General features: G+C 38.9%; 3 protein-coding genes and 1 long non-coding RNA gene across 4 annotated transcripts; 3 read left to right on the top strand and 1 right to left on the bottom strand.

Annotated features, from left to right (window-relative positions):
* The first annotated feature begins 3,350 nt into the window (after positions 1 to 3,350).
* LOC114352838 (CLIP-associating protein-like) lies at positions 3,351 to 44,813 on the top strand. The gene is made up of 9 exons (XM_028304579.1): positions 3,351 to 3,474; positions 28,219 to 28,319; positions 30,469 to 30,645; positions 34,606 to 34,730; positions 36,365 to 36,478; positions 38,690 to 38,803; positions 40,419 to 40,517; positions 40,991 to 41,195; positions 44,708 to 44,813. The coding sequence occupies exons 2-9, from the start codon at positions 28,264 to 28,266 to the stop codon at positions 44,811 to 44,813; spliced, it is 996 nt and encodes a 331-aa protein (XP_028160380.1). The 5' UTR covers positions 3,351 to 3,474; positions 28,219 to 28,263.
* Positions 26,523 to 26,969, top strand: LOC114352830 (uncharacterized). Its single transcript, XR_003655890.1, has 2 exons — positions 26,523 to 26,712; positions 26,836 to 26,969. It is a non-coding gene; the product is annotated as an uncharacterized LOC114352830 (long non-coding RNA).
* A 1,550-nt stretch (positions 44,814 to 46,363) lies between the features above and the next one.
* Positions 46,364 to 70,436, bottom strand: LOC114352837 (uncharacterized). Its single transcript, XM_028304578.1, has 4 exons — positions 70,121 to 70,436; positions 64,371 to 64,807; positions 47,834 to 47,962; positions 46,364 to 46,468 (listed from the first exon to the last, which is right to left on the bottom strand). Exons 1-4 carry the CDS (start codon positions 70,176 to 70,178, stop codon positions 46,364 to 46,366), a joined length of 729 nt encoding a protein of 242 aa, XP_028160379.1. The 5' UTR covers positions 70,179 to 70,436.
* Positions 70,437 to 106,919: 36,483 nt separating this feature from the next.
* On the top strand, positions 106,920 to 107,405 carry LOC114352824 (uncharacterized). The gene has a single exon (XM_028304568.1). It carries the CDS (start codon positions 106,920 to 106,922, stop codon positions 107,403 to 107,405), a length of 486 nt encoding a protein of 161 aa, XP_028160369.1.
* Positions 107,406 to 121,896: the final 14,491 nt, after the last annotated feature.

Genomic DNA, 121,896 nt, shown 5'->3' with positions numbered 1-121,896 from the left:
ATAAATTTTATAAAATCCGACTTGTATGAAAATTAAAATTAAAATGAAGATATCCATTTTCTGACTTCACCATACCATTTATATGACCATGTTAACATGGGCTAGTGTCGGCTCATATACCCATTTACCTAACACCCTGTATTTATACTTGGCGCTTTTAACGAAATTTTGTCTCTCGCTTGTCTAATAAAACGATTGTATTTGCACTTGTAATTGACGAGACTTACCAACGGCGTCAACTGTCTATCGTACTTGCGCTCGCCAGTTGGCGCCAAAGTGCTTAAGTGAGAGTTAAATGTAGGCACACAGTATGCGCTTATGTGTAACTAACGAGACTTGCCAACAGCGCCAACTAGATAGTCATCATATCGTACTTGCGCTCGCCAATTGGCGCCACAGAGAGCTTAAGTGTAGGCGCACACTGGGCGACAGTAGCGGAAACTACGACGCCTATTCTTGTCAATTTCATATGATTAGCTTGTCGTCGCGACTCCGTGACTCTGAGCGCTCCTGCACACGACGCCGCCACTGCGCCGCCGCCGCGCCCCTACACTGTTCATACGCGCGCCACCGCGCCGTCAAAGCATAATTTCCCCGCGGCGCGGCGGCGGCGCGGCAGCGGGCTTCACGCGGCGCGTATAAACAGTGCAAAGGCGCGGGGGCGGCGCGGCGGCGGTGCGGCGGCGGCGTCGTGTGCAAGTATGCCTGGCTTTAACAAAATATATGAAATTGTCGGCCGCAGCCTGTCGTCGCTTCTAATCGCCGCGTCTTTCGCCTAGTGTGCGCTCAGGCTGATTTACAGTTTACACTGTTCTTACTCAGATGGCGTACTTACAACCGGCGTCGCTGGAAGCGGCGCTGCCGCTGCTGGTGCGTCCGGACTTGCGCCTCCGGCAGCAGCTGGGCGAGCAGCTGGCCGCGCTCGTGCGCCGCGAGCCCGACATCTCGCACGACGCGGCGGCGCAGCTGCTCGACGCGCTCGTGGCCTGGCTCAACGGCGGGAACTTCAAGGTGAGATACTGACATTACTGACTGGCGCTGTAGCACTTTACAGTGTGGCGATAGTGTCTATTTTGCAGCAATTTGGTCGGCTATAGGGCAATCCTTTAGGGTAACTTCTAGGTGAGACGCAACCGAATTGGCGCCACCATCTAAGTACTGTAACAATTCTGTCGCTTCATTCTGACGTCACGCACGACGCGGCGGCGCAGCTGCTCGACGCGCTAGTGGCCTGGCTCAACGGCGGGAACTTCAAGGTGAGGGCAGAGTGCCGCTGTAGCACTTAACAGTGTGACAATAGTGTCTATTTTGCAGCAATTTTGTCGGATATAGGGCAGTCCTTTAGGGTAACTTTAAGGCGAGAGCATCAGACATGGCCGAATTGGCGCTGCGAGTCAAGGTTAGAGCGCGGACTGGCGCCAAGAATCAAGGATAGAGCGCGGACTGGCGCCAATGTGACTCAACGATTGTAATTCATGAGTGAGACCTCGTAGCGTAGCTACGTCAAAGTAAGACACTATCGGATTGGCGCCGTGCTAGTGGCAAGGTAACGCGGACTGGCGCTGGCTAGCGTCGCAAACAGCTAGTCGCGCCTTAAGGGAGCCTCTTCTTAGATATAGTTACGTAGTTACTATCGCTAGTCGACCTCGACCAGCTAAGTCTAGCTCTATGCCTTGCCGCCGCTGCTATAAGACGCGGACTAGCGCTGGCTTAACACTGCAGATAGCTAGTCGCGCCTTAAGAGTGCTTCTTAGTTACTATCGCTAGTAGCCTCGACCAGCTAAGCCTAGCTCTATGCGTCGCCGCCGCCGCTGTGCGTCCGGCCTCGCGCCTCCGGCAGCAGCTGGGCGAGCAGCTGGCCGCGCTCGTGCGCCGCGAGCCCGACATCTCGCACGACGCGGCGGCGCAGCTGCTCGACGCGCTCGTGGCCTGGCTCAACGGCGGGAACTTCAAGGTGAGGGCAGAGTACCGCTGTGACACTTAACTGTGTGGCAATAGTGTCTATTTTGCAGCAATTTTGTCGGCTATAGGGCAGTCTTTTAGGGCTAGTGCACATGCTAAGCCTAAAGATACTAGCAACGATGGAGCACGGCAACTGCTGGGCATCTTCTAGGTGAGACCTCGTGGCCTGGCTCAACGGCGGGAACTTCAAGGTGAGGGCAAAGTGCAATGTGATGTCTCTTACAGGGCTAGGATGCGCCGCGATTTTTCGTGCAGTTACTAGAAGCGGGGCGTAGCTCAATGAAAGCAACTTGGTGAGAGCATCAGATACGGCCGCGAGTCAAGGTTAGAGCGCATACAGGCGCCGCGAGTCATGGTTAGAACGCGGAGTGGCGCCATTGTAACTCAGAGTGAGACCTCGTAGCGTAGTTACGTCAAAGTAAGACACTTACGGATTGGCGCCGTGCTCGTGGAAAGATAAGATGCGGACTGGCGCCACCCTAAAGCCGCGGACAGCTAGTCGCGCCTTAAGTGTGCCTCTTCTTAGTTGACATAGTTACATAGGAGCCTCGAACAGCTAAGGTATCTAGCTCTTTGCGATGCCGGCGCTGCTATAAGACGCGGACTAGCGCTGGCTTAACACTGCAGACAGCTAGTCGTGCTTTAAGAGTGCCTCTTCTTAGTTACTCTAACTATTTGACCTCGACCAGCTAAGTCCAGCTCTATGCGTCGCCGCCGCCGCTGTGCGTCCGGCCTCGCGCCTCCGGCAGCAGCTGGGCGAGCAGCTGGCCGCGCTCGTGCGCCGCGAGCCCGACATCTCGCACGACGCGGCGGCGCAGCTGCTCGACGCGCTCGTGGCCTGGCTCAACGGCGGGAACTTCAAGGTGAGATACTGACATTACTCTCTGGCGCTGTAGCACTTTACAGTGTGGCGATAGTGTCTATTTTGCAGCAATTTTGTCGGCTATAGGGCAGTCCTTTAGGGTAACTTTAAGGCGAGAGCATCAGACATGGCCTAATTGGCGCCGCGAGTCAAGGTTGGGGCGCGGACTGGCGCCAAGAATCAAGGATAGAGCGCGGACTGGTGCCAGTGTGACTCAAAGACATAGCGTGGACGTAACGTCGAAGTAAGACACTTTAGGATTAGCGGCGTGTTCCTGGCAAGATAAGACGCGGACTGACGCCAGCTAGCGTCACAGACAGCTAGTCGCGCCTTAACAGTGCTTCTTATTAGACATAGTTACGTAGTTACTCTAGCTAGTCGACCTCGACTAGCGCCATGGTCATGGTAAGGTGAGACACTTGGACTGGCGTATTGTGTCATCTTACTTAGTCACTGTTAGTTGACTTCGGAAACTAGCTAAGGTATCTCTATGCGTCGCCGCCGCCGCTGTGCGTCCGGCCTCGCGCCTCCGGCAGCAGCTGGGCGAGCAGCTGGCCGCGCTCGTGCGCCGCGAGCCCGACATCTCGCACGACGCGGCGGCGCAGCTGCTCGACGCGCTCGTGGCCTGGCTCAACGGAGGGAACTTCAAGGTGAGGGCAGAGTCCACTCTGATGTCTCTTACAGGACTGTGTACCCGTGTAGGGCTAGGATGCGACGCGATTAGTCGCGAAGTTACCAAAAGCGTGGCGTAGCTCAATGGAAGCAACTTCGAGGTATTATATCAGATACGGTTGAATTGGCGCCGCGAGTCATACCAAGGTAAGGCGCGGACTGGCGCCAAGAATCAAGGTTAGAGCGTTGACAGCATTGTCTTTGCGAGACACGAGAGATGCGTCCGAAATAACGCGTGCTCGTAGCCAGGTTAGAGCGCAATTTGACACCCTTAAGAGTGAGAGCAGACTTAATTATGACGTCTCGTTACGCCTGTAGGGCTAGCAGTCTCTTTCTAGACACACAAAGTGTGTCTCAAGGTGAGAACGCCATCTGGCGCCACCCTAGAGCCACATCTAGTCGCGCCTTAGGGGTGCCTCTTCTTAGAAATAGTTACGTAGTTACTCCAGCTAGTCGTCCTCGACCAGCTAAGCCTAGCTCTATGCGTCGCCGCCGCCGCTGTGCGTCCGGCCTCGCGCCTCCGGCAGCAGCTGGGCGAGCAGCTGGCCGCGCTCGTGCGCCGCGAGCCCGACATCTCGCACGACGCGGCGGCGCAGCTGCTCGACGCGCTCGTGGCCTGGCTCAACGGCGGGAACTTCAAGGTAGGGCAGAGTGCAATGTGATGTCTCTTATAGGTCTAGGATGCGTCACGATTAGTCGCGCAGTCACTAGAAGCACTCGTGGCGTAGCTCAATGGAAGCAACTTCAAGATGAGAGCACTGAGATCATCAGACACGGCCGAGTTGGCGCCACGAGTCATACCAAGGTACGACGCGAGCTGGCGCCAATCAAGGTTAGAGCATTGACAGTCATTGTCTTTGCGAGACACAAGAGATACGCCCGAATTCGCGCTGTGCTCGTAGCCAGGTTAGAGCGCAATTTGACACCCTTAAGAGTGAGAGCAGACTTAATTATGACGTCTCGTTACGCCTGTAGGGCTAGCAGTCTCTTTCTAGACACACAAAGTGTGTCTCAAGGTGAGAACGCCATCTGGCGCCACCCTAGAGCCACATCTAGTCGCGCCTTAGGGGTGCCTCTTCTTAGAAATAGTTACGTAGTTACTCCAGCTAGTCGTCCTCGACCAGCTAAGCCTATCTCTATGCGTCGCCGCCGCCGCTGTGCGTCCGGCCTCGCGCCTCCGGCAGCAGCTGGGCGAGCAGCTGGCCGCGCTCGTGCGCCGCGAGCCCGACATCTCGCACGACGCGGCGGCGCAGCTGCTCGACGCGCTCGTGGCCTGGCTCAACGGCGGGAACTTCAAGGTGAGATACTGACATTACTGACTGCCGCTGTAGCACTTTACAGTGTGGCGATAGTGTCTATTTTGCAGCAATTTTGTCGGCTATAGGGCAGTCCTTTAGGGTAACTTTAAGGCGAGAGCATCAGACATGGCCTAATTGGCGCCGCGAGTCAAGGTTAGGGCGCGGACTGGCGCCAAAAATCAAGGATAGAGCGCGGACTGGTGCCAGTGTGACTCAAAGACATAGCGTGGACGTAACGTCGAAGTAAGACACTTTAGGATTAGCGGCGTGTTCCTGGCAAGATAAGACGCGGACTGACGCCAGCTAGCGTCACAGACAGCTAGTCGCGCCTTAACAGTGCTTCTTATTAGACATAGTTACGTAGTTACTCTAGCTAGTCGACCTCGACTAGCGCCATGGTCATGGTAAGGTGATACACTTGGACTGGCGTATTGTGTCATCTTACTTAGTCACTGTTAGTTGACTTCGGAAACTAGCTAAGCCTAGCTCTATGCGTCGCCGCCGCCGCTGTGCGTCCGGCCTCGCGCCTCCGGCAGCAGCTGGGCGAGCAGCTGGCCGCGCTCGTGCGCCGCGAGCCCGACATCTCGCACGACGCGGCGGCGCAGCTGCTCGACGCGCTCGTGGCCTGGCTCAACGGCGGGAACTTCAAGGTGAGGGCAGAGTGCACTCTGATGTCTCTTACAGGACTGTGTAGGACTACTTGGGTAATTTCTAGGTGAGAGTGACAGACACAGTTGAATTGACGCCGCGAGTCAAGGTTAGAGCGCGGACTGGCGCCAAGAATCAAGGTGAGACACTCCTGAATTAGCGCTGTGCTCGTAGCTAGGTTAGAGCCCGATCTGGCGCTATTCAAGGTGATAGCAGACTTTATTATGACGTCTCGTTACGCCTGTAGGGCTAGTAGTCTCTTTCTAGACACACGAAGCGTGTCTCAAGTCAACGTGAGAGCGCCAGACTGGCGCCACCCTAGAGCCGCGGACAGCTAGTCGCGCCTTAAGTGTGCCTCTTCTTACTAGACGTAGTTACTATCGCTAGTCATCCTCGACCAGCTAAGTCTAGCTCTATGCCTTGTCGCCGCTGCTATAAGACGCGGACTAGCGCTTTCTTAACACTGCAGACAGCTAGTCGCGCCTTAAGAGTGCCTCTTCTTAGTTACTATCGCTAGTAGCCTCGACCAGCTAAGCCTAGCTCTATGCGTCGCCGCCGCCGCTGTGCGTCCGGCCTGGACGCACAGCGGCGTGGCCTGGCTCAACGGCGGGAACTTCAAGGTGAGGGCAGAGTACAGCTGTGGCACTTAACACTGTGACAATAGAGTCTATTTTTCAGCAATTTTGTCGGCTATAGGGCAGTCGTTTAGCGTAACTTCTAGGTGAGACGCGTGGGGTGAGGGCAGAATACACTCTGATGTCTCTTACAGGACTGTGTAGGACTACTTGGGTAATTTCTAGGTGAGAGCGACAGACACAGTTGAATTGACGCCGCGAGTCAAGGTTAGGGCGCGGACTGGCGCCAAAAATCAAGGATAGAGCGCGGACTGGCGCCAGTGTGACTCAAAGATATAGCGTGGACGTAACGTCATAGTAAGACACTTAAGGATTAGCGGCGTGTTCCTGGCAAGATAAGACGCGGACTAGCGTCGCAGACAGCTAGTCGCGCCTTAAGGGTGTCTCTTCTTAGTAAACATGCCGAACTATAGTTACTATCGCTCGCGCCTTAATAGTGCCTCTTCTTAGTTACTATCGCTAGTCGTTCTCAACCAGCTAAGTCCAGCTCTATGCGTCGCCGCCGCTGCTGGTGCGTCCGGACTTGCGCCTCCGGCAGCAGCTGGGCGAGCAGCTGGCCGCGCTCGTGCGCCGCGAGCCCGACATCTCGCGCGACGCGGCGGCGCAGCTGCTCGACGCGCTCGTGGCCTGGCTCAACGGCGGGAACTTCAAGGTGAGGGCAGAGTGCGATGTGATGTCTCTTACAGGACTGTGTAGGGCTAGGATGCGTCATGCGACGCGATTAGTCGCGAAGTTACTAGAAGCACTCGTGGCTCTGGTGTCTCTTATAGGGTTAGGATGCGCCGCGATTTTTCGTGTAGTTACTAGAAGCGTTTCGTAGCTCAATGGAAGCAACTTCAAAGTGAGTCAAGATTAGAGCGCGGACTGGCGCCGAGTATCAAGGTTGGAGCGCGGACTGGCGCCAATGTGACTCAACGCCTGCAATATCTAGGTGAGACCTCGTAGCGTGGCTACGTCAAAGTAAGACACTTTCGGATTGGCGTGGCAAGATAAAACGCGGACTGGCGCCGGCTAGCGATGCAGTCAACTAGTCGCGCCTTAAGAGTGCCTCTTCTTAGTTACTATCGCTAGTCGTCTCGACCAGCTAAGTCCAGCTCTATGCGTCGCCGCCGCCGCTGTGCGTCCGGCCTCGCGCCTCCGGCAGCAGCTGGGCGAGCAGCTGGCCGCGCTCGTGCGCCGCGAGCCCGACATCTCGCACGACGCGGCGGCGCAGCTGCTCGACGCGCTCGTGGCCTGGCTCAACGGCGGGAACTTCAAGGTGAGGGCAGAGTGCCGCTGTGGTACTTTACAGTGTGACAATAGTGTCTATTTTGCAGCAATTTTGTCGGCTATAGGGCAGTCCTTTAGTGCTAGTATGTGCGTAATGATTAGGCATCTTTTAGGACTCTAGGTGAAACGTATCCAAATTGGCGCCACGAGCTAAATACTGTAGTAACAGTGACTGTTTTCACAACAATTATGTCGCTTCATTCTGACTTAACATTGACGCGGCGGCGCAGCTCAACGGCGGGAACTTCAAGGTGAGACGGATTGGCGCCAACTTCAAAGTGTGCGCGGACTGGCGCCATTTTGGCGCCGCTGGCAGCTGTTCGCACTCCTGCGCCCTGAGTATTGTGGCATCTCCATTATCATCAGGCTATTTACTACAGGACAGAAAGGCTTTGGCCTAAACTCTCCACACTGGCCAAACGGGTTGTTAAGGCTTATGCTCGTTTTACTTTTCACCATCAATCCCTATTTTTAAGGGGTCACTTTGAAAACAAATTCCTGTTGTGTCACCATAGGGGTCACTTAAAAATTAAGGATTGATGGTGAAAACGGGCATTAAGCTCGCATATTTGCCCCTTAGTGGCTTTACACGAAAAGATTGGGAATTAATGTTCCTATACACGTCTAAATGCATCTTACGTATCTACTAGTGGATCCCAATACGATGGTAGTAGCTACAGTATTTTACATTCCCACTACAAATACAAAACACTAAAGAATATTTTTACACAAACTCATTAGCATTAATGTTAAATCTAACCACGCGATCTAATGATTTCGGTAGTTAATTCTTCGAACTTTACACTAAGTTTTAGGCGGGATATCTACCTAAGCACTAGTACCTTATGTACTTGACATAGATACGATTTTTCAATAACTATTTGTAGTTTTATGTGCGCTATGGGTTTCTGGGTTACACTATCAGCACCTTTGACCTTGTAACCGTTAGTTTTGTTAATTAATAGCTAATTAAATTGATATTGAATAATGTTGCGATATGTTACACAATATTTAATTTTTGACGACAAAAGACCATTAGAATTTGACGTGAAAATAGGAAAGTTTTTATTTTGTACTAGCTTTCCGCCCGCGGCTTCGCCCGCGTGGAATTTTGTCTGTCACAGAAAAACATTATCGCGCGCGTCCCTGTTTCAAAAACCGGGATAAAAACTATCCTATGTCCTTTCCCGGGACTCAAACTATCTCTATGCCAAATTTCATCAAAATCGGTTCAGTGGTAAAACCGGATCCACGCGTACGAAGTCGCGGGCGGCCGCTAGTAAATTTTAACGTTCTTTGGCAAACTGAATCATGGCTTATTTGAAGTTCACAGCAGTTTAAGATCAATGTTCGGGAAAGACATCAGCAACCCATTCTACAGGGTGGAAACGTTAAGTGATCTCACTCGATTATTTCTAAACTATACGAGATATCGAAAAACTGATTACTGATTCTGAAAGTGCTTCACAAGCTCTTTCAAATGGTACCAATAATAGGTTACATAATAAACTGGATCTATCCGAAAATTCAATGTTTCCAGCTTCCATACATTTAGTACAGCCACAGTCATGGCACTCATTTCTTGATAAAATTATAGCAAGTAAAGCCTAAAACCAATGTTTTCTATGAATAATTTTAAATAAGAATGCAATTTACGAGTTCATTTTAAGTGTTTTTTATTTAATAAAAATAAAAAATACTTCTAATATTGTTTGGCTGGCATACATTTAGTATGGAGGCTGAAAACATTTAATTTTCGGTTAGATCCAGTTAATTCTGTAACCTATTATTGGTACCGTTGGATAGAGCTCGTGAAGCACTTTCAGGATCAGTAACCAGTTTTTCGATATCTTGTATAGTTTAGAAATAATCGAATGAGATCACTTATCGTTTCCACCCTGTATAGTGTTTTAAGTAGGCCTACGCGACGTGGATCATACGCAGTCTGATTCCGCATCACGGCTGATTGCGCGCGCGCTTATTCTGTAACATGAACGATGCTGTTGTTCTGCGGCTACAGTTTATGATGTAGTTGTTACGTTTGATGTTAGTGTTTGACTGAGGTAAATAAGACATGATCATTTTTAAGCCAAATACATTATGCTTGTGGTACGAGCGGTGTAGAATTGTTTTTGTTACAAAATCCCATGACAGTGATAATACTGATAATTAATATGTTTTATGACTAACGGGAAAAGTCCGGGCACAACCGGCATTTTTTTTCGAAAACCAGAAATACAGTGTGAGTCACGTTAAAGTGTACATATGAAAATAGATGAAACTAGACCTATTTTTATCTACAAAAAAGAGGTCAAAATTTTTTTGAGATTTTTTTTTAATTTTTTATAGAATTTTTTTTCTTCCAATTACTTATTGTAAAGAAAACGTAATAACTTTTAAACTAAGCGGTATATCCTGATAAAATAAAAACAATAATAATGCTAAATAACAGGCAATACTAAAAAATACATAAAATACACAAAAAAGGCCAACAAATAATAAAAAATGCTAATTTTTGAAAAAAATCTGCTTAAAAATTCGTGTTTTTTTGGTTATTTGATAAATTTCTCCAAAAAATGCCCCTATAACTGGTGGTTTTTATTACTTTGTATTATTCTCTATCGTATTACCTTCGTAAAACCAAAAATCGCATGTCTCTATCCCTATCACAACGTTTTCAACAAGCCATAGAACAAGGCTCAAGTAGTTTTAAAGCAAAATCTGTCAAGGCTTAGTCGAAATCGACCACTTTATGTTTCATTCCATACAACGAAAATGGAAAATATTTTTTTCCAGCCAAACTATTGGTTTTAGAGAAAATTGTTCGTAATATTTATTCATCAGAATAACATACCCTATCGATAGGTATTTTTTAAACAGAAATTGTGAAAAAAAATCGCTGATTTAATTCCTTTTAAGTTTATTAAAATGTGTTTTTAGCAGTAATTTAAGGTTAATTTACATTATTAACGTATAAAATCTTTATATTTTTGTTAAATCTTTAAAGATATTCCAAAAAAAATGACACTTTTACTTACTTTTTTTTAATTTTTCAGAACCTCATAACTTGTGAACGGGCAACTTTGGATGCGCGCTGATAGCGTAGGATTACAGTCAACAAGCCATAGAACAAGGCTCAAGTAGTTTCAAAGCAAGATCTGTCAAGGCTTAGTCGAAATCGACCACTTTATGTTTCATTCCATACAACGAAAATGGAAAATATTTTTTTCCAGTCAAACTTTTGGTTTTAGAGAAAAACTTGTGCAGCATTTATTCATCAGAATAACGTAACCTATCGATAGGTATTTTTTTCAAATAGAAATTGTGAAAAAAATCGCTATGTCCATAAATCGCAATTTCGCTCCATAGTGTGACGTTCTCCTCGCACATTGACGAATGTCCACGTCAAGTGTAAACAACGATTAATCGAGTGTCGGAGCTTTGTTAAACCATTACTCAACCGCATATCGGGCACTGTTCGAATACGGGCCTGTTTACATGTCCATACGGGCTTAGCCTGCACTAAACCTCAATTAGCGGTTGATTGTTGCGGTTTTATACCTCATATTGTGGATAAGTATCAACTGTTTGAACACCATTTAGCTAGAGCTCACTAATTCATAATATCAATAAATTTAATTGTGTTTGTGTTCGTGGGAACTAACCAAATTGTGCAACATAAATTCAACGAGTTACAAGACTTAATTATTTACTTAAAAAAATTAAGCAAGCAATATCCACCAGCTTAAATTAAACTAGGTTATTTACGAGTTACGACTCGCTTATTCCCAACTTTGAACCTCAAATTACATTGAGAGTTTAGTATAGTTCCGCTATCCAACAGATAGTACGTGCAGCCGATAAGTGGGCCGCAGCGAACTAATTCATATTTCCGCTGCGCCCTTCTGTCGGAGTTTGATCTAATTTATCTCCTAAGCTCAATCCATTAGCGGTCCCTCCTGTGATAACGACGAGTTGACAGCGGCGGCCGGGGCGGACGCTCGTGCCCTACAACTACGCCTTCCGAACACTATTTATTTATTTACCAAAAATCCTGTCGGTCGCAGCTACGGTGTAATTAACGAAACTTGAACCATGTGTCGAATTCCCACAGATTCGTGTGTGCACGTTCGCACATAGTCGCGGGCGCGTCGTTATACGGAGCGATCGTTGCGGTAACGAGTTTTGGGTGTTGTGTTTTTCGAAAACCAGTTATCATTAATAACGCACCAGTGAATCATTGACTTAATTGGAGGATGTGCCGATAACGATTAAACGCAGTGCTTGTGCTACAATAGTTTTGTTTTGGTATTATTTGTGCGGTGTGCTGTCCCTTTAAAGTTTTGGCAGCGATGCGGGCACGTGTGCACTACGAATATCCACCGAATTAAAAATTAAGGCTCTGCGCCGCAGACGGAGGCACTTTTCGTGGCTAGTGCCGGGTAATAATTTCGTAAATTACTATTTTCGTGTGGTACTGTAATAAGTTCCTATAGGCAATTTAGCGTGTTTACTGACCTAATATGATTAACCATAGAAGCATGGAAAGCTGTTTAAATATCCAACATAAGAGGACAATAATACACACTTATGACTAAACTAATTTTAGGTTCATTGAATTGAAAAGCTTGTAAACAAATCAATTGTATTTTTACCAACCGCTCGTAGCATTCCAAAGTTTAAAATAATTTGATGATGAATCCAGCTAATATGTCAACATCCCAATTAATTAAAGCCCTTGCTTGTTTAACTAGTAAGTCACCTTCTTAATTGTCCCTTTAAATTATCAACTTGGTGTGTTCAATTGCAGGTCGAGGCGGGAGACGTATTGCTCAAGGTCAATGGGACTGATGTAAACCGGTTCACTACCCGTGAAGGTGAGGAATTCGCCATTTATCACTCACGTGTCACTTATCTACGATACACTTAGTCTGAAAATGTGGAGACTGCGACGATCACTCACAGCCGCAACCCTCGAGCTCTATCGAACAGCCACTGTGACTCGAAATCTATAATTCTCTAAGTGCTGTCGCGGCATCACCACTCGATCCCAATTTACAGACAACGAGCTGAAATAAACATTTCTATTGTACCACTTTCTGAGTAAGAAAGAGATGTTACCACGGAACGGAATGTTCCGCTTTCAATTTCTGACCAATTCAACGATTAATTAATTACTGCTACATGCTTTTCACATGTTAAAAGTATTGCTCGTTTTAATAATTTTGAAGAGTGCCAGCTATCTGTGACGTGTGGCGCTAATGCAATGATCGCGTTACGGCGGCCGGCCGGCGCGACGGCATGCTAGCACGCAATCCACATTTCACACGTACCCTGCGTCTGCTAATCTGGTTACAGCCTTACCATAAGAAAATGACCTCTTTACTTCGCCGGCGCCGAAATTGATTTCCTCCGACAACATGTAATCAAGATGTTATCGAAACAGAAATGTACAAATAATTCACTATTGTTCGACTTCGACATTGTTTGCTTTGTACCTTTGATTAAGTCCCTCGATAAGAAATGTGAAATAACTACATTGTCACAATAAACAGCTATAGCGTTTATATTGATTGTTGCAGTTTTAAAATGCTTACGACTCTCATCGGATCCCGTCACTCTAAGACTGAAAAAGGGTGAGTGTCCTATTTTAAACTAGATTTGTGGCACGCTGTTGTCAGTGTGGTTGAACTGTGACATTCGGGCGGAGCACCGCGGCGGCTGCAAGTAATAAAATTCGCTTATTCCCGAGTGGTTTGGTCAAATTCGCGAAGTAAGCCGCCACAAATAAGAGTTGCAATACGCGAAGTAATTTTATAGGTGGCTCCCGGGATCCGGGCCGGGATAACCCTCGCTCACAGTGGCTTTGTTCCCTTTAATAATCTAATCTCGCCGCAGGACCATGTGGAAATTGAGAGGCGTTGTTTCACGGAATGTTTCTTTGTTCGACGCGATGTAGATAGTCGATTGTTTACGCTGGCGATAAGGAGTGATAAGGGGCCAATGTTTCAGACCCTCAGATCAAGGCGAGCGTGCGCCGGTACCTGGCGGCGGCGACGGAGCGCCGCTCTAGCGGCCCTCGCACCAACCACGAGAAGTGAGTCCACTCCGAAACTTTTTTCAATGGGATAGACACATTCGAAAGTAGCGTGAAAGTACCAACATTCACTGTTACTAAATAAGACGCAGACATGAAGTTATCATTCTCAAACCCTGCAAACTTATTTGGATGTATAACATAAAAACGTGATAAGCCCAGTTTTTGTCTAAGTAGCTGTATTGCGATGACACATAATTACACACCCAGCCAGTCGTAATTCGTATTGTTAGTGTTTATTGCGAGCACGTCCGCAAGGTGTAGATGACGAATTTTAATGAAATAAAACAACAACTATCGGTTGTCATGTTCATCTATCTATACAATGAAACCCGTTTTCCGTTGTCACGACATAACATGAAAACGGCTTGACCGATTTGGCTGATTTTTTTTTTGTAGTTTTCTAATACTCTGCACAAGGTTTTTACGGAAAAAAATATAAAGAAAATCTCTACGCTAAGGCGGTACGAAGTTCGCCGGGTCAGCTAGTTAATTATACAATGTATCAGTTTAAAATACAGCGTTTTTCAATGCATAACTTTCTAGTGTATTGGTCAGCTATCTACTTTGTTTTTCCAATTACCGAATAAAATATGGGCACGCGTAGTTGAATGTTTGGTCTTGGTGCAATAATAATTTAATAATAGGAGGTAACCTGAGTAACACCCTTTGTATGGAATTTAATTTTAACTGTTGGTTCGGGTCGCGATCGGAAGGGGCGCTTTGACAGCTGATTTCCGACGGTGATAAGTGATTATGGGACCACATGTGCGGCACCCTTACTCGAGCAACGGGTATCGACCCTGCTGTATTGGTGCGCTTTCTTTACACCCTCTATGGTATCTTACCGTTAAGAAATTTCCATAGTATGATATTTTTACAATTCATATGTGATTCTTGTACAAAGAGAGATTCGAGATATATAAACTTCCTAGATAAAAATATATCGTAAATCAAGTTATAAGCAGTAAACATAATATTATTGTTTGTTTGCATGCTTCAAACAAATCAACCATACGTCATGCTTTAGTTTTTGTAAACCCTTTCTCTCGTCGAATACATTACAGTCAAAACAACATAATTGAAACATGACATCAGGTTGAAATTTTGTTAAAAGCAGTACCGTTTACCTTGTATATTGGGTAAGATAGAGGAAAATAACAATCCGGCTATAATTGTAAATAGGTATACGAGTTATCATAATGAGTTTATTTTTATTTTACTTAAAGACGGTTGTGCTAAAGTATAATTGCGCTACAGATAGCGCGGCGGGCGTGACGATCGACCCTACATAAGAACTATGATTAACTGCATAACAATCTCATTATTTATTCATCCACATTTAACTGTTTATTACATTCCGTAATGTCTGAATGGAGGACTACGACTTCATTATTGTTTAAGCAATATAATATGGTTATTGACTTGGATAAAAATAGTATCCGTATAAGATCTCACTTGAAGTTTTTAGGCAAATGAAGATCTCAGAATCTTAAATATTCCGATGCGTAAAAAAGGCAATCTGTCATGAATTAATTGTGATTTTTCGTTGTCTAAAATTATACAAAATCCCTGATTTTTTTGCTCATGTGCTGAGACACAAGTGTTAGGTTTCGTTTAGTATCTGAAATATTCAATCTCAGCTCGACTAGATAATAACCAACCAAAGCACATTTTGAGTCATACTCAATGTCAATACATAATTTTGTTGCATTCCATAGGATACAAAACTTACTTAGAACTTAGTTTTATAACCTTTATAACGTAGCTACTATTGTTGAACAGGCCCGACTCACCTCCTTCAAGCAATTCCAATAGTAACTCGTCCAGCCACTCGTCGAGCAACGGCTCGGGCCCGCAGTCGGGCGACAGCTGCGAGGCGCTGATCGCCGACGAGCGGCCGGGGCGGAGGCCCAGGGCTTCGCAGCCTAAGTTCGAGGCCTACATGATGACCGGCGATCTAATACTCAACCTGTCGCGGGTGGAGCACCCGCATCACAATCACCACGCGCCTACGCATCGCACACACTATCACAGGTACAACTTATTCAGAAAAATCTATCATTTTTATCAACCTCTCCTATGATGCTTTGTCTCATATCTGTGCAACCTCTGTCAACTGCTTTGTCTCAGATCTAAGACAAGACTACTTTGGTCATTTTAAAACATCATTTGAAAACCGTAGCTGTTGGGGGTGCAGTTTTGCGCGGCTCAATAGCACGCCAAAGGTTAACCAGGCTATTGATGTACAGTCGACACATTTACACATTTTTGATGGAAAATAGCACCCATTACACATGCAATTTAGATTTACCCTGATGTAACTAGTCGTACCCTGGTTCATCATAAAATAATAGTTACTTTTTAAAAGCTTATAATTTAAAAATTTTAATAACGGAGACGGAGAATACATAGGAGGAGTCATACAATGAATAGATGACACAAGTCAATGTCCAAACAAGATAGGTACATTGTCGACTTTATTAAACCTATTAACTGTCCACATTGCAGTAAAACAATAGGTTACATCACATTACATTTATAGAATATGAAACCAGTTACAATTTGTCTCAACGACCGTTTCATCGCTTTTCAATTTACATTTGACCAGCCACACCATACGTAACCGTGAGCTTGTATAATGTATACTTACGTGTGTGAAGCCATTAAATCCACCATAATTGATGCACGATGACTTGACTGTACCGATGCGATTACGTATCTATCATTTTTTCCGTTCTCTGATCTTACGCTGTTGCGCTGTCTTTTTTCCATGGCAATAAAATTATGGTTCTGCTATTAATCTTTAATCTATATATATAAAAGAAAGTCGTGTTAGTTACTCCACTTATAACTCAAGAACGGCTGAACCGATTTAGCTGAAAATTGTCAGGGAGGTAGTTTAGAGCCAGGAGAAGGACATAGGATACTTTTTATCCCGTTCGAAATTAAAAAAAAGTCTGCTTATTTATTGCCATTAAGGCGGAACAAAGTTCGCCGGGTCAGCTAGTGTACCGATAAAGTGTATGTCAATCTAGTGCATTGTCTATTATCCATACTGTGCTATTGTTTTGTTGTACGACTGACTCGTAAAAATAAAGCCTGACGTTTTGCGCCTAAGTTATTGTATTTTTTTTAAAATTATTGAATAAATATTTTTTAATACTTCTGTAACTTACATATTTCTCTATTATATTTAAGGCCGGGTCGCATGCAAGATATTCTTTTATTCTGTTTGGACCTTGGGGTGATGATGTATCGCATGCGGCGGCGATACAGCAATCGTCGTTGCATAGTAAATGACTCGCAGCTAATGTAGGCTGTAAAAACTTAGGCCATAGCCATATATCGTGATATCGAATTTGTGACAGTCGATTTGCTTGCCGAAATCATACAGGGTGAAAACGATAAGTGATCTCACTCGATTATTTCTAAACTATCCAAGATATCGAAGAACTGGAACTTTAGAAATAGTCGAGTGAGATCACTTGAAGTTTCCACCCTGTATAGTTCCAATTTTGCATCGTTGCAGATACAACTCGACGCCCGCGTCGCCTAGCGAGTCGCGGCTGTGCGGGCGCGCCGACCTCACGCAGCGACACAACTCCTCGCCCGACACGGGGCTCGTGGGCGACCATGCCACCAAAATGTGCGTACACTTAGTGTAGCAAGATAGTCATATCACACTGAGCCTCTTGAATGGGCAATTGCACGTGATTTGTGGTTTATCTTCCTACTCCAAACAAATCACGCCAAAAGCCTGTCCAGGCCGCTGCGAGTTTCCTGTAATGATGCTGGTTATCGGAAGAAAACCATTTGGGAATCTAACAATGACAGCTCAAGTTAATAGTAGAGCAATTCGTACCTACACAAAATCGTAACAATTTTTATGCAAATTGAAACGTAAGAGAAGATTTAATCCACGTTCAACAGTTTTAAACTCGAAATCGATTCACTTAGCGAAGTAACCACACAAAAATCGCTGAAGCTTAGCAATTTCGGAATTACAACTGTCACATTTTGGTTTGCAGGTTCATATCTCAACCGGCGTCGCCGGCGGGCGGCGGCGCGACCACCGCGGCGGGCGAGCTGTCGTCGCGGCCGCCGCACACGGTGCGGACCTCGAGGTCCGAGGACCATCTACAAGTATGTACAGATCACTGGCTATTTATTAGAGATGAGACGTATTTACTAGAGCAGATCCACACACTAGGTATTTTACAGTACTAAGCGGCACCTATTCCAATTTTTTAAATACTTGATCCACCTAGTATTTTATAAATTACACCTTACCAACAAAGTAATAGAGGTTATTATTGCGTAATCCATAGTCGTGTATTACGCGCACCGAGTATTTCTCGCTAAGCTTCTGCGAACGTAGAGATTCACTCCGTCTCTGTCTGACCAAACAAATTTGAGCGCGACGAAGTTAACGCACATAAACGTAGTCAAACCATATTCATGTAAATTCATGTAAAAAAGAAAAAAAATGAAAATATTTTTATGAAATTGATATCTTTTACATACGCCATACGAAGTATTAAGGGAGGATATCAATCAACAGCCAGCAAAAACATTATTATTCAATTTCAAATTGCATTATTCATACTACGGTTGTATCTTTTCAAAGAAAATTGTATTTTAAAGTCATACTATGTGGATTAGTCCGCACTAGTCGCGTCAAGTATGCTAAATTACTACGTACTAGGTGGAATAGGTATTTGGATCGAGTATTAATAAATACTAGGAATAAAATCAAATTTACCTAGTATAACCCATCTCTACTATTTATAGCCTTTCGAGTATATTAAGAGCCAAAGCACACGATGCGTTGCGGCGCCGGAGCGGTGTCGCTGCGTCGTCATATACAGGGTGTCCCAAAAGTAGTATGAAGCCGAAGCAGACAAGACAGGTAGAGCATCACTAGGGCTACCCGAATCACTGCGACTTTTGATAGTTTTCGAGTTATGATTTTTTTTACAACATACAGGATTTTGAATTTTTTTTAGTTTACATTCGTGTTATGGATGACGTAAAAACTTCTGAAGCAGCTAGGCCTAGTATTCATCTAATAATAATAAAAAAATCAAGCATGTACCTTACCTATTCGCACCACAGTGACCAAGAAAAAAGTGCCTAAGCACAGAAATTTAAAATCAATTTACAATCATAACTCGATAACTATCAAAAATCGCGGAACATACACGGGGGTGATTAATCCTAATCACCCCCATGTATGTTCCGCGAGCCTTAGTGATGCTGTACCTCTGGGCTTCAACTTGACACTATTTTTTGGGACATCCTGTATAGAAATATCTGGGGCGGTCACACGAGCGTGTGGCCCCGCAATGCAGAGTGCTTTGGCTCTCTGAATGTAGTGTGTAAACTCACTTTAGTGATACCTATTTATAGCATGGAGTGACATGATACAGTTCTATTTTGGTATTAAGACCCTCGTTACTCTGTGGATGCACAGTCAGTGTTCAGGAATGTTTGCACTTATTGTTAACAAAAGTTGAACTTTATTATACGAAGATAAGGTTCATCAACATTTACTCGTACCAGGAATGGTTACCTTCCTCTTAAAAGCACAGAAATGCATTTAAAGCCGAGGACTAACATAAGTCGTTTTTTTATCTTGTAACACTAATACATAAGTACTAAGTAGTTTTTAAACGCCATTCAACAAGTCTTAGCTAGCAGGTATTCATTGTCAAAGTCAAAGTCAAAATTTCTTTATTTGTTTAGACTAATAAATAGTTCTTACAAATCGTCATTTTGCTCTTAAGGAGCCTCTACATGTCTCATAATCTTTTTACCCTACCAGCGCTTCGAGACCAACATTTGGCAAGTGCTGATTGTGTTGTCATATTTTCCAATATCAAATATTTCCTCCTCTACATTATGTTACGAGTTTATTTACGCTTGAGTGCATAAAGCCATAACAGTACACAATTTACCCTGAACTTGAAGTGAATACTACAATAGACTATTGAAGTCAACTCCCGCGCATACAAATGATGCAAACCACTTGCGCAGTGTTTTTCTACCTTTTTCATGACACGACCCATTATGAGAAAATTTTTGGCGACCCCCCGACCGTTCGCTTTTTTTTTCATGCATTTTATAATGTTGCAAAGATGTTAGTAGGGACCGAATACTTCAATCCATACAAAATTTGTATATTAGATTTCAGATTTCAGATGTCTTTATAAGTTTTTTTTTATTGAAGTAGTTTTTACGCCCTCGCGACTCCCCTATAGAGGCTTTATGCGACCCCCCAGGGGGTCGCGACCCACAGGTTGAAAAACACTGCACTAGCGCATACAATACTTCGCGCATCGATCAGCCTACAGAACAGTTCGAAAGTTCCAGAAGGAGTCGTCTTTGAGCGCGGTGGGAGTGGAGTTAGAGGAGGACGTGACGTCATCGCTCAACACGCTCCTCGACGCGCGGCCAGACTCTGCCACTCCTGCGCCTCGGGCTGAGACCGATTCAGAGAGAGATAGGTGAGTTACGACCATAGACTAGAAGACCATAAACTAAGGATATTCTGGGCGATGTGTAACGCTGATGTTGGGACCGAAAAAGATGAGTGGCGTGATGTCATCGCTCGAACACGCTACTCGACGCGCGGCCTGACTCTGCTACGCCTGCGCCTCGGGCTGAGACCGATCCAGAACGGGATAGGTGAGTTAAACATCATCGATAGCATAGACTAGGAATCTTCTGGGCGATGTGAAACATTGTGGAGTGAAAGAGATGAATGGAGCTAGAGGAAGACGTGACGTCATCACTCAACACGCTCCTCGACGCGCGGCCAGACTCTGCCACCCCTGCGCCTCGGGCTGAGACCGATTCAGAGAGAGATAGGTTAGTTACGACCGTAGACCAGAACACTTTAAACTAAGGGCTGGACGATGTATAACGCTGACTTTGGGACCGAAAAAAGATTAGTGGAGTGACGTCATCGCTCGAACACGCGGCTCGACTCGGCTACCCTCGCGCCTCGGGCCGAGACCGATCCAGAGAGGGATAGGTGAGTTAAACATCATCGATAGCATAGAATAAGAATTTTTCTGGGCGATGTAAAACATTGTTGGAGTGAAAGAATCGAGTGGAGCTAGAGGAGGACGTGACGTCATTTATCAACACGTTGCTCGACGCGTGACCCAACTCTGCTACGTCTGCACCTAGGGCTGAGACCGATCCAGAACGGGATTGGTGAGTTACGACCATAGACCATAAACTAAGGACTCGCCTATATCGCTTTGGACCGGGTTCAGCCCGGTTTGGCGGAGTCAAATAGGAGAAGGAGACAAATGACGTCACTTTACTCAACTTTTTAACTCCAAACACATCATTCTGGAGTTATTATATTGAGAGTAAGTAGGGATCAGCTAGATATGATATTTAACATTTGACGTTTGGAAAATTCCTAAAATTCAAGAGCACAACCATGCTCAAGGACAGTCGCACTATCTTATCTACGCTATACGTGATTGACCGATAAGGAAGATCCGTAGATCGAAGGACGCGCTATGCCGCAGATCTGTTTTGTTGCTATTTAGTTCCGTAAATAACCTTTCGCTGAGCACTTATTTACTTTTATCTGAAGTGGACGATATTGGTATTTATCTCGTCATAATTTTTTTTTAATACTGTTTTATCATTGTTTATTTTTCACCAGCTTTCTCAACAAACATCAACAAAAACTTAATTCCAAGAAAAAAAAACGCTTGGCTATATCACTATTAATTTGTTTTTTTAAAATCGGATATTTCGTTGAATTTGAAACCGAGTTGGAGTATCACTAATTATAACAATACCACTACCAAAAAACAGCATTTATTTTTATTTATTTATTTATTCGACAGAATCGTATGGACGTACAACGCGCCCGTATCGTGTGCGTCCGAAAGAACGCACTGCAACGGTTCGGGGGCCACTTCCAACTCCACTTCTATATCTGACGGCATGTCACAGAGGTATGTTACTAAGAATCTTGCCTACAAAGTAATGAGAGGTTTATCCTCACACATCATTGAGATAAACTATAAAAAGATTACTGATCTCTGTTTTGGACGCAAGGTGACGCATGATTGATGAATTAATACATTGTTGTGATATCATATCTGATAACAACGATAGCTTGTACTTGTTGTCAGTTGTATTTGCACCATTTTTATAGCTCAGACGTGTATTCAGCGGTGTGTGTGACCTCAGCAGTGTGTTGTTGTAGTTTCGTGGAACGAAATTAAAATCTGAATGGATTTTTGTGCTATAAAGTTCGAGTTCGGTGATGCGATGCTTACTATGCCCTCTATTGTCAAAATGCAGGTAATTTGAGATATTGAATAAATGAACCTCAATTTTCTTGTTTATAAATTAATAAAATCTTTGTTTAGTTTCTTTATTCCTAAAAACAAACTAGTAATTACGTAACTGTGAAACAAAAAGTTGATAACTTGGAGACAATTTTTACAGTGAGTGGTAATCTAAAGTTATCAGATGAGATCAGAGCTAAATAATATTGCGGAAGTCCACTAACAATATCGGTAAAATCAGCAGTTATTTTTGTTTAAAGCTTAGAAACTATTTTTATGTTTCTGTAACTAAAAAACCGCTACATTAACTAGCTAGACGTTACTAACAAATCTCTAGACGATAAATCTACGCAGCATGATTTATGACTCCAGCCAAAAGGCTAAGAAATATTAATGTGAAGAAATATAACTTACGCTGACACATAGCTCGTAGAGCTGATGGCCGCTTGGGCAGAAAAGTTCTCGGATGGCTACCACGAGCCGGAAGACGTAGTGTGGGCAGGCCTCGCACTAGGTGGACGGACGATTTGGTGAAGGTCGCAGGAGGTGCCTGGATACGGGCGGCGCAGGACCGGTCTTTGTGAAAAACTTTGGGGAAGGTCTTTGTGCAGCAGTGGACGTCTTTCGGCTGAAACGAAATAACTTACGATGTCAAAAAATTAAGAGAGACTTCCTTACACCCGTATTCACAAACGATACTTGCTTAAGTGAAGCAGCAAATCGAACGCACAACGTTGAAAAGAGCTCTGTGATTGGTTTGTGTATGGCCCTGTGCGTCCGCGCACACTGTGAGACCTCATAGTAATGTTTGTGAATACGGGCGTTAGATTCATGGGCATATTTTTGACTCAACGTGTATACCTCTGTCTCGTGTCACGTGTAAACCTTTGTGCGTACCGGAAAACGCAGCGTGGGACGTCCACCCACAAGGTGGACCGACGACCTGATAAAGGTAGCAGGAAGGCGCTGGATGCAGGCCGCTACCAACCGTGCGATGTGGAAGTCATTGGAGGCCTATGTTCAGCAGTGGACGTCCTGTGGCTGAAATGATGATGATGATAAATATCCTTAAATAAATATCCTTAGACATTTTACACTGCGCTTCTAGTCCCAAACTAAGCAAAGCTTGTACTATGCGTACTAGACAACGGATATAAACATACTTAAATACTTTTTTTTTTGTAAATACATACTTATTATACATAGAAAACACCCAGTCCAATACAAACAAATATGTTCATATTATAAATATTCACACAAATGTTTGTACTGTGCGGGAATCGAACCCGCTACCTCCGGAATAGTAGTCCGTTTCGAACCACTACCAGGCCTGTTCATCTCCGCGAGTTTACATCTAAAACAAAACACGCACGATGGCCCACCTACAGGATACTATTCGACAAGGCCTCACATACGAGCGAACATTGACTCACGCACGCGTATTCTTGTGTATGATGGAAGGAAATAAAGAAAATGGTGTACTAAATACTGTGCAGTATTTAACTGCCTAACGGCCGAATACTGAAACGCCATTTAAATATTTGACGGCTTCTCAAATAGTTAAGCAGCTCCTAAACTTACATTTCGCATACTCAAAACAATATCTGAGCAGTTCTCAATTTTTAAGCACCTCTCAAATTAAGTTGCACTCAAACGCCACTTAAGGCGATTACATGGCCGAACGACCTTGAGCATTAGAGCGAGACAACGCGCCTCACGCCGCGCGCCCGCGCTTCTGCCCGATACCAAAGTGCGCTCAGAATACAGATGCGAAGCGCTGCCAATTCTAACATAACTGCCTACGGGAATGTTAACTCGATTTTAATTTACGCAGATCGAAAAAAATTGCGATGAATGATTATATTTCAATTAGACATCATTATACTTTAATTAGTACCATAACTATGAAAAATAAACAGTTATTTCCTACTGTAAAGTTTGCAAAAAGGGACATACCTAAGTAGTTTGAAAGTTAGGCTGACGATATTCGTGTGTCTAAGTGAGCTTCTAAACAGTTTTTAAGTGTGTGTACGAGTACCTACCTAAATGTAAATGTCTGTCTGTGCAGGTAGATAGGGATAGAGACATGCGATTTTTGGTTTTACAAAGATAATACGATAGAGAACAATACAAAGTAATAAAAACCACCGGTTATAGGGGCATTTTTTGGAGAAATTTATCAAATAACCAAAAAAACACGAATTTTTAAGCAGATTTTTTTCAAAAAGTATAATTTTTTATTATTTTTTGGCATTTTTTGTGTATTTTATGTATTTTTTTAGTATCGCCTGTTATTTAGCATTATTACTGTTTTTATTTTATTAGGATATACCGCTTAGTTTAAAAGTTATTACGTTTTCTTTACAATAAGTGATTGGAAGAAAAAAAATTCTATAAAAAATTAAAAAAAAATCTCAAAAATTTTTTGACCTCTTTTTTGTCGATAAAAACAGGTCTAGTTTTATCTATTTTCATATGTACACTTTAACGTGACTCACACTGTATAAACAAGTAGTAGGGTTTCAAGCTATTTTAATTTTTCATTTTTTTTGCCTGTTATGTCTTACCACTTCACTTAAAAATTAAGGATTGATGGTGAAAACTGACATAAAACAATTATTTTGCGTTTTTAAGCAGGGTGGAGAAAAACTTTTATCAATATTGTAGTGTAACCCTTGCCCTTGCTAAGATTGCTTAGGAACATGCTAAAGTGTGTTTAACACACGCCGCATGCGGTCGTCTGTCCATCGCCCCATTAACAATTCAAAGTGCGTACGCTTTGGCTTTGTAGCGGGTTCGGAGAAACGAAATTGGGTAAATCGCTTCACTCAACGGGACCTCTTGTTTGGAAGTCAGCTGGTGTTTTGAATATTAGTAGGTTTTTTCCCGTCACGTAGGTCACGTCTCTAGAAATGAGAACTCGATGGAGAGACTGGTAGTTCAGGGCCAGGTGGAAGGCAGGAGTGCTAGGAGTCTCAAATTTGGGGTTTCTTTTAGAATGGAGGTGCTCACTAAGAATGGATTTTACGAAACTCCACCCCTAAGAGGGTAAAACGGGATCCACAGGCAGAGTTACTTTAGCGTTTAATTCGGTACCCACAGCCTCAACAAAGTTAGTAATAATTCTTCCATGATTACAAGACTATCAGAATAAGCGTCCCATTACCATTTTATGATTACAATCAGTCGATTGCGATCGGCGCACGCGCCAGTATAGTTGTAGAGGATTTATGGATAGTGTTATAGGAAACTGCGGGAGATATGTGTGAGTTTTTTTAGTATATTGTTGTGATTGGTGTTTCGTTGTGTAAATAATTTGTTTGTGTAATAATATTGTGTAATAAAATAACATAACATAAGGCTGAGACCAAACGAGTGAAAATGTGACGTGTTGAATGTACGACACCTTAGAGCTTAGAAAAAGAAGAGTAAGCAGCACTAAGCCGATTTTGATGATTTTTTTATGGGGATAGTTTGAGTCTCAGGGCAAAGGAAAGAAAGGACATAGGATAGTTTTTATTCCGGTTGTTAAAATAGGGATGCGCGTGATAATTTTTTGTGAGAGACAAAATTTAACGCGGGCGAATCCGTGGGCAAAAGCTAGTAAAAAATAAATGGAAAGAAATATTGCTTTGTTAGTTCTGAGCATATTCTCCAAGCTCACTTTTATTTTTTGCCAACCTGTCCCTTTAATTAAAGGACATTGTCAGAAACCGCCTAAAAAACCGCCCAAAAACATTAACCCATCATAATTATTTTCTATTTTTTTAAATACATTAAGCACCCTTTCATTCTAATGGACACTTAAGCATTGAAAAATTAAATAAATAAGTCTTTTAACGTTTATTCTATAATACTATTACAACTTCCGGACGTTTTGGTGCGTGGCATGGTCTAAAACCTATCAAGTTCCATTATTTTTGCCGATAAAATCTGTACGAGACATTACCGTACTTTATTGCTGGGAGTCCATGTATAGTGATGTTCCTGCGGCCATCATAGACAATAAAATATCGATTTATACATTCACACAATACATTAGACGCCATGTTGTCATAAACGACATATTATAAAATCGCTGTGATTTAATATTCTTAATCATTAATTTTATGGCAAGTGTCCATCAGGAATCATTGTTCTTACACACAGAATCGTATTATTTCGCTTTCGGGTAGTAATATGTCAAAATTGTTGGTTCTTAGGCGAACAATGTATGGAGAACGAACATTGTCCTTTGCAACGCTACTCAGAAGTTAAGTATAATCAAGCAATTATAGAATTTTAGATCCGCTCCAATAGGTGTATTAATAACTTATTTACATACTAGCGGCCGTCCGCGTCTTCGTACGCGTGGATCCCGTTTTACCCCCTTAGGGGTGGAGTTTCGTATAATCCTTTCTTAGCGGATGCCTACGTCATAACATCTACCTCCATGCCAAATTTCAGCCCGATCCGTCCAGTGGTTTGGGCTGTGCGTTGATAGATCACTGTCAGTCAGTCAGTCAGTCACCTTTGAGTTTTGTATATTTAGATGCACATAGAGTGTACAGTTTTGTTGTAAAACCGCTTTTATTTCCAGTACATAAGGTACAACAGTGTGTAACTTGATCAGCCGTCTTTATTCTAACCAGCTTTGTTTGATTTATAACGTCCTTCTTAAACGGTTTATGGTGAAGAATGTGAATCAGTTTCTTCAATGCATTGTTAAATAGTAGCATACTCAAAATAAGATTAGCTTTTTGGTACCTTAACCCGGCGTCATTGAGGCAGGGTCAATATGACCCTGCAAGTTTTGCATACGAAAATTTGCTTAGAAGTAATTGCCGCACACAACCGTCTGTCTCAGTAGCTGCAGCAAAGGATCACCCCTCCCCTTCACGTACCTCACTTCAGTCGTCCGTCGCCCGCGCAAGGAGCAACACGTATGTAAACGTGCGACCGGGTAATTATGACCCAGCTCAACGGTGACGTTGCTGTTTTGTGCCATATTTTTTTTATGTTTTATTTAGTTTTACTTATTTACGATACTTTATTTTCCGATACTTGTCTAATATGGACCCGGAAGAACGTGAGCGTCGTCGAATCTTGGCGATACTGGAAGAATCCTCAGATAGTGATGAAAATGAACCTTATGCATCTGATTTGGAAAATGAAGATCATGTTAGTGTTCGTAGCCAGGAAAGTGATACCGACCAAGAAGTAAGTGCAACAATTACGTCAATCCAGTTTTTTGAATGTAATGGCTCCAAATGACGACAATTCCGAATCGTCAGACCTCGAGGTACGAGATCCCTTTTATAGCGGGAAAGATGGTACTAAATGGTATAAAATTCTAATGATAGAGAGCATAGGTAGTATAGATTTGATTTAAGTATTATTTTCGTTAGAAACGATATTGCTTTTTGTTGATTAAAAAAAAATAAGAAAAGAGTCACAGTTTTGTTGTATAATTAATAGTGTATAAGAAAAATGAAAAATAAAAATTATTGCATACATTACCAATGTTTTATTGCTGCTATTGATTATATTATACAGTATTTATAATAAATATTAAATTTTAAATATTAAAATTATTTTATACTAGGTGAAATTGTGACAAATATAACCAGGGTCATATTGACCCACCTCAACTTTAGTGTAACCTTTTTCCGCCACAATGACGCCGGGTTAATCCTAACGGAATAGGCCTTAAAATCAGTCTTATTGTCTGATATCTTGTACAAATATAGCTCAATTTGTTTTTAGTGCATCTTAGTGCAATTTTATTTATAAACTCAATCGCATGAGTCGATGTCGCCGCGCTTTGAAATGAATGATGCATAATATCCTGTATTCACGTACTCGCCCTAGCTAAGTCGAACTTTAATTTCGAACTCGTATGTTCTATTTTGTAAGAGACAATATTATATTTACAAATTCGTGTGTGTATTTATCCTAGTTGAGCCGTATTGAAAGAAAGAAAGAAAGAAAGAAACATTTATTGCCATGGACATCACAAAAGACAAAAGGGGTAAAATGAAAAAAAAAAGCAAATAAGACAGAGGTGACATAAAACATACAATGAATGCGCAAGTAAACTAAGCAGTGCCACCCTGTCGCACAGCGATGCCCATCACAATGGGACCCCACTCAGCATATGCCGTGGCCCCCGGTGAGGGAGGCCACGACGCTGGTTTTCAGTGTGCCCCATGCCGAGTGAGAGTCACGGACACTAACCTATACTGCATAAAATATACATACATAAATAATAATAATAGTGCGCGTATAAATTTTAAGTGTAAATACAGACGTAGTAGAAAATAATAATATACGATATAGACGAAGTAGAAAAGATGTGATAAGATATTTATAAATAAAAAGATAATATTTAAAAAACAAAACTGTGTGTGTCTATTGCTGTACTGTTTCTATAGTAATTTGTATTTATTGTGTTGTTTGTTTGTCCCAGGTGGCCCAAAATGGGTTGGAGGTGCTAGCAGCGCTTGCCGAGCGAATGGGCCCGGAGTTCTCGCACTATGTGCCCACTGTGCTGCCCCATATTATTGACAGGTATGTGTCATCATCATCATCATCATCAGGTCATTCAGTCTCTACTGCAGGAGCATGACCAATCTAATTTACCTGGTAAATGGAGGATTTGAACCAAATATGAGCACGACTTTCTAATTTACTGACCATATTGACCCATTTTCTGGTGCTGGTAAAATTTTGGCCGCCGTATTTTGGTTCTTAAATTATTTCTCTAATAGTCAAGAGAGACAAGCTAGAACAATTTAAGCCAAAAATATTTACACTTATTTTTTGCATAAGTAAAAATCGTTGATTGTGTAGTGAAGTAAATTAGTTTCACTTATTGAGTTAATTTTTCGCATGGAAGATGCATAAAGTTTAAGAGTTGACAGTTTCTATTGGCTGAATGTAGCCGTTAAAACATACTTTTAGAGTGCTTGCACATTCAGGGAACTTCAGCAAGCGACTAACGTGAAAGCCGTCTTATAACCCACACGGTATACAGGGTGTCCCGTAATGTAACGTCAAGCCGGAACTGGGTGTTGAGGCAAGTTATGCTGGTTATCAGAAAAATATAAAAAAAAATCTATGTGGCATTTTGTCAAAATAATAGGCATTTAAAAAAAAACAAAAAAAATCTACTCCCGGTGACGGTCTTTTTACTCGTGTTGCCACAAATCTTCACTTTTTCCAAGTTTTTTTTTTGTTATGTAACCCTGAATAATGCTTCTCTAAATTGTTATCAAAATTACAAAACCAGCCGCTCCAGCTTGGATGAAAAAAATACATTATTCCCAAAAAATTTTTCAAAATAAAAATTTTGCATCCAATGTATTTTTTTCATCCAAGCTGGAGCAGCTGGTTGATAACAATTTAGAGAAGCATTATTCAGGGTTAAATAACAAAAAAAAATTTGGAAAAAGTTAAGATTTGTGGCAACACGAGTAAAAAGACCGTCACCGGGAGTAGATATTTTTGTTTTTTTTAAATGCGTAATATTTTGACAAAATGCCACATAGATTTTTTTTTATATTTTTCTGATAACCAGCATAACTTGCCTCAACACCCAGTTCCGGCTTGACGTTACATTACGGGACACCCTGTATATTTTTTTTATGCAAGACAAGGCAGGTATTTGACCGCAATCGCACCTGATGTTAGGTGAGATGCGATCTAGGATGGTACATATCTGCCCTGTAAGTGCCTATTCACTCTCGCCTTGAAAAGGCCCGCGTTATAGTGTTCAGGAAAGAGCAGCAGGCAGTGCGTTAATCTCATTAAAAATCTAAAATCATGATTATGATGACCAAGCTGTCAATTTTATTATAATTAATTACCCAATGACTCCAGCTAATCATGCCAACTTAACCCATTGTTTATGCCCAAGGATGTGACGTCACACCCACCAGAGCGTCACAACCAATGGCTCGTGACAGCATGAATTATATTTATGCTAAGTTCTGTCACATTGTTTTCATAATGCTGAGATAATTTATGCCTTATTGTAAAGGAGGAAGATGCGATTGTCGATTGTGTGGTTTGGTTTGTTATAATGTTGGCTTAGTATGCCTTTATTGTAGAAAGATAAAGCATACTTAGCTTCCTTGAAACGTAATTTGTTCAGTTCAGTATCTCTTTCACTAATTAGTTAAAAGAAAGAGACAAACTGATCAAAACGATCATTATTCTCCCTTTATCTTGCAAATAAAAAGAAAGTCATTTAAGTTGGCGAGAAAGTGACGTCATAGTTTGTTATTGCCATAGAAAATCTTGTTTTGCCAGCTCATAAAAAAATCAATTGGCTAGTGTGTCAACTACATCATGTTTTGTTAACTTAATAAGGCAAACATACCCCAACGTCACTAAACTGGACTGCAAAGAAAAAAGGTCGGTCAGAAAATCTTCTTTATCTTCAAAAGTACCTGTCCTAGCTTTATGAAACAAAACATACTGGAAAAACTACTTAATTGAATTTACATTGTGTGTCTATCTTAATAAAATTGTTTTAAATCTTTTCGGTCATCATAGGGCTCCCCCAATGACTTCCATGTTGACCGGTTGGTAGCGGCCTGCGTCCAGCGCCTTCCTGCTACCTTTATGATGTCGTCGGTCCACTTTGTGGGTAGACATTCCAATCTTTTCGGTGTTTATCTGTTAATCGTTATAATATTTTGTATTTTCCTTCCAGACTAGCGGACACCAAAGAGTGCGTTCGTCACATGGCCCGCGTGTGCCTATCCGCGCTAGGAGAGAGCCGCGCGGCCCCCCCTCGGGCCCTTTTAGCCCGCCTGACCCCCGCGTTACAACACAAGGCCCCCCATACCAGGGAGGAGGCCGTGAGGTGTATACAGGCGCTGCTAGACACGTGAGTGACAGTCTACCTCCTTCCAGAAGCTAGTTTTGCCTCGCTCCCAATAGACAGTCACCCTATTATTCTGTAGTGCCCTGATAGTTTGCCTCTCTCCTGAGCTTTTGAATATAGCTCCAGAGAATTAGCTGAGAGGTTGAAAGGAGTATACAGGCGCTTCTAGACACGTGAGTGACCTTCTACCTCCTTCTAGAGAGTCTTTAGCTTCAGTTGGCTCTAGGAGAGAGCCGCGCGGCCTCCCCTCGGGCCTTACTGGCCCGCCTCACCCCCGCGCTACAACACAAGGCCCCCCATACTAGGGAGGAGGCCGTGAGGTGTATACAGGCGCTGCTGGACACGTGAGTGACAGTCTACCTCCATCTAGATTCTAGTTCTTCTTACTTGATTTGGTCCCAGGAGTGTCTCCAGCTGTCATTCATAAGCTTCCTGCTAGCTCGCCTTACCCCCGCTTTAAAGCATATGAAGTGACAAGAAGGAAGGTGCTATGAGGTGTATACAGGCGCTACTAGACACGTGAGTGACCTTCGTCTCTTTCTAGCTTGAGTTGTTCCTAAAAAAGTGTCTCCCTGTCATCCCCTCATGACAGGAAGGAGGCTGTAAAGCAGTCTTTCCCAAAGTGGGAGATAACGCCCCCTTGTGGGCGCTGCAGGCTTAAAGGGGGGCGGTAAGAGACCCAGATAAAAAATCGGGACGTTGTGTAGAGGCTTGGGAGGCGTCATCTACTAGGAGGACTCTTAGACATCGACTGAGCTCGACTCTTGACTACAAAAATGGGGGGCGCTAAAAAATAATGTATTCTCAAAGTGGGCAGTAGACCAAATAAGTTTGGGAACCACTGCTCTAGAGTGTCTCTAGCTTGAGTTGATCCTAGGAGAGAGCCGCGCGGCCCCCCCTCGGGCCTTACTGGCCCGCCTCACCCCCGCGCTACAACACAAGGCCCCCCATACTAGGGAAGAGGCCGTGAGGTGTATACAGGCGCTGCTAGACACGTGAGTGACTTTCTACCTCCTTCTAGAGAGTCTCTAGCTTGAATTGACCCTAGGAGAGTCTTCTTCTAGCTTCCAGTTAGCTGGTCTCACCTTCACGCTAAAGCATAAAGCACCTCATACTAGAGAAGAGGCTGTAAGGTGTATACAGGCGCTGCTAGACACGTTAGTGACCTTCTACCTCCTTCTAGAGAGTCCTTAGCTTCAGTTGGCCCTAGGAGAGAGCCGCGCGGCCCCCCCTCGGGCCCTACTGGCCCGCCTCACCCCCGCGCTACAACACAAGGCCCCCCATACCAGGGAGGAGGCCGTGAGGTGTATACAGGCGCTGCTAGACACGTGAGTGACAGTCTACCTCCATCTAGATTCTAGTTCTTCTTACTTGATTTGGTCCCAGGAGTGTCTCCAGCTGTCATTCATAAGCTTCCTGCTAGCTCGCCTTTCCCCCGCTCTAAAGCATAAGAAGTGACAAGAAGAAAGGTGCTGTGAGGTGTATACAGGCGCTGCTAGACACGTGAGTGACCTTCGTCTCTTTCTAGCTTGAGTTGTTCCTAAAAAAGTGTCTCCCTGTCATCCCCTCATGACAGGAAGGAGGCTGTAAAGCAGTCTTTCCCAAAGTGGGAGATAACGCCCCCTTGTGGGCGCTGCAGGCTTAAAGGGGGGCGGTAAGAGACCCAGATAAAAAATCGGGACGTTGTGTAGAGGCTTGGGAGGCGTCATCTACTAGGAGGACTCTTAGACATCGACTGAGCTCGACTCTTGACTACAAAAATGGGGGGCGCTAAAAAATAATTTATTCTCAAAGTGGGCCAGTAGACCAAATAAGTTTGGGAACCACTGCTCTAGAGTGTCTCTAGCTTGAGTTGATCCTAGGAGAGAGCCGCGCGGCCCCCCCTCGGGCCTTACTGGCCCGCCTCACCCCCGCGCTACAACACAAGGCCCCCCATACCAGGGAAGAGGCCGTGAGGTGTATACAGGCGCTGCTAGACACGTGAGCGACTTTCTACCTCCTTCTAGAGAGTCTCTAGCTTCAGTTGATCCTAGGAGAGAACCGCGTGAGGTGTATACAAGCGCTGTTTGGCCTGTGAGTGACCTGTCCCTTTTTTAGAGTGAGTTGACTCTAAGAGAGAGTCGCCCAGTAGTCTAACAGAAAGCTAAAGCCCGGTCTCCGAGCACGTAAAATTTTGTCCAATGACCCCAAGCTACCCATCCTTATTGCTCGCGCGTAATTATGTTGCTGTCGCGCTCGCACACTCAATGCGGGCGCCCGTCGCACAGTCGCGACAGCAATATAATTACGCGCGAGCGATAAGGATGGGTAGCTTGGGGTCATTGGAAAAAATTCTACGTGCTCACAGACCAGACTATAGCTGGACTCACTTTCACTCTAAAGTCTAAAGCATAAAACGCCCCATACCAGGGAAGAGACCATGAGGTGTATACAGGCTAGTAGACACGTGAGTGACCTTCTTTCTACCTTCTTCTAGTTAAGTTGATTCTAAGAGTCACCCTATTATTCTGTAGTGCACTGCTAGTTTGCCTCTCACCTAAGCTTCAGAATATAGCCACAGAAAAGTAGTTGAGAGGCTGTAAGGTGTATACAGGCGCTGCTAGACACGTGTGTGACCTTCTACCTCCCTCTAGAGAGTCTCTAGCTTGAGTTGACCCTAGGAGAGTCTCCCAGCCTTCTTCTAGCTTCCAGTTAGCTGGTCTCACCTTCACGCTAAAGCATAAAGCGCCTCATACCAGGGAGGAGGCCGTGAGGTGTATACAGGCGCTGCTAGACACGTGAGTGACCTTCTACCTCTTTCTAGAGAACTCCAGACACATCTGTCTGAAAGAATCTAGTTTCTAGCTCAAGTGGCTCCCATGAGAGAGTCTCCCAGCCTTCTTCTAGCTTGCAGTTAGCTCGTCTTACCCCCGCGTTTCAACACAAGGGAGGGAAGAGGCCGTGAGGTGTATACAGGCGCTGCTAGACACGTGAGTGACTTTCTACCTCCTTCTAGTTGAGTTGATTCTAAGAGAGAGTTCTGTAGTGTCCTGCTAGTTTGCCTCTCACCTAAGCTTCAGAATATAGGCACAGAAAAGTAGTAGAGAGGCTGTAATGTGTATACAGGCGCTGCTAGACACGTGAGTGACCTTCTACCTCCTTCTAGAGTCTCTAGCTTAAGTTGCTCCCTAAAGAGAGTCTCTCAGTATTATTCTGCAGTGCCCTGATAGTTTGCCTCTCTCCTGAGCTTCAGAATATAGCCACTGAAAAGTAGTTGAGAGACTGTAAGGTGTATACAGGCGCTGCTAGACACGTGAGTGACCTTCTACCTCCTTCTAGAGTCTCTAGCCTGAGTTGATCCTAGGAGAAAGTCACTCAGTAATTTTCTAGCTTCCTGTTAGCTGGTCTCATCTTCACGCTAAAGCATAAAGCGCCTCATGCCAGGGAGGTAGACGTAAGGTGTATACAGGCGCTGCTAGACACGTGAATGACCTATCACCTTCCGAGTCTCTAGTTTGAGTTGATTTTAGGAGAGAGCCGCGCGAGTCTCCAGCTGTCATTCTTAAGCTTCCTGCTAGCTCCCCAACGCAAGGCGTCTCAACGTTCGAATAATCTTTAGTACTACGCAAGCAATGTAAGCTGATTACATTATGACGTCGCTGCTGTCATCATTGCTTACACGAGAAATGTGTTCTGTGGGTTGAGTGTGAGTTTACATCTAACGCGCTAACTAGTGAGCGCGTTTAAAAAATGTATGAAAATTTTAGTTTTTGAACGTTTTCCGCTAGGGGCGCTGTACAATCCGTCATACATTAAATAACATTTTTTGACGCGCTCACTAGGATGAAAACTGACACTCAACCCTCTGTTTTTGGGCACATTGCTGCGACACCGGCCACGCCCCCTTGTTACATCTCCCTTTAGTTACTGTGATCTGTGATTATAACTCTTTGTCACTAACATCTATTTCTTCATTGTACACAGATACGGCGCTACGGAGCTACAGCTGCGAGCGGCGGTGCCTAACCTAGCTGCTTTAGTGGGCGACCCCAACAGCGCCGTGCGGGACGCCGCCATGCAGTTGCTGGTGGATGTTTATAGACATGTTGGTGAGTACCACGATACAAAGGGCGATGCTACGCTACAGGGTGATAGCATTAGTAGTTAGGTTAGGTTAGGTTAGGACGCCATGCTACAGACGGTGACACCACGCTACACAGCGCGATACCACGATACAGAGCGCGACGCTACGCTACAGAACGCAACGTTACGCTAAGGAGTGCAACACTGCGGAACAGGACGCCAGCTTTAGTAGCTATACGGCGTGACGCTAGGTTACAGAGCGCGACGCTAGGCTACAGAGCACGACGCTACGCTACAGAGGCGCGACCCCAACAGCGCCGTGCGGGACGCCGCCATGCAGCTGCTGGTTGATGTTTATAGACATGTCGGTGAGTACCACGATACAAAGGGCGAGGCTACGCTACAGGGTGCTAGCATTAGTAGTTAGGGCGCGACGCCTTGCTACAGAAGGCGACACCACGCTACACAGCGCGACGCCACGCTACACAGCGCGACGCCACGCTACACAGCGCGACGCTACGCTACAGAACGCAACGTTACGCTAAGGAGTGCAACACTGCGGAACAGGACGCCAGCTTTAGTAGCTATACGGCGCGACGCTAGGCTACAGAGCGCGACGCTAGGCTACAGAGCGCGACGCTACGCTACACAGCGCGACACCACGATACACAGCGCAATACGACGCGATCATAACAGCGCCGTGCGAGACGCCGCCATGCAGCTGCTGGTGGATGTGTATAGACATGTTGGTGAGTACCACGCGACACCACGATACACAGCGCGACCCAAGAGCGACGCCGCTATGCCATAGATGCCTATAGACACGTCGGTGAGTACCACGCGACACCACGATACACAGCGCGACACCACGATACAGAGCGTGACACTATGCTACACAGAGCGACGCCACGCTACACAGTGCGACGCTGCGCTACACAGCAGGACGCTACGCTACAGAGCTCGAACCAAAAGCGACTCCACTGTGCTGTTGTTGATAGATGTTTAAAGACACTTTGGTGAGTACAGCGCGACGCTACGATACAGGACGCCAGCATTCCGTTTCCGTTCAGCCAGTCGGCCGTTTGGTGTAGTGGTTCAGAACGGACTGCTATGCCGAGAGGTCCCGGGTTCGATTCCCGGCCGGGCAGAAATTGAAATGATGAATTTTAATTTCTGTGACGGGTCTGGGTGTTACTATGTATAATATGTATGTATTTTTAAAAAAAAGTATATAAGTAGTATATCCGTTAAGCTAGCACCCATAACACAAGCATATTAATTGCTTACTTTGGGGCTAGATGGCGCTGTGTGAGATTGTTCAAAGATATATTTATATTTATTAGTATCTATAGGGCGCGACGTTAAGCTACACAACGCGACTATACGTTACAATGCGCGATGCTACATTACATAATGCGATGCCACGTTACATTGCGCTACACAGCGCGACCCAACGCTACAGAAGGGACGCTACACAGCGCTACCTAACAGTGCCGCATAGCGCGACGCTACACACTTTGATTCTATGCTACAGAGCGCGACGTTACAGAAAGAGACGCTACAGAGCAATATGATATAGACCAATACAAATTGTCGTTGACGCTTTTTTATATTCCCTTTTAAACGTAAATTATAATTATGTATGTTTCTTTCTGTGCAGGTGAAAGACTGAGATCAGACTTGAAGAAGAAAGAATTGCTGCCGGCACAGAAGTTGATGCTGCTAGAACAGAAGTTCGACGAGGCGAGAGAGGCAGGCCTATTGTTACCTACAGGTAAGATAGATCAAAGTAATATATTCAAATCAAATCAAAAATATTTTATAAATTTTGACCAGTATTTTGGCACTTATGAACGTCAAAAATAAAAATGTTGTCATTTTTGGCCCTGTCAGCGTCTAAATAACGGGACTATTCCCACCTCTCTTACCCACCGCTGCAACTCCTGTGTAGCCAGGATCTACAGCTTGACCGCCAATAAAATCACAACCAGTGAAGTCAAGTTTGTCCCGGGGAAAATTAAACTCGTTGGATCCAGAACTAAATTAATCAGAAGAAAAAGAATTGAGTTCAAAGTTGAGGTGCTTGTTTTCACTGTAATCTTTGCGCTAGTAATCTTGTGTATGTTGCTACAACTGAGATACCACTCCTGAGATAATGTATTGAGTTTATTATTTAATTTTATGTAAATAGTCTCACAGGATTAGTTTCCAAATAGAAAATTACATGTTAAGCGGGCTCATCTATTCAAGGGTGATTTTAAAATGAAATATTTATAGGTAACTTGATTAGAAGATAAGCATGCTCAAGCCAATCTCAATTTAGAAACAGGGCCTAAGGTCTCCTTATAATTAGAGGCGCAGTTGCAGCGCGACGTGCATTACGATTTAAGTAACTGTATCAAAAGTAAACCTCCGCCTTCTCACTTTTCCAATTAGGGTTCGCGCGCACGAGTGACTTTTGTCCCCCTAACTGATTCGTCATACTAAATCCATGGAGATATATGGAATTGCACGCACGTAGTGACGTGACAGTGACAAAAACTTTTTGTCACCTCAAAAAGTCATGGTGACCAAAGTCGCCTGTGCGCGTAAGCCCTTAGAAGGTAATAAGAAAAATCCTCACTGGATGGATCTCCGATCTTCTAAGTGAAATAGTACTGTTTTTACTAGAGATGAAACGGATAGTTGTTTGGCCGGATACCGGATACCGGATATCCGGCCAGCTGCTAGGCCGGATAGCCGGATATCCGGCGGCCGGATAGTTGGCCCATTTTCTCGTTGCATGTCGTGACGAGTTTAGCGCCGCACAGGTGCTTCGAACGCGATCAGTGGGTCTACTATACTCTGATTTTTAATTCGACGGAATTTTGACATTTCGACTAAGAATGGAGAGCATTTTCACAAATTAAAAAATAATCCTTTCTTGAATTTAAGGTTTCACTTGAAAAACTAAGGCTAAATGTACTGATCATTTCAAAATGGTTATTTGAATTTTTATTATCATAAATTTAAAGTTACAAAAAAAATTGGGATTTTTTTTCTATTACTGGACTTCATGGACAATAATCCATGGGTAACAAACCTTTTTTATAAAATCCTTTTGAACAAGACAACAACAAGATGCCAATAATAATGATTGATAAATCAATACATATTTTCGTTTATGATAATAATTATTATTATGTTGTTTTACTGTGTTAAAAACACGTTTTTTTCTATCTAATCTCTAAGATGTACATAATAATTAGTGTACATTGAATTCACAAAACAAACAATAGTTCATTCTTGTAAGTTGTAGGTACTTGATGAAATTTCATTTCATATTATTTATTAATAATTCAAAGCAAAAAAGGCTTATTACATCTGAATTGTCAAAAAATTACAGCTGTCAGAATTCCGCCGAATTAAAAATCGGACTTTAGTACACTAGTCACACTTTTCGAAAATCGAATCCTTCCGAATAGAATGACAGATTTTGCCACTTGTCTAATTCGGGTGATTTCGGTTGCTTTAGTGAGCGTGTGATTGAATAGCGAAAATTAAATTAGTTTACTTGCTGCGTAATCTGACTGAACTGCATGCATCATGTCACCAGACCATCAGTGAAAAATAGATCCCCCTTTTGATTTGGAAATATTTCGACATTAGCAGATGTTTACTATTTATGTATTCGTCATTAGAGTGATTAGCCCAGAAAAATAAATTAGTTTTTTGAAAGGCCTTAATAGGTATGGCATTTTTGGACTTTAAATAAAAGCCGTCATTATTATAAGCGATTTTATTGATATTTACCTCAAAGATTAATGTATTTCATTTTATTAATAGGAAAATGTCGTAGATTTTTAATATCCGGTATCCGGCCGGATAGTGAGTTACTATCCGGTATCCGGCCGGATAGTAAATTTAGGCCGGATATCCGGCCTACCGGATAGTTACCGGATATCCGTTTCATCTCTAGTTTTTACACTAATTTTTCCATCCACAGCGACGTCAGGCGGCGACGAGCCGGACTTCATAGCGCGCAGCGCGAAACGCACCATGACCATACCCACCTCAGCTCGTTCCAGGGATGGAGACAGTTCTGGCGCTTCCACACCAGGTCAGTACATCATCATCGGCATTTCAGCATTATAGGAGTCCACAAGTAGATTTAGGGGGGCCAAGGATAATAAATAATGTAAAATACAGGGTGTTAGGTAAATGGGTATATGAGCCGACACTAGCCCATGTTAACATGGTCATATAAATGGTATGGTGAAGTCAGAAAATTGATATCTTCATTTAAACTATTTTAATTTTCATACAAATCGGATTTTGTAAAATTTATTTTGTATGAAAAGGACATTGGGAACTTTAATATGAGAAAATGCCCCACGGCGGACAAAAATGAAACGTATTTTATTTCAAAGCTTTATACTTGTAGGTATATTCACTTAAAGCGCTATGTTGTTTGTTTTTTCAAACAGGTTACTTTTTTATTATAGGTTACTAGCGCTTAATTGAGTCAGTGTATGAGGCATGGGAGCGGCCCGGGAGGGTATTGTTGTGACGTGCAACGTCAACGACAATTCAGATTATGATAAGCGCCTATAGTACCTTTAACAATCAAATTAGACTTCAAAATGTTACGCTCGTTGTGCTGTCGTCTGTTCATTACACAAGAAGTGATAATTACGAGAAACAAAAAAAAAACAACCATTTATTTTCTCTAACTTCATAACTAAACCTGAAAAATAAATAATTCAACCGTCTAAGTATTCTGAATCGAACTCTATTCAAATTCAGGATTTTGAATGTTTTAAATATTGAAGTTCAACTAATCACGGGCTCGATTGAGTCACAAGCTTGACTTCGAATGGAGATTTGAGTTTTGCATGACATTACTGTAGGTGTATGATGTCCAAATCTTCAAACATAATTTACATCTATCTATCAATAAAAACTAATATTTAATTCTCTTCTCTTCACCATGTCTTCACCGGCTCGCTGCTCATCACCTGGGACTGTCCATCACCACGTAACCTCATCACCGATCTAACTAATGACTTGACACACTAATACTGTCAACACATGTTGTGACAACTTCATAAAATCTACAAAAATGCCACGACTAAAAACTGCATGTGTCGTGACAAATTCAATCTTTAAAAATGTCATAACTGAAACTACATCTTTTAAAAAATGCAATGCGGTAATAAATGATCATTTTCAAAATGCATGTGCATTATTATTTTTTCTAATGAATTAATTTAATTTTGGATGTATTTTTCTCCGTTGCATATTTAAATTAATATATCTTACCCACATTTTTTGCTAAATTAAATCTAAATTATCACATTTTGCATCGTCAAACTTCTAAACGTCATTGCATATTTCAATTGACATTTCTTACTTTAATTTCTGACTAAATTAAACTTAATTTTCATTGATTACCACATACATTTGACCTTCTGTACCCTACATTTTCGGGATTGGTTCAATTACTTTATCTTGTGGCAATCTTCCACAACTTGTGCAATCCTCTACATTTTGTGACAAACGTCGCACTTCTCTCCAACCAAAAAAAAAATTCCTAATTGTGAATACAAATCTCGTGACAAAACTTGACACACGTCCCCAACTCTACACATCTCGTGACACGTCTCATGACAAAACTACAAATCTCGTGACATATTTGACACCCGTCCCCAACTCGTCACACGTTGTGACAACAGCGTGCGAGCCACCAAAGCGAACAGTTCCAGGATTGTACAGCCTACCATCAGCGAATAGGAAGCCCCCGCCGCCGGCTAAATTCACCTCTGGTGGGAGCGGTAAGTTATAAAACGACTGGGTTTTGGTAATACTTTATACTTTTGTTTTATTTTTCTTATGTTTATTCAAAGCGTTTAATTTGCGTTTTCTCCTTCGAAACTGTAGAAATAGCATCCCCAAAAGTGGGAGCTCTAATGTAATTTTACAGAGACAAATAAAAATCCTTATTTATGACCACAAAGGTTTTCGGAATTTCACTTTTTTTCTGGTAGTTTGTAATTTTTATTACCATAATACCATTGAATTAATCAATGCTTGTACGGGTGAGGTTTTATGGATAAAGTTTCTATAATTCCCACATCTTTTCCCTCCACAAGCAACTGTCGTTCCTCGAACGTGCTAGAACGTAGATTAATATTATTTGATATTAGCCACAAAATAATACAAAATAAGAAACGTAATGCAAGATCAACAACTGTTTGTGCTCTCTTGTCAGAGATTTTTGGCTCTTAACCTTCCCTTTCTCCTACAGTGTCGACAGCAATCGGCAGCGCCTCCACCGGTTCAGGCGAAGCCGGTGCGGTCTCCAGCGAAGCATTTGAGGCTGCTTTCGCGGCCGCCGCTCCTGCTGCCGTGTATGGAGCCAGAGGACTTGACGACTTGTGTCGACACGCCGCCGCCTTGCTGGGAGATAGGGGAGCGGACTGGGAGAAGAGAGTCGACGCGGTGAGTGAAAAGTCCGGTCGCCGAGCACGTAGAATTTCGTCCAATGACCCCAAGCTACCATCCTCATCGCGATTATGCGACAGGCGCCCGCAGTGAGTGTGCGAGTGCGACAGCAATATAATTACGCGCGAGCGATAAGGATGGGTAGCTTGGGGTCATTGGCCGAAATTCTACGTGCTCGGCGACCCGACTTTAGATATAATCTCCCTGTGGCGACATCTATCGACTGGCCATTACAGTCTTAACCAACAGATGGCGCTGACACATAAGTTACTATGTCACACACCACCGCGCCTGCATTCCTGAATCGCGGTGATGGAGTTTTTTACCCTGCTAAGTATACAGTGTGAGTCACGTTAAAGTGTACATATGAAAATAAATGAAACTAGACCTATTTTTATCGACAAAAAAGAGGTCAAAAAATTTTTGAGATTTTTTTTTTATTTTTTATAGAATTTTTTTTCTTCCAATTACTTATTGTAAAGAAAACGTAATAACTTTTAAACTAAGCGGTATATCTTGATAAAATAAAAACAGTAATAATGCTAAATAACAGGCGATACTAAAAAAATACATAAAATACACAAAAAAGGCCAACAAATAATAAAAAAATATACTTTTTGAAAAAAATCTGCTTAAAAATTCGTGTTTTTTTGGTTATTTGATAAATTTCTCCAAAAAATGCCCCTATAACCACTTCAACTGGCATTGGATTCAACATCGGATTCTGACACTTTTACAGTTATGATACCATGAATATCAGTTTATGGTCCTAATTATTTTTATTTTATTTACGACCTTCGACCAGTTGGACACTTTAGATATCTTCTTGTAATAGTGTCAAACTGTCAATATCTTTTTAGCTTTTAACGCAAATCTAGTCTTCAAAGCAGTTTAATCGATTTATTTTATTTTCAAAATCGATATTTTATTGTCTATGATGGCCGCAGGAACATCACTATACATGGACTCCCAGCAATAAAGTACGGTAATGCCTCGTACAGATTTTATCGGCAAAAATTATGGAACTTGATAGGTTTTAGACCATGCCACGCACCAAAACGTCCGGAAGTTGTAATAGTATTATAGAATAAACGTTAAAAGACTTATTTATTTAATTTTTCAATGCTTAAGTGTCCATTAGAATGAAAGGGTGCTTAATGTATTAAAAAAAATAGAAAATAATTATGATGGGTTAATGTTTTTGGGCGGTTTTTTAGGCGGTTTCTGACAATGTCCTTTCGCACGTGACATTAAAGCGAGGAATACACCGCGAGCTAGAATGCTCGGGTAAGCTAATATTGCATTAACACCTGCCGTATCTTCCGATTGTTCGGCAATATCTTATAGTCATTTAATACAAAGTCAAAACTATTAAATTATTTTTTTACAAAGTTTGCAGTCACTGCGTTGAATGAAGTTTGTAGATTAAACATTTTTAATTTTTCTTACTTAATTTGCCAGAATAAATTGAACAGATTAAAAAATAATCCCAAACGAAAAGTTCACTGCACGATATCCCACCTATTGTGGTCCAAAAATTATTCAATTTCGCGTAACATCTAGATACCTACGATCTGATCTGCGAACAAAAAATCGGACAAAGCCACGATTTAACCCTTCACTGGGGGCGGTGATATTAAATTGAAATATTTTCGTTTTATTGTCCGTAATATTTATTTGATTGTTAAATAAATACGGCGTGCGGGACGGCGATTGTACACGGTTTAATGGGGCCGCTCTATTGTTGACGGTTAATTTTTTGATTAATCATTCCTGTTTATGGGGATTCGTTGCGATTCGGTGACGATTCAATTTCTGTTGCTGCTGTGCAATAGCTCTTGTATGCTACAGTAATTAGGTGAATGTATTTATTAAAACCAATTATTTTATTTAGAAATGTTCCACATACAGGTAGATACTAAATGTAGGTAAAAATAATGGGAGGCATTTCCTCCAAGTGATCCTCGATTAGGATTTTAAGAATTTACAGCAACATAAAGATCAAGCGTCGTGAATTTTGCCGTTGCTGAAAGCCTAATTTAGGTATTATTGTAAATTTTTACGCAAATAATTAAGTATTATTTCAAGTCATTCTCAATCATATTTCAGTTTTTGGATTACCGACTGTCAAAAACATCCGCACGTCCAATGCTTGCATAACGCATGCCCTTATCACGTTCAAAAAAATTAATCGTACTTTGATAACTGGGCACAAAAGCGCGTGCGCGCGCGCCGGACAATGCAACGTCATCAATTTTAATCTGCGCGACAATTGCGCGGTGACAAATGTCAGCGCGAGTCATTTATTACGCGGCGCGCGGCGCAAACGGATCGGCTAATAAAGGGTTAACTATTGTTAGCGGAGGCAGATTATATTTGGGTATAATTTAATATTTTGTACGTATGATTAGTTCTTTATCTATGGGCGGTGAGGTGCTTTTATTATTCATGGTTGTTTGAACGGAGGGCATGTTAATCCGCGTTGGTCTGATCTTGCCATGTTTTCAAATTTAAAATCGCATACGACATCATACGGATAATAAAAGAGTCCCTAAACAATTAATAATATGTGAATCGGATCGGCTATATCTTTGAAATATCTACTCTCAACATCAACAACTGAAGAATTGTTGATTAATTTGAATATGATGTATTTGAGGAAATGAATGATTCAATGTTTAAAATTTCCCGTAACATAACGTCTTGAGCTGTTACGACGCATTTATTATGAAATCAAAAGTAAATCAGTTAATACAGAGACGAATAATACCAGCCGTCCCAACATCGATATCAAAACTCGATCAATCACGTCGAGCCCCGAATTTCATATGTCTCTTAATCCTTTCGCAAAAAAGGTCCTTATCGTAAATTATTCAATAGATGGCTCTCTCCCATCGATCATCTTGCGCAAGCGTTCTTGACAAATGCACAGTGGGACTGCAAATCGATTCTAATTAGGGATATTTAAGAGTCATTGTTGTATCGGCGTGTCATGCAGCTGATGTGGATATGTGGGTTTGGAATTTTGGCTAAAATTAGTGACCACACATTACACGATGACGTCATAGAAAATATTACAGATTATGTGGTTTGGCTGAAATCAACGCGTCATCGCGTCATGGCCAGTAAAGTTCAGTAGGAAAATGAGGCGTCAATAAATCAATATTAAACTAATGTTTTGGTTAAATGGCATCAATTTCAAAGCTAATTAATGAATTAACGTACCCGCACGCAACTATGTAGTACCTACCGCATATTCTTTTAATTCAGCAAAATTAAAAAATTGCTTTGCCATTCAAATACAAGCGTCAATTTTTTTCCACTGTAAAAATACTGCAAAACCGGGTACTATTAAACTTAATTAAAGTATAATATATTATCAACTCAATAGATTTTATTAAGCTATTTACCAGTTTAAATAAAACCCAAAATGTGGATCTAATGGGCAATTCACACGGCGCGCTAGATCCAAACGACGCTGTACAATAAAACGACACAATAATTACTGGTAATTGTAAAGGCATAAGTCACCGGTGGCCAGCTGCGGCGGCGACACGCCGGAAGCCGGCGCAGGAAGCACTGAAGACCCTAACAGCCTGACGTATGAGTGTCTAGATGTGACATAAACATTATGTACTTACATCCATGTAGGAAAATCATCATTTTATTGCATGTGCTAATAATGATTCTATCATAGGAAACGTATCTAATCCACTTGTACCTACTCTTTGACACATAATATACGGACCTATGAACTCGTATGTTATAAAAAATTGCAAAAACTAAATTCAAACTCTTGAATTTCATGCTTGTATACTTAGATCAGTGCTGTTTATTTTTGTTGATATATAAAAAAAGGCTGAATAGTATTTCGAAAGCATTTTCAGAATTTGATTTACACCACCTTGTCCACTTGCTCTTTAGAAGCTTCTACGTGTCTCTTTTTTTGCTATTTACACCTATTGAGCGTCACATCTAGCAGACCAAACATTAGACTACGACTACGACACGCCGCGACGCGTCCACCCTTATGATAATATAAGTATATGCGTGATTTTTCATCGGGCGACGCATACGTCGCGATTTATCTAAATTAAGCATCGCATGCGCGTGGCGCGCCGGCCCGCGCCCTGTGATTGCGCCCTTATGTACAGGGTGTTCTGTATTGCAATTATAGTTGTTGTAGGTGTAATTGTAGAGTTTTGAAGATATAAACTCTTATGTGAAACTTTGTTTGTTTTCCTAATAGTACCTACAACATGACCCTTAAAACATTCAGTAACTCACAAAATTAATAAGTTGTGGTTTTGCATAATTATCTTTATATTTAGCTGGACGAAAATATAATGAAATGTATTTTATGACGTAAAAGATATCACAATTTTTCCATGGTTTCGTTCTATTTGGAGATTAGTTTTGGTTAAAAGATTTATGAGAATTAGAAATAAAGGTTGTCAAAGCGCAAAAAATTAAAGAACAATCCACTAGCCGAAAGTGAGTGTTATTATGCTTAGAGCTCATGCTCTAGCTTGCCAAGCGACGCTGACCTACCTGTAGTTAAAGTATTACTCTGCGAAACTTTTCAATCATTTACCTTATACGCATTGTTTATTTAAATCAATGCTTGTCCAAGCTGCCTGTATAGTAACACCTAGTCCCACGAGGGCGGAGGGCAGGTGACTCCAATTAACTCCACCCCGTGTCAGCGGAGCGTGAACGGTTGTGATTCAGCTGATGTCAGACGACGCACTTCGGATCGGTTTTAGGGTTCCGTACAGGTTTGAATGTCTGACACAGACATTTCGCACAAAACACTTATTGGACAGATTGTCAAATAGGAATTGAAGGTCTATATAATAGACGCATAGGTCGGGAAAGTACATATTAATGCCAATTTGAAGTCTTATCATTGAGTATTTTCTGAAAAATACCAGTGACAGACGCACAGGAAATGTAAGTAATCTTTTGAATTCCGTAGTAATATACGTAACGCTAAACATAATATATACCTATTCATATTTATTTAGAATACAACTCAAACTACGAACATGGTAACGCAATCATTGTTTTAATTCAGTTGCGTTAAGGATAGGTACTCGCTAGCATCGTACGTTTCAATATTCGTTGACTTAGCAAGGTGGTTTTGTTAAACTATAATAACCATCCAAGAAAAAAACTAACCTGTTGCTGTAGGCAGGACATCTTGCAGCGGCAGTGGTGTCCTAGGACCCAGCAGGAGTTCTTGGCCCGACTGGACCTCGCGAACTACTTTGTACCACACCTAGAAATAACAATAATCCACAATAAATAACTGAGTTAATAAATAATCTTGTCAATCTATCACTACGTTATCTATTCTATTCCAATATTAGCAACATTAAGGCTGAGTTGCACCACCTAACTTTGACCGTAACTATGACGATAACTGGTGTTTTTTGTAAGGAGTTTGACAAATTTTTGACGTTTGTCAAAGTTATAGTAAGATGGTGCAACCCAGCCTAAATGTATAGAATGTTTGTTTATCTAACGACAGTTTCTATTTTGGGCACGCCTAGTAGTTTTAAAAACAGGTAGAGATAATTTTATGTATTTAATCTTTTCAAAACAATGCGTCATATAGACATAGATATCTAGTCACCGAATTAACAGCTTAAATATTTGAGGAAAAATATTACAAAAATACGTTATTAGAAACCACGTAAGAAAACAAGCATCTTATAAAAATATTTTTATCATTATTATTTCCGCTATTTAATTACGCGTTTTATTAAAAAGTTCAAAGTTGAAAGTCATAGATTTCAACCTCAACAAGGGCAGAGGTGAGTGAATCTAATCACTGCATCTGTTCTCCCCTCCTGACCGGAAGTGGGCCAGTTGTTCAACGGAGCACCGATTTTCTGCCACCGGAAGTACCAACGTTCCACATTCAAATTTTATTGGGGTACGTCATATGTAATGAGGGTTGCAACAATGACTTGAACGTTATTTGTGCATTTTGTGATGGGGAAACCAATTAAAAGTAAGTAGACAATGGTGTTTGGCCATTGTTGTTGATGTGAAGTTTGGAGAAAGAAGCTGAGAAAAGAAGCGGTTTTGATATTGGGTGGAATGTTATGCGCAAAACTTACAAAAAATGACCGTTATTGAATATTAATTTGTTGATACTAACGGCCCTATTGATTTTAGAGGAATAATCCGTAATGATTGCAATTTTTAAACAAAAATGTCTTACGTAGGTACTAGAGGTAGGTAATAGATGGCGATAGCCAACAGTGTTAACTGCCCATTGAAAGTCATGTCATCTCGTTCTATCGCAAAAAATCGCCATTTGATTAGAGCGAGAGCAAAAACGGAAATGGATAGTTAACAGTGTAGGCGTGTGTACTTTCGATTAAATTAATCCATGTTGGAAAAAATATAGTTATATGGAGTCATATTAAATGATATAGAACGTTTTCAGGTTCATTATTAAAAAAAAATACGTAAAGGATTTATTGTCTTTTGATATTTTTACAGATTTTTTGAGACCATTTAGGTAAGTACGTAATGTGTTTTCTGGACATTATTATTTAGCTTTTTAGAGTGTAATTATTATGTAGGTACGTGTCGTAAAGCTTTTAATTATCTATCTTAAAGTCGGCCATACTTGTCCAGCATGCAACTGGTGCTGCACGTTAACGTCATGAGGGTAGTTGGTGGAGCGGACCAGCTTCAGCCAGTTGGTCTTCTCGGCGGTGCCGTCCAGCCAGCCCCGGATCCCGTTCTTGCCGAGGACCTGGGAATTAGGAGCAGGTTAATAAGTAGGTACTTAACTTAACTTTTAAAACACATGCGATCTAATTGGAAACATCTTGTTATTTTTAAGTCGGATAAAAACATCCTCCTATTTTAAGTGTAATTTTAATGTCGAATAAATCTAGTTCAAAAAGAAGTTCTGTAGTAAAAGGTTTTAAGAAAGGTGAAAACGTGTCGAGGACAACAATGATATAATTTTTTGCTGTCCAGTTATGTGTTGTTACTGTAAAAAATACTTATAGTTTTGACTCCCCCTTATTAATTAATAAAAGCACTATATTATTGCAGTCTTTCTTTGACGAGTTAAAATGCTTTATTTTGTAGAAATCACAATACGCCTACTCTATAAAGTTGGTAGAGTCAGTTCTGTGACTAAGCGCCATCTAGCCTCTACACAATGAACTTACGCATAGAGCTTTAAAGCCTCCGCTGAAACCTCGACAGTAAACAAACTATGGAAATACTAAATTACCTAACATACTGAATATTAAAGATGTTTCAGAATTATTGATTAGCCTTGGCTTAACACTTGTGTAAAAAAGGGAAATAACATAAATCTACCGTAAAATAAATATGATAGTAAAACTTTTATAACATAAATAATTATACCTATTTAAACAACCTACATTTACTCTACAATTTCAAACTAATTAATAACCCCAGTCCAAAATGAAGCGTCCATTTGACTCAATCCATCAGTTTAACGATGTCCGCACACTGCCACCTAGCGGCAGATGTCGGCATCGCGCGTTACGGTGGACACCGCGAGTCGCGATAGATGGCGCTATTAGTCCTTGTCAAGATGCACCCGCACCCTTGTACAGTCAGAACCAAATATAATTGTAGCGTTTTATTAATTAATTGAATTTCGTATTTCATTCGATCGAGAGAAGTTTTTATAGATCTTTATTTTTTAAACAGTCATACGACACTATTTTTTTTAATCTTGTTCTGTAGATTTTGTACGCAGAACTGAATAAATATCGAACATGGCTATTTTTTAAGTTATGGAAACTTGGAAAGCAAACCAGTCATTGCATCGATAAAATAAAACCTGTGTATTAATTAACAAATAAGACACGGTAGCTTTACAGGTGGTTGACAAAGATAGATAATATTCAATATCCAAAATAGAGGTAACTCCTTCGACTTGTTTTTTTTAAATATTATTAAAACTTTCTAATACATTATTTTATTGTATTTCCTTAAATTCATCATGTCTTCGTTATGTTATGACTCTATGCGATGCTTTGCGCAACTTGCGTTAGTGAAATAAAGTTTTGTGTTATCTTTTTGTGACCGACTGTACCCATTCGTTATGAAACCCTCGTGATGATTTAATTTTCATTGCAGGCGTCCGAGTTATTCATCGCGTTTTTATCGTGGGGGGATTATTTATGTAACTTAATTTTAGTTTTACAACTTTTAGGGAACGAAAAGAAGTTTTGAAAAGTTAAGTATTATGGAAGTTAGCTTATGGACAAAATCTTAATGGCCACCAAAAAGCTGTTTCCAAGTTACCAAAAGAAAGCCATTTTTTAAATATTACTTGCCTCTACCTACAGGCTTCACATAGTTTTATTAGTGCTGCAGTGCATTGTGAGATTGTGACTCTATGCTTGCTATGTTACCTACTTAAAAAGCAACCACATTAAACTTCTGCGATTCACTAACACCTTCATCTTAATTCTTAACGATTTACTTTAAAATATAGCTAGACAGTTGAAACTTATCCACAAAGAATCGCTTTACCCTAAACAATTTAACCACTCTTCCACTCGTTCTAAACCACTCAAAAACTATAGAGCGCTTATTTTGATAGACACTCCACCTACCCTCGATTGAGCCATAACGCGCATAATGGCTTTTTCGTGAAGATGTGTGCCTTCCTGATGGAGGGGTTTGTGTTTGGTTAACGTTAAATTAGGGCCCTTTTACTTGATCTACTGCCTGGTAAATATAGGTAGGTGTGTCGTATCGATTGCCTATCATAACGATTTAAAAATACCGGTTGAGGAACGTGAATTAATGAGCATTGATGGTATGCTATTATACCGGAAAATAGGTATGTACCACCTATATTACGCTTCTGTTTATAAGTTACTAGCTTATGCCCGCGGCTTCACCCGCATAAATTTAGTTTGTCACAGATCGTCATAAATTATAGCCTATATGTTATTTTGAGTTATAAACAATAATACTGTAAAGTTTCATCAAAATTCGTTCAGTAGTTTTTGCGTGAAAGAGTAACAAACATCCAGACATACAAACTTTCGCATTTATAATTTAGTACGATTACAGTCAGCGTAAAGTAGCCAAAAAGTTCGCAAAACGTCTTTGTTGCAATAGGGATGTTTCCTGGGTCAAAAAGCAAGAGTTTTAATTAGTCCGTCAGTTAACTTATCAAAAAATACTCTACACGTATTTTTCACTTTTTCAAACTAATGAAAATTTAAAGAGATAAAGCGCGCCAAAGTTCATAAGAAGAGGCCCGTTACGTCAATGCGTGCATAAAAGTGCCGCACGTTGTGACGTCGTGCGGAACTTCAACGCACCATAACTATGTAATTATTTGTTAGATTGACAAATAAAAATATATGTGTCCAATATTTTTTGATATTAAACATGACGGACTAAAAAAATTTTTTTAGGAAACTAGCCTATTGAAATATGGTTGTGTTGTCAAATTTTTGGCCACTGGGTGTCACGAACTATTTGACGCTGACTATTCGATGCATTTATCGTACTAATTTAAAAGCAAATAGTGTAGAGTCGCCAGCAAATCCGACTAGGAAACATTTTAGTTGCAAATTCGAACTTATCACAACTATTTCGGATTCCCATAGTGTCGTTGTCTGTACATACGAGTACAATTGGTTAGACTAGATATAAACGGATTAAAACAGATAACATTGATTAAACCATCAGATCAGGAAGTAAAGTGATAAGATAATTTAAACCACACTTGTTTTGTCTTTTTGATAGCTCGTAAAAAGAAGTTAGTTAATCAATCGTTGTTATCACACCACCTACCTACTGGTGGTTGTCCTACAGTTTTTAAAATGTGAATATCTGACGTCACTCTTATGCTATATTAAAAAAAATGTATTGGAAATATGTATACTAGCGATCAACATGTGACATTCTGATACGAGTATGACTACCTGATAATTTATTAAACTTGTTATTAAAATTAATTAAGCAAAGTAGGTACTCTTCTGATAAAATGTAATTATTCAATAAGTATCGACATTGTAATGTTATTAAATTAAATTAAACGGTATTGTATGAAAGTGGGGGTGAAAACGTGTAGTCACTTTGTTAAACAAATACTTTCCTAAAGCCTGATAACCATGCATCATCTTCAAAGAAACAAGGTGCCTAATCTTTCGGAAAATTAAATCCCGATCCCCACTTTATCATCTTGTGAGAATTAGGGAAAAATAAAAAGCATCTGTTGCACAATAAAATTGGAGTAACAAGTAAGGTATTAATCAAATTTAATGTTGAATCGCCCCGTCACAGCCAAGCCTTCCGCTGCGTTTGTCATGATATTAACACCGAGGCGGGTACGAGTAAAAAGATAATTATCTTGTAGGCAACCCTCGTCTTAAGTTAGGGGTGTCACTTATACGATCCCTATTTTGATGCAATGTGATTATATAGATATAAACGTTTTGAGTTTATTAGTTTGTCTTATATTTTATTTACTTATTTAAGGATTTTTTACAAGTAGTAAGACTTACTGACTGCTTTTAAGATGAAGAAGTTACTCGGACCTACTTATAAAACTTTATATCATTTTACTTCAAGGTTTTGCTCAAAACAAGGACTTTCCTATCTTAGTAAAATATCAATCGAATAGAATTTAAAATGTGCACATAACGTTAAAATGTATCAATTCAGATAGTTTAGTTGACTGAAACCATAAAAGTCTGTCGTTGTCTTAAATCCTAGTCTTAAAGCTTAGTGTTAAGTATTAATAACATTGAAACTATTTCCATAGTCACCCCTATTGATGTGCCGTTCCCGAGAACGCTCTCTCAGCTGAGAATATTCTCGGGAGCGTTCCCGGGAGCGTTCTCCTAAGTGAGAAAGGTTGAGAATCATGTTTATAAAATGGAAATAAACAAACTTTCTTAAGTAAAATAGTATTAAATGAAGTATATTAAACAATACACTCTATTTGCAGTGGAAGGCTATATTCTCAGTGTTCCCGAGAATATTCTCGGGAACTTTCTCGGCAATATTCTCGGCAACTGCACCTTTATTATATTTTATTTTTTTCGTCGTGAAATGTCGTTTTAATGATATGTAAGATGACAGAAATTTCTTTTTACACGTAATTAAATAATGTAACTGTAATTTTTTTCGTTTTTAACACGCTCTTATTAGGTCGTCGTGTATGTAACTAACTATGTAATGGAATCTTAGGATCTGAATTACACGCACTTCTAAGTCTTGTAACATCATGAAACTTGGCAATTATATGTAGATTAAAAATGATAATACAATATTGTGGTACCAGCTGGTCTGATGATGGGACTGGAAGGTGGCCAAAAAAACTCCGAAACGAAACGGCGGAAACACATCGATTTTGGGTTCATTGGATGTCTTTTCGAGATCTTTAAGTGCTAGATAATGTCCAGGATCCTAATGATGGAGTCAGGAGGTAGCCATAGAAACTCCTAAACGAAACGGCGGAAACTCATCGAGTTTGGGTTCGTTGGATTTGTCTTTTCGAGCACTTTAATGCTAGATTATGTCCAAGGTCCTGATGATTTTTGGCTTTTTAGTGCTGTTAGTAATTAAAAGCGTGTTTTTAGTTTTTTTAATCTATTCTTATTTGACATTAAGGGCATATTTCACAATCGCTTAGTAAAGGCCTGTTTCGCCACTTCTGGATAAGTTATAGTCTGTCTGACGGATCATTTGGCACATTTTTATAGAAAATACGTGCTAGCTAGATTGATCCGACACTTAACGAATATATCCCGTAAATTAGTCTGTACGAGATTAGAATGGTTCTCAAACTGCTGAAAAACAGCAAGGCACCGTAATCACGTTTGAGCTTCTGAAAGCAGGCGAAACGCCGGTACTAAAGGCTTTTCAGAAACTATTTGATTCCGTCATTCTCGAGGGAATAACGCATACGGCATGGGAAAAAAGAATGGTGATACTCCTCTTCAAAAATGGTGACAAAACCTTGTTGAAGAATTATAGACCCATTTCGCTTCGGAGTCATGTCTACAAGCTGTTTTCGATAGTCATTACGAATTGTCACGCTAGCAGGCTCGACGACTTTCAGCCCCCCGAACAAGCCGGTTTTCGAAAAGGCTTTAGTACCATATACCATAATAATATACGCTACGGCAGATTATACGGAAGATCAAGGAGTATAATCAGCCACTTTGCGTTTGTGAACTATGAGAAAGACTTCGATTCGATTGAGACATGGGCAGTGCTTCAGTCTCTTCAACTGTGCCAAATTGACTATTGATACATTAAAGTGTTGAAAGGCTTGTATAAACACGCCACAGTGACAGTCCGTTTGGTGAGGTTGGAGAAGTGAGACAGGGAGACGTCATCACCACCGCCCTGGAAGATGTTTTCAAGCTTCTGGGCTGGAGCGGATTCAGCATAAATATCAACGGCGAGTATATAACCCAGACAGCAGACGATATCGTAGTCATGGCTGAGATCGTGGAAGATCTAGGCACAATGCTCGATGGTCTCAATAGAGTCTCTCAAAATGAACATGGACAAGATTTAAAAATCATGTCTAAATACCGTGTTGCACCCACTCCTCTAAAAGTTGGAGACTCTACACTCGAAGTTGTTGAATATAATGTATACTTGGGGCAAACAGTTCAGTTAGGTGGGTCCAACTTCGAAAAACAGGTGAATCATCGAATCCAGCTCGGCTGGGCAGCCTTCGGGAAGCTTCACGATATTTTCACGCAGTTTCTCCGTCGCGCCACTCCGCTTTAAATCCACTTTGAATCCGCTTGCAATCCGCCAGGGTGGCAAGGGCCTTAAAACTCAGAGGCACACTGATGTTCAAATACCGTAGCCGAGTCCTAAAGCCGCGGCACGCGTTCGCCACGAAAAGAGTGAGCAAGACAGCAATATCTCACTCACACGTTTTAAGCCTTGTTTATAAGGACTAGTCTTAACGCCCAGTTAATAAAACATCGAAACATTACAAATAATATCACATATAAACAACAAAATTAAAATTAAAACTAAATGTATTCTGTCGAGAACACTGAGAATATTCCCGGGAGCGTTCTCGGTTCTCGAGAATATTCTCACTGGGAATATTGCCGGGAACGAGAACTTTCTCAGCGGCACATCTCTAGTCACCCCTAGCTCAGCCAGCTCAGATGAGTTTGCGAGTGCCGGCGGCACATGTAAGCCATCAGTCATCGATGAACGCCGGTCAAGGATGCATTGTGGACACTTGCTACCGGGGTGCCAACCCTGGCGTGAAATGTGTAGGGCCGGCAAGAAGCCACTTAATTGACGATCACTAATTTGACGTTGGAATCAACTAGACATTACACAACTCTATGTCAAAATTTGGCAAATTAATGTCAAACTTTTGAATGGAAGGAGACTTTACAATACTTTACATACTTTAAAATGTACTAGAATCGAATTACTAATTAAGTTAATAAGGAAAAATACATTTCAGATTGTTATGCTATGAACGATCGAATCATTATTTGATATCGTCTCTATAGTTGTATCCGCTAATGATTTTGCTGAAGGTTCGGTCGAGTTAAGAATGCAATTTCCATCACTGTGGGTCGATTTCCTGACGAACTAAAGTCAGAGTCTGAAAAATTCGCGAATTTTCCTTAATCATAGCTTTACATAACACTTTGCAAAAGCTGAAAACCTACCATCTCATGCAGGAGCGCCGTAAAGTCAGTCGCGCATTATAAAAAACCAGGGCGCAATTTAACCGGGAGCCGGGCAGATCTAACATTCCCCACCGGATCGCAATTCCCCAGAATACTCGGGAAAAGCTACAAATGTTCGTGAGTCGTTCGCGTCAGAAAATTACATTTCATAAATTTTAGGGATGTGCATGACACAATTGTCGATGAAGGTTTTCTGCAAAATATTCATATCGATAAAATAATTGAAGTATCGTAAAGTAAACCTTATTTATTTGATGGAACGGATGGAGATTTGATTTAGCAACAAAAAGTCTGATGTCGAATGTACTTATAATTAACGATAAGAGGCAGTTGAATCAAATAAAATTGTAATTTGCGGTCACAACAGACAATATAAACATAAATATATTTTATTATCTTTATGCAGCAAGTACGTTCTGACAAGATAATAAGTTTTCAAAACAACTAACAACATCAGACATATTTATGCTCGAAATAAGTGCAGTATCATCATGATTGATAAATAATTATAATTTGTCATGATGACCATGAGCTTAAATATATCAATACCTTTAATTTCCTTCATTCCAAATATTAAGGTAAAATCAATTCAATTAAACCTAAAATCGAAATGCGATTATCTCTTTTCCTTAGTGTTGTTTACAGCATCGATTTGTCCTGAATTGCCATAATAATATTATCTCACTACTAAAAAAACTGTTTACCATAAATGCCCTTGAGTAATTTGTAGCATGTTATCTGTAGGGTCATGAATTTAATCAATCGAGTTTTTTAATGTTAAACGTTGGATAGACATAATTGGCCTACACAATTTTATGTTCGTACATTGTATGTGTATGTTGGGTAGACATAAATCAACCTACGTTTCAAAACTTGTAACTTTAATTGATATTGTGATGTGTCCTATTCCTAAATAAATAAAAACAAGAAAATATCTACCCAAAAAAGGCTGCATTTCCCAAATAAAAACTATCGACATGGACTTTTCACGTGCCTAAAGTCTGAAGAGCCCGGCTTGCGCTGATCACGCGTCGGTGCGCGAATCACACGACTCGTTTCACAAGATAACAATTTGTGTGCGCAGTTATTTACCACCGTGCGCCAATTTGGACCCTTCGTACGTACTTTATGTAAAGAATCTGGGTAGATATTTTTACAGTACTTTTCCTCGGTCTAGCGGTAAGAAACAGTGCGAAGTGAGATTTATTTAGGTAAGGCACAGAGAGCTTTAAATCTTTGTAAAAATTAATTAATTATTATTATAAGCTATCTTTCAGTATGAGGAAAATTCTGAATTTTGTACAAGGATTATTACACAACTATAATAATCTACAATAATATTACTCGTATTATATGTATTAACTGTTACGGTAGGAATATTGTTTTTGGTTAAAGGTAAATAACTAGTTTTGATTGTACAGTTGAGTGTCTATTTAAGCAGATTGTTACTAAATAAATTACCATCCAGGAAATACGTATAAATATTCTAATATTCTAATATTCTATTCATTAAACAACCAAGTCCAGATCCCTCCAAAGATACACCCGACATATCTAATTACCCTACCAAATCGCTTAACCCACAGTTTCCGTTCGCCGAAAAATTTCAGGCGTCTCCGAAAAAAGGCGAAAACTTAACCCTTTTTCGGGTTTTTTCCATACATCTTCCTCACATTTCAGCAGTTTCCTCGACTTGTCTGCCGTTATCGGGGAAACATGACTTCCGTGGGTGTCCGCTGGTGTAGCTAAGCTTTTTTGTTCAGAAGTGATTTAGGTCTGAGGATAAGATACGGTGCGATCGTTGGGAAAGTTTTTGAGGAAAATGTGCACATGATTTTGATAATGTCAGTTTAGTAAATGGGAAATGACACATTTGACCCAAATTCTGTGGTGCGATTTGCGGTATTAAAACCAGTGAAGGAAAACAGCTTTGCGATAATACTAATTCACTGAGATGATGTCAATCGAAGAAACATACTAGTACAGGTAACTCTGAAAAGTTTATCGAATTTAAGAGATACTAGCGGCCGCCCGCGACTTCGTACGCGTGAATCCCGTTTTTCCCGCTTATTCCCGTTCCCGTGTGAATTTCGGGAATTCCTTTCTTAGTGCACCTCTACGGTACCTAAGCTACGTCCCTTCCAAATTTCAAGTGCCTACGTTTAGCCGTTTAGGCTGTGCGTTGATCTGTCAGTCAGTCAGTCAGTTTCTCCTTTTATATATTTAGATTTGGAAATTAACTTTGGTTTGTAGAGCCATTTCAGGCTTCTGTTGTAATATGATATGAAACATCCATCTAAGGTAAACCTTTTTTTATCTCAGAACCTATATTAAACCTTTCGAAAATTAATACATGTGAGTTATTTGAAGTTTCCGCCAGATCTGAGTCATTTTGTCGTCAATCCTCTAAAGCCATTTATTAACGAATCGGCAAAATCCTTTTCATTCGGTGTCAATTTCTCCGCCGCCATAAATTACCTGCGAACTCAAAAGGAGTTCACTGTTCATCATTGTCACCGTACCCCGAACAAATTATTGAGAAATTAGGAACTCCTGCGTCGGTCACGTACTGGCCATTAAAACGAGACAAAACACACTAATTCCTGACGCGACAAAATATACACGGACGATATCATTGCGCAAAAAAAAAGAAAAAAGCTTTATGCATTTCGCATGGAATTTTATCTCGAATTTGAACTCTATTTTTATGACAGTAATACTGATCCAGTTGTGGGTATTAAATGAAATGTTAGCGCGTCCACAATCAGTGGGTGTTATGAATGCGATGTCCCATTGATTGTGTATCAACGGCACCCCACTGATCGGCACAAAGAGTTCCTATCATTTGTTCAGTGATCGGTGAACAATGACACCGCTACCAATTGTGGACATTTTTGTGTTGTTTTGCTGTTATAACAAAGGTTTGCGCGTTTGTATTAGGATATAACGTATTCATATTTTACGGCAAATTTGGCGTAGTTTTGGCGATAATTAACAAAATATTTTTTTTAATATTGTAATTAATTGGGAATGTTTTGTAAGGTACACAATATTCCATGACAAGGGAGAGCAGTGACTCTACCACAAGCATTTTATGTACGTCTGGCATGAAATACTAAACATACATGAATAAAAAATACATGAAAGACCCGTGTCTTACTATTTTAAATGAAATACAAAGCCAAGACGCAGACCACCGACTATTAGTTGACCGATAGTTGGATCGGGCTGTTAATCAGTATGAACATGTATGAAAGTGCGCACATTACACCGATTTGATATCGGCCGATTCTTCATACAAATAAGAAACGGGCTCAATTATCGGCAAACTAAAAATCGGTGGTCTGCGCATAGGTTAAGTCTCAAAATTAGACATTATTAAACAAATTGTCAACGAACTACACTGTTTCATTTCATTATTTATTTTCACACTTTTTTTTTGCAAAAAATACCTCTATCTTAGTTGCCTTGTCCCTCTACTAGAACTTTTCCTGTGGTACTGGTTACTAATCTCTAACTTTCCCAGTAACCATAATTAAATAGATACATACCATAGTATTCTTGCAGGTATTAAAATACGAGTAACACGTTACCATCCTATGCCAGGCGCAAATCGTCCGCGGCGATGCGCGCACACATCTGGGCGCATTAAAACGGATTAACTACAAGATTACACGCAAAAAACTACCGTGACAAAGGCACCGTGACAATTGTCGAAATACCGAATTATTTGGTTATTTCTGTTACAGTTTTTTTCGTGTCATTGCTGCTGTTTGAAGCGGTTTTTGCTGTAGTCGCTGGGAAAGATGTGCGGTGTCATTCGTTTTGAATAAAAAGCAGGGTTTTATCACCTATCTGGAATCGTTTGAGTGTGCCGGCTGGTTCTTATAACTTCAGGAAATGTCTTTTTCCAGTTTCAATTTGAACAGAGTTGTAAGCCTAGAGATTATAAACAACAACAAATTAAGTTATACTTACATGTTATTTGGTGACTCTACTTTGAAATTACTAGTCCGATTCTTACTGTGTTATTTATAAACTGCACTTCTCACAAAGCAAACAAAAAAAAATTAAAATTCAAGAAATGATCAAGAACAGTAACTACGAACGAGTACAGTACAATCTGATACACATTGCATCGAAGTATTCTACATTGCAATCCGAAATCTGAATCGTACGTTGAACAATAACAGGGTTAAAATAGCCAACGTCAAAGTTGGAACTTGGCATCGGAGGCATCAACAATCGCCTCTGCCGAGCTTCCACAGTAAACAACGCTTAACCTAACCCAACACCGGCGCTATATCACGTTGCTTTCAGCGTATTTCGATATTTTGTCTACACGGATGCTGGCGATGCTGAATAACCGACCAATTAATTCTGGACCTATACAGCGCACTGTGCACCTACAATTGCAGATTTGAGCGTAAGTAAGGGGGCTCAAGGTACGCTGGCGGCCGGTAACATTGTGGTGCGAACGTGCCGTGGCTTCAACTCCACGGGCTATTATTGTGCTGGCCAGCTCAGATGAAATATTGCCCCACTGTGCACGCCCGCGCTGTTTTGCGAACAAGAATTCGTTGGGAAAAATATTGGTGTAAATAAGAAGCCGCAAAGACGATTCGTGAGTAAACTACGAATGGCCCGAACAAGTACAAGTGGAAACTATACTTTTATTAAGAATTGTTTCAGTTGAGTTATGTGTTCTTGAAATATCAATGAAATTAGGATTAACGCAACAACGTGCTTGTATTGCAAAATGGATAAGTAACATTAAAATAATGTAAGAAATATTGTAGAAGTACAAGTAGATGTCTCGAATGTGTTCTAACTTAAAATATGGCAAATCAAGCTAAACACAGAGACCTAAATTATATTGATTGGACGACTGTACTTAGTTAATTTCGATTTCACCTGAGCTACTTGTACTTACTTATTTTCTATACTACAAAAATGCTCATTGCTCCCAAACATTTGAAGGTTTTCTCAAAGGTTTTCAAATAATCGTAACGGGAATACAAGGGAGAGCGACAATAACGATATCCGAAGATAAGTTCCTATCACTCGGGGATTAGCCCCCATTGTGCATCGGTGTAAGATCACCCGATAAGTGTCTGCGTTAATAATAAGAATGTTTAGTTAGGGTGCGAGCCCTTTGGTGTCAATATTTATGACGGGTTTTTTCTCGAAGGCACCAATTTTGATACCGCTGCTGAATGGAAATTAATTTTTGGTAATTTGTTACGTTAATTGGGAGGTTTTGTTAAGTAATTAAGTTTTAATTATAGTTAACTGCCCCAGCTTTGCTAAACCTTACTCTTAAATAACACTATTTTTGTCGAAAACTGCATTATATTAATCCATTATAAAATATCTATAATCGAACAAACAGCGGGAGCGACTTTGTTTTATGTGAAGTAAAGATTACAGTATGTACAGTCTACTGCACATGATACAGTGCATTTTCGAACTCTTTTATCTGGCTAAACAAGGCAATAGACTTCAAATACTTATACGTAGCAATTAAGTTACTAATCGAAACAAACAAACGGCAAACACTTATGATTTGTTAACCACAAACTCTTTGGAAGCTAATAAATCGATATTCTATTAAATCGATCCCTCCAGGTGTTATACGAGTATTGATATCTGTCAGACAGATGCCATCAAATTGTTATTATAAGCAATCTGATACAATTCATACATAGCTACTTGCGCAGTTGTCACTTTGATATTTTTATTATCATATAGATACAGGGAATTATTAATGAGAGTTTTTAAAACTTATAAGTAACATACAAAAATTTAATACGGTAAGAATACCATCAACATTTGGCGATACAGCAGCTATAGGTATTAGAGCTTTTAATCAGTGACACGCATTGTTTTGTTTTATTTTGCGATTTCATAAAACAAGAGACGACAGATAATACGAATAGTGCTGAGCTTAATTTAAAATACCCATTCATAAAGATAATAATGTGATACTTATTATCGTATTCATTGATAGATGAACGTCAACAAATGTAGTGCGCATCTGTTCATTGTAAGACGAGATCATGCGCGTATCGAATAAACTGAATCCCGTGACAAATATAATAACAATAACATATTTTATTGTTACAATGTATCGGGGTATGTCAGCCGCCTACCGTAATGAAGATGTAATGGGGCTGCGTATCGCTAATCCTTTGACAGGGGCGTCCAGTGAAAAGATGTCACAAAAATGACAGATATTTTGACAGTAATGCAACGGATTCGACGCTGAGTGGTGCGAAAAACTCGAAATTAGCGCTTATGAATGCAGTTACTAGTTTCTATTGTGTTAACTCAAGCTTTATGTTCGACATTAAAAATCTGCGTTTCTCAATATCATTGGATTGATGCCAAAAATTATCAGTATCAATTTAAATACCGAATAATATTGACTTATTACTCGAGCACCGACGCTTCGCTCAGCAAAATCAATAGAAGTCCACTAAATTATTCATAACCAATACGCGTTGTTGCATCCAATGCAAATGGGACTAACTAGTTCCACATTTTTAATTCATAAAAGCTTTCCAATCGAAATTTGAAATAATAATTAGCTGATGTTGCCAATTCCATGTCAATTGTGCCAATAATATCCCATGAAATTAAATTAAATTATAGATTCATAAGTTGATTGACGTTTGCTGCGATGATCTCTTTATTCTGAACCGGTTTATCTCATTATGATATTCATTTTAGTGATGATTCTTCCAATCTCAAAACTTTTTAGCTAATATTACAATTGTATTTTGATTAATTTGAATAACTATCTGTGTGGTCTCTTTAAGGGTTAATTATACATGAGAAATATTGGGATTCTTTAAGACTTGTGAGAAAACATTTGCACATCTGCAAAGTGGTAATTGAATTAAAAGTTTTATTATCCAGCGAATTGCACACAAGATGCGTTTCAAGAGATTCCGGGTCTTTTTAATTGTAAAAAAACCCGCCAATCAAGTTTTCATTTTAAAGTTTGAATTCGGTGACATCCCTCTTTGTCAGTTTTACCGTTACCTATCGTCTTTTTTGGTAAAAAAAGTGTAAATTTTGAATAAAAAATCGTTGACGGGGGTCACGCCTAAACCAAAATTAGGGTTTATTTGTACGCAACCTTTATTGCACTTTGACACGGGACGGGTATTGCATTGATTACCCGGATAGTTTTTTTGCGGAAGATTTTATTGAGATATCGAGATTTGGGAAACGGTGGTTAGATAAAGTTACCATCACTGATTCAACAATGCGCTAACCCCTTTAAGTTTACTCAGACATGTGAACTTATTGTAAAGAAATAATCCTTTCAAATCTTTATTCTTTTTGCTGGTGAAATAAGCTGTATCTACGAACGTTTCTTCTATGTGAAAAAAATAAAAACATTTATCACTGTAAACTAGGTATGAAGTATAAATTATCAACGTTTACGATACCTAGCCGAGATAACAACATTTCTACATCATAACTGTATCTATTTATTCATTCTCAAACAGTTGTCAGATTTAACTTAAGTAATCCGTTTTTTCCAGACAACATTGAAAGATTATGCAAAGAAAGATTTGTCTTTAATGGACTCAATCTTAATATGATGATATCGTATTTTTCAACGGAATGCAAAGTTCTCTCTAAAAGCTTCTTTCTTATTTGGTAGCAAAGACATTTTTTCCAAAAGCTATCACCGCAAGTGTTTAACAGTTCTAAAGCTAGCCCCAAATGACCCCAGCTCTAACTTTTGACAGCGTCATCCCATTTTGTCCCTGTCAAAGCATTATTGCATTGACCGCATCAAAGGCAGCAGTGGTTCGGAAGCGTGGTCAGCGCTCGCTAATGGTGCGGCGATTGGCACTTTTACGCCGAGACACGTACAGGGATCAAGCAATTCTCTGTGCGGTGAATTGTAAACCGCAAAATTGTTTAAGGCGCTGTGTGTTATTAAAAACATCTTTGATATATTAAGCTCTTTTAGTTTAAGATATGTTTATAACTACTTAAAGAATTAACCTTGTCAATGAAACTTACAAAATAAGGCCCAAGTGAGAACCAAAAAAAACTGCAAACTTTTAAAACTATCTAATGTCATTGAAATGGATTTGAATTAAAAAAAAATATTTTCAAAATGACGTCAAGTTTTATTGTACTAAGAATGACGCAATTAAATGGAAAAAAAATGTTCTTGTAATAATTTTAAATGGGTTAGTCATCTTACGATTAAAACGAAAACTTAAGTAGTATACTACTTAGATAATGTTACGTGTGGTATACCTAATAATAATATTTTTTACAATGCTCACTTGGGATTGCACTCAAACTGGCCACTGTCCTTATTATGCAACTTTGACATTGATAATAAATATATTGACAGCCAGTTAAACAGCGCCTTTGTCACGCCGGAACTGAATGTCCGACCGTGACAATGGTCTTATGTAACACAACACCCGCACTGTGAACTATCACTGTGACATACGATCGGCGCTTGCGCATCTTTGCGGACCATTGTAGAGCTTCCGGCGTTTTTAGGTGTAATTGTGGACGTTTAATCGCTAGATAAAATGTACGATAGTTATTCACGACTCTATTAAAAGTTTTGAGTTAATAAAATTAAATGAACTGTGTTAGAGCCATCGGCGTATTGGCTACTTAGCTAGTTCATGTTCGTATAATCAACGAAATCATTATGTTACGTAAAACGGTATATTAAGACAAACACTGGCACATCTTATGTAGATAAGTAAATTCTAATAGACGAGATAACATTAACATAAAACGACTATGCTATACTTAAATACTTCAAAAAAATAAGATTAATTCTCAAATCTATTTTAAAAATGTTGGCAGCATCAGGTCACGTTTCCCAAAATTGCAAGAAACTCAATACTTTTATTCGCGTAACCCAGGAGCAGAGCCCAACAATTGACTTCCGTTTCCTCCGACAGATAATCGCGGCCACCACGCCCTGATGCAACCAGATTCGCGAACCCATCGGAATGGCCAATTCATGATCATTCACTGGAAATATTGACTATAATATGGATTGGATACTCAAGACGCATTCAAAATTATCAAAATTCAAATCTACATTGTCATTGTCACCTAGTTATTAACCACAAAACTTTCTTCAACCCAATCCTAAGTTTGAATTATTATAACCCAAGTGTCATTCAACCAAAAAACGTCCGTCAAAAACAATTACACGGTTAAAATATTGTACCAACTAACCTAACGAACCGTGTAACTCCTCACAAAAAAGGATACTCGAACACGGCTACTTAAGGGCATCAATAAAATCGACAGTTTATTGCATCCGTCCGATACGTTTCAGTTTCGAGCGTAATTTATTAACGAGACGGTTTCTGACGTTTAATTTTTACACTTGACCCGACATAAGTGTTCTTTAAAAAGAGTGCCTTGTCATCACCAAATTGAAAAACTTACCTCCCAAGCGTATTTTGGATCCAGCGGCTGTGTTCCCCACTTTCCGATGAAGGGCCCGTATTTCGTACCTGCCGATACAGTCGCTCTTGCGTACACACCGTTCCCTTTCAGAACTAATTCGTTAGGTAGATTCAGATTTGGATTTTCTGTATGATCATCATCTTTGGAATCTTCTTTGTCTTTTGGGCTCTTTTCTGGGTCGAGATATCTTTGGTTCTGTAGGTCCAGTGGTCTTCCGAAGCCTGGGCCGTATTCAGGGTAGGTGGGTGGTATGTATGTATCGGGCAGGCCGAAGTCGATCGAGCCATAATAGTCTTTAATGTCTGTACCGGGAGGCATGTTTTCCTGCTTGATGTGGACGAGGGTAGGCGCTGATTCTGATGCCACAGAGTCGGTGGGACTCGGAGGCGGGCTGCCAGAACCCTGGCTGTCTGCTGCTGTGGACAAGAAAGTTTATATTAGAATGTTTGCAAATAAAAACTCTAAGATTGGGATGCACTATTTTACATTAACTTTAACAAACGTCAAAATTCTGCCGAACTCCATACAAACTACACCGGTTATCGTTATAGTTACGGTTAAAGGTGGTGCGATTGAGCCAAAGATGTGTTGCAAAAATTCTTTTTACAATACGATCGATACGGGTATTACGTTCTAACAAAATCTTCTTGTAAAATCGTACTTGTGGCAAATATTTAAATGAAAACTTTAAATATACAGACAAAAAGTTCGATATATGTATCTGAATAATTGAGAACACAGTAACATTTGATAACATGATATTTTAGCCACAACCAACCAAAAATATTTCTTGACAAATCGCTTAATCCCAGTGCCAAATGACATAGCAACACGCTCCCCGCGCTTTTTGAACGCGAATAAAAAGCTCAAAAAATGAAGACGTGCAAGATGGAGGCATTATTGTGTCCGTTTCCGGCGTGCACAAAGCGCTTCCGCCTGTCTCTCGTCTGAGCATCCCCGTGGAATGCAAATCGAGATGATGATATTGTCTGTCTGGTTTGTTTTTAATGATCACTATATTAAAATCAAGCTTGCGGGACAACTATTTCATTTCAATGATAATCCCGCGACAATCAAAAGAAATAAAAATTACGAAGACGCTCTACATAATAGAGCCATAAGATCTAAATTGGTATCTTTATTTAAAATCATTTAATTTACCTGCCAGTGAAGATAGTGAAATAGTCTGAAAAATTCTTTAAAAACTGTTATATACCAAGTTTTACAAATGAATATAGGTAAACTGCACCTTAGTAAATAGTTGAGATATTTTACAAACCTAATCCGATGTTTAAAATTAGCAGTTTAGACTTCGTCACTTATGACAAGTTTTTAACTATCTTAAGAACAGACACTCCGGAGCCAACAAGGTTTTTATCTAAATGACAAAACACTCGAGTCGTTGAGTCGTCCATCAACCGTTAAAAGAGCGTGTCATGTCGCGTTTTTAGTAAATAGGTATATTAAAATGACGTCATATTCCAACCCAGACGCGTTGGAGACTATCATATTATGGCCTGACCGTTATCTTGACGCAACTAGACGTGATTTTGCCAGACATTGGCGTAGTCAAATAGAGGTTAACGACGGTGACGAATGCTCATGCGCAGACAGCTGATGTTCTATTTTTAAACGTTTGTTTTTTATTTTTTTGTTAGTGGCCAGTGTCACGAACTTTGGTGACCCCAAGTAAAAGAAGACCGGCAAATGGTTGGACAAGGTGAGACATTAGAACTCTTTATTAAAACAATCTTAATAATTTTAGGTTCGTTATCTGTATCCTTCATACCATAAGAATAGAAGCGAAATCCATGCAGCATAACTGTTTTGTGACTGTCGAAGTTTTTTTACTACACGATTACAAACCTAACAATGACTAACAGTAACCATAATTATTAGATATTATACGACAAATACACTAACAAAAGGATGTGTGCTCAGCGAAGGAACACGCGTGCCATCAATAAAGTCCCTAAGCAAATACAGCTGTAAGAGACACACTATAAATCATATTACTCGCCCCATTACCGCTAATATAGTTGTTAAAACAACCCCATATCTTGTCCGCGAGGCTTCCGAACACGTGGCTGGAAAAAAACGCTATAAAATAGTGATGCGCTTCGATTAACTCGTGTATTTATGATAATCGATTATGTAGCTCTATTTTGTCTATCAATACACCTAATATTTTTGATGAGCATTCATATTACCTGCTGCAGGTAATATTTAGTGCCTCAGAATTTATCTAGGATTTGTTAATCCTAGATAGATACCGCAAATAGAATGGAATTAAAAATTGTAAAAACTTTTTATAACCATCATGAAATAATTATAACCCAGCAAAGTAGTGGTCCGTTTAATACATATAACTTTATAAATTTTACCTATTTAACCTAATTGGTTTTATAACAATGCTATTCAGGCTTTGCCTCAGCTTTTACTAAATCGCGTGTGTGACAACATGTCATGTTCATATTTTTAGGAAACTTTTCTTAATTATTATTTTAGTCAATTTTATCGATATCAAACTATCGACCAACTAACATCACCACGATGATAGCCGTGAAAGGAGAATGATAACTGCTTAGCATGACAAAGGAGCAGTTCCGATGCACAACGCGCAGGATGTACGGGAAGGTGGAAGAATAATCCCATTTAATTTGAGAGGTTGCTTGAACTCGGTTGCTAGGTCACCTGTCGTACGATTCAAATGTTCACGGATATTATTGGATGCAGATAAATAATACCTTGATCACTCATGCTAATGATGCTTTACAAATCTCAATGTACTTAATTTCATTTACATCTCTCTACGATCACAAAAGACAATAGGTACCTACCTATACCTAAATAATTGGATATTATAAATTAGAATGATTGATTGTGTTTTATTATTTACATAGTTTTTTTTTGTTTGACGGATGGCACTGGCCAGTTTGCACAAAAAAATGTCGACTACGAAAAGTGTTATTCAAAATTCGAATATCATTAAAATGTAGAACGATTATGATTTTTAAAATACAAATAAAATCTTTGTTTTTTTATTTATCAGGTACTGGCCAGTTTTTAACAAACAGCGCTAAAATTGTCGTTCGAATTTCAAATTCAAATGAGCGTGCGTTGTCCATTTGCCGCGACTGCGTGCGCGGACAATGCGGACGAGTGACGAGTCGTCGTTAACTCCGTTTCCGTGGAAATGCGCCAGATTTATAATAAGAACGAGGTGGGAACATGGCGTGGGGTGGAGATGGAGGTTTGACTGTTTCGGACAAGGTTGTGCTAATCGAAAATGGTCATTAAAACTTAATAGCGAGGAGAATTTTCCTTAACACCTATATCGTTTTTCCCTAATGAAAATCTTCATGACTCAGTACTAATTATGTTGGTACCCAATTTCAGCAATTATAATCTTACCATACCTATCATTTAATGCAAAGGTTTTCCTGGACAAGAGTTAAAAATAGAGTTCATATTAAGCGTATAACATCTTTTAAAGGAAAACTTATTTAATTTAACCATACAGATTTTTGCGAAATCACTAACCATTTAGGTAATATTTGAGACAAAAATGTTTTTATTTGAAGAATTTTGAGTCTCATCGTCTCTGTCCAGACCCCACTGCATGTCGATTTCACGAGTTAGCCACGGAGTCTGTCAATAACTTGCCTTTACTGTCCCGGGTTCACGGCCCATGCATAATACCCGGCAAGTGTCTCCTATTACCAGCACTTAAGACTTAAAACAGCTTGAGAAAGTTAAGTATCCGTGCAAATTTGCGGCATCGGACATACGGAATTCATTTGAGGACACAATGGGAGGAATTCGCGGAAAGCTAGGCTTTCTAACGCTAAAGTTATGGCTAGAAAGCATTCGAATGGCCCGGCATTTTTGCACGAGGTCTGTGATTATACCTCGACAATGAGTCACAGGTTATGTAAGATAGAAAGACTAACTCGGCGCTAGCTAATAACGCCCGTATTCACAAACATTACCATGAGGTCTCATAGTGCGCGTGGACGCACAGGGTGACACACGAACCAATTCAACGCTGTGAGTTCGATTTGCGTCACGCAAGCATCGTTTGTGAATACGGGCGTAAGACAGCTTGAAAAGCGTGATATACCTAATGCCATCGGCTTTTCATGTTAATGAACAGTCGATAGCAATTTCGAACTCCTTGAGTAATCTTTTGTTTAGATTCGTTACGGGATTCAACTTTCAAGATATTTTATCCCGGTAATACTGACCCTTCACTGGTTGGGTTTCATTAGAACTGTAGATCCTGCATGAGATATGGCAGAATTTCAGTTATGTAAGATAGAAAAACTAACTCGGCACTGTATTGTCCCGAACTGGTAGGTAGGGCAGGCAATATTCACGAGGTTTGTGAAGTGTTGGCAAGAATCATAGATTCTACAAGATAGAAAGAGTAACTCAGCAGTAGCTGATATGTCCCGAAGTGGTAGTAGGGTAAGCTGTATTGTGTCGTGTATTAACTGAAACTGAACTGAACTGCTCTGAAAAGGACCTCACATATTTCAAGAGAAGTTATAAGTGTTATAACTCTCTGATCTGATTCCTTTATTATGTCTTATTGCGTCAACTTGGATAAGAGAAAACAAAGTATAAAATAAAAATTGTTGTATGTTGTTAATCCCTTTACAACTTTAGTTGCAGGATACTTTTTGCATAAGCAGTTACATAAAGTTGAGCTAAGAAAGACTTGGGAACCAACCTTTTTTTTTAACGTTTTTCAGTACTCAGTATTCAGTGAAATATTCAGGAACAATATTGTAGTAATCAAAATTTTGTCAACAAAAGTGATAATGTATCTTCGGATAAATTAAAAACAAAAACTTTGGGAATGACAGACAGATAATAATAAATATCTATTGTTAAACTAAAGCTTAACATAGATTATAAGTGTAATACTGAAAAAAATATTCTCGAACAATTTGTAAACTACCAAAAGCGCTTCAGAGCACTTACAATTCTAAATGCCTAAACTATGCGTTATATTTAAAGTGTTTAAAGAAGCCGAATAGGTTCGGTAGATCAATAAATAGCAATATTACATCCAAACTCAACTTTTGCATCTCTTCTAAAGTCACCGCCGAAAAACAAAAAACTGCAGGTGTAATAATCCAATAAATCCTGTATAAACCTTCGTATTTTTCACACCGCAGTATTGTAAACAGTTTTAATAACACTAAGTTGTTCCAAATATTTTAAATAAACACTCTTTTAAGCAAGCGGGTCCCGCCAAAGATAGCAATAAAAAAGTCTTAGTCTATGGCCTTTTTCGCACACCCTTACTAGAATCAAAACCATAGATAGCACTTGAGTTTTTTTTATAAGTTAGCGGTTAGCGGCTCATGTTTGCGGTTGAGTGAGCGAATTGATGGCCTTATCTGATTTTACGGTCCTACAAAAAATATCGGATTCGTAAAATTTGTCACACGTTAAAAATCACTTATGGTATCATTTAAATAAATTACTAAGATCGCAAACGCATACGTTATTGGTTAAAGATCGATCTTTTATTTAAATATTTTTTAATTGTTTTTGGAGAACTAACAATAAAAAATGTTACATATTATTTTGTGAATAAGTATAGACTTGCGCACTAATTGCTAATTCTAATTGAATTTATTAGTAAATGTTGTTTGCTACATGGTTTGTAAAAAGTAAAAAATCACAAGATATTTCACACATTGTATAGCACTTACCAGAAATTTTCATTTTCGGACTCGCATCAAAGTTCAGCATTTGTCGATATTTCATCATTTTTTTCTCATTCCGAAACGCATAAACATTCAAAAGTCACCTAATTCTAAAAATCCGCGTAACACAAATCAGAAAACAATAAAAAAATTAACACATAATTTTCACAACACCACAATCGGAACGTCTTGAAATTCGAATGAGTTCGAAATTTGAAATTGAGTAGTGATGTGCGTGATCCGACTACTCGCGCGCTAATCGAGCGTGACAACGCGTGCCGGGCCGATGTGCATCGGGCTCAACGCACGGTGCCAGAGTAACGGGAGGAAGCGAGAGCCAACTCATCCCTAGAATCCCGAATTCACATACCCTAGCCCGGGCCGCCCCGCGCGCCTCGCCCCGCCTGTGTCTTTGTTACACCCCTCTCTCTCACACGATTCGGGGTCGCATACAAGGTTACGGTCTGAAAATACGCGGCGCTTTCCCAATGGACAACGATGCGAAAAATTTTTCCTCGGAAAATTGGAATTTCGGATTGAGAGCTGGTTAAATATTTGTTCTTTTGTACAGGAGGCATGGAGGATTTTAAAAGAATCAAAAGAGTTTTTGCATACAAATTGAAAAAAGATGTTGAGTTTTTGTATCCAAATTGAAAAAAGATGTTTTGAAATGCTTGCTTTGAACAACCAGGAAATAGGAATAAACTAGTAGGTACATTTGGTATACTTGTTTAGTAGAGACACAAGTCATTGCTTTTGAACTTCAAATTATATTATTTTATTTTATTTTATATTTAGTAGAAATACGTTAAATCAAACTGATCAATCAAAATTACAATAAGTAAATTATAAATAATATACTAGGCACATAAAGTAGGTAGCACATACAAAATGTAGCGCTCGAATCTACATCGAAATATTGTTTATATTAGGGCACGTGGATGAATTAAAACAAGATCTTTATCAGCTCACTAATACAAACAACGATGAAAATCATAATGGCCTACTTCTTGGAACAAGAACCGTCACTCATTCATATAATAAAGCTTAGATTCATAAATGAGAAACTTTATTTCCATAACATCATTACATTATTTTACTGCAGGATCGACCTACAAACAATGGCCCTTTAGTTATCGACAGTGCCTAGAATAAGTGATTGTAACGCGACCAATTTATTCAGACCTCTAGGTCCTCTCACAGGGAATCCCAACCTGAAGCGTTTTGCTTCAGAATCCGCCGCAAGGAGTGTCAAGTAACGGTAGCCAGCGATGCGACACACCGATTAATAAAACAAAGCGAGATTGAATGAGAGCTACCAACGTCCTTATCGTCTCCGATTCAATTGGACTGCCACTGGTCTAAAACAAAACAAAGCCTGTAAACAATAGGTCTACAGTTTACGCGACAGTTACGTGAATATGCTGACGTGAAATTGCATTGTGTTTACATTTGAAAAAAAGTTTGAAAAAAACGGAATGAACGCTCACGTGAATGCAGTGCGAAAAGAGTTTTTATTGACCTGTGAACTGTTTGCTGCATTCGACGGAGCTCTGAAAATAGCGCACTCAGTGTGCCAAGTGAGACAGCAGATAACTAGATAACGCTCAAGATCTGTGCGGGGCGATTGCGATTGGCCGGCGAGGGCAGGGGGCGTGGCCTCGCCTCGGATGCGCCAATGGGATGCTCCTTATTATCTGCGTCTTTGTCTGTCAGGAGTCTGTAGTGATGTGGCACAGGTGTTCGGAGTCGAGTCGCCGCCATCGTTCGATCACATACTTCGTTATGTACACCGTATCGATTAGCTAGCTTGTCTATGTTCTAATTTCGCTGCGTTTGTGACTACGTTGGCGGTGGTCGATGACATCGCGTGCACGTATTCGAGCTTAATTATAAGATGCTTGCTGTATTTAGTCAAGGTTCCAGATAGCTTTAACTATTAAAACTAACCAAAATAAGATTTCATTTTTGTACTGAAAAGAAAAACAAGGTATACTAAGTACGCTTTTTTTTCAGAACTATGAACAGTCATTATTTCAGTTTTTGAATACCTACCAAGAGTCTTAAAACTCTTACTCACAATAATCTTATCCCTTTTTATCGGAACAAATTTGTATTTCTTATTTACTTTATTTCTAGATCTCTGAAAGTTACATACTTGTATAAGTAAACTGAATAACGATAAAGCGTAAAAATTCTTAAGTTAATGTTTGCTTAAAACTTATTCAATAAGCGATAGAAAAATTTGGTGGTCGATTAATTTTGTGATAGAAAAATTAAGGTATCAAAACAGTCACCGACTCCAAACTTTAAAACGACTAAACCAATAAATGATACTGTAGAAAATAATTTGTACTTTAAATACAGTGTACTTCGTTAGCAGTCATTAACACTACAATATACAGTAGGTGTATGCAAAATTGTAATTGGCTTCAAATAAAGTTTTTATTTATTCAATTATTTTCCGCATTATAATTTACGCTGTTGGTTTCTTATTTAGACTAGGTACCTAAAGTTTTTTTTTTCATGTCTTCTCTAGTTTTGCGATTGAAGGTCACAGACACTTAGCTATTAGAATCAACGTGAAGGCGACAACTAGAATCGATTTGCATCAGACACGATAGATGATAATCGATTTCTCGTTTATACTGATGCCGTAATCGATTTCACACTTTTCCTATTTAATCGAGATGTGTCAAACTCTTATGAGAATTGAACGAGACATGATTTGTGTCGGATAAATGGAAAATAATCAGTTTTATCGTTATCTGCAATTCTTTATACGCAATGCAGATTGTTTTTAAGGAACTCAAATTCAATTTAGTGCTTTTTTCAAACTTTGGCATAACAGGGTAAGGCTTTTTTTGCCATTTTAATGATACCCACATTTTAACAAAAACTTCTTAAACGGATTGATTAGTTTTAAAATGGTTTCGCTTCGAGTCTAGTTTGCTTTTATTAAAAATAATGTTCTGAAACTAAACTGAACTGAAAACGTAACCTGCTAAAATCAAATCCCCATTTAGATTAATAAATAACAAAAAGAAGTCGTAATATTATTCTATTCCGATTGCAACACATTCGTTTCTCTCCCAGAAATTTAAATTCAGTCCGCGAATAAGAATTTATATCATTTAATAAAGCGAAGAGAAAGAATTTAGGAGGAACGGAATGCTGCCGCAAGAACACGGTAAAATATTGTTAACAAGCACATTTATCACTTAAAAAGAGTATGTAAATGGTAAAAAAATCCTAAAAATAAACTGGCCAAGTGCAAATTTAACACTCGTATGGAAGATTTAATGATTAAAAAAAACCATGAAGCGTAGATAGTCATCATTCACAAAACAAAAATCAGTTTGTTATATTGAGTAAACTACTAAGTTAACAGATTTGGCAAATTTTTACCACTAACCGTTTGACTGGTCTTGAAAGAAGCTGATAATCATGAAGACTCAATTGCAAAAAAGGGCATCTTATCTGAAATTATGATATTGAATTCAAGTAGTGAAAGAATTCAATAAAATCTTGTAACAAACAATCTTACCTCTTTATACCTAATTAGTGTACGAGTAGTTTAGTTGCTATGTTCTAAAAGTATCAGGAAAAAATTCGATCAGGAAAACGTCAAATTTCGCAATAATTAGGAAATGCCAATCTGGAAATTGCACTGTTATTTATTTTAAACTTTCATGGTGACTATCATAATTATTATTTGGTAATGTAGTAGGTATCCAACAGGTTTATCCAACGGTTTTACGGGATGTAACTGGATGCAAGCGGCGCAGGACCGGTCTTTGTAGAAATCCTTGGGGGAGGCCTGTCCAGCAGTCGACATCATGTGGCTGAAACAATGAATGTAAAGACGAAAGCACATCTAGCTGAGAACTTATGTACATAAGTGCTATTTTGCCATATAAATGGATAAGTAGCCTGACAATGAAAACTAGCTATCACATAGCTCGTAGGGACGATGGCTGTTGGGGCAGAAAAGTTCTCGAATGGCAACCACGGGCCGGAAGACGTAGCGTGGGCAGGCCTCCTACTAGGTGGACCGATGATCTGGCGAAGGTCGCAGGAAGAACCTGGATGCGGGCAGCCTAGGACCAGTCGTTATAGAAAGCCTTGGGGGAGGCCTTTGTCCAGCAGTAGACGTCATTTGGCTGAAACGAACGAGTCTGACAATGAAAACTAGCTATCAACTGCTTTTAAATTCTCCAAATACATACATTGCGAATTTGCGATTTACGTCCATAAATAGTAAGTCTAAGTCTATTATAGCGCATGCAAACCACCAAAATAAAACCAGAACGTACCTAACACCTAAAATAAACCAGAATCCAACTACTGTACAACTGTCAACATTGTAACACACCTAAATCAAATACTGGAGTAAAGCTTGCTTTGCGCAAACTTCACTGGCGATACCTACCATCGAAATTCGAAACAAACTCTTGCTCTCGTAAAGAGCAGGATCCCGCACTGAATACAAAACGACCGCCGTATTCGTGGGATTTGCCAAGCGAATGTAGGTCTTAGCGATATAATTTTAAGGATATTGAAGTATAAAGGAGTACGTGACGTGCGACGTAGAGTTTTGCGGCGACAGTTTTATTTGCCGACTGCCCCATAGCATAATGAAGGTAGAGTCAGAAGGCTACTTGGAAATACTATAAAAAATCTATGTATCAGCGTGTCTCATTTTTTTTTTTTTTTTATCCTAGACAAGGCAGGTATTTGACCGCAATCGCACCTGGTGTTAAGTGAGATGCATTAATGCTATTTTATTTATTTAAAATATTTATTTATACACACAAAAAGGCGGTACCAAAAGGCGAACTAATGCCATGTGTATAGATTGCTCCACTAGCTAATCTTAGGGAAAACAGAGAATTTGAGAAGGCGGTGCAAAATAGCTAGCTAGCAATAAAATGCTAGCTAAAAGACTAGCGAGGAACATGTGATTATAACGACGACGACACCTGAAATTATGTTTATATTTAGCTGATTTAGGCCCAGTTTCCACCAAAGCGAAGCGGAGAAGTGTCGGGCGGAAGAATTTTTCTACAAAATTTGACAGCGGTGGCGGCGCGGTGCGGAGAAGAGATGTGGAAATAAAGAAATCTGATTGGTTATTCAAAACACTTTTTTGCTCCGCTCCGCTCCGTCTTGATGTCTCTACAGTCAAAAAATAAATCTTACTCTTCAAACAGAAAGTGCTGCAAATATCTTAAATCCATCAAAGTATTTTTTGTTAATTTGATATTTTCATCAATCGAACCCACTGTGCATCTTTCCATCATAACCATAGCCTCCCTTTGTGCCGTGACAGTGGCTCCCTATTTACGAAGGCTGAATGCCCAAGCAAAAAGTTGTCGGAAGTTATGCCAGTGGGCACGAGGGGCAGTGCATTGCGGTGAAAACGGAAAAACTCACCCACACAGTGGTACATAGGCATGTAGCACAAAACTCTGTTGATGGAAGAACTGTCTCAAACTTGATTCAAAATCAAATCTCAAACTTGATTCAAAATCAAAAAGAGAGTCAAGTTTGTAATTGAACACTATAATAATATTTGTTTTTAAAGTGAATTTTCCGCAAAAGACGCCTTTTTTACAAGCATGCTGAAATCAGTACCTGCATTCATACTTGGTTAGGTATGTTGTCTATCTCTCTCTATTTTCAGATTTCAATAATAAAATTATTGGCTGATGCATTTGCTTTACATCTTTTGGCACACAATCCATTGCCGATTTAAACAAAAACGTAGTATAGCTATTTATTACCTTTGAGACCTATTTTAACTTGAATGTTTAGTATGAAATCGAATAATTCAACATGAAATTATGTAAGTAGGTAGGTATGCAAATATTTTAAAGACACATCAACAAGTAAAAACCGAACCTACTCGTACCAACATTTTACAGTTTATATGAATAGGTTTCTACCCATCTGTAATTCCCAATCCCAACTCAACTCGATCAGATCAGATCTCACCAAGCCATCAAATCTTCGCATTTAAATGGCCCTCGGACAAAGGCACAACCTTTCCAATTTTAAGTGAGAAGAGCTACCCACGCCTCCTGGGGCGGGCGGCATTTATAGAGTCAATAAAATTCTATCACGCCGTTATACTTAAGTAGTGCGGATGGCTAGGACATGGAATATTTTTGGGGACTCGAATACTATGATTTTGGTGGTCTATATTGTAGGACGAATGATGTCGGTGTTGTAAGGTAGAAATAATGAGTGCGTGTGTAATTCATTCATAGAGTTTCCATTCACACAGTCCAATTTGTAACTTTTTTTTGTAAAGTACTAAAAGTAGAACTTACAATGCACCCAAAAGAAGGAGTTTCGTTAAGAAGTACGAAAAAATTTAGTTTTCAAAAGCAGGAAGTACCCACTCTAGATCAGATATCGAAACTAAAGCTAAAGCTATCCATCCCATTTTATTTCCACAGATTCCACAATTTAAATCACACTGAATCGCTAACGGTGATCGAATCGCATTCCGCCGGCAATCGATTACGCCCGGTCTACGGAGAGACATTTTAAACTATCGTTTATCCTTTCAAATGCAATGGACAGTGGAGAAGGCAGTTTATCAAGCCGATAACGGCAACAATGAACTGGAGCAACACATTCGCGAGAGAAATGCGGGTAGTAATCTATTTAAACGTCGCTTTTGAAATGGTGTCTTTTACAGCTTTAGTGCTTATGAACACTTACACTATCAAAATGTTATAAAGATTGTCCGTGATTATTATGTACCGCAAAACAACATGTCTTTTTGAAGAAAACCAAAGATTTCTCAAAATTAGCTGATATAAATCTGCTATAGGACCACTCCCACTCTTCAACTGTCGTAAGAGGCGTCTAAAGGACAAATAAATGAAATAATTCGTATCCTAAGTTCGTATAACCAGCGTGAGAAAGGTCAAATCATCCATTTGCCTCTATTGAAATTAACTTGTTCCTAATAATTAGTATACCTACGATAAACGTTTCAAATAAAGATCATTCAATATTAGATACTTTATGTATGCTATCTGTTCAAAGTTCGTTTGCAATACATTTTGCATATCATACTTACTCGCTAGGTATTAAACAATTATTTTTCATTTGTCATCAAGACAAGCAGTGTAGGTACCTACCATGAGTTTACGTTAGGTGTGCTCGCTAGCGACTGCGTAAAAAAATGACATTAATTGTATGACATATTGTGCAGCGCCCCTAGCGGCTACTTTCAAGAAACAAAATCTTCATAGAGATTTTTGACGTACTCGCTAGCGAGCGTACCCAACGTAAACTCATGGTAACCACACAGAATTTTCTTTACCTGTCTAATCTACGTCATATTTACAACTAAAACTAGTCCAGTCAATAAAGCATTATAGATGGAAAACTGCAGAACACAATTTCTGACTTCAGGACTTTATTTAGACTAGTTAGGAGGTGAACATAGCAAAAGTCCCCGCCCTTAGCCCTTGAGCCGGCGGGGAGAGGGGGGTTTAAAGGTGCCACTTTTCGGTTTTTCGCTTAATCCTCGGAAACTATGCGTCCTAGTGACATGACTACTTTGAACCAAAAAAAGCATATTCAATTTGCTACAGATGAGATAATCAAGTTTTTCTATAAATTGTATAGTTTTCGCGGCATCTGCTCTAGAAGGTCTGTAATATTGGAAATTTTATTTATGTCTTACATGTTCCCATCAGGAGAAAATCGACTAAATCAACATTGAGCAATCATTCTAGACATGCGGGAGCATGTTAAGCCTAGTTCCAGCGAGGGGACTACACCGTGCGTATATTTAGACGAATCACTTTGAGCCACTTTTGACTCCTCATCACTCAAAAACTACTGTGCATTAACACTTCAAATTTGGCTTATGTGTTGAGACTTGCAAGATATATATCAGTTTCAAATTTCATAAATATGCCTCAAACGGTTCTTTAGNAAGTCTATGGTTCCTTACTGCGATTTTTTTATTATTATAGTTAATGTTGTGTGACTTGGCCGTTGAACAAACTTTATTAAGATAATCATACATAAGTATTATTGAAATACGCAGCTTTATTAAACCTACAATTGACTGGTTATTGTTGAATCAACGTTTTCCAAGTGGCAATTTCCCATCGTCAATGGGTAGCGGTTATAGCGACAGATTGGTGCAATGGTGTCATGGAGCACCTCGTTTTGTACCCTTCAACGGCCAAGTCACACATCATTAACTATAATAATAAAAAAATCGCAGTAAGGAACCATAGACTTGGCACGACTTTGTCTAGATTTCATTACTTTTTAGAGATAAACAAGCAGCTCCATCGAGACTTGGCTAGTTTTTTACAGAATGTTTTTGGTGGGATAATATTTACTTTCGACATTTAAACTTCTAGATGCTCAATTTCTCAACAACGATAAAATATCTTGTGTACCTAATCTATATAAATCAGTTTGTTCTGAGAATTCTATTTTCATCAAAATTTCGTTCTCAACATCATAAAGTTCACGAAACTATCCGCCTTAAAATCAGCTGGATAAGTAACAAAATCCAATAGACGTTTTTACACCTACGTATTTTTATCCACAGTTGAACGATTTTATCGAGGCTTGAATGAAATCATTCAATCAGTTGAGAAATACCTTCCAAAGCTCTTTCTTTGTGTGTTCCTTGTAAAAGCCTCCTCGTTAGTGTTGTCGAGTTATCGAGTTAGGGTCGCCGACTTGTCGATATTAGTTCTGGTGGTTTTTATCGAATACACACAGCATTGTTTTAAAAGTTAACTACTTACTTATCTCTTTTCTACAGCGATCGGAATATAAATTATTATCAAACAATGTTTATTTACCTATGTAATTATCAATCAAGTTTTCGAAAGTCAGTAGCATAATTAAATCAGTGAAAGACCTATGTTAGTTATGCCAATTTGTATGAAGAAATTTCGAAAAAATACTTTAGTTTTTAATGAAAAAAGATTCAAATTCAAATTCAAATTGTTTTTATTGTGAAATCACAGGTAAATACATAAGTCAGGTCATAAAATGTTTGTAATAGATCAGCTGTGTTCCGCCGCATGGGCATACAATATTAATGATACAATTTTGTTAGTCAATGATTAATATATTGATAAGTTAGTCATACAGAAAATATTATATTGTTTATAAAAAACGATTGAAATGAAATATTAATTAAATCTGCACAATTATTTTCTTCATAAATTACAATATTAAATATGTCAAAATAAAATTTAATAAATGTCAAAAATAAAAATTTAACAAATGTCAAAATAAAATTTAATAAATGTCAAAAATAAAATTTAATAAATGTCAAAATTTTTAATATTTTAAATTACATAAGTCTTTATCTCCAAGGTAGTCATTTACATTATAATAACATTTGTCAATTAATANATTTTTGAACGTCAATACCTAAATAACCGTTTGAGGTATATTTATGAAATTTGAAGCTGATGTATATCTTGCAAGTCTCAATACATGAGCCAAATTTGAAGTGTTAATGCACAGTAGTTTTTGAATGATGAGGAGTCAAAAGTGGCTCTAATTGGTTCGTCTAAATATACGCACGGTGCAGTCCCCTCCATGGAACTAGGCTTAACATGCTCCCGCATGTCTATAGTGTTTGCTCAATGTTGATTTAGTCGATTTTCTCCTGAAAGGAACATGTAAGACAACAATAAAATTTCCAATTTTACAGACCTTCTAGAGCAGATGCCACAAAAACTATACAAGATATAGAAAAACTTGACGGTCTCACCTGTAGCAAATTGAATAAGCTTTTTTTGGTTCATAGTAGTCATGTCACTAGGACGCATAGTTTCCGAGGATTAAGCGAAAAACCGAAAAGTGGTACCTTTAAACCCCCCTCTCCCCGCCGGCTCAAGGGCTAAGGGCGGGGACTTTTGCTATGTTCACCTCCTAACTAGGCTAAATAAAGTCCCGAGGTCAGAAATTGTGTTCCACGGATTTCTCTCTACACCGTCGTTAAGGCATTCATTGACTGGACTAAACCTATATTTTATTATTAGTAAAACGTAAAAATAACCACGAAAACGCCTCGGAAGCAGGCCGCGAACTAATTGGTGTCTGAACCATGATTGAAGCGTTTCTTGCATGACGCCCGCTACGTGATCTTTCGTTTCGACAGTAAATGTCGCTTGTAATCTTTATTAAGGACATGATAAGTTCTTGCCTAGCCCATTTAGATTGTTATTTTTTGTGATTTTGAGTAGTATTAAAAGATTAGTGTATTTTTATTAGAAGTTAAGAAATCGAAATGCATTCAACTGCTTCGCTACGAATTTTCATCTTTTAGTCCCCGTCCTCAAGGATGATCTGCAATATAAATAAAAATTACGTCTTATTGCAGCTTCCTAGACTACGAGCATAGATTAAATATAATATTAGCTACGAGTAAATTATGGAACAGTCAATCACTTATGCTACGTGAAAAGAAAACTATTTTCCAAACTCAGACCCCACATTTTTTATGCAATTGTCCAGCAACTCATTTCAAGTGAACTTACCTATATGCTAATTTGCGTTTCGAATTGAAACTTCCACGTTATCAAAAGATACACGTATACGAATAAAACGTGTCTGTATAATGACGTCACTTTAAAGATTTAAGTGACTTGTTAATTCGATACCAAATTGATTTCAATTAGGTGAGTTCAAGTGAGGAGTTAGCACGCACCCTCGGGCGCCGGGTATCATGTCAAATTAAGTAATCGCGGTGTAATTGTGCCCCGAACACAAAACAAGGGCTCATCAATCACAACCCCACGCTAGCAGTGCACGTTGTAAGGGAGAAGCTCAAGCGAGTGTGATGGAAAAACTAACGCCCGGTTTCCACCAAAGCGACAAGCATATGAGAATGTTTGAATAAGTCAATCAGATTTCCAATATTACGATATCTGATTGGTTTTTCGAAAACACCAATCCTCTCCTATCCGCTTTGGTAACTAAATAGCTCCTCATATCAGGAACCCTTACTTTTGAAGGAGGATGACAGGACAAAAAATCTACTAATTATAAAATGTGAAAGTTTAATAGGAATGGAAATCCATCCATTCCTTTCTGCTTTATGCAGCACTGGAAGGATAAGATCGCACGAAATAAGTTCAACCTAATACAATCGACAGCTTCTAGATATCACTTGCTGTTTACACCAAATCTTTTTACGATAGTCACTTGTTGTTTATACTAAGGTACTGTGAACAATTAAATATCCAAAACATACCTACTGTGTCAATAACTATTTATTAAAAAAATAACCTAGGAATTCAAAAAGCTATAATGCAATACCATCATATCTTACTAACCTCTCGTATTTTTTCAATTGAACCAAAGGTAAAGTATAATGCCGGCAACAGAGTTATCCTCACTTCCAGCGGCCATTAGAGAAAACCTCGCTAATGCGTCTAGCTTACTACCCACTAGTTTACTGCCCTATGGAAATTTTCAGCCCGATACACTGACGCCCTACGTCGATGCTGTGATGGGTTTGAACTGCATGACCAGGATAGAACATAAAAAAGAACTAGCAAATTTTTCACTTTTCTAATGTAAAATATTAATTTTGACTTTATGAAATATAATTAAACAAATTGGGAGATACAAAAAGAGGAGCTTAATTTAACTAAAATGTGATAAAAAGCGTTCGGAATATTTTAAGCATCATCATCACCATTATTTAGAAGTGCAAAGTGCACAGCTTAGTAAAGTACAAAGTACTTGCCTACCTCACTTTCAACAAATCTGTTCAAAGTTAGATAACGTGACAAGATTGTCACCGACGTTCGTAGGTAATATTTATAATTAAATTCTTGTAATTTTAGAATATTGGACTGTCATATTTTGTAATCATTTTGAAAGTACTCGTGTGATATCAGAATCGAAACACACTAAACTATCCAACGAATTGTACAGTAATCCAATACAAAAATACAGCAAATCGTTACCGTAATCACTTTGCCGATTTGGATCCAAGATAATTGATTTTACATTGCGTCTACAAATAACGTCCTGAAAGGAAAAATCATTGCTAAGACCATTTTCCGTTTAGTCCTACTTTAAACAGATTGAACTTTCAAATATAACTTCTTCGGATAAATCTTTTCATTTTGCTCTTTTTAATGTAAACAACTAGGGACTGAAATTCACTGCCTGCTGCTGTCTTCCCCGACCACAACAATCCGGGCCTCTTCAAGGTGGTATGTATATTACAGAGCACGTAATATCATGTATCATCCTAGACTGCATTTTACTATAATAAAATCAGGTGTGATTTAGATAAAAACTGTTTGGAGTCTATAAAAACTATCAAAATGATTTACTCTATCAAGATCGATCGATAGAGAACACATCGATAGAGAAGTCATGTCACCCTACTTTGCCATGGCGCGCCATCACAAAACCCCGCTCTACAATGGCCCTTCGCAAATTATATGGCGTGACTGCAATTACGGCGACTAACAACAGATACATTTGTATGACAATGATCAAGTTTTTCGGCGAAACTTGATACTAGAGGGGCCAAATCGGTAGTTGCGAAATTTTAGCGGACTAAGTATTCGAAATGTTCAGATTTGGACAATGAATATTGAATCGACTCTACTCAAATTCTCTTACTATATTCTATGTTCTTGTAATGTAAGTTTTTAATTTTTAAACAGCTGAAACAATTTTTATGTTTTTAGAATAGAGACAGATTCGACCTTGTTGTTGGATACAGGAATTTATTAAAACTTGGATGAAAGTTTTTACGAAGAGCCCAACATTAATAATAATAATTTATCATTAAAGCTTAAGGGAATTCGATTTTATGACCATGTTTTTTTTCAATGGAATTTCATCTTAAAGTCCTACTTTACGTAAAGGAAAAGAAGAATAGGTACCTAACAAAGCATTGGGAAAAGAGACAGAAAGCCTGAACGTGTTCCAGTTCAGTTTCCAAACCACTGCACAATTTAATGAATGATGCACTGTCATCTCCACCTCTCCACGTATGTCATCCGTCACCGATGACACCTTATCTACCGGATGAACACGTTTCGAGTGATGATGATACACAGTTCTCTGTCACACTACGTTTAGATAAAGTTAAAAATAGAATGTTCTCAGTAGACTGCCATTCACGTCTTTTTTAAGCAAGATAAGATTGTCATAATTTTTTTCTTGAAAACAGAACACACACGACTTGCCGCCTTAATTATTTTATCTATTGATTCAAATGACATTATTAATTAAGGGTTACATGGAATTTACGATGTCACAATAGATTAAGAGGTCTGACCTTATGACCTCGTGGCGGCAGCCGTTCTCCTCGAACTGATAGTCTTGCGCACACGCAGAGCCGCGGTATGAGCCGGCTGACCTCGCTTCGCAGAAATGATGGGTATATATGTTTTTGTATTTTGACTTACGTGAATTATGTTGTAACTAGAACAACTGTGACGATAAATTGTTCAAATATCTTGGAATTGGAACTTCTATCAATAACGTCAGTAAAAATAATATAAACACTGAATGAGAATTTTCTGTTTCATACCATTGAATGTAAAAGCTGCTGAATGAAAGGCTGCACTATTATACAGTTTTCTCGTTACCTATTTTTATTTAAGCTGAACAAAGTAAGTATTTGACTACAATCACATCTAATGTTAAGTGAAAATCTACTTCAGTTGAAATAAGACGTAAAAGCTGCTGAGAAAACTCATGTGAACAAAACATAGTGTGACAGAACATTTACAATACAATTTCCCCGTTATTAACCGACACAAAAATCTTGTCAAAGGTATATTCTCGCTTTGCACAGTGTCGTTTCGTCAAATGACAAAATGGGAATGTCAGCGAGGCGTGAGGCGCCCGGCTGCGATCTGTCAGAGTGACAGCGTCAAAGGGTTCGCGTCGAAGCGGGAATTAAATCGGTCAGCGGGTGGCGGCAAGCGATTGATCAGAAGCGAAACGTATGTCACACACCTGTTTTATGTAAAATCATAGGTACTAAATATTCGCACGATTAATTATTGCTTATCTAATAGTTAATCATTACCTAATATCGAAATGTAATTTGTAACATAATTCGGAACTAGTCATATAGGAAATTTTCCACACGACTTCATAATTAGGCATGGCGACTCGCAAATAGCATTAAACTTCATAATTGTATGTATTCCATTGTAGAGCGAACTTTGTATAATAGTTCAAATTAGTTTATGGTCATGGTCAGTTTCAATAATAACTCCAAAACGTGACATTGTTGATTATTGCGTAATAGAAATTAGCTATACTACGCAACGTTTGCTTTGTTTTTGTTAGCAATATAAGTTAATTGTCATTAATCATGAATTCCCCAATACGAAGAATAAGAAAGACATTACGAGAGTGAATTTTCATCTGTTACCCTCGTCGCGATCAAATAATTACCTTTCCGATAAAATATTGGCAGGGTCTCCCTCGCGCGTCCTCCCCGCGAGCCACAACTGTCGATGTCACCTTAATTTACGACCTCCAATTATAAATTTTACATCTTGACGTTTGCTACACAGTTTTCGACTCTACAACCTACGATCATAAAGTCGTTAAGCACGCCTGCGGTATCCACAAACCGAATATGATTGAAATTACTTCCCGCGTCGCGTCGAGGGAATAAAATTATTTAAAAGTATTTTGACGAGACGCAAGATTACCTAAGCGGGAGCGGCTTTGAGTGAGTAATTCTCGGGAATGATTGCTAAAATGTTTTTCTTTTGTCTAATTTTTTACCGACCCACCGAATTGGGAAATCAATGCAAATAAAAAGAAAACAAAACATTGTTTAAAATTCAGAAATAAAATAGGAAAGAAATGTTTACAGATGTTATATTATTTTTGTAACAACATAAAATCTTCATTCCTTATCAATATGACTAGAGATAAAGTTTTGTCTTTAGTGTTTAAAAAGCAATATTAACGGTGCATCACGTATATCTTTGGTTATAAAATGTATAATTGCAATTTTATCCACAAAGTCATTATTACTGAACATTGTAAAGATAAATTGTTAGTTAACGTGTGATAAGTAGCGTTTTAATGGGGGACATAACACTGTTTCCCGTAATTAAAACTGTTTGTTACAACAAAATGATAAAATTGATAATTAGAAATAATATTATTTTAACTATGGTGTTTACGGCATGGCTCCCGTAGCAGTTTCCTCGTTGACCTTTAACACTAGATAGTCCAGCGTCCCGATAAGTTTGTGTGTAGTGTTTTTGACAAAATAATGAGCCAAGAATACGCTAATAATGAATATCGAAATAACCTACATACTCGCGAGGTATTAGGTACAGTGAGCACATCATACATTGGAGTATTAGTTGCAAAATCGCGTCTATGTCAACGACATAAGACAGTACATGTTAACATTGACGCGTCACATCAGTGCGATCCTGTAAAATAATAATTTGCCAAGGTCACACTAATTAGGTAGGTAGTTAATTAAGAGTAACCTATTAATTTGCGGTTATTTTGCAAGCTCTTGCTAGAGGTATCTACTAGAAATAACTTTAAATTAGAATTAAGTGTCTTTTTAAAAAACTTGTGTTTTATAATAATTGGGGACTGTGTCAAATACCTAATTGTTTATCTTTATCAATCAAAAACGTGGTCTGCTGATTCTTCATACATTGTCATTTTCATATCTTTAACAGATTTATCTTGGAATGTGGATTTTCTCTTGATAACTTTATCTCAAAATTGTACAATGTCAAGTGAATTTGTTCATTGACAAAAACATGCAGTATTCGACAGTGTTCACATGAGAATAAATGTTAAGTTACTGAACTAATTTCAGGAGTATCTTTAATAAACACACCAACGTCTCAAAGGGATTAGGAACAAAGCATTTTCAATCATCGCCAAGAGACTAATATTATTGGACTCTCACATAATGGACAGCGTTGAAATATTTACTGGTTAAAAATAAGATTGATTATCAATTTACGTATCTAATAATGACACAGCTTTGTGTCTGTGCGCATGACGCCAACAAAGATATGATTAAACTGCCAACCGCCACGAACTTTATAAAAATGTTTTGACGAGGGTAGCCATTAATTTCGGCGACAATGTGATAAATAATGAGAGAGGTGTAATGCGGGGGTGTCCCTCTAAAACAGGACTTTTGATGGGGTGTCCCAGACACATCGCTAACTTTGAACCTCAACAATTTGAAAGGTCGCTGTAAATCGGAGGGTAGGTATGAATTGAATGGAGCGTTTCGATTAGCAACTGCATTGTTGTAAATGTTGCGTAATTATTTCTGAATTTTCTTGGTTTCTCGATTGTTTAGCGGTTTTGAAATTATTTTATTGTAGCAACACCCTTCTTCGCATCTATTTCTGTAACTACGCATTTAATTAACAAATACTCGCCCTGACTAAAGATGATCATAATATATGTAATTTGGCATGCAATATTTATGTGTCTCCCAGCAAAACATAGCTTTATTTCAAAATGGTCAATTTTATAAAGACGTTTTTATTCATGGCAAAGCGTTTATTTTAAAGCTGCTTTGTACGCGAGTAGATTGAATATAAAACTGGAAATCTCATAAAAATAACAAAAGAAGAATCACAATCACAACAAAAACTATAAGGGAAAACTCGTCATCGCACAATCACACAGCGCCTCACAAGGAAAAACTCGTCACTGAAAAATCATTTCAAATTCAAAATACGTTTATTGTGAACCACAGGTACATAGGTTGTCAAATTATAAATGGATACAGATCGGCTGCGTTCCGCCTTGAAGGCATACAATAGTTAGTGCTTAATTCTAGGGTTAAAGTTTATGCTGAAGGTTAGGTGCAAACATATTAAGTAATTATTCAGAATTTTTCAAATAATCGATCAATAAACAATTTGGTCCGTCAAAAAGTCACTAGTCTTATAATAACATTTTTCTGTCAAAAAATCACTAAGATTTCGTTTAAAAGATATCAGATCTTCAGAGTTTCGAATGGACTCGGGAATTTTATTAAAGATACGCGGTGCGTTGCAGAAGACACTTCCTTGAAGCAAAGCTGTCTTGCTGGCCACTGTACATAACTTGTGCTTGTGACGCTCTCTAGTTTTAAAAGAATATAAATCTAAATTAGTTTTAACAAACATTGCACACTCAAAAATATACAAGCATGGTACGGTCAAAATTTTAAGCTTTACAAAAAATGGTTTACATGAATCAGTCTGTTTCAGATTGTACATTGCTCGTATGCATCGTTTCTGAGCTCTAAACGCAAGGTCTTTGTCTGTTGAATTTCCCCAAAACATGATACCATATCGCAATGTCGACGCTACATAGCCATGATAGGCAGTCAATAAAGTGGATTCATTGGCATTTTTTCTCAAATTATATAATGCATAAGAAAACTGACTTAACTTTTTACACACATGTTCAATATGATTTTTCCATTTTAATGTATTATCAATATAAAGTCCTAGAAATTTTGTTGTTTCTGTTTCATTGATTATTTTATTAGAATATTTAATATTAATGTTAATTTCTTTATTTTTTGTTCGCTGTCTAAAATTCATTAGTAAAGTTTTGTCCAAATTTATTTTAAGATTATTATTATCAAGCCAGTTTATAACTGTTGTCAAGGAATTGTTAATGTCAGTTTCCAATTCTTTAAAATTGTCATTAGTAAAAAGAAGAGTACTGTCGTCCGCAAATAATGTCATATTGGTTAATTTTGTTGCTGATGGCAAGTCATTAATATATATTAAAAATAACAATGGTCCCAGTACGCTTCCTCGATTCGATCGATTCGATCGATTATTAATAATCGAAATACCATACTGTCGCCACACTATTCAGCATAAAATACACTGCACGGCACTAATTTGCATAAAACTTTGATGGCAAAGTAAAACCGGTTTTGGTAGATTATTATGATTTTCATAATTAATTATGATTTTTACATAATCAATTGTCCCTAGTGACGGACTATTAGTTCTACTTTGTTTGCTCTTTGGCGCGCCCAACCTACACATTCAAAATCAATCAGAGAAACATCGCCTTTAGGTATTCGGAACCTAGACTAAAATCGAGTCAAAATCGGATCTGCGAGTAAGTATGTACTTTAAAAAGTCATTTTCTAAGTAAACGCGAATATAATATCCGCTTAGATTCCGCATTATATTTCCACAGACTCAAGGTACGAACGGTTTCCGATTCTTATTTAAGTCCCAATAAAACCTGTTTTATATTGCGAGGAAGTTGCACAATTCAATTTCGTATTGCAGAAGATTTTAGTACTATATTTGCGTAAAGCAGTTTGTAGCAGTGAAGTTAGAAGTTAGTAGGTTACATACGACGACATTTTTACATTATGCCTCTAGTCTTAAACTAAGCAAAACTTGACATTAAGGGTAATAGATCTAAATATTTAAATCCAGTTAATTACAGGGCTTTGTAAAGTATACGAATATTTTCTTAAAGGAAATAATGACGTGTCTTGTTGAATGAGTAGGAATCATTATTATGATTATAATTCCGCTATAGATATTATGAAGTTTTTAATTTATTTACTGACAACTGTACTTACATTCGACAGCCCTTTAGACTGAACAGTTTTGTTGTATTATAGAACTAGCTCTACATAAGATGCCACAAATAGCTTGATGTACTAACGTCGTGGTTTGAGCTTACTTGAGTAACGCCAGTATTCACAAACGATGCTTGCTTAAGTGAAGCAGCTCAATAGAGCTCTGTGATTGGTTCGTGTGTCACCCTGTGCGCCCACGCGCTATGTGATACCTCATAAATGTTTGTGAATACGGGCGTATATCCCTTTAGTTATAACGAATATTAATGAAATAAATTGGTTCCTTCTTGTAACGAAGTGACCCGTGACACTGTGACAACGCCCCTGTCACATGTAACAGAAGCAAAATATTCACGCTTCCAGTCAACTCGTTTGCAGACTCGGCCTAGATTCCAGCGCGAGTTATCGCCTACATTAGCCTCGCAGACAGGTAATCCACGCCTGGTCTAGATGGTGTGAAACAAATTACTCTTTGTACGTTTTTGTTTATGAAGGTTGTAAGAAAAAATGTAATGCTTCCCTATACCTTTATCCCCCCTCATCCACAAAGATCCTATCCATATAGTGAATCAAGTGCTTGGGTGAGAAGGACCTATATTCTTCTGGTGTCGGATAAGCCGACCCCAGGAGACCCATTCTAGTTCTAGATAGCGCGTCGCATTCGCACAGTAGGTGTTTCATGGACTCCGCATGTTCTCCACATGCTCGACAGCTGTCATCCGTAGTTAGGCCCATTTTGTGGAGCATGTGGTTTGTAGTGTAGTGTCCTGTTAGCGCACCCGTGACCACTCGGGCTTGCCTTCTGTTTCCAATGTAGGGCACTGTGAGATCCAGAAACTCAAAACCGTCAAGTTTCACGCTTTAATAGTGCCATGTGTTACCAAAGTTTATGACATATCCTGGTTGATATTGTGGCATCTTGTTTTATGGTAAAATGAGGGACTATTTCCACCTCCTGTTCCCACCGCTGCAACTCCTGTGTAGCCAGTAGCTTGACCCAGCCCAACCAGTGCCTTCACTATTCTTCACTATTTAATCAGAAGAACATAGGAGGAGTTCGAAGCTAGGGTTTGACTATCCTCCAGTGCAAAGCGAAAGCATAACTAACAATCCGACACCGACATTATTAGGCTATGGTCATCGTTTTGTATCTCAAGACAAAAGTCTTTGACCAGTGTGATGATGGTATATGGATCTGAGACGTGGTCGTTTACTATGTACCTCATGAGAAGGCTCAGAAGGCGATGGCGCTCTATCACCCTTTCGGCTATGCTCGGAGTTTCGCTGTGTAATCGAGTCGGAAATGAAGAGATCCGCAGGAAAACCAGAATTAATATAAGAACCGTTTGTTTTCCCCCCATTTTAACCAGCTCAGTCCAGGTCCCCAGAGTTATCGCTCGCATTAGGTCAAGGAGACGTCTAATCCACACTGCCTAGACGTTCCTGTAGCACTATTTCCTGGGCGAAACTAGAGAGAAGTTATTATTTAAGTCGACGCTTGCCGGTGACGGGTTTTGTGTGGTACAAGCCATAGGAGAAAATATTGTATTAAACGAGGCTTCATACAGCGCCATCTAGTCCTAAAGTTCGTTTGTTCGTTGCAAGCAAATTATGACCAATGCTGGACAAATGGTTCCCAAGGATTTCCATTACAACTGGCCCTGCCTGCATCCAGGTGCTTCCCGCAACTTCACTAAATCGTCAGTTCACCAAAGTAAGCAAAAATTAATACAGATTTCCCGTGTTTAAGGTTGACACTTCTTTGGCACTTCTAACAGAATAGTCTCATCATAACGTGTAAACTTTTGGGTCAAATAATAAAAGCGTGTTAAACGCTACACTTCATCCAGTAACAGGCATTCGTTTTATTCGCTGGTCATAATTTAAAATCACATTTGATGAACAGAACTTTTCCATTGCCCATTATGTTAGCCGCATCTGACTCGCATTACTCAAGTATAAATCACAATTATCTTAACGCTTAGACCAAAACTTCACGACTGGATGACAAATCCCTTCAAAAAGCTACAGCATGACAAAATGTACAATTCACTGTGCACATGGTGAATGTACGTAATTTTTATTCCGCGCGCTCCTTTGATGCGAGCTATAGTGAAAATTTAAGACAGGTTTCAACAACAGGTGTATTGTGGAACTGCCACGCTTGTTCTCCTTTCTTCAAAGGTCATTTTGCATACTCATTTACAAAACCTTATAAGGTTTGGTTGTTTGAATCTTTATAATATTGAGCTAGGTTTTATGTCTTGTATCGAGATTTGTCGAGTTCTGAATTCGAATCCTGGTAGAGTCATTAAAGAATTTATACTAAGGATAATGTAGCAGTGGGCAGGGCATAAAACTCGTAGGACTGATGGCTCTTAGGGTGGGAAAAGATCTCGAGCGTCGACCATGGAAGAAGCGATGTGGGAAGACCTCCCACACATCTAGCAGTGGACGACCTTTGGTTGAAATGAACGAGCTAAGAGAATTGGGAATCTGAAGAACAAAGTAACAGATTTTTGTATGAATTAATCACAAACAAGGAATTTTATAAAGGATGGCCACTATGTGTTTAATTCTAGCGCTGTGATATTATTTAAGTGCATCGCCATTACTCTAGAAAGATAAAGGTAATCACGTACAGGAGTATTCCCACCGGTGCAACAGCTTGACCAATAAAAATCCAGCCAGCAGACGGTATGTTTGTCCTAGGTGATTTGGACTCGCAACAAAATAATCTGTAGAAAATAGGAAGAGTTAGAAGTTAAGATAGTCACATACTAAAAAAGTATTCGACTAAACAAAGACAAATATAACGACTCCCTAGCATCCAGCACTCAAAATCTATCAAATCGTTTAGGTTGCAGGAGGCCACTTAGTTCCCAAAAGGATTTGCAAATGTGAGGTACATTTGCAAATTTGTGACATAGTACCAAAAACGAACCGTGTATAAACCTAAAACTATGGACAATAGGTTTATTTTATGAAGTCATCCTTACGTGCTTATTACAAAACTTACTATTTCAAAATGCATTTACATTGCGAGACAACTGACAGACAACGCCATCTTTTAACAACTAGCTAAAACTTAAATGAAAACTAAATTGTCTTGAACAGTAACTTCATATTCTGTGCAATTAAAATCAACAGTCACATGCGAGTTCAAACTGAGTTCCTTGTAAAACGACACTTAAGAAAACACCCGTTAGCATTAAGTTAAATTAAGTTTCCATTTCCGACCAATAGACTTCCCATTAGTTAGTAATGTAATGAGATAGCGCATTGTGTTTTGTTTTACTCTATTTTCTACAAACGCTAAGCACGTTGCATGTGAGGTAATAGTCTAGGAGCAAAGGAGTAGAATATTTGTTTTGCTACAAGTGCAAACATAAGATGTTGTACCCAGGGGTCGACTGGCTGAGAATACTTAAATAGCATTAAGTCCACCTTTTGTACTATTTTATTGTGCAATAAAGTTTTATAATAATAATAATAATGTTCGTGGCCTCTACGTGTTGGATCTGTATCCCCACGCAAGCCTTATAAAGGACCGGGCCACGTGAGCTCCAAAGCGTACAAATATAATAATAATACAGACGACAACATATCAAGATAAATACTGAGGCAAGCCTCAAGTATCTGTATCTGTACCTGTAAGTGTATCAAGATACACAGTTGCAGATGTAGATGGTGGTTATACCTATTTACAGAATATGCTGAACTTATTACAAGACTATGTCGCATCCCAAAGCACTAGGGATAGATAGAATCTCAAATACTGAACAACTCCACTCCTCTTAAAAAGTTATTTATTTATTGAAAAAACATAATGGAACTAAGGATCATTTTAAAAATTACATTATTTCGTTCATATTTGAAAAAAAGGGACCAAGCTCCCGGACTATCCATGCTCGCTAATGGAAGTACAGTGCATGTTTATTTCTTTGTCTTGTGCCGTGCTGCTACCATGACTAGTCCCATCGATCATGTGGTTCGTAGAACACATGGTGGATTAACTTATAACATTAATTTGAGGATATTTTCATAGAAACAATGTAATTGAAAAATTAGGCATGATCATGAAAAGTTGGTTTTAGTAGATAGGTTTAGGTTTTTTGTCGTGTTTTCAATATTAAATTTTTCTGCCGTATAGGCTCTTACTTAAGCAAATTGTAAAATGACTTGATTCAAATCGATTGAAAAGAAAAACAATTCCAGGTATAATGTCAGATTCCTAAGATGGTTAAAATCTAAGCCATCAAAAAAGTTGCTACCATCTTCTAACTGGTCTAAATCTTAACTGAAACTGGGCCTACGCTGGTCCAAGACCTTCCTTCACTAAATAGTCAGTCCACCGACCATAGAATTAGGATATAAAATAAACCATAATCTGAACCGCAATCACCGTATAATATTCTTAAATAAAAGTAGGTACATAGGCTGGATTACTCAACAAAACATTTTATTGTATTCTATCGGATTTACGTAAGCCTCCAAACATAAGCCGCATATAAGTAAACGTGTAACCATACAATAACTTGTTCAAAAGAAAAGTTTATTTTTGCTACACACAATATGTTTTGGTTAGTTTCACCTTATTGAATCGGATTTCCTAAACTTATACAGGGTGTCCCAGAATGGGTGAATCAAACTGCTAGGGGAGGTAGCTCTACTAATGTACTTTCCCTAAAATATGAAAAAAAAAATTGAGTTCGGATTTTTTTAAAATAATGTGCTCTAAACTCGAAATGACTAGCATTATTTTCAAAAGTTTGTTTACAGATACAGCGGTTCCCAAACTTATTTAGTCTACTGCCCACTTTGAGAACCAATTATTTTTTAGCGCCCCTCCCCCCATTTTTGTAGTCAAGAGTCGAGCTCAGTCGGTGTCTAAGAGTCCTCCTAGTAGATGACGCCTCCCAAGCCTCTACACAACGTCCCGATTTTTTTTTCTGGGTCTCTTACCGCCCCTCTATAAGCCTACAGCGCCCACAAGGGGGCGTTATCGCCCACTTTGGGAAAGACTGAGATAAACGAAGCGATCATGTAGGTACATTAATATTAGTAAGAAAAAAGTACAAATAAACTCCAAACTCAGCAATTATAGCCAGATACTTAGGTAAAGCTGTTTATTTTCACTTTTTCAAATATTTTTTTTGTTTCCTTATGCGCTTTATTATTTTTTCATATTTTTTAGGCATAGTACATTAGTAGAGCTACCTCCCCTATCAGTTTGATTCACCCATTCTGGGACACCCTGTATATTTACATATTAAATATATTTCCTTATACAAATAATGTGGGAACTTTTGTATTGAGGAACATGTTACGATCAAACCATCAAGAGTTTTTTGGCAACAAAAGAATCTGTCGAACTAAGGTCCCTTGTATTTTGAGTGCTATTGTAGTCGAAGTTTTCACAGTATGTAATATTATATAATATTTTATCCACGAGTATAAAATATTGTTAAAATTGATGTAATGTAACGTACGTAAAGGTAGAGCAAAGTTATGATGGCCAACTGGCCATGTAACTGGCAAATGCAGCGTAGGATTTCCACACACAAGGCGGAAAGATAGCAGTATGGCGCTGGATGCAGTTAGTTACGGACGTTTTTTGCTACTTTAGGTGTCGAGAACTATTTATTGTTGATTGTAACAAATAGTCAGGACCTGAAGTCCTTAGAAAGTTATTACAAAAAGTATAAATGTTCAATGTTCATGTTCATTGTTCATCACACTAACATTTTCACTCAGCTGAATAAGTATAGGCTACTGGAATTGAAATTTCGATTCGTGAATGCTCAATTTAGCTACAAATCCCGATTTAAACTTTTTGTGACTGGACATTTGCAGTGAATTGGTTGCGAAGCTAACGAGTAATTAACGTTTAAATAAATTATGAAATATATAAAAAACGGGCAAGTGCGAGTTGAACTCTATCACAAAGGGTTCTTTATATCCTTAGTCTCTTTACTGAAATAAATAAATTGGTTCGCATTGAAAAACAAACTTAAATAATAATTAAAACTATCAAAATGATTTCTAATACACTGTCAATGTAACTTTTTCAATTGCAAAATTTGCAAAATAAATATTTTCAATCATTTCTTGTACATATTTAATACGTCTTATATGTATAATATTATTTATTCCTCTTTGTCACAGAACTTAGTTACTTTATTTCTTTTTAAAATTCAACAATCGTTACGCGTTTAGGTATAAGTACTGACGACAGCTCATAAAGTTATAAACTTAACTAAAACTAAACTGGCCTCTCATATTAGTAGGTACCTAATAGGTGTTATTTTGCAATAAAATATAATACCTAGGTGTCAGATGGCACACTGCGTTGACGACACACTTGACCTAAGAGAGACATGGTAGTTCTTTTATTTATTTTTTACGGAATCTTAATAACGAATACTCTAAGCCACTTGCCTAACACTCTGCCCGCGTGAAAAATTAAAATGGTATATTCCAACTCTCAATGAAGTTTAACGAAAAGCAAACGAAAGTGGGTCAGTTTGAACACGGCGTAAATGAACCTACCGTGTTTGCGAATGGGTACGTGTACGTGTACGTGTACGTGTACGTGTACGTGTACGTGTACGTGTACGTGTACGTGTACGTGTACGTGTACGTGTACGTGTACGTGTACGTGTACGTGTACGTGTACGTGTACGTGTACGTGTACGTGTACGTGTACGTGTACGTGTACGTGTACGTGTACGTGTACGTGTACGTGTACGTGTACGTGTACGTGTACGTGTACGTGTACGTGTACGTGTACGTGTACGTGTACGTGTACGTGTACGTGTACGTGTACGTGTACGTGTACGTGTACGTGTAAGAGTAGGCGCACACCGTTGATTTTTCGTCGGCCGATAGTTTAGTCGGGCAGTTGATCAGTATGGGCATGTACTGGGAGTGCGCACACTATGCCGATTCGATTTGGCATTTTAAATTGTATGAAGAATCGGCCAAATCGAATCGGCGTAGTGTGCGCACTCCCAATACATTCCCATACTGATCAACTGCCCGACTAAACTATCGGCCAACTAAAAATCAATGGTGTGCGCGCCTACTAAGGGTACGGGTACGTGTATGCTGAGATCCAACGCAGCGCATAGGAATGTTGTATGCAAGTGTAACGCCCGTATTCACAAACATTACTATGAGGTCTCACAGTGCGCGTAGACGCACAGTGTGACGCACGAACCAATCACAGAGCTCTATTCAACGCTGTGCGTTCGATTTGATGCTTTACTTAACAAGCATCGTTGGTGAATAGTATAGTTGATTCTATGATGTTGAGCGACTAGTGAATTGATACCTTAATATGAAACGTATATCTCATATTTTTTACGTATTTAAAATATTGACAAAATATCCCTTACCTACATACAAATAAAAATCCAATGTAGTAAGTAAGTTTTATTTAAAGTATTATATTAATACGCAATGATGATTTATTGTACCAATTCTGGGTACAAAGCGTGCCTGTGACGGAAGCCTCGCACAAAAATTATTTTGTCCAAAAATATTTCACGATATTCTATAGAACATTCAGTTTTTGTACTGTATAATGTTTAATATGCGGAAGGAACTTTTATCTGTTTTATTTTTACTTTATGAATGTCGATGAATAACTTTAAAAGTAATCTGTGAAGTCCGATCCGATTCCGAAAATGATTCGCAGATAATTTTACAGAAATATCAGATTCCGAGAAAAATCTGAATGAAAGTTTTTAAATTCTTCCTGGAATCATTCATGTGCACCCACGTAGATGTTATGTTTTATTTAACTGACCAAAAGAAACCAAGGTAGAAAAAGGATTTTTATTTATCTTGGTATTGCTATTTGATTTAAAAGAACTCTTTATTTCTAAAAATATCGTCTGCTGCTTTTTTGTCTTGATTTTTTGCTTTTTATTGACATTTCTCACACAGTCGACATAAAAGTTTTCGTGTACATAGTAGACTGTACTGGGGCAGAAAAGGTCTCATGTAGCAACTAGGGACCGGCAGCCGTAGTGTGGACAGGCCTCCCACTAGGTGGACCGACGATCTGGTGAAGGTCGTGGGAAGTACCTAGATGCGGGCAGCGCAGGACTGCTCATTGTAGAAATCCTTGTCCTCCTCCTTTATACAGCATTGGACTTCATTTGACTGAAACAACGACGACGACTGTAACTTATTTTTTCTTTTTTGTGGCCAGTCACAAAATCTATGGTTTTTTTTCCGACAAACTTATATTTTCGAATTGCGAAATCAAGAATTACAATTTGTTTTTAACACTGCATAAACTGCAAGCATTTACAAGCTGCCAGTTACCGTTCCACGTTTTCCTTTTTTAAAACTCAATTTTATTTTTTTGCTCCGTTGATTCCACTTTTTTGGACATTTACAACTCCAACCCTAAAAGGGAGAGCAAAAAATTAAAGCCATTATAAAAAGTTTTTAAGGTAAACAGCTCGCATGGGACCGACCGCGGGCTTTTGGCGCGTAGATAAAAATATCGCTTTCGCCTTGTGGGTGCGATGAAATTTAACTCTTATTTCTTAAGAAAAATGCTAACTGAAGTTCCGGATTTGGGAAAAATATTCGTGGTAGGGATTTTTGACTCAGAGGTTACGTAAGGGACTACACAAGCTTATCTAGGGGATCTTATGTAGTTTTATTAATTTAATGATAGAGATAAAGATATTTATTTACATAAACATGTGTGAAAACATATTACAGAGCAACATGATTTGGTCTTACAGTTAGATCAAACAAACTAAAAGGGAAATATAGTGAAAAACTGAACCTTTTAATGTAAATTGACACAATGATAGGTAATTATTATTGAGTCAATCAATTTACATTAAAAGGTGCAGTTTTTCACTATATTTCGTTATGATATTCCCTCAAAAGTTATGTTTATTTGCAAGAAAAACATAACTTTTTGCTTTGCTTATTTTGGTGGCGTAGTGTAAAATATATTTTATTCATTCAATGCGTAACTTATCATCAACCAGCTATCACGATAGTTCCGTAAATAAGAGCCAAAGCCCTATCAATCATGTCAAACCCCTCCCTACAGTCCATGAGTATTCTTCAACCACTCAATGATCCAATAGGGATTCACTTATAGTTAATTAATTGTACTAAACACGGTGCACATGGCTATAGCGATCGTAACCAGTACACGGTCCCTGGGCGCCGCTCCAACTCCGGACCTGCAAATCTTCTCAAATAGATAGAGCACATCAAGCTGAACAGCATCTTGAATCTTGTGTAATTGGAATAGGAGCTATTTTGCAAGTGGAAGAATGATGTGCTGTGGACAGGGAGAGATAACTTTGGTAATGTGACCAGTTAGTTGTACACAGATCCTTGCAAGAATATTTATTTAGATTTGAATACAATAAAAACTGCCTTTCAATTCCTTGTGCGATGGCAAACTTAAAAACTAGAATGTATTTAAGTACGTACGTACGTACTTAGATAAAATTGTAGGTATATGACTCAGTATTTGAAGGAGACATACAAATTCTATCATTGTTCAAGGCAAGGCAGAGGCATTCGTTTGTTTGGAGCGAGTTCAGGAAAGTCCGAAAATGTGATTTTATCAAGTAGTGATTTCCCTGGTATAATTCATTATCATCTTCATCATCATTTCAGCCATAGGTAGTACGTATAGTAGGACGTCCACTGCTGAACATAGGCCTCTCCCAATGATTTCCATGTTGATCGATTGGTAGGGACCTGCGTCCAGCGCCTTCCTGCTACCTTTATGACGTCGTCGTCGGTCCACCTTGTGGGTGGACGTCCCACGCTGCGCTGGGATAATTACTGCAAAAGAAATAATTATTTTGCCTACTAAAAAAGTGGTTCTATAATTAAGAATCAAACGAACTTACCTGTGATGTTTGATATCTAATTATACGAGTGTCTTGACCGAAGATGATTATGTTTTACATGCAGCAGTACNTAGGCCAGTAGAATTAAACACAAAAATTGATTAAATCGGAAATAATTCCTACAAAAGATTTTTTTGCTTTAATGGCTTCATTGGTTGCCCATTAAGACTCTCCTAAGTTTTCGACTTCGACGGAGTTGTGCTTAAGTGGTGGGGGCCCCCGAAAGGGGCGTTTTTTCGGTTTTCCGGTTATACCGCGTAAAGGACTTACCCTATCGAAAAGTGGTCTTCATGACGGTTAAAGGGCACTTAATCCTGCATTGAATAAGACCAAATTCATATGTTTTGGACAAACCGTTCTCGCGCTAAAGTTCGGCAAAGTAGAAAATATACGTATAATTAATTACCCTCTCCACGTCCAATGGCTTGTAACCCACATGCTTCCAAGCCTTGTAAAGGGTCACCTTAACCAGTGTNTTTGAATTAAACACTGTGACTTACGGTGTGAGTAGCTCACCTTATCTGGCTATTCGTACACTTCATCAGTTGGCTCAGGATCATGGTGAGCAATGGCCACGTGCAGCAACTGCATTGCTCAAAGACACCTTTATGGATGATATCGTGGTGACAGCTCCGTCGGTGGACGTTGCCTTAGAAATAAAAGACGAGCTAATAAACTTACTCGATTGTGGAAAATTTGAGCTACGTAAATGGAGCAGTAATTCTCTTGATTTTCTTTCACATCTTCCAGCTGATCATCGTCAAACACCTAAAGCGTTTTGTGATAAAGAATANAATTTGTCGTTGTCTATGTACATACGAGGTTTCTTAACAAACTTTTCACCATATCACTATTATCACCATTACTTGATCGTTTCCTTTTACCCATTTTTACGCTTAGTTATTTTTATTGAAGAAGTACGTGTGAGTCGGACGAACACCAACACAAGTAATGACAAGAAATATGGCGGACCGCGGAATGTACTACGGTGCTGAGGAGTCAAAACACGTACTTTATTATATTTAAAACTTATATTTTTAAATAAATATTCTCTAAAAGTGTGATAAGGACGGCATCATCCCAGGTACTGCTGCATGTAAAACATAATCATCTTCGGGAGAGATACGAAGTATAATAAAGATCTATCTGTCTCTTAATTCTTGTTACGTCGTATGAGTGTTACACTAACTAAGCGCGGCTCAAAAGACTTGGCCGCGTGTGTAGGTGGATTTGCCAAAAGTCTGGAGCTAGATATCGATCTACATTTTCAGACAAACCGTACATTTAGTATGTAGTAAAAACGACTTAACATCTTATTACACTTATAATAAATCATTGGGAAATTTTGGAGCAGAGTGACAGCAGTGCACATTTGACTTTAAATTTTTGTTGCAAAAATATTCTTCAAATCCACAAGATGCAACAGTGTTATGCTTGATTTTCCGTCATTTGCACTTACTTATTTTTATCCATACAAAAATAAAATGAAATATTTCGTCAAAATTCTAAATAGGCAGGTCCACATTTCAAGCGTTGTATCCAGGCAACATTTTCCCCGGAATTTTCCCCAAAATCCTTAACGTCCAGAAAAGGCGAGTAGGTGGTGTCGTGCCAAAACAATCCATACATTAAGGAGTCAAGTGGCGTGTCTTTAAAGGAGCGCTCAGTCACGGCGGCGACTTCCAGACTTATTGCTCGTAGTTAGCCACGATTTCTGAACTAACAATTCACGCCAACTTCGGGAATTCCGGACGGCGTAAGGGAGAGAAGATTTGCGGGACTAATATACCTTTAAATAGATATTTTACTTCTATTTTGATCTGATATTCTTTTTCACAAAGGTACTCTAGGCCTCTCCACAAAGTACCTACCATGAAAGTATACAATGTATGTGTATTAATGTGGCAGCAAAATAAACGTTATTCTATTATATTCTAAAGGCTTATTTTCGTGATCACTTCGTTCATTTCAGCCAAGACTTTTCATAATGAACGCTCCTACGCTGCCCGCCTCCAGGTTCTTCCTGCGACCTTTACCAGATCGTCGGTCCACCTAGTAGGAGCCTGCCCACGCTACGTCTTTCAGCCCGTGGTCGCCACTCGAGAACTATTCTGTCCTAACTTCCCTCCTGCTATTTTTAGTGAGTAGGCAGTATGTAAGTAGGCTTCTTTGAGCTATGATAATTAACGACATACCTGCCTATATACAGTAGCTGATGTATTTAGCAACAAATTAGTGGGAAAACGCCTTCGTGGGCAGTTCCTTTACTTTTACATCGCCATCATCACGTCATTTAGGCTGAGTTGCACCACCAAACTTTGACCGTAACTATAACGACAACCGGAAATTTTTGTATGGAGTTTGACAGATGTTTGACGTTTGTTACAGTCATAGTAAGATGGTGCCATCTAGCCTTAGAGGCGCACACCGTTGATTTTTAGTTGGCCGATAGTTGTGCCCGATTTTAAATTGTATGAAGAATCGGTCAAATCGAATCGGCGTAGTGTGCGCACTCCCATACATGCCTATACTGATCAACTGCCCGACTAAAATCGGCCGACGAAAAATCAACGGTGTGCGCCTACTCTTAGTCTTCACTACAGAAGACATCCCTTAATTTACCAGAGACAAAAATGATTTAGCTTACTTTCCTTACGCTGACCAGAAGGTTGAGCCCCAATTTTTGTTAAGTGTCCCTTAGTCGTCTATTACGTTATCCAGAAAAGTAAAATGGTCCTATTCTACTCTGCTGTAATAAAAATAAAGTGTTTTCTTTTACGCAAGAAAAGGCAAGCATTTGAAAACAATAGCACCTGATGTTAAGTGAGATGCAGTCTAGAATGGTACATATCTGCCCTAGTAAGTGCCTACAGGGTGAAAACGATAAGTGATCTCATTCGATTATTTTTAAACCATACAAGTTATCGAAAAAGTGATTATTGATCCTGAAAATGCTTCACGAGCTCTTTCAAACGGTACCAATAATAGATTACAAAATAAGCAGGATCTATCCGAAAATTCAATGTTTCCAGCTTCCATCTAAGGGTTACCTACGGGAGTGCGACAAACGTTACATCGAATTTTGTTTCTTCGAAAACCTTTCTGCGAAGTTATTATACTGCGACGCCTTGTTATATCGATGCCTTGTTACTGCGATGTTACGTTACATAAATGTATGCCAGCCACACAATGTTCCAATCCAGTGTAAAGCGGATGACAGGTGACCGCTTGTTAACAACCCAGCTAGTAAAGGCCAAGTTTGTCCAGCAACTAAAACATAATATACCTAGTCCTTTAATTTATTCAGAGCCTCACATCACCTAAGCTCATCTCTTAACCCACAGCTACTCCCCCGAGAGGAGTGGCGGAAATACGACGAACTCGAGGTTTTATTCGCCGTCACATATTACGGGCTGCTGTAGGTGTTACAGTTAAAACTCGTAATCGGTCAAAACCACTTTTGACTGCAAAATTGACCTTGGTCAATATCACTTTTGAATCATTTTTGCAGTAAAAAAAAGTACAAAACATTTTATTTAACCAACCGAACAAATTAATAATCTACTTAACTTTTACCTGATAAATACCTAGCAATATTACTGTTGTTGTAAGTTAGATGTGATCATTTTGTATACACAAATCATTAAAAAATTACACTAAGATGGTTTTTAACACATTTTTGATGATTTTCAAGGAATTTTCACTAATCACAACTTTATATGAATTTTGACTAGTTGGTAAAATTTTAAATCAGGCGAAAGCACTTTTGGCAAATTTTTTGCACTCAAAAGCAGTTTTGACGAACGCCCTTGGTCAAAACCACTTTTGACTGGAATAATCAGTCAAAAGTGATATTAGCTAAGGGCATCAGTCAAAATCACTTTTGACTGACTTTTGCAGTCACAAGTGGTTTTGACCGATTATGAGTTTTGACTGTAACATAGGTATGAGCGGCGATATACTTACGTGGACGTGCTATTGTGTAATTAACTCTAAGTGCGGGCTAAATGTTACAGTGTGAGGCAAGATGTTTAGGGGTTACGCCTTTGCTGATGTATTTTGTTTTTCTGTTAGGAGTGAATTGTGATTGAAGAATACGTGACTCGTGAGCGATTTAGTGCAGTTCCATTCAAAGTAAAAGAGTTGCGCTCTTCGGAATCTGAGGTCGTGGGTTTGATCTCAAGTTGGACTGTAAAATAATTATTGTATTTTTTTTTTTTCAAATCTACAAAACATAGGTCAAAATCGAATCAAAAAGTATTTATTTACTCACAGAGCTCTATTCAACGCTGTGCGTTCGATTTGATGCTTCACTTAACCCTTAATTTGGTAGACTCATTATTTATAAAAAAATAAAAATACATCGTCGTATTTATGTTCTTAGGGTTATTAATAGGTCAGAAAAAAATATATAAAAAATCGGAACTTCACCAAATATAAAAAAACAATGTTCATCCCAATGAACATTGCCAAATATATAGAGAATTGTAACTGTTCATTGGGGTGAACATTGCCAATTTAGGGTAGCGGCATTAAATTAAAACAATTATTCATATAAAAAGTAAAATTTATATTATTAAACGCTTTTTGGTGCACGAAATAGTAAGAAATTAACTATTACCATATAATTTTGTGTGATCGTTGAGGTACAACAATGTTTAAAGTTTTTAAAGAAAAAAATCATAATTTTTTGTTCATGTAACTTAAAAGTGGACAAGTCGCACAAAATAATAAAAAACAGCTCCCACATTTATAAAATATATTCTTCAGGGTTTAAATAAAAAAGTAAAAATGATTTTAATCAAAAATTTTCTTTGGAACTACAAACTTTGAATCTACAAACAACTGCTAAATTAAAATATGTAATTATTTTGCATGAAAATTTAGAACATAATTATGTCCACTTTTACAAGTAACAAAACATTATTCTGATATTACATTTCATGCAATATACAGTATCAAGATGCCAACAACCCAAACAAAATAAAAATTAACTCTAAATAAAGAAATTGGTCCACTGAAATAAAATTAAGCAAAAATAAACGTTTGATAGCCTATTTGACAACGTTCACTAGGATGAACAATCAAACATTGATAGTAATTTGGCAATGTTCACTGGGATGAACAATCAAACATTGATAGTAATTTGGCAATGTTCACTGGGATGAACACTCGACTTTGACCTGGTATAACATTTTTTTTTTTTTTTTTTTATGTGATAGGAGGCAAACGAGCAGACGGATCATAACGGACATGGCTTATTTATTAAATGAGCATTATAAATCACTCAAGTTATTGAGCATGAACACTATGCAATACGTTAAAACCACTGTCATTACTCAATTATAATAAAAAAACATGTAAAGCTTGAATAAACACCTTGACACTAAAGCCTGGTCTTCTCTATGTCGGCATTTTGGCTAAAATTAACACTTTCAGACTGTGGCTAGCACATAAAAATATTTTTCTACCAAAACTTAAGTATATTTTCTAGTGAAAAAAAAAACTTACCAGTAATTAAGACGTATGCACTCGGCATATTTTTTTTTTTAATTTAATGTTCATCCCAGTGAACAAAATCAAATGAAGGGTAAGCAAGCATCGTTTGTGAATATGGGTGTAAATTATTATTATTATGCTTGTGTTAGAAGTGGGCTCACCACAACAAAAGTTAAAACCAGCGTTTCGTGGTCTCGATTCGGCCAGTCTGGCACTGATACCATTAGGCGGTTATCGCTCTAAGTTAGACATATTTATAATCAATTTGAGTGGTGTTATTTACAGCAAAACCACAATACCTATATTATTCGTTACTCAATAGCTCAAATAATTAATTTAACGGAGTCTCCAGACTGTCACTAATTAACGGAAAATTCCCTAGTTAAGATTATTATAATTGCTTCTTTTATTTCAAACAATGTAGTAATTCTCAAAGGAAGGAGAAGAAAAAGAAAAATAAACGGATGTATTAGATTTCAAACAAAGCTACATTTTAATGATTTTCAGCATAAATTGAACTGACTTTATTTGTAGCCTATTCCTACACTATTAAGATGAAGTATCCTCATCATCATCAGTCATTTAGACTACCGCTTGAAAAGGTCATAATATCTGAACTGATCGCCTGAAAGCCTGTCTTATAATGCCTGATTTATTTTATTAAATTAAATTCTAAGCTTTGCTTAGTTTGGGACTAGAAGCGCAGTGTAAAATGTCTAAGGATATTTATTTATTATTATTCCTTTATTCATTTTTCTTTCTTATTTTTAATTTTTTCTTTTTACAATGTAATTATCAAAAAATAAAAATACATTATAAAAACAAAAATCTTAAAAATATTTAACCCGCTGGTATTATTATTATTAAATAAATATTAAATTGAGATTATCGGCGTTTAAAATCTGCTAGAAACAAAACCACTATCCAACACAGATCATGACAAAATCGTAACTAAAGCTTATCTACACAACCATGTACTCGTACCTTCCATAACTGATACATAACTCCAAAAAGCGTCCCGGTAATAACTCTATCATAGTACATAGACCAAACAGTTTTATAGATCCCGCCTGATATGGATCCAGATTACTCACAAATTTATTTGTTCACTGTGTCAATATTTGTGAAACTGGCAATAAAAGTCATACATTTTTTGCAAGTAGGATTTTTCATAAAGTGCTTTTACGCGACTCGTTAAACTCTACCACTGCTTAAGGATCAGGCACTGCAATAATATGGGCCAATGCTGAGAGGAAGTAGCGCAATAAATTCAGCATACGCAATTGCCGCCTGATTTGACTTCGAACTTCATTCCATTTTATTATCTCCCTCAAATCACAAACTACTGATGAAGCGCTTTTCTTTTCTCGGTTTTCTTTCCACATCTGTCATGTTTTTTTTATGTGACAGGAGGCAAACGAGCAGACGGATCACCTGATGATGATCAAATCTGAATCGGAATTTCATATTTCCCTTGGACTTTACCCCTTCCCCTTAGTCTTTATTGGGTAGGTTTTATTGATTACACAGGAGCTACATTGTAGGAATGAGTGGAAAGAGCACTCTTATGACTCGTATGCTGAGTGGGTGACTTTTTGTCAGAGGGGCACAAGCCAGGGTCCATTTGTGTATCTTTCATTGTACCTATGTCTTGTCTGCTGTATACCTTTCTTTCAAATAAAAACTATTCTATTCTTATGAGGGGTCTACGTATTAACGTTGTCTATGTCCATATATCAAGTGATATAACGAGCGTGTATCAAAGGAAATAATTAATGTTTCGAATCGTTAATATCTAGAACAGCCATTTATCAACAGCCATTAGTTAGCTGATAGTGTAGTGTGGGATAACTAATAAAGTTTGCATGCGTCTTAAATTTACGGGTTGCCGCGGGACTTTTGGTTGACGCATTAGTTAAACTGTAATTGCTGTAGTTTGCGGGTAGGTTTAAACATTCAAGGCCTCTGACGAGCTAGTGGAAATATAATTAGCTCGACTTCATGATAATAATATCATACGATTAGACGAACGGGTAATGGAGCTGTCTGAACGGGGAATAGAGGTGTGGTGGCTATCCGCCACAATCGTAACTTGGACCACCGCCTTAGATCACGCAGCCGCTCTAAACCAAGACAACCACCGCCTGACCATCCACACTGCTTCTACCACTACACCTACGGTACGAAGGCGAAGAAGTGTAAGCAGCCTTGCAGCTTCCCCTCGGAAAACTTCAAGGGCGGTCGGAAGTAGCGGCCCACGACTGCCCCTCTGCAACAGGCCGTCTTTTCGTTACGGATCGCACATCGAAAATGCAGTTCCTCGTGGACACTGGCTCAGACCTGTGTGTTTTCCCGCGATCTGCTATCAAGACGCCCTGTACTAAGACCAAGTATGATCTCGTCGCAGCGAACAACTCTGTCATTCACACTTATGGACCTGCACTGTTACACCTGAACTTGGGACTCAGGCGAGATTTTACTTGGAACTTCATCATAGCAGACGTTTCGAAGCCAATCATCGGTGTGGACTTCCTGAGCCACTACAATTTGCTTGTGGACTGCAGAAATCAACGTTTGGTCGATGGAATCACAACCCTGTCCGTAGCAGCTGTTACTTCTGGAACCTCAGACGATGGTTGGTGCGCGCCATCTCCGCACCACAGCCTACCACCCAGCGGCCAACGGTATCGTTGAGCGACTCCACCGCCAGCTCAAGGCAGCGATCATGTGCCACGCTCCAGCTTCACAGTGGACTGAAGCACTGCCACTGGTTCTTCTAGGCATGCGTAGTGCCTGGAAGGAAGACCTCCAGTCTTCCCCTGCCGAACTGGTGTACGGCGAAGCACTTCGTCTACCCGGTCAGTTCCTGTGCCCCAAGGACGACTTCCTCACAGCTGACGTCACCCAGTACGCGACTCGTCTTCGCGCGTGCATGGCGAAGCTTGCTCCTCGTCCTACCACCTGGCACTCCACTTCGGCCTTCTACGTTCCGCGCGATCTCCACACCTCTTCCCACGTCTTCGTTCGTCAAGATCGCGTGAGAGGCGCCCTGGAGCCGCCATACGCTGGCCCCTACAAGGTTCTCAGCCGACAACCTAAATACTTCACCTTGGACGTCAACGCCAAGAATGTCAATGTCTCCATTGACCGGCTCAAGGCAGCGTATGAGTCTAAAGAAGTTCAGAAGACGGCTCAACCAGCCGAAGAAGACGTCGTGCGGACTTCCAGTGGTCGAAGAGTCCGGCTGCCCGATTTTTATCGACCGTAGTCACGGTCTGCGGAGGGGAGTACTGTGGTGGCTATCCGCCACAATCGTAACTTGGACCACCGCCTTAGATTTCGGAGCGATCCGCTTCCGCCTATGAATTGGACCAGCCCCGACCTGTCTGAACGTGACCGAATGGTTGGCGCATGCGTGCTGCGGCCGTCACAATACATCTGCGTCACTCGCACACCCGTGAAGACGTATGCTGCCGTCTCGCTTCAACGCCGGTCACCGTTCTCCGATCACTCATCGCCGTTGAAGAGATTTGAAATATGTCGTCGTGACACTTCTTCCGCGATCGCTTTGCTCTTAAGATTTAAATAATTTTATTGCTATTGTATCCTAATCAATCCCTTGCTATTCCTGTTGTTAAATATAATTTCCAATCCGCTAATAACATTCTTCCTTCCACCGTGTTCTTCCTACCTTTATTTCCTGACTCGAACTGCCTAACAATAATCTTAACGATTAAGAATCGGAATAGGATTCCGAGGAAAACATATGGTGGGTTGTTGGCAAATAACCCCCATAGAGGTATATGGTAAATGTGGGTGCATTGTTCAAATAAATAAATAAATAAATAAATAAATTATAACAGAACGAAGCTCAAAGCTTTTAAGCTGCTGCTGTCTTTCCCGAAGACTATAATCCGGGTCATTTCAAGACGAAAGTGAATAGGCACTAGATGTGTACCATCCTAGACTGCATCCCACTTAACATCAGGTGCGATTGTGTCCTTGTTATGCATTAAAAAACGCTGAAAGTTCAATTCTATCTGATGCCTAAGCTTGAGTCTCAATTGAGGGTTTTGATTGGTTGATTTTAAATATTAAAAAAATCCCAGAATAGTCATTGAGATTGAATCGAGTTTTAAGAGAGTACGGACTGCAGTGAAAGATAAGATAAGGGCAGTGGTTGATTTGAAACGTTATTGCTAAAGAAATAAAATTCTAAATCCTTTGAAAAAATTCCTCACTTTGTGGTAAGTTTTTCATTATAATTACACTCTATCTATTCTATTTAACAATAATCATATTGTAGGTAAATCTATAGAATTGTGAAATATTTATTCTCACCGGTGAAGGACTTTGTTCTTTTTTGCTAAGATATAGTAATGCAAGGTTTTAGATCATACCGAGTATCCTTCATACATCATTCGGGAGACCTACGCTTAATCCACTTGCGCTTACACAAAGTCAAAGTTATTCAGTAGAACCATAGATATTGAGAATCAGATAAATTTTTAACAGTAGGTATACTTAGTAATCCAGTAATAGTAAGTTAACTGGTAGAGAATGCCACACGACATTAAATTCGCCTTTTATAGCGATTTTAAATTAATAAAAAAATAGTTTCTCTTAAGCTTCAACCACACCGACGCGTGCAGATCGCCATCGCTGGCGCGATCACGGCGCGATCATAGGCCAATGACAGGTCGCGTGAACATAGGTCGCACGACCTATCATTGGCGACCTAGCGATGGCGATCTGAACGCGTTGGTGTGGTTGAAGCTTTAGTAAATAAACGATTTGAATTTGAATAGTATTAATTCAATATTGTGTGTGAGTGAGGAAGTTAGTAGTTCCATTTCTGTTCGAGTCAATTTCATCTTAAACTCATCTCATACATACTTTGTTTACTTTTAAGTATGTTTATATCCGTTGTCTAGTACCCATAGTACAAGCTTTGCTTAGTTTGGGACTAGCGGCGCAGTGTAAAAATGTCCAAGGATATTTATTTTTATTTTATTATTTTTCTGAAGTTGAGAAGTGTATCATCATACAAAAGTGACTTTCCTTATTTTTTTCCAGATTGGCCGGTTGGCAGCGGCCTGCATCCAGAGCCTTTCTGCAACTTTGGCGCTACTTATGAAAGGTGAATCTACTTCATTAATTTCTATTACACCGCTAAGTATACTTGTGAGATATGACGTCATCAGTCACGGAGAGTGTCCCGTGTGATACTGGCTGTGACGACTCGTGTTATAGGTATAATTCGGTAAGCGTGCTAAAACTCCAAGCCTGTTATATTAATTTTATTAAGCTCTGTTATCAGTGCAGAAGGGCGTATCGCTCACTCTTTTGAGTCTTAACCGCTCCCACTCTAACACCCTTATTCACAAACGATGCTTACCTTAGTAAATTAAACGCATAGCGTTGAATAGAGCTCTGTGATTGGTTCGTGGGTGACTCTGTGCGACCTAATAGTAATGTTTGTGAATACGGGCGTAACTAGAGTTAGATTTTTGTTGATTTGGTGTATAATTAATATCGAAGGTTGTCCAGTTGCCGGAAGAAAAAATATTTAAAAATTCAATTCGGCGACTTGGCCCGTGGACCAAGCTAAAAGTGGGCTAAGTTGCTGGTAGACTTTTTTATAACTAAACACTAAATACTGGAATTCACTGCCTGCTGATATCTTTCCTAGAAATGGAATAAATCATTTTACTATGAATCAATTACAGTTACACTATTCTCGCAATATTAACACTCATTGATAAAGTGCAATATTATTTCTACGGCTTATAGATTTATTGGGCATTAACTACTATTATGTTCGTTTAGTAAATAACGTTTTGTTCGTTACGACATGATTATGCAAATGTATTCAAAATAAATCAGAAATTCCGACATACTGCAATTTCGAAACGCAAATTTTATCTATTTGGCCGAAAGATAATCGCAGTTTGTTGTCATTACGGTTTATTAATCGAAAAGTTATTAATGAGCTAGATTTTAATATGAGCCCGATTAAACAACGTTCGTTGTTTTGTAGGCACTTTTTGGTTTGCAATTTGCGTTTGTTTTATTGGATGAATTACTATTATTTTAATACACATTGAAATAAGAATGAACGGACAAAATATTTCATTTCTGAAACTTTCAGTTTTTGTAAATCTAATTACTTACTGCAATACTTCTTAAAGTTATTGATAACTTCATCATCATCATCATTTCAGCCACAGTATGTCCACTGCTGAACATAGGACTTTCCAAATGATTTCAATCATGACCGGTTGGTAGCTGCCTGCATCCAGCGCCTTCCTTTATAAGGTCGTCTGTCCATCTTGTGGATTGGACGTCCCACGCTATGTTTTCCAGTAAGTGGCTTCCATTCCAGAACCTTGCTGCCCCATCGGCCCATCGGCCATCAGTTCAGCTTCAGCGTACTATATGCCCTGCCCATTGGTTACTTGTATTTGTTATCATTGAATATCCTCAGCTTCACACGTCCATCACGGAACAGCGAAAGATTTTTCCAAATAGTAGCGAAAATTTACCCCTCTTTATAACATTAAAAGAGATGTATTCTGATCCTTATCTACAGTGTAATAAGGCCGTCAAAGTCTATTAAGTCGTTTCCTCTCAAGTAAGCTGCACACACGTACATCCAGTTAGGGCTACGGGTAAGGACTCTTTCCCATTGTGACATCCCGTTTTTGGTTACTGTTTTTTGCAGGATACTATTTAGTAGTGTAGGTACGTGCTTTATACCAAACACTAGCTTTCCGCCCGCGTGGAGTTTGGTTTGTGACAGAAAAACTTTATTGCGCGCATCCCTGTTTCAAAAACCGGGATAAAACTATCCTATGTCCTTTCCCGGGACTCAAACTATCTCTATGCCAAATTTCATCAAAGTCGGTTCAGTGGTTTAGGCGTGAAAGCAAGACAGACAGACAGAGTTACTTTCGCATTTGTAGATTCACACGAACATCACGTTTGTAGAGTCCCGCAAAAAACCGACTATTTGGTGTTTTGTTGGTTTTGTCTAAAAAAACGACTTTTGTAAAATTACTATGTCTGAACCAAATAAACAATTTTTTTTCTTTCTTTCTTTCATTTGAATTACAAGCATTTTTTGTTTATAAAAGTGTTTCACTAGCAGCTTCCTGCATTTATTGCAAACACCCGTACCTTAAAAAACCGAACCTGAAAAAACAGGATACTTACTGCCATAAGAACACATAATTTTGCGGGATCCAGTTTATACTAGATCCCTCAAACTGGATTTTCGTGAGGAAGGGCCCTAAGCTACGCACACGTACATCCAGTTAGGGCTCCGAGTAACGCGCCTAAAAGCACGTCATCGCCCAAGATTTATGTGGCAAGGTGAGGCACCCCTCAAGCGGGGCGAAACCCTACGAGAGTTTGTACTTTGATTTTCTTAGTATTATTACTCTTAAACTAAAAAGTACGATATAAAATCGGTCTTAAATGACGTTAAGGTAAGTTTTTATTTGCTAGTGATTTGTAGCTGTATTTTTCCTATAAATAAGTTTTAGTCTATGTACAATTTTCTATTTTTTTTAAATCTAATGTACTGTAACTGCTTTCATAAAATAAAAATAAAATTATAATATACCTACGAAGGTCAAAACTCAAATCAATTTTATAATATTTAGATCAATCATAAATACTCGTACAGTCAGCATCAAATAATTGACACCCAAAGTAGCCAAAAAGTTCGCAAAACGTCTTTATTACAATTGGAATAAGGTTGTATTGTCAACTTTTTGGCCACTTTTGGCCGAACTACATATTTGAAGCTGACTGTACTATTTACATAGCTCTGCTCTACTTAATTTCGGACAATTAAAAAAGGTTTCGTAAACATTTTTTTTTCTTTCTTTTGAACCGAAGGCACCAAAAAGTTATTATGAGAAAACTCATCAGCTAAGCGACTAGACCTATGTCCCGGGGCTGTCGCAATATCCTGTGGGGCAAGTCGTTTGGGACAAGTCGAAGCAACTATTAACAGAGCCAAACAACATACGGATGTGTTTGAACAAAAATGGATTTAGAACAGCTTACTTTGATATTATGCTGTCGCCAAAAAGAGTGATACAAAGATGTGGATAAAAACGATCTTCCTTTGTTTTCGATTCGATCCACAAGGTAGATAGGATAGATAGATTCTACTCGTAAGATAACCATAATAAGGTAATTTATAAATAAGGGTTGCAGAAAGGCGTTTATGCAGACCGTTTCCAATCGGGCAATCTAGAAATTATTAAGGTTTATGTTCAGAAATAAAACATCTTGGATTAACTATGATGACGAAGATTCGAAGGGAAGTATATGTTCAGCAGTAGACATCTTGTGGCTAAACTGATGGTCGACCTCGTAAGATTGTGCATATTTAATTACCTACTAAAATTTAAATTACATAAAAAGAAAATAAGTGAAAAGGTAACATTTAATTAATGTCATTGGTTTTAGTTTTTAAGTAATTTTAAGCTTATGTAAATACCTATGTTATAAAATTATTATTTATTAAATATATTATTCATTCTGCGATCTGGTAAAGGTCGCGGGAAGAGCCTGGATGCGGGCAGCGCAGGACCGTTCATTGTGGAAAACCTTGGGGGAGGCCTTTGTCCAGCAGTGGACGTCATTTGGCTGAAACGAAAACGAACGAAACGAACGATATTATTCATTAATTAAAGTAATTAGCAATTGCAAAAAAAATGTCATTGGTTATTTTTAAAATTTTACCTTAGATACCTAAACAGAATCAAAGTTAATATATTTTTCCATCACCAAAATATCTTTTCCTACGCAAATAATTCTCACACACAAACCAAAGCGGAGAAATCTTATAGCTAACGAAATGAAATTGAGAATTGAAGAACAAAAAGTAACATAACTAGACGTTGACCTATTCCAGGAAAAACGGACCGAGGTTCAGGAACGTAATAACTTCCGCGGACTTGCAAAATTAAACAAAGACCGTAATTATAAATGCCAATCCACTTACAATTAGCCGACGGGGATGACGCTTTTATAGTATTTTCTTACGTTAGGCCAACAATTTAATTAAATTCAATTTCGGCTGCCAACTAGTGCTGCCGGGAATCAGAGAGTTTCTGTTTGGTTTTAACCCATATTAATATCGATAGAGTTTTAAAAGCTATGAAGTACTCGGTAGCTGCCGAATATTTATAACTCTTTTTTTTGATATCTGTAAAAACTATGAAATCAAGCAAGACTGTTTTTGTCTGTGATTTATTTTTGTTTGTTACCTTAATTAAGAGACTTTTTGTAATTTGTTTTTGTGTTTGTACCTACTTATTCAAATAAATGTGTTAGGACCAACTACTTCAACATCAACGAGAATAACGCTGAAGGCCATCTATAAGAAGACATTTTTGTGTTAAGATCTTCTTTAAGATACGAGTGAATAGGTGTCTACTGGACTAGCCCACTCGTAGATCGCATCTACACCCCTCGGGTGAGATTTTTATCAAGAGCCATTCATTAAAAAATAGCATATTTACTGCAAATTTTATATTTGATGTCGACTTTTTAGCCAAATATAGCTTAGAGGTAATTTTGTATCATAAAATATGCACCCAAAGAAACACACTTTAACTAATCGATGGATTTTTACAACACTACTATGAGTTTTACGTATTTGTAAAAGCTTAATTTCGTCCGTTATCCACAACGTTAAATGGCAATTGTCTTTGTGATCATAAAAATTATAAGGAAATAATTTTTATTTTTAGGCTTAGTTGCACCACCTTAATTTGACTGTAACTATAACGATAACGGGTTTATTTTGTATGGATTTTGACAGATTTTTGACGTTTGTTAAAGTCAAAGTAAGATGGTGCAACCCAGCCTTAGAAAATTATGGTTTAAAATCTTGTTGACAGAATAGGTACGTCTGGTACGTATTGAACAAAGATTAAAATTAAATGTGAAAAAGAAAATTACAGTGGCATAGTTATTGTTTTTTTTTACAGAATAAGAAATAAAGTAATTGTACTTTGGGGAAATCAAATTTTTACTTCTAGATCAAACCATTAACTGGGATTGCAAGTAAAAGAAACAGCCTAGACTAGCTTCGTAAACTGAATAGTGGTCCCGAGGTCTATATGCAGCTGTGTTCTTCTAAATTAAGCATATTCATCTAAGGCAGTAGAAAGTATACCTAAGCAAGAGAGAACAAACCTAAAATTATGAAATCTTCCAAAAAATATGAGCCCATCCCCTATATCAGGACTCTTGCAACAAGTTAAATAAAACCTGATCCCACCTTTGCCCCGTGACTCGTTCTTTTTCTTAAAAGTCCAATAACCTGCGTTATTGCCCATAAATCAGCTGAATTGCCAAAAGATCGCGTTTTTTCGCGTGCGAAATAGATTTGAGGAATATTTTTAAAATATTACGAGTTTAGTGTTTCTTCATTGTGTGTAAATGTGACGTCAGTAAAAATATGTTACAGAATGTACAGCGGGTTATATTTATACAGAAAAGAAGTTACTTAGCTGGCTGAAATGAGGAGATCCGTAGGAGAACCAAGAGTGCCTATAACGTAGCCCGCAGAATCGCTAAAATCAAGTGGCAGTGGGCGGGGCACATAACTCGTAAAGCTGATGGCCACTGGGGCAGGAAAGTTCTTAAGTGGCGACCACGAGCCGGAAGACGTAGCGTGAGCAATCCTCCCAATAGGTGGACCGACGATCTGGTGAAGGTCGTGGGAGGTGCCTGGTCTTTGTGGTAATCCTTGGAGGAGGCCTTTGTCCAGCAGTGGACGTCTTTCGGCTGGTACGAACAACGAACTTAGCTGGCAGTGACTGGTAAAATCGTATTTTCTGGTGCACCTTGAGAGAAGGCTTTTTTCCAGCAGTGGACTGTTAATACATAATATTGGCTGAAGTCATGATGATGATATTTCAGGACAGGTTGTAAGAAAATAACAGAGTATCGGCCATAGAGAAATGCATTCGAGGATATCAATGTATGATACATAAACATTACCGAGGTTTATGTGCATAAAAGTTTTAAATAAATAGATAAACCTTAAAATCATGCCTTCGCGACCCTAAATTTTATTAGTCTTAACTATTATCTTAAGATGTAAAAGCAGTATAACCACAAATAATCCAGAATTCATCCTTACTCAGCAAAACGTCGAAAGCAAACATTTTACCGAAACATTATTTTCCTTACATTCTCTCGACAAACACACTACTACACATCACCCCGAATATCCCGCTGTAATCCAAGCTGCGTGAAATATTCACGGGAACATTTTTGCAAGTAACATCGTTTTGCCCACGCAAATAGGGGCACGGCCGAAACATTAACCGGCGCGCATATAAATCTGACGCCAATCTGAGCGCGCTGTCTTCAATCATTGCAGGATTTTCCAGCAGACATCCCATTTCCGAAGTCGAGACTGTGCTGTGTACAAGGAGAACAGCCAGGAATGTGGGAAAAATGAAGGGTGAAAGATATAATGTCAAGAGGATATGGGAAAAAATCAAAAGAAAACATCTTCAACACATGGGCAACAACTGGTACTTGGTGAAGATCTGACGCCAATCTGAGCGCGCTGTCTTCAATCATTGCAGGATTTTCCAGCAGACATCCCATTTCCGAAGTCGAGACTGTGCTGTGTTTATGGAGAACAGCTACGAATATAGGAAAAATAAAGGGTGAGAGTATTACAATCACAATGCCAAGAAATATCCCTGATTAAACACTTGGTGTAGTTCTGACGTCAATCTGAGCGCGCTGTCTTCAATTTTTTTTTCACCATTTTCCAGCGTTTCCGTAAGACAATTTTTTTTTGTATTTTTCCTGTTGCCTTGATGCATTAAATAGCCGATTTAAGCAAAATCACAGGAATCGTAAGAAAAAAGGGATACCTATCAGTAACAACTGGGTTAAACTAGTAGTGGTGCTTGAACAGCAACCTAAATAATACACCTACTTATTTTCTGCCTTTCTAAATCAAATAGTTCATCGTGGCCTGGCTGTTCCATAAAACCTGTAACTCTATGCCAACATAAACACAAACGTAGCAAACGTACTTAGAACCAATATGTGCGTAATAACATAATTCTCTTACTTGCTAGCTAAACTTTACAGCTGTTGTTAAGCTGAAGTTACTGTAGATATGCTGTTTATTATGTAGTTTGTGGTAAATTTTTGCGTATTTTCTAGGTACCTAGGTACTTTTTGGACATTTTCTTTCTATATCCTCTAGCTTTAAATGTCTAACTAAATTAGCCTGAATGAATATATTATCATATCAATTATTTTACTAAAAAGGTTTCGTTGCTTCAGTATGGATACGGAACATAAAATAAATGTCAAAAAAACGAGCCTAGCAATATTTTTGTGCTCGTAAATATTTGACGGTCAGTCATTGCCCCGGAAGAAAATTTAAGGCAAAGGTGTATTGATTGAGATTACAAGATAGACCACTATAGTATTAAATACTTCATCTTGCAACGAGAAAGGCTGTATGGTCAATAAATAATTACTAAACTGGTAGGTACTACATAATAAGTATCACGTTGAAACCCGTGATTCTATTCCTAACTGTCATGGAACGTAAAACATTCCTATGAATACTACCAAAGTATAAAATGTATCAACAAAGAATATTTTTATTCATCATTTCACCCACAGGACATCCACTGCTGAACATCAGCCTGCCCAATATTTATTAGATGGTTTTAAATAATTGAAATTTAAATTGTTCTCTTATTTACTGAAAGATAATAGAGAAGCTTTCATTATGCCTGTAGCTTTGAGTGTTTAAGCTTAGATATATATTTTTTACATGGTACGTTACATCGTTGTTTACGAATTTTGCAACTTAACTTTAAAATAAACAAGGCCCGCCTTTGCCTTCTGGCATAATGTCAGTTAAAAGTATCTCAAATTATCAAACTTTATTTTAATTATACTGAGCTCCTTTACGTGTCATTTTAGTGCTTTTATGTGTAAGCTTGGGAGAAAATAAAGCGTGATAAAGCTGCGAGAGCAAGATACATTGTAGTTACAATGTGAGGGCTTCTTACTATGAATTAAAGCTGGTATGATCGGCAAAACCATTAAAATTGTAATTGAAAAAGACTTACCTACATTCTTATAAATTTTTATGTAAGTACTTACCTATGTTTGTCGCAAGTTTCAACATCTTGATATTGCAGTGGCCTATTTATTGTCCCGAAGCAGTGGTAGCTTGAATATTGGGACGTGCTTTTTAAAAGCCTACTTACAAAAATAAAATGACATGAGTTTTTATCATTTAATAAGACAGAAACGTCTTTGTAACCTATTTTTATTTATAATTTATTTTCTTTATTTACAGGTAAGTACGAGGTTCATCTTACTTAACTGGTCAGTACGTACAAAACTGTCTATTAATTTAAATTATTTTAAAAAATCTATTCCATTCGTTTTTGCGGACCAACGGTCCGGGTTCGAATACCAGCAGGACAAATTTTTGTAGTTGCATATAAAATAGTATTTACTAGATAAACTAAACTTTCTTGGAGTTTCTTTAAAACGTGTGCAGTGCATTATCATACTTATAGTTGTCTTGTTATAACTACCTGCATTAATACAGTTTTGAAAATCACTGTATTATTTTTATCCTGTAAAGAAAATAACAAATAAAAACCCACTTAAAACCGTATCAGAAGTCAAACACCCAGTTTCACTGCCGACGTTACAAACTTGAAAAGCGACAGGATATTAAAAGTATTAAAGAATCCCCCGAGCAGGATAACTGCAGAGTGAAACTTATTTCATTATGCGAGGCTTACGGGAAACGTGGAGCTTACACACTAACACGTCAGAACTTGACGTCCTTGCCACTTAATATCTTTCTAAAAAATAGTCTGCTTCAAGAGTTTATAGAAGACGGCAAGCTGTTCTTAATCTTCAACTTTCTATCAATATTATTGTGAATGTGAACGTAATGACAAACTTCATCATTCGTTTTTGCTAAGAGTTCTTATTATCAACTACTTACAACCTTTGTGTGCTGATTATACCTCTAGCTCGGTCGATAAATGCAACATTTTTAATTTGTCGCTTTAAAATACTACCTAAAAACTAAACTTCAGTGACCCACCGCAACAGCAGTAATTAATGAAAAAGCTTTCAGACTCTTAATTTTCACCTTAATCTAAATTAGTATTGATAATAATATTTCAAAGAATTATTTTCTAAGACTTAATAAGATAGGTTCTTCTGCTTGTGCTATTGGACTTATAACTCATAGACCATAAGCTGCGTGCAAAGTTGTGACCAAACACAATCAGTTAGTCATAGTTTTTATGGATTCAATAAGCTACCATATTCGAGGAAGCAAGATTAAGCCCGCTACCGCCGCCAGCATTGTAATCAACCAAACCACCAAGCCTCTGTCCAATTTGACGGTGTAAACTTTAATGCCGCATAAAGATCAAAAATGTATTTCAGTCATACAACATAGTACGCAAATACGCCGATCGAAACTCATATCTCATTCAAGGCAATAAATTACAAATTTTATACGCTGTAAAAGTGACCCCCACCTGCTTCAACCCCCAACCTACTTTTAGAAAGGTGTAAAAGTTTTATGCGCTGTAAAAATCCGCTCATGCTTAGATTGTGATTCGGATTATTTTATTTGATTCACCTTTTTAATCGTAAAATGTTTTCGAGGTATAAAATCGGAAACGATTTTCTGTATGGGATTTTTATTCGTTCAATCTTCGGCGACTGTTGTGTTGTTTTGTAGGGGAGACTAAGGTGAGCTGTTACAGAGGAGAGTTGTGACGTTGTCGATTTTTTGGAACCTACCTATCTCCTAGCGAGCTCGTAACAGTGCGCGTTTTAGTTCAAGTCTCGAGCTAACAAATACGCGCTGTTGCGAGCTTGCTGATAGTTAATAGGTTTCCAAAAATCGACTATGTCACGATTCTTCTCTGTTACAACTCTCCTCGGTCTCCCCTACGGTGTAGAACTGGATATTTGGCTAGGGTAACGAGGTATCGTGTATCTCGGGAACTGTATATTTTCGGGGTAAAAAGGAGCAGATAACGCTTTGGAATAGTGCTGTTCTCTGATGTTTCTTGTTTTGAATTTTATATCGCGAATATTATAAATTGGATAGTTCCTTTGTTTACTCTCTGTACCTCATAATTAAAGTGTTCACTCTTAATTTTGCTTTTAACATCCATTACAAGTTTATGTACGAGTAAGATTGTCTAAAAGAGTCAGAGAAGTCTAATGTTAAAATGAAGTTGCGTAAGTCATCGTCTGGTGAAAATTAACTTCGTCAGCCTCTATTTTTATAAACATTAAGTATAAGCTGATGTTTAAAGGCGGGTTTTAGAATCGCGCTGACCGCTCGCTGATCGACGGCGCTGATAGATCAATATGTATGTAATTGAAGGGAACGTTCCTGAGTGACGCTGATCGCTCGGCGCCAACGCTTCATACATTTCGGCTGTCAGCGCTGACGGTCAGCGTGCGTCAGCGTGAGTCTAAAACCAGCCTAAAAGCTTTGAAATTGTAAATAATATATGTCAAGACCATCTCATATGATACTCGTCGATTTTGTGTGATAACAATAAATCCACCCATACAAACTTCAGCGTGTATAATTAAAGATTTCTTGAACGTAATAATAGGTAAGTTTTTCTAAGTATTAAACCATAAATAAACAATTAGACCACTTCCATTTAACCCCAAATACCGATGAGACCCATTCCCCGCAATATTAAAAGAAAACACAAAAAATGCCCGGCATTGTAATAGGATTGTCAAAACGGGTCTTTTCTTAATATTTTCTCAGAATACACAATAGATTGGATCTGTATTATTTTTTCCGATATCCTCTTAGTGAAACTAGTTTTTGTACCACTCAAAGTAATGAAAAACGTTATTCCAATTGTCAGGGGAAGCCCCTATTTTACCGGCCCGTCATTTGCGGAAGCATTTTGACGATGTTTCTGGAATAATATCGGAATGGAAATTTTGCTTCGAATTATAATAATATTTATAGCATTAAAGGAACCGTTTTATTTTTGGCATGAGTTTCTGTTCAATTGTAATCGATGCTTTTAATGAAGGTTTCACGATGGATGCGGCAGTCCGAAAAGGTATTTTTGTTAAAATAAAACTGTAAATAACTCAAAAAACTTCTTATTCATCTACAGTCGTGTGGGTTTAACCTTCACGCAAGTCTTTTTACCGCATAGTTTGTGAAGCTCTTCGCAAGTACGTTAATAGACACTAACATAGGTACAAATAAAGACTAGTAAATTCACTAATGATGTTTATGTATTTTAAGATCAGTCGGCAGTAAATTAGTCTATTACATTACGCAAAATCGGCTCTATCATCATTGTAACATGCTGCTACAGTTTTTAGCTTGACGTGCTGTCACTGTTACATACATTCACATTGCTACTTGGTACAAATAAGGTACTCTTAATATGGGACTTAGCATTGCGACAACTCTCTCCACACAAAACTCCGCCTGGCATCCCACGCACGGAGCAACGTTATACCTTTACGCAAAGAAACAGTATTCATTTCACTATGACCCTGTTATCAAGTTAATTTCAAACATCTAACGATCGAAGCCCTCTCCAGTCCATTCGCTCGCAATAACCAAGAATATAAAACTGTGCTTAGAAGACCGAAATTCCGTCTCGCGAACGATTACACGAAAACTTTTGAGTTGAAATTTATCGTAAGGACGCCCAGTTATTTTTCAATTTGGTAGATCTGCGAACTTGTTTAAAAGTAGGTAGTTTAAGCGATTACTGGTGGAATGCAAATCTTTGTTATTGGGATAAAAAGGAGGTAATGAGAAGCGAAACAAGAGGCTCATTTCGATTAACTTTGATTGTTTTTGATGCGATTGCGAATCTCTTTGTCGGTTCAAGTGAGTTCAGTTTGACAGAGCAAAAATGGAGCATTTTTAAATATTATAAGGATTATAAAATAAAATCACATAACGCTCATATGTTTCGAATAATGTTCGAAATATAAATGAGCTGATGATATTCTTACTTTTGGAGGAGCTTTATGAACCTATCAGATCCAGACTCCATCATACAAAGATTGTGGAAGGTTAATTAAAATTACAGAAAATTTCAAGAAATACATAATACACCTAATCATCCTCAATTGGTATCACTCAGCACTACCTACTCTCTACCTACTTACCAAAGGTAAATGGAGGATTTGGCCCATACTCACCGTCACCACCCTGGCCAGACAGGTTGAAAAGGCTTGACGAACATAAAACACATAATACTCAAGCAAACTCAACATTGCGACATCTTATTTACTTCTAATACGTTTTATTTTGCAACAAAATCTACATTTTTGTTAAAATAATTACAAAAAGTCCAAAACGCGCCAGCCTCTACAATTTGGTGCGCTTTCGACGACAATATCAAAGAGCGTTACATATGGCGGCAATCCTAAACAGCATTGCTTAGTTTTCATCATTGGACGTAAAACCACAGAAAACTTATGAATATTACAACAAAAGTTTTAATTTCGATATGGTTAAACAGCCCAGGGAAACCAGGTCAACGTAGCATTCGGTTGTCGCCGCTATCCCCTGGGACCTGACGGCGAAGTTCCCTTAATGACCAGTGCCGCTGGAACTCTAGAATTTTCTTTAGACTAACTTTAATCATGGATCTCGTACAAATTAGTGACGTTAATCCTGAAGA

This window comes from Ostrinia furnacalis, unplaced genomic scaffold (genome assembly GCF_004193835.3).
Source record: "Ostrinia furnacalis isolate ACB-3 unplaced genomic scaffold, ASM419383v2 OfSCF1456, whole genome shotgun sequence".
Lineage (NCBI taxonomy): Eukaryota > Metazoa > Arthropoda > Insecta > Lepidoptera > Crambidae > Ostrinia > Ostrinia furnacalis.
Note: the sequence above shows the minus strand (reverse complement) of the source record. Positions and strands in the feature narration are given on the sequence as shown.

Bases quoted from the DNA above. Each gene is read 5' to 3' on its own strand.
- LOC114352838 (XM_028304579.1), top strand. From the start codon at position 28,264: ATGGGCCCGGAGTTCTCGCACTATGTGCCCACTGTGCTGCCCCATATT. The intron at 38,804-40,418 runs GTCAGTACATCA...TTGTGACAACAG, and splicing joins TTCTGGCGCTTCCACACCAG to CGTGCGAGCCACCAAAGCGA. The intron at 41,196-44,707 runs GTCCGGTCGCCG...GTAATTGTAAAG, and splicing joins GTCGACGCGGTGAGTGAAAA to GCATAAGTCACCGGTGGCCA.
- LOC114352837 (XM_028304578.1), bottom strand. From the start codon at position 70,178: ATGATGAAATATCGACAAATGCTGAACTTTGATGCGAGTCCGAAAATG. The intron at 64,808-70,120 runs GTAAGTGCTATA...TCTTGTCCACAG, and splicing joins TCCGAAAATGAAAATTTCTG to CAGCAGACAGCCAGGGTTCT. The intron at 46,469-47,833 runs GTATGGCCGACT...TGTTATTTCTAG, and splicing joins ACCAGTTGCATGCTGGACAA to GTGTGGTACAAAGTAGTTCG.
- LOC114352824 (XM_028304568.1), top strand. From the start codon at position 106,920: ATGCGTAGTGCCTGGAAGGAAGACCTCCAGTCTTCCCCTGCCGAACTG.